The 122271-nt window shown below is 47.8% G+C and overlaps 3 protein-coding genes and 1 long non-coding RNA gene across 5 annotated transcripts in view; all 4 read left to right on the top strand.

Annotated features, from left to right (window-relative positions):
* The first annotated feature begins 1040 nt into the window (after nt 1–1040).
* Nucleotides 1041–50156, top strand: ECE2 (endothelin converting enzyme 2). Of its 2 annotated transcripts, XM_082224119.1 has the most exons (21): nt 1331–1500; nt 1606–1697; nt 11448–11534; nt 16154–16301; nt 18096–18311; nt 19404–19528; nt 21356–21502; nt 21871–21936; nt 25953–26141; nt 30969–31111; nt 33082–33196; nt 33983–34093; nt 34808–34906; nt 35400–35477; nt 38353–38456; nt 40454–40564; nt 41416–41483; nt 44646–44836; nt 45023–45118; nt 46786–49104; nt 49460–50156. In XM_082224119.1, exons 3-20 carry the CDS (start codon nt 11448–11450, stop codon nt 46960–46962), a joined length of 2271 nt encoding a protein of 756 aa, XP_082080245.1. In that variant the 5' UTR covers nt 1331–1500; nt 1606–1697; the 3' UTR covers nt 46963–49104; nt 49460–50156. The 2 variants fall into 2 exon arrangements, with proteins under 2 accessions (XP_082080244.1, XP_082080245.1); XM_082224118.1 differs by lacking the exons at nt 1331–1500; nt 1606–1697 and adding an exon at nt 1041–1305.
* Nucleotides 50157–53981: 3825 nt separating this feature from the next.
* Nucleotides 53982–64007, top strand: LOC309533701 (mitochondrial ubiquitin ligase activator of nfkb 1-A-like). The gene is made up of 5 exons (XM_082225226.1): nt 53982–54109; nt 55665–55800; nt 58519–58606; nt 60631–60751; nt 61924–64007. Exons 2-5 carry the CDS (start codon nt 55684–55686, stop codon nt 62648–62650), a joined length of 1053 nt encoding a protein of 350 aa, XP_082081352.1. The 5' UTR covers nt 53982–54109; nt 55665–55683; the 3' UTR covers nt 62651–64007.
* Nucleotides 64008–109887: 45880 nt separating this feature from the next.
* Nucleotides 109888–113083, top strand: CAMK2N2 (calcium/calmodulin dependent protein kinase II inhibitor 2). Its single transcript, XM_082223681.1, has 2 exons — nt 109888–110308; nt 111126–113083. Exons 1-2 carry the CDS (start codon nt 110146–110148, stop codon nt 111194–111196), a joined length of 234 nt encoding a protein of 77 aa, XP_082079807.1. The 5' UTR covers nt 109888–110145; the 3' UTR covers nt 111197–113083.
* Nucleotides 113084–120752: 7669 nt separating this feature from the next.
* Nucleotides 120753–122271, top strand: part of LOC309533335 — a 9162-nt gene continuing 7643 nt past the window's right edge. Inside the window, exon 1 of the long non-coding RNA XR_014220132.1 lies at nt 120753–122271. This exon is cut by the window's right edge and continues 4439 nt beyond it. This is a non-coding gene — a long non-coding RNA (uncharacterized lncRNA).

Raw genomic sequence — 122271 nt, 5'->3', positions numbered from 1 at the left:
TCTAAGGCAGGCACCAAGAGTTTCAGTCTTGATTTTGCAGGTAAAGATCCCCACTGTTAAGAATCAGTCATGAACATCATGTGGCACACACATTAAACACAAAAGACGATGCATAGCTGCCCTGCACAAAATCACCCCAGGGCTGCAGTAATAGAATTGCAGAACTGGAAGGAATCTAAAGGGCCATCTAGCTCAACCCCTGCAATGAAGGAATCACAGCTAAACAATCCAACAGAGAGCTCCTGTTTTTAATGTTTGAGTGGGAGCAGGAGCAGATTAGTGGGGTAGGAAAATAATGTCAATATATTTCACATCTGGCAACCAATGAGCCACTATAGCTGCTAGAGAGCCATGAAAATTGTGTCTCAGGCTTTTTAGACTCATCTACCCTTGTACTATCTGAAACCAAAGGGGCGCATAAGTTGCCAGGTGTGGAAAAAAATTCCAGCTCTCCTACTCTACTAGATGAAGAGCAAGTGCAGAAAGTCTTCTCCCTGTTAAAAAGAAACTCTTCCTAGGCTCAGGCTGTACATGAGGTAAATTGCCATACCAGGCTGCCTGCAAGGGGTTGTTCCTTCCAGCTGGGCATCCCTAGAACCGGAGCTCACCATTCCACCCCCGAACGCTCCCAAGTGTTCTGTCCTGGTTGGCTATTTTGGCTTGTTGGTTTGGGGTTGTTGGGTTTGTTTGTTTTTTGCTTCCATGAAGACTACCAACTTGGGGAAGGGTTTGTTCCGAAAGCTCTGCGGTGGAGTCGATCTCATTCCCAAAAAGAGCTCTGGAAGCCTGGCGGTCAACTCACCGCCTGGGTGTGCCCGTGCGTAAAGATGGAGAGATGAGGGAGCGCGCCGGAGCAACTCCGCTCGCCCACCCACTCGGTCCTCGCGGCAGAGCCCGCGCTCGCTGACCTTCTCTGCCGCCGGCGGCACTGCAAGGCCCGGCGTCTGCCTTGCGCTGGGAGGAGCTGAGCGCGCTGCTTGCGCTGCGGGCCCGACGGCTGCTGCTGCTGCGATGGTCGGCTCGCCATAGCAACTCTCCGCGTGCGCTCACTGCGCGTCTCCTCTCCTCGTGGCGCGCCGGGCAGGGAGGGACTGAAGGGCCCGGCCCGCCCAACGGTCGCTCGCATCCCCCCTGGTGGAGCAGCTCGGCATGGCCCACGAGGCGGAGGACCCCGCCGTTCCTATTCCAGCTCCTGGCCGGCTCGCCCGTGGCTGGGTCCGGCGCTAGGAGGCGGCGGCGCCCGCCGGGTCCCTCCGCGTCTCCATGGCCAGCATGAACGTAGCGCTCCAGGATCTTGGCAGCAACGTAAGTAGTGGCGACAGCTACCGCCTTGTCTTTGCTGCTTTCGGGGAAAGGAGAGCCGGGTCCTCGCCTCGCCGCTCCCGGGTGGGCGGACTTGTTTTCCTGGAGGGCCGGGCGGGGCAAGCAGGAAGCCCCGCGACGCCGGCGGCCCGCGCGTAATCGCCCCTCGCCACCTGCGCTCCCCAGGCGAAGATGCAAGTAAGCCCCGCGGGAGGGCGGTGGTGATGGTGGGTGGGGGCGAGGAAGGGAGGGCGAAGGGGTGAGAGATGGAGAAATGAACCACCCTCAACTTTCCCCCCTCAGCCCCGCACTCCGCCACCACCTTTTTAGCAAGGGAAACCTCCATCACCTTCTTCTGTAACGGCGCACACAGAGAGACACTTTTCATTCTGGAGGTGGGTGCCAGAGGTGGGCGCTGAGTGGTTGTTTCCCATGTCCCCACCCCGGTCCGATCCTGGCTCTGCCACTTAATATCTACCAATCCTGCCAGGTTTGGTCGAAGGAGAAACCCTAGGAAGGGATAATGCAGGGGGTCCGATTCGTTTTCTCATCTGAAGGCGAACCCGCCTTGTTTGCACATCGCCAATTCAAGAACGGAATCATCGCCGCCCTTAGAAATTCGCTCTTCTCCGAATTTTGCAATGCGGCCCTCCAGCCAAGCAGCGCGTGCAAGAATGCAAATATTGTTGAAGATAACGTGCGTTATATTGGGGGGGGGGGGGAGAGGAATTGTTTTGTGCATGTTAGGAGAAATTGGAATTAAGATGCTGGTGGGTTTTCCAGAAGGCTGAAAAAATAGCTTTCACAGAGTGATGTGGGAATGCGGGGAACTGAACTTAAGAGTGGGAAAACGAGAGAGCCCCCCAGAAACCTAAACTGACAAATTTACCCATGCCCTGCTCACAGGTAAAATGTGTGCAGAGGATTGGTGCCTGGGATGCTGTTTCTGTATGTAGCCTTCGATTCCCCCTCCCCAACGCTGGCAGCTCAGCACCACAGGTTCTGAATCCAAGTGGCATCTTGATCTCTTCGCCAACATTTCATGGCCCACATCTCTCCCCCATGCACACCCCCTTGCCCACGCCCAAATGTTAATCGCAGGCACGTCCACCTCCCAAGCACAAATTGCCCTGGTGTTTGTGGCCGGGAGCTTCACAAACAGTCTCCTTTGTTGTTGTGTGCTTTGCTGGGGATGTGTGGGAATGGGGAAGGTACAGTGGTAGAGAATTAGGTGCGAGGAGGGTAGGTGGTAGGGAACGAGCTTTGTGGCATCAGGAATGTAAAATGCAATGCGTGTTCGAGCTCACTTGACACCCATTAGAATAATAGAATTGCAGAGATGGAAGGGACCCCGTGGGTCATCAAGCCCAGCACCCTGAAATGCAGGAATCTCAACTGGATCATACATGACAGGTGGCCCCATCCGACCTCTGCTTAAAAGCCTCCAGGGAAGGAGAGTCCACCACCTCCCAAGGGAGTCTTTGACTACTCTTGTATATTGTAGGAAATCCTGAAGTATCGTGTGTGTGTGTGTGTGTGTGTGTGTGTGTGTGTGTGATGGAGAGAGGATAATGAATGGGTGTGAGTGGGGATGGATGAGTGTGTGTTTGTGTTCTATGTGAGAATGAATGTGCCGTTGTTACGTGTGAATGTCTCCATTTATATGAATTGGTGGGTATTCCTGTGTATGAATGGGGATGTGTGTAGAATCATAGAAATCATGGAAATTATAGAGTTGGAAGGGACCATGAAGGGAATCCAGTCCAACCCTCTGCAATGCAGGGGTCTTTTGCCCAATGTGGGGCTCGAACTCTCAGCCCTGAGATTAAGTCTCACATTCTACCGACTGAGCTATCCCTCTGTTTGTATGAGAGAGTGGATGGCCACACCCACTTTCCACTGGCCCCAACCACCACTGTCATGTGACCCCCAGAAGGCTAGCCACAAGGAAATGCCCCCCCCCCATCCTAGAGTGTACAGTTGGCTCATGCAGTGGCCTGGCCTGGCCCTATGAGTCTTGCACGACACCGTATGCCAAGCGCTGCCAGTGTTCTGGAGCCCTTTAGCACATGTGCAAAAAGGTGAGACTGTCATGGGCACACACCCTGCAACCAGCACATGCCACACCTTTCTTTACTGGCCACAACAGGATGCTTCCAAGCCCTGTTTCAGCTGTGGGGGGGGGATCCCTGTGGGCCTGGGCATTGGCAACCCCTGCCCTATGCTGTCTTGCAGCTCCTCACACCAAAGGAAGGGTGGCAGCCGCAGGAGACCTGCCATGTTTCTAGAGAAGCTTGTCTGCCGTGATTCGCCTTCTGGTGGGTGAGCTTTGAAGGAAGCACCAGCTCCCCTGGAAAGAACCCTGTTTGCTGAGGGTGGGGGGGACGACTGCTGGAAAACAACTGTTCTGTTGGGCAAACACAATGGGCAAAAAGGGAAGATTGAGATCAGGTGTGGGAATTTGGAAGGAAAGCGAGAAGCTTAATTTTCATTGCCCTTTTACTGGCAAGGGAAGGAAGGAGTCGAAGAAATGCAAACCACAGGAGAAGGGGCAAGAGGGAGAGATGCAGCCTTGTCGAATGAGGGGGAGAATGGATCCTTCATTTCCACTCCCCCAGGAGATGGGCATCCCTCAAGCTGGTTGAGTGGGTGGCAGGGTGGGGATGCCCATTTCCAACTGGCAACATATTGGCGAGGCATATGCCGAGATGCCAACAGTTCGCTGGAACCTTCCTTCGCCGACTCTTGTTTTCCTTTGCCTGCCAACTGTTTGTTCATCAGAAAACTGAGCGTGGCTCCTGATTCAGCAAGGTGTTTGTATCTTTGCAAAGCCTTGCACACGGTGCTACGTGAAGGTGACACTTCCCTGGGCCTTGGCTCCTTGCCATTTGGATGCTGAGGACTCAAGGGTTGAAAATGTAATCTCTCGTTTTTCAAAAAGAGAAAAACAAAAACAACAGCACTGGAATGGAAAGGTCATGGCTGTGAGGAGGAAAGCAAGTCATGTTTTCCATTTTCCGGCATCCCTGAGGCTGCAGCAGGCTTGGAAACCCAGAACTCTGCACATGGATGAGAGCTGTGTTCACATTTTGGTGCAGGGTCCGCCAAACTTGATGTATTTACTAAGCTGCCATCAACCCCCAACCCAAATTCTTAGGGATGTGAATGAAATAAAGCGAAGAAATACCAAAATACAGTTGGCATTTATCACTCGCTAGGAGTCATAACATGTAAAAACAAAACAAAAACAAGGAAAACTATTGCCTTGTGGGATCATCTCATTAAGCACAGAGATTCTTCGTTGGCAAGGAAGGTGCATCAGTGGCTTCATTCCACTGATACTGGTGGGCATCCGGTTTAGTTTGTCTACACTGATTGGTAGCAGTTCTCCATAGTTTCAGGAAGAGTTCTCTCTCATCCCTTCTTGGAGATGCTGTAAGTTGAACTTGGGACCTTCGGCATGCAAAGCAGATGCCTGCCACTGAGCTGTGACTCTTCCCCTTTATTTTGGAGGCTTGTAGTTCCTCCTCCTCCTTCTTCTTGCACTATTCCTCTCCAATGCCCTTTTTGAACCCCTGGGGCTTCATTTACCCTCTGCAAGGCCTGTCAACCCCAGGGAAGAAATCTAACAAGGCCTGACAGGTTTAACTGACAGGTGCTGCCCTGCAAGCCTGGCGTAGTATTTCAATACATGCCAGCGGCTCTTCCAGGGGCCAGGGCACAGAATTGCACACCACCAGCAACCTGAATAAAGCAACGCCCAACTAGATTTGGGGACCAAACAGAATCAAGAAGAACTTGGTGTTAAAAGAAGCAGCAGATGGACTCCTGACCTGAGCAGCTTGAACCACCTAGCTGTGTGTGTTGCAGAACTTTGGGTTTACTGTAAGAGGTTTAATGTAGAAGGTTGTCACCTCCGTGATGAGCAGCCATGAACCACCTTAGCATTCAGAGCTTCTTTTGATTCCATCCTTCTGCATGACTCAGGCACAGACAAACTCGGCCCTCCAGATGTTTTGGGACTACAACTCCCATCATCCCTGACCACCGGTCCTGTTAGCTAGGGATGATGGGAGTTGTAGTCCCAAAACATCTGGAGGGCTGACTTTGCCTATGCCTGGCATGACTGCGCTCTATAGCTGGTGGTATGCCGCTGTTCAGTTTTTATCCAAATTTGACTTTTACAGTGCGGAAGAGTAAGACTCTCCTTCCCTCAAAGGAGCCTACCCCACCCAACTGTTGCGTTTTTCAACCCTAGTCACTGGTTCTAGGTACTGGGTATGTTTCTGGATTTGGAGAAAGGCCAGTCCAGAGCAATGACTCTGAGGGTCATCAGATCCAACCCCTTGCAATGTAGGAATCTCAGCTAAGGCAACCATGGCAAGTGGCCATCCCTCCTCTGCTTAAGAACCTGCAATGAAAGAGAATCCAACACTCTGAACACAGCAGGCTTCCTCAGCCTCAGCCCTTCAGATGTTTTCGGCCTACAACTCCCATGATCCCTAGCTAGCAGGACCAGTGTTCAGGGATGATGGAAATTGTAGTCTCAAAACATCTGGAGGGCCGAGGTTGAGGAAGCCTGGAATACAGAATAGTATCATGACCCTTGAACCTGTTCTGGGAAACAGTGGGCTCTAATTGCTCTAAAAGAAATAAACTGCAGTGGCTGCAATGTCTTTTCTTAAAGACACAAGGGGGCAGTGCATCATTGCCCTCCATAGGGCACCTAGAATCATAGAAGAGTTGGAAGGGACTCCGAGGGTCATCTAGTCCAACCCCCCACAATGCTGGAATCTCAACTAAAAGCATCCCTGACAGATGGCCATCCAACCTCTGCTTAAAAACCTCCAAGGAAGGAGAGTACACCACCTCCCAAGTTAGTCGGTTCCACTGCCGAATAGCTCTTGCCAGCAGAAAGTTCCTCCTGATGGTTAGTCGGAATCTCCTTTCTTGTAAGTTGAATCCATGGGTTAGGGTCCTACCCTCCAGAGCAGGCGAAAAAGAGCTTGCTCCATTTTCTATTTGACAGCCCTTGAAATATTTGAAGATGGCTATCATATGTCCTCTCAGTCACCTGTTTCCCAGGCTAAACAATCCCAGCTGCCTCATCCGTTCCTCATAAGGCTTGGTTTCCAGACCCTTGATCTTTTTCTACTTTTTCAAATTTTTTTTTAGCCAAACCCCACTTGGAAAATGTGCCTCTCTCTTCCCTGGGGCAGACAGAATTCCAGCTTACAGCCTTGGGTGCTTTTGCCCTCCTTGCAAGAACCATTACATTCCTCCATGGGTCTCTGTTCTCATTGGCTGCTGTGTGCATAAACAGATGGTTCTCTGATGCTGGTGCTTTAGGGATGCCCGGGAATATTCGCTTCCCTACGAGCCCTCTAGTTTTCTTACTATCCAGTCATGCTAGTCTGTTGCAGCAAGATCAACAAAGAGTCTTAAAATGCTAACGAAATGTGTTATGGCGACAAGCTTCAAGTTTTTGTGTGGACAAGAGCCCACTTCAGCAGATGCAGGAAGCATAATCCTCAAATATAAATACGTATTATACATGCATATTGTGGTGGCGGTGAATTGTAAGCAGTGAGGTCAGAGGGAAGAGAAAAGGAAGAAGTATTGATACTGGCAATTCAATTATAACTGGATTCAGAAGCAGCTAATGTGCTGGTATGGTGCCACACCCCTGTCCAAAACTGCCCCTCGCTGGTGCAGCACAGCAGTGAAACCAGGGCTCTGCAACTGCTCTGGTGGTGGAAGCAATGTGGCATTCCTACTGGTGTGTGATGCATCCCATCCTCTTACACAGCAATGACACTACTGCAGCAGCCGCTCCTGGCTAGAATGCATACAAGACAAGCGCAGTGACCCTTTTACAACAGCAGCGGTAGGTGACAGAACTATCCCCTTGGCAGCAGTGCTGAGTTAATGAACATCTGTGCTGGGAAAGGAAACTGTTGTCTTGATTCAGACCCAAACGAATGAAGCTGAACGTCTTGATGAATTGTAATTCAGCAGTTTCACACGGCAGCTTCCCTCTGAAATCCATTTGTTCATATTATGGCCATCTTAAGATCAGCATCTGAATGCCCTGTTTAAAAAGAAATGTCCCCCTACTGGTTTATGAATAATGCTACTTCAGACATCAGGTTTGTGCCCACTGATTTAAGTAAACTTCTGTAGAGAAGCAGGAAACACAGCAACTTATGAATGCTTAAATTCACTTGCACCTGATATTTTTTTGAGAATAACTGTGATACTGGATGAGCTACTATTTTGTCCTTAGTTATAGGCCTATGCCTGTTTTTCATGAAAACATGTCATTTGATACCTTGAGATCCACTTGTTGTTTTTCTTGCTCTCTCCTGTCCTGTTTTCGTAGCCCTTATTATCTGCAAATCCATGGGGCAGTGTCAGATGGCAGCTTGGGAACACCCCCCCCCCCAAGCTCCTAAACCTCGCTTTGCTAGTCAATTTCTCCTATCTGCAAGATCTCAGCTCACATTTCACATTCTGAAAGGCTGAGGGCCCTATATAAAGCTTCCTTGGACCCTCCAAGTATCCCTATTTTCCAGGGACAGTCCCGGATTTACAGAAGCCGTCCCGGTTTCTGATTTGATCCCAGAATGTCCCACTTTTCCTTAGGACGTCCCTATTTTCATCAGCGAAATACTGGAGGGTATGGAGTTATCCGACCCCTGAGCAAAGGAGATAAGTAACTATACAACTTTTAGGAGACATCTGAAGGCAGCCCTGTATAGGGAAGTTTTTTAATGTGTTACTGTGTTTTCATATATGTTAGAAGCCCCCCAGAGTGGCTGGAGCAACCCGATCAGAGGGGCGGGGTATAAATTATTCTTGTTATAATTATGGGATAGGACATCGACATCCCTAGTTTCATCAGAGAAATGTTGGGGGATGTGCTATTTTGATACCCTTTTGCATCAAGCATAGACAAAGGGTGTCGAGAGGAGAACTTTGTGGTCTGTCTCCAACAAGATTTGATGGCTTAGTTCCTCTAAAAGCAGGTTCAAGCAAGCTGCTTGTACCCCTTCCCTCCCAAGCTTTGCTTTTCAGAGAATAATAGGAACTTTACAACCACCAAGTCAGCCAGGTTAACAGCTCAGCCTTTCCTATGAGGCACAGGTGTCAGCTAAAAAGGTCCTGTGGTTTGCAAGCAGAATCTGGGTCAGAGGAACAATCATGGCTACACTCATGACCCCTTCAACTCTGCCTAATGTTAGGGCCGGCCCTGGCCCCGCTTTCCCATAAATGTATTGGGGGGGGGCAAGGCCTGTGAGCACATTTACGTCTCATTCTTCCCTCCCTCACTTAGGTGGCTGGGAGGATAAAAAGGGACAACTCCACGTCTACCAGCAAAAGCTTCTTCAGAAGAAGGATGAGATAAGAGTAGTTAATTAGAACGACAGCCATCCCTCCCTCCCAATATTAGTACAAATTAACATAAATTGTTAATCGTATTCATTAATATTAGTAAACAGGGGAGATTTTAAATCTCTCCTTCCCATGACTCATCACTGCTTGCATGTGGTTAACTGCTTAGGTGTGCATGGACCGGGTGATTTTTCTGCATATTCCTCCTGAGAGGGAAATTAGCTGAGACCTGTGGAAAGCTAGTGCCAAGGAGTGACCTAAAATGTCCTCGACGCTGAGGGCAGATTTCCTGCGCTGCCCATCAGCTATGCCCTCTGAGGTCCCTTTCCCTTTCAAGCCACCTTTGCTTGTCTCCATCTCGGCTGGTACCTTAAGGTGGCACCTTTCTGCTTATATGGGAAGTTCCAGCATGGTAGATTGAGGAGAGGTGCTGAGAGAGGAGGAGGAGGCCCCGGCAGCCGCAATGGTGTTGCTAGGGGACAGAGCCTTGGGTTGCCAAGGAATGGAGGATAAGCCTCTCTCTCGGAAGCAAGTGTGACACTTGTCAGGGAGACAAAAGAGCCAGCAAGACCGTCATGACAACCTGAGGAAGATAAAAGGGCTCTCAGCTCCTGAGGCCCTTCTGGGCTTCCCTCTTCACCAAACTGGCACCTAGGCTGGGGCTGACCTGTGCATTTGGCAGGGACTGGGTGCAAACGACCCCTCTGGGCCAGCCACCATGCACAGCAGGGGGGAATGAAAACTCCCAGCACACCTGAGGCCTTTAATTTACTGGAAAGGACCATCATCTTCAGAGATAAGAAATTATGTCTGTTTCAGCTGGGGTGCAAGGAATTCTGGGAGGTTCTGCAAGCGATGGACACCATGGAGGGTTGCCAACTGACCTGGGTTGTGTGTGTGTGTGTGTGATGTTCTGCTCTTTTGAGAAGCAGCCTGAAATGCAGATACTAACGAAGGAAACTTTTAATGGCATAGAGATAGAAACAATAGAAGTTGGAAGGGACCTCAAAGGTCATCTGGTCCAACCAGATCTTTTTTCAGTCTGAATTCACTGGAACTCAGTTCCGGCACCTCTCAGGTGGGTGCCATTGCCATTACAAGAGAACAAGGGAGGCATTAATAATGAATTATTCTGGCACCTCTTTTTCTAGAAAAATAGCCCTGGGTCTAACCCCGTCGCCGCCACCCGCATTGCAGGAATCTCAACAAAAGCACCCATGACAGATATCTGGCCATCCAACCTCAGCTTAGAAACCTCTGACATGATCACCTGCTAATTCCTGCAGTTATTAAATGCAAAGTTTCAGGAGCAGATTCAGAAGTTGGCAATCGTAGGAGTGGAAGAGCAGCTGTGGAACTGCCTTCACGCGCGACTTACTCAAACAGAAGGACCAAATTTAGCAACAGCAAATTCTGAGAAAGCAGTGTGAGGAAGCATAGATTGATAAGTGTTGTTTCGGGTCATTTCTTTTGAATATAGAATTTGAATTTTCTTCCTACCTAATTGGAATAGTGACCCCCCCCCCCGCCCCCGAACAGCCCTGCTCTCTGCTACATGCCTGTCCTGAGCTGCCGTCAATGGTTGGCAAAGATTAGATACCTTTAAAAGCGCATGTGTTTTGTGTAAAGAAAATAACTTTGTCTATAACAGAGAGAGAAAATGAGTTGCCACTTTTGTAAAAATAGAAGTTATATCCCTTTGACTGCTACGTGTCAGGCAGAAATTCAGCCACTGCCTCTTTCTCCATCACTGCCTCTCCAAACCAGAAAACGCAGCATCTGTTGAATTTCTGCCTGTTACTTAAGAGTGTGAAACGTCTGTCAGGAGAAAATGTGGCAACCCTGCATTTCTAGAGTAGACAGACCTGTGCTGTTCTTACTGTTTCCCCACACATCTGCATTTTCAGTTTTGGATTGTTCCTTAAAATTGTGGGATTCCAGACCAGGGGTAGGCAAACTAAGGCCTGGGGGCCGGATCTGGCCCAATCACCTTCTCAATCCGGCCCACGGACAGTCCGGGAATCAGCGTGTTTTTACATGAGTAGAATGTGTCCTTTTATTTCAAATGCATCTCTGGGTTATTTGTGGGGCCTGCCTGGTGTCTTTACATGAGTAGAATGTGTGCTCTTATTTAAAATGCATCTCTGGGTTATTTGTGGGGCATAGGAATTCATTCACACACACACACCCCCCAAATATAGTCCAGCCACATGGTCTGAGGGACGGTGGATTGGCCCATGGCTGAAAAAGGTTGCTGACCCCTATTCTAGACCTATTAAAATTTGCATTCCTTCAACTGAACAAAGGGGTTTCAAAACAGAATAGCTGAGTGCGAAAGGAGATATCCCGTGGACAAAGGCACTCAAGAGCTCAGCTGCGCTTCAAGATGTGCCGTGCATTTCATCACGGGAAATTAAGTTGCAATCCAATATGCAAAAGCTTGTTTTAACGAACACCGGGGGGGGGGGGGATGAATCTCAAGCCCAGAATTTAATGCCAAGCAAATGTCATATAGGCTTGGTTATGTGCACTTCAGAGTTCCCTTGACAGAGAACCCCCTAATTAAACTACAACTCCCAGGGTTCCTTTGGTGAAGACTGGACTATGAATGGCATTGTGTTGGCAGCAGTGCCGACGGAACCTTAATGGAATTGGTGCTGCCTGAGAGTCGGGCCTGTTAATTTTTCCAGCAATTAGTGTTTCTCTCCCTCTTTCTTTCTCTCTCTCTCTCTCATGCTTTCCCTCTTCAGATGGCGGAGTATAAGCGAGCTATGTTTCAGGACGACGAAGCAGCAGACACGGCCGGAGATGGAAGCATCTCTCCTGACAGCGTAGAGGTAGGGTAGACCGGGCCTTTCCCAGGTGGTTGAGCAATCTGTGCAAGGCTCCTGGAGAGCATCCCTACGTTGTCCCAGAGGACTTGCCCCCTGCTGCCGTCTGGCAGCACAATTACTATATTAAATTAATAATAAAGGCATTGTCTCTGCTGCCTACGTAATTACCGTACCAAAGCCAGTCGCCGAGCCTGAACGGGGTGGGCGGGGGGGCGGGTAGGAGATAGATGAGCAAAAAGGCTATTTCTAAAGGGAAGGGAAGCTCTTTCGAAAGAGCTTGCGTAAAGGACACAGGCAGCTGCTTTGCCAAAACCTTTCATTGCCCTCCAAAGTCACTGATATTACCAGTGATTTATGATTATGGCTTTAATCCTCAAGAGAATCCAGGGAGATTTGTCTTATGGGGCAAATTTAATAGTCTCAGCTACAATGATCTTATTTTGGATGATATGGTTGCTTATGTATGAAATAATTAAAAACCAGATGGGCGTGATAAACTGCATTTAAGGTACAGGTAACTTTAGAGCAGGCATGGGAGGGAGGGAGGAAGGAAGGCAGATAGACTTTTTTTAAAAAGGCAACTATAAAAACTACTGGGGGGAAATAGCGTGAACATTTTTAAATGTCATTCCTAAACACATTTGCTAGCTCTGTTGAAATCAGTGGAGCTTACTTTTGAGTAAACATGCACAGGATTGTGTAGTAGATCTTCGCTGGGATCCAGAAAAGGTAGCACCACACATACTGAAATTGTCTCATGGTGCCCAGAAAAGCTATACACTTTGAAATTTGGAAGAAATTGGGGTGGAAATATAATTTATTATCTTTAAGCTAATATTATTTTTTTAAAAAAAAATAGATTATGTATGGAGGTAAAGTTTATGTGTTAGGGTTTTTATTAAAGCTTTTCATAATATGGTAAGGTATAGAAAACAAGAGACAAAGGCAAAAACGGGGGGGGGGGAATAGGAAAAGAAGCAAGAAAAAGAAATGAAAGAGAGAAGAAAAGGAAAAGAAGTGAAAGGGAAAGCGAAAAGAAGCAATAAAGAAAGATAAAAAGGACTGCCGTTTTTCCATCTACCGGTTACATAAATAAAAGTTATTTAAGAGGTTTATGACAGGCTTTTGCCATATTAAACTTCAGTGGTCAGGAGTTGTCTACCTCTGATTATGGGGTGCTAGGGGCAGTTCACAGAGGACTTTTGCCTCCCACATGACTCTGCCTGTGAAGTTCCCACGGTTCTGGCCTAGCTTTCCACAACCTGTTGCTCTCCATAGGTTTTTAGACTCCATCTCCCATCAGCCTCAGGGAGAATGGTCAATGCTCAGTGTTGACCATCATCCAGCAACATCTGAAGGGCACCAAATTGGTGGCAGCTGGTCTGGTCACTATTAGAGCCAGAGATTAATCTTTTGGGATGATCCAATAAAGGCAGTTCTTACATTCTTATTCCTCCCCTTTTTATTTACACGTTCCAAGACTAAACCCTGGAATTTGAAACAAGGACTGTGCCTGAGTCCTAAGGCAGCGGTTCCCAAACCTTTTCCCCATGGATCACTTGAAAATCGCGGAATGTCTTGACAAACCATTTAATAGGTTTTTTTGCTTGTTGTAGCAATTGCAGTGCACTATGCCTGATGTTGTTTGGTTTTCAATTGTATGTTTAGCGCTTCTTTATTTCTTTGTATTTTGTCGTATTGCAATTTCAATTCAAATGGTAGTCCCAAGACAATACAGCCTAGGCACTAAAAGAAGCAGTACAAATGCAATTAAAAATCTATGTGATTATTTAATGCGACAGAAATGTGCCATTTCCTGGTTTCAGCAACAAATTCACAGACACGCCACAGACCACTTGAAGGAATCTTATGGAGCATTGGTGGTCCACAGACCACAGTCTTTGAGAACCTCTGCCTTAAACCTTGTCTACAGGAGTTTTTCCACCTCTCTTTCAAAGGTTTTATGTGCATTCATTTAATGCACCTGATACTCAAATGGTACATTGTTGGGATTTTCAAGCCTTATCAGGAGAAACTGGCCATTCTCCAGGCACCCGGCTTGATAATCTCTGGTTGACCTCCCTGTCTGCATTTCCTGGCAGGATACAGGCTAGGTCGCGATCGGCGATCCTTCCCAGCGTGAGAAGAACACACCACTCTTCCCTGCCCCCCAGGCAGGGGAAAGAGATAGACAGAAACGTATTTACATGCCTTTATTTCTGTCTTTGCAGCGTTACAGAAAAACACGTCTGCTCTCTTCAAACTTCAGCAGCCGAGAGACAAACTCCTCCTGTACTTCCTGTTCAGCTCATTTTACACTCTGAGCTAATTCCGGTGCTTTGCACTGTGAATAGACTGTCCCTCTGTTTCCCACGAAACAGTCCCAACATTCCCATTTATGTTTTGCTTTCCAGCTAGCAGCTCGCTGCCGCATTGCTTCTATATCATAACACTGTTCACACCGGCATCGTATGTGAGGGTTGCTCACAGAGAAAGGAGATGGTTGGTCTGGTTCAGACATCACCAACATACCCCTCCAACGAAAGGGTATATGTGCACTGCTCTGAACCCCAGCAATGCAGCAGTGGCCTTCTCGGTGGCCGCTCCCAGACTTTGGCGCTCCCTCCCTGGAGACACCAGACAGGCTCCCTCCTTGTTGTCCTTTTGCCAGCAGGTGGAGACTTCCTTGTTCCAACAGGCTGTTGGGAACTGACTCTTTTTATTGAAAGGGCTGGTGCTGCACTGTTTTTATTGTACAGTCATACCTCAGGTTACAGACGCTTCAGGTTGCGTTTTTTCAGCTTATGGACCTGCCGAAACCTGGAAGTACCGGAACGGGTTACTTCAGGTTTTGGGGGTCATGCATGCGCTTTGCGCATGTGCAGAAGTGCCGAATTGCAACCCATTCGTGTGCCGCTGCGGGTTGTGAACGTGCATCTCACACGGATCACGTTCGCAACCCGAGCATCCACTGTAATCATTTGTAAGTTTTAAACGGGTTGTGGGGGATTTTTTGGGTATGCATATAGTTTGATTCTATCCATGTCCCATTGTTTTTTAATTATTGTTTTTAATGTTCTTGTTTTTATCTGTAAGCTGCCTTGAGTCCTATGAGGGGAAAAGGCTGGGTACAGAATGATGATGATAGGGCAGGGGGATGTATTATCCAATACATTTATTCAGAGCTCTCTGCCAGTATTTCTTCTTCCTCTTCTTCTCTCTCTCCCTCTCTCCCCCCTCTCTCATTTCAAAAGGCAGCATTGATCCTGCAACCCACCGTAGGTCCACAACCCACCAAATGAAGATTAGCTCTTTAGCTGTGGATGCCAAGGACTGAACCTGGGAACTTTTAACACGCCTGCCCTGCCACTGAGCTATGTCCCCTCCAGAAAAAGGGATGGCAGACAACTTGCCCCCTTCCTGGAGAGGCCTTAGCCCATGGGTGCTCCGTGTGAATGCCAGGGTGGTGCTGCTGGTGAGAAAGGCTGGTGTTGCCAGGTATGTCACTGCCCCCTGCCAGTGATGGGCCACCAACACGTAGGACATGGGAAACACAGGGAACTTCCTTATATTGAGCCAGACCATTGATCCATCTAGCTCAGCATTGTCTACACTGACTGGCAGTGGCTCTCCAGGGCTTTAGGCAGGAATCTTAGAATTGTAGAGTTGGAAGGGTCCTCCAGGGGCCATCTAGTCCAACCCCCTGCAATGCAGGGATCTCAACTTAAGCCTCCATGACTGATGGCCATTCAACCTCTGCTTAAAAACCTTCAAGGAAGGAGAGTCCACCACCTCCCAAGGGAGTCCGTTCCACTGTTGAACAGCTCTTACAGTTCTTCCTGATGTTTAGTCAGAATCTCTTTTCTTCTAACTTTTGGTTCGAGTCCTGCCCTCCAGAGCAGAAGAAAGCAAGCTTGTTCCCTCTTCCATGTGACAGCCCTTGAGAGATCTGAAGATGGCTATCATACCTCCCCTTTTCCAGGTTCTACATACCAGCTCCTTCAACCACTCCTCATAGGGCTCATAAACCTCATAAGGTTTCCAGACTCTTGATTATCTTGGTTGCCCTCCTCTGCACACCTTCCAGCTTTCAATATCCTTCTCAAATTGTGGTGCCCAGAATTGGAGACAGTATCCCAGGTGTGGTCTGACCAAGGCAGAATCGAGTGGGACTATGACTTCCCTTGATCTGGACACCATACTTCTGTCGATGCAGCCTAGAAGAGCATTAGCTTCTTTGCTGCTGCATCACACTGATCACTCTCCCAGTCCTCCCTGGAGACAACAGGGATTGAACCAGAGACCTTCTGCATGCAAAACAGAGGCTCTACCACTGAGCTGGGGTCTTTTCCCCTAGCAGAGCAGTCCAGGGATGCATGTCAGCAGTTCCAGCCCTTGAGATCAGAGGTCTTCAAGCAGAGGCAGGGCAGAGGGATGTTTTCCTGTGCTGAGCAGAGAGTTGGACTTCCAAGGCCCCTTCCAACCCTGATGCAATGCTCTGTATGAGGCTTTGCTGTCCGTGGAGACAGTTCACTTCTCCAGCTGATTTTAATAACCCATCCCACCTCTCCTTGCCCTTTTCTTCTTTTCATTTCCTGGTTCCATTTTTGCTTCCTTTCCAGGTGGGCTTCAGGAAAAGCGATGGCCCCCTGCTGAGTCGCCTGGGCTCCCGAACCCAACTCAAGCTGGTGCTCTGCGCCGTCTCTCTCTTTGTGGTGCTGCTGGTGCTGCTGAGTTTGGTCATTGCCATGGGCATCCAGTACAGTAAAGGTAGGCAAGGTGGTCTCAGGAACTGGGCAGAGGATGAAGGGTGGAGACCATCTCCCCAGCCTGACTCTTCCAGAGAAGAAGACAGTTCAGAATTACAACAGAGGTTTGAGGGAGATCACAGCTCAGAGGAGGACGAGGTAGAAAGTTGGGAGATAATGGGAGTGGAGGAAGAGGGAGAGCTGGAGCAGCTGGCTGACAGAACCCAGCAGGCCTTAAAAGTAGGAGAGCACCTGTAAAGAGATGATGAATGAGGAAGTGGGAGAGGAGGGGATGGGATATTTACTCGAGACAAGAGGCTACATTCCAAAGCCGCTCTCTGTAAATAGAGTCGTACCTCGGGTTACAGACGCTTCGGGTTGCACGATTTTGGGTTCTGCACCGTGCCGAACCCAGAAGTACCAGAATGGTTACTTCCAGGTTTTGGGGCTTGCGCATGTGCAGAAGCGCTGAATTGTGTTTTGCGCGTGCGCAGAAGCACCGAATCACAACCTGCACGTGCTCAGACACGCGGGTCGGGGATTGCAAACACTGCGGGTTGTGAACGTGCCTCCCACATGGATCACGTTTGCAACCCGAGCATCCACTGTATTGAATAAAAGCAGATGGTGAGGACTTTCCCTTGTCTTATTCGTTCCTGGCAACCTGCCGTGGGGGTTGGTTCCTCTGCCGCTGGTCAGTTGGTGTGGCCACAGTGGACTTGAGTATTCTCCACGTGTCGCATATCACCCTCCACCCCATTTGGACCTGCAACAATTAAACATGCTGGGTCTGCTGGGAAGCACAATGGCAAGGGGCAGGTATAGAAACTGAGTGCATGGGAGGGAGAGCTGCAAGATGATTCCTTTAAGCCAGGGGATTTTGAACCACCTACGTTCAGGGATTCTTTTGGACATTAACCTTTCTGAGGAATCTGCGCAGCTGCTTCCTGCTGCAGGAAAAACTTCGCCCGCTTTTTCAGGGTCACGGGTCAGACCTGTCCGTACTATTAATATTAAATTTTTTGCAGGTCTTTAAGCCCCTTTGAAACTAAGAGTTACTGGCTCTGTGTATAATAACAAAAATAAGATAGGAAAGATCACAACTCAGTAAACTAAAGGCAATAAAAGCATTTCTACTACTGAAAGTGTCTTTAGTTGCCATCTATGCACTTGTCTCATTTCAGCCGGTAACTGATTCCAGAGGGCTTGGAGCTGCAACGCTAAAAAGCCAATTTCTAGTGCATAATAGTTCTTGATACAGCATGATTAGTGTGCACGGCACTTCCAAGAGGACGGGTTCCTGCCCTGAGGAGCTTACAATCTAAAATTCAGCGCAGGGAAACAACAGCAAAAGGGGAGGGAATGGAGTCAGGAGCAATTTATGGCTGCTTCATTTGCACATGTTTAGGCTGAGTTGCTGTTGCCTGAGCTAACCAAGCGACCACCATGAAGTGGCTGTAAATTGTAGGGGGCAATTGGCAAAGGTGGTCTTTGAAGCAGGGCTGGCCATAACCTTTTCACCACTGAGCCACACCTTTTGGCATCTGTGGCATCGTTTGTGGTGGCATGTTTTTGCCTGGGCCAAAGTAGAGCTGAACCACCCGTGGTAAATTATTGCTGCCCCCTTGCCATTGTGCCCTGGGAATCCTCACACTGCGATGCACTGCCATAGAAGGACTTCCTTCCCCCTGATGGCACAGAGTGGGGTGAATGACACGTGGCGAGTGCTCTTCCAAGTTATGGCAAGGGCTGAAGAGGGAGGTCTTCTTTCTCGGTGAGGCATGCTGCTCGACGCGTGTTTGTGTGCTCCTTCCAGATCCCTCGCACACCACTTGCCTGACTGAAGCTTGCATCATTGTGGCCGGCAAAATCTTGGAGGCCCTGGACCGAGAGATCAACCCCTGTGATGATTTCTACCAGTACGCATGTGGGGGCTGGATCAAGCGGAATCCACTGCCCGACGGGCGTTCCAAGTGGAGCACCTTCAACAGTATCTGGGACCAAAACCAGGCCATCATGAAACACCTGCTAGGTGAGGTGCTCCTTTCCACACACACACACACACACACACACACACACAATCTCTCTTCTCTGAGCCACCTTTTAATTTCAGCATTGGAGAAGGAAGGTCCCCCTTTCAGCCAGCTGGTTTGCTGGTTTACTGAGCATCTGTCCTGACTTGTTTTTGCAAAGAATGCAGGGTTCTGCCTTATTTACTGAGCACTAACTTTGATCTGTTTGGGAGGTTAGCTGATATTGGGCCAAGCAAACATTATCCCATACTTTGCAGTGCATTTCCCCAGAGTCTGATGCGGGGTGGTGGTTGGAGTGGGGTAGGGGAGTGAGTTTGTTGCACAAGAGAGCCAAGCCTTTAATTAAGCAACCTGAATTGGAGTCACTGACCATTTTAGGCACATTCCAATTGATGCGCCATAGGGTGGGTCTCTTTGCACCTGGAAAAGGGCAGAAAGGGGGGCATAATGGGGTTTGGGGCACTTAAGCACTTTCCGCTGATGTGCGCGGGGACCAGGAACGCAACCTCCACACCAGATGGTTGTTGCATGTATTATATTTGTACCCCAGCCTTTTCCCCCTAGGAGTTCAAGGTGTGATAAGCAATTCTCCCCCTCTCCATTTTAGCTTCACAACAACCCTGTGAAGTAGTTTTGGCTGAGAAACAGTGACTGGCCCAGGGTCACCCAGCGGGCGTCATGGCTGAGTGAGGGATTAAACCCTTCTCTCCCAGGTCCTAGTCCAGCCCTGCAGCCATTACACCACACTGGTTTCTGGTAGGTTAGACCATGTTGCACCAAGCAGTTATTCTTCTGCACCTTCTAGTGCATTTTCCTGCCACTTCCCTTCTTGCAAAAAAAAGTTTGATTTTTGTGGAGAGGGTACCAATTCATTGTGCAAGTGCTCCAAATCAACTTTAATTGCAGGATCTGGATTTGCTGGTATGTGACTGAATCCTGCCCCCAAATAGTGGCAACTTGGAAGCACTAGTTCCCCACCCCAAGCATTGGAATATCTTGAGTTGCCTGGAACCAGGAAACTGTAGGAACCAGGAAACTTGGGGCCTTTCAGGTTGACCAGCGCTTGCCACTTTCTCATCTTTCCTTGGCAGAGAATGCAACTTTCAACTCCAGCAGCGAGGCAGAGAGGAAGACCCAGCGCTATTACTTGTCTTGCCTTAAAGAGCAGAAGATTGAGGAACTGGGCTCCCAGCCGTTGATGGAGCTCATTGAGAAGGTGAGCCTGGCAGGGAAATGGGTGCAAGCAGAATGTACAGAGAAGGAGGGAAGGTCTCGTTCCAGCATGTGAGAACTGGCCCTCTTTTTACTCCTGCCGCTGGGCTGGGCTGGGTATGAAGTCAATGAATGGCAGTTGCCATGTTAGCACCAAAAGAAGGATAGAAGAAGTGGGAACCAAACTCTGGAGCAATCCCTGCGTTGGTTGCTTTTGCAGCAAAAACTACAAAACTTTATGGCATAAGCTTTATAGACTAGACTTCATCAGATGCCTGGAGTGTACTCTTGAGTTGCAGTTGTGTGTGTTTGTGTGTGTGTGTGTGTGTGTGTGTGAGAGAGAGAGAGAGAGAGAGAGAGAGAGAGAACACATACAAACACAGTGGGATGAAAGTGAGGAAATGAAATGGGAAAAGTGCAGACAGTGACAATTCAGTTAGAGCTCAAATGGATCCAAACAGCAGCAGATGCAAAATTCACCCTCCTGGGAATCACTGCTTTCATTTCTAGTTGTCAGAGGTCCAGGAGAAAAACAATTGGGAAGGAGAGGCAGAATTTAGTGAAATCACAGAAGCCAGAAAAACGAGGCAGGGGAGGATTTGCAGGAGCTTTGGGTTGTTAGCAACTTGCATAGCTCTTTCCTTCTTGTTACTAGAGAATATGTAATGACTATTTAAGAAATTTATATACCATCATTTGTCCCACAAAGTCCAGGATGGTGAACAAGAAGTGTAAACAATTAATATCACAACGCTAAAATATCTGTGGGACGCGAGTGGCGCTGTGGGCTAAAGCCTCAACGCCTAGGGCTTGCCGATCGAAAGGTCGGCGGTTCGAATCCCCGCGGCGGGGTGCGCTCCCGCTGTTCGGTCCCAGCGCCTGCCCACCTAGCAGTTCGAAAGCACCCCCGGGTGCAAGTAGATAAATAGGTACCGCTTACCAGCGGGAAGGTAAACGGCGTTCCGTGTGCGGCTCTGGCTCGCCAGATGCAGCTTTGTCACGCTGGCCACATGACCCGGAAGTGTCCCCGGACAGCGCTGGCCCCCGGCCAATAAATGTGAGATGGGCGCACAAACCCCACAGTCTGTCAAGACTGGCCCGTTCGGGCAGGGGTACCTTTACCTTTACCTTTAAAATATCTGTAATAAAATCCATAATATTAACAATAAAATCAGGCAGCAAGCAAGAACATGCAGCAAGTTAAGGAAAGACACTCTTTAAAATGCCAGGGGATATTATTATTTTTAATCTTAGCATGTGGCAGAAAAAAATGGAAATTCCGGTGTCATTTGGGTTGGGCATTCCGTATGCAGGATGCCATCGCCTTGCATTGCACACTTCTGATGAAGGTAAAAGGTAAAGGGACCCCTGACCATTAGGTCCAGTTGTGACTGACTCTGGGGTTGTGGTGCTCATCTCGATTTATTGGCCAAGGGAGCTGGCATGCAGCTTCTGGGTCATGTGGCCAGCATGAATAAGCCGCTTCTGGTGAACCAGAGCAGTGCACAGAAACGCTGTTTACCTTCCCGCTGGAGCGGTACCTATTTATCTACTTGCACTTGACGTGCTTTTGAACTGCTAGGTTGGCAGGAGCTGGGACCAAGCAACAGGAGCTCACCCCGTCACAGGGATTCGAACTGCCAACCATCTGATCGGCAAGTCCTAGGCTCTGTGGTTTAACCCACAGCGCCACCTGCGTCCCATTCTGATGAAGGAGGCGCTTATAAAAGAACTTCAGCAGGTGATCTCAAAATGCAGGCAAGATGCTGGTGGCAATTTCTCTCTTGTTCACCTTACTCTCTGCATCCTCCTTCTCTTCCCCCACCCCCAGATTGGAGGCTGGAACATCACCGGCCCATGGAATCAGAGCAACTTCATGGAAGTCCTGAAACTGGTATCGGGAACGTACCGGGCTTCTCCATTCTTCACCGTTTTTGTGGGTGCTGATTCCAAGAGCTCCAACAGCAACATCATCCAGGTGAGCCCTGCTACCTGAGAGCATTTCTGTGCAAAAGGAGCTTGGAGGAGGGGAATCTCTATCGGCATCCTGATCTCATCAGGAAGCACTGTAACTCCATAGCAGAGCCTCTGCTTTGCATGCAGAAGGTCCCAGGTTCAGCCCCCCCCCCAGGTGGGGCTGAGAATGTCCTCTACCTGAAACCTGGGAGAGCTGCTGCCAGTCTGTGTAGACAGCACTAAGCTGGATGGGCATATGATCTTACCTGCGCAAGGCACCTTCCTTATCTTCCTCTCCTGTGCTATAGGGAGCTAGAAGGGGCTGCAGGGGAAGCTAAGGGCTGGGTGTTCTGCCGCATAGACTCACTGGTTCCCTTTTGTACACGGCAGCTGGACCAGTCAGGACTTTTCTTACCATCGCGGGATTACTACCTGAACAAGACAGCCAACGAAAAGGTAAGGTGGTCGCAGTCCGCACTAGGTACCAACCCCTGCCTCTCACTTTGGGTCATGCACACTTCTACTTGTCTTGCTGTTTTCCCCTGGAGAAACCTTCTCTTTACTGGTGAATGAACACTGATCAGTTTTTCTGTGGTTCAACACTCGTTCCAATTCAATGGTAAACAGTGAGTTTCCCCGGAGAAAGTGGTGGGGAGCACGAAAAACTGCTCGGGCCCTTGCCTAGGAAGCACATGACAAGTGCAAAACCTCTTGGATCCATGTTTTCTAGGCAGAAGGAAAGCTGAAGGGTGGATGAGCCTCGCTCTCTCACTCTCACGAAAGCTGAGTTCTAGCAACATCTGGAGGGCAGCCAGTTCTCTGCCAATGCTTTAGTAAATAAATACCCTGCTCCCACCGACTAGGAAATGGTCTGCTTTTCGTCATTGCTAGTCACATTTACCAATAAATCTTTGTTCTCTAGCCCACGAGCTGCTTGCGCAGTAGGACTCTGCTGGCTCTGTTCAGACCCTGAAAATTATTTTATATTTTTTTGGGGGGATGGTGCCTCCTTCTTCTAAGGCAAGTGTCAAAATGCTTTCTGAGGTGAGGATGGGTGGGACAGACCCCTTTGGTTGACATTCTGAATAGCTGCTCATTGGTAGGTATTCCTTTATCGAGTTGGCAAATAAAGCACAGATACTTGAGGATAAGCAGAGATGCCTATTCCTTTCTGTATACCAGGGCTTCTGTGCATGAATATTAGTTTTACTAATATTGATTAGGGCGGAATTTGGTGACGCACCATGACGAATGTTTCGTCTGAGCAAGGATTGCAGCTTGCTAGACAGAGTGACCTCTTCTTTCCTCCCCACAAGCTGTTCTCCCAACTACCCCCTAGCCAATTTCAGGGAGGGGGAAGGAAAAGCCCCATTGTGCAAGTGGAAGTCCTTAGACGGGTGTTAACTGATGGGGTTGGTTCAGTGAATGCTGCCCTTTAAATATTTATATAGCACCCCATGTAAGTACACTGCGCATTTATTCTTCTATCCCTCCTTTCTTCCAAGGAAGCTTAAGGGAGCACATAGTGTTCTCTCCCCCCCCCCCTTCACCCTCACAACAGCCCTGTGAGGTACGTTAGGCTGAGAGACATTGACCTTCCTCAAGTCTCCCAGTGAGCTTCATGGCTGAGTGGGGATTCGAACCCCCAGGACACCACCTGACGCTCTTAAGCACTAAGCCACATTGGCTCTGCAAAGGTCAATGCTTTACAAAGAACAGGTGTGTGACAAGTCCCTGCCCCAGGCAGATTACTATCCAAAAATAGACACAAGAAGCCAGCAGGAGGAGGAAAGAGAAAAGGAAGCAGCAGCAAATAGGGAAAGAACAATGGGATCATGAACAGAATAATAAAATCATAAACAGAATAATAAAATTGTACAATTGCAGGGTTTGGAGAGTCATCTATCCCACCCCTGTCTCAGCTAAAGCATCCATGACAGATGTGTGGGGCACATTGGCCTCGTGGCTGATGGGAGTTGGGGCCCAACAAAATCTAGAGAGCCGCAGCTTCCCCCTCCTCTCTTTCACAATTTGACAGGTGAGATATTGTCAGTGGCCTGCCTTGTTGAGCATCAAGCAAAGCCGTAAGTGTTGCAAACTTCAGCTGGTACAGCTAGATGATTAACTGGGACTGTGTTCATGGTATCCCTTTAGAGCACATTCAAAGAACATTTCTTTCCCCTCCACCCCTCAAAGAATTCTGGGCCCTGTTGTTCTCTAAGGGCTTCTGGGAACTGTAGCTCCCTGAGGGGTAAAATTACACTGCCTAGAATTATTTGGCGCTTTGAATGTGCTTTAAAAGTACAGTGTGTGCACAGATCTCTACACATGGAACGTAGTTAAATCTACGTTGGCGGTGTTAAAACAGCCCTGCTGGCTTCCAGTATGTTTTCACACACAATTTCAGAAATGCTGGTTTTAACCTTTATAGCCATTTCAAGCTTAGGAACTGGCAATCTGAAGGAAGCCCACAATCCTGCCTGGGTGCTGGGGGTTGGGAGACTGCTATTAATGATTATTTTATTATTGCGCTGTCTGTTCTTATGCTTGTTCTTATGTCTGTATTATTGATTCTCCGTAAAATGTGTTCTTAATGTTGCACGCTGCTCTGGAATCTTTTGATAAAGGGTGGTGCCGTATATAAATTGAATAAATCATCATCATCATCATCATCTGTGGAAGCTATTCTATCAGTGCCCTTAATGTCAGGGCAGAGGTGGGTGGCAGCAGCAGAGTGGTGGGGCTTTTCAGTTTATGAAACACGCCCCCCCCCCTAGAGAAATTTGCCTGCCGTCAGTTCCATTCCATTCTAGGCACCAGGTCAAAATAAGTATTTTTACCCTGGATTTTAATTGAGCACCGATGGCAACGGTTATGCTGCTGCTGAGCTCGTTTCCTGCAGTGTTTTATGGGCATTTCACCTGATTTTATGCTGCCTTGTGCTGATTTTTTTAAAAAAACATTATGCTTTATGGTTTTGTTGTTTTGGGAGCTTGGTGTGAGTTTTTTTTGTCACCTCAAAGCAGCCTTGTGAATTTTTGGCTAAATTGAAAGATGGTAGAACAGGTACTTTAAATAGAGAAATAAATGCTGTCTCGCATGTCTCAGCAGCTACCAGAAGCTAGAAGCTTGCTTTAAGCAAACATATAAACTGTTTAGATCCTCTGGTTGGGGCAGAGATTCTGTGCCCAAACTGAACTGTAGCATTATTATTATTATTATTATTATTATTATTATTATCATCATCATCATCATCATCATCATTAATTTTATTATTAATTTCCGTACATGTCAAGGTAAATGAAATTGAAAAGATAGGTGTGAAGAGAAAGGGAATTGATGCAGAGGCCAGGACAACTTGTGGGGAGCTCAGCACAGCACTTTGGTCTATCCCAGGGGTCTCCCTCACCCCTCATGGGCCAAGTGTGACAGGTGGGTAACTCTGCCCACCTGCCAATCACACCTCATGTCACAATGACATCAGGTGACTTTTCTTTTTGCCTGCAAGGGTCTTCAGAAACCCCTTTCAAAGCACCGACTTCAGACATGACAATCATCCAACTGGCGGAGCCTGCAAGGACCTCTGGAAAGGGTTGGGCAATAAAGCGTTTTGCAAACACTGACAGCCTGGAGGCCCCCCCCTGCCCACCCCCAGATGTTTTCACAGCAGAGGGAAGATGCTTTGAGAAGCAGCATCTTCTCACCACTGCTCACCACGGGAGGCAGCCACGTGCAGAAACAAAAATAATTTTATAGTATTATTATTATTGTTATTATTTTATTAACGTTTCACATGTGTTTAAAGTGCTTGACTTGTGTTATTCAGAAGTAATCTTTACAACAGCCCTGCAAGACAAGACAGTGTTGGTGGAGGGGGAGGGGGGGGCTGCTGATTCAGAGCAGTTTGCCTGAGCTCACATGGCAGGCAAGCACATGGCATGGGAAAGATTCAAACTGGTGACTTCCTCATTCATAGCTCCATCTCTTTAGCCACCTGCACTGCACCAGCATAGATCCTCATTCCACCCCCCACAGCTCCTGACACTTCAGTCCCAAACAACAAAAGATTTAAGTTTTACAAGATTTAAGTTTTGGAGGTGTGCCATCATTCCTCATCCTGGTGAAAGGAGGAGAACAAGTTTTTGAAGTGGAGATTTTTATCCCAGACATTAACCGATTGCATTGGGGATGTGTGTGTGTGTGTGTTTAATATGTGCAATTGTTTTCATTGTGTTGTTGGATTGCTTAGGGATGCTTCATGTGAAGAGATTCATAAATAGTAGCAATAAGGTTGGGGGAGACAGTGGCAGCCCAGCCTAAAGCGCCTTAACTCCCATAGTTTAAAAAAGGTGCTGGATAAGATAAGAGCTGAGCAGGGAGGAAAGGTGGCCTGTTGCTGCTGCCGCCTTTTGTTCTCCTTGGCTGGCGAAATTTCCTGGAATCACCCAGGTGCTTTGCACCCTCTCTGGCAGGTGCTGGCTGCTTACCTGGACTACATGGTGGAGCTGGGGATGCTGCTGGGGGGGCCCAGAGCTTCGACGGAAGAGCAGATGCAGCAGGTGCTAGACCTGGAGACTGAGCTGGCCAACCTCACCGTCCCCCAAGACGAGCGGCGGGACGACGAGAAAATCTACCACAAGCTGAACATCGCCGGGCTGCAGGTGGGACCTGCCTGGATAAGGCCCTGGAGAGGAGTGGAGCTGGCAGGGAGGGGTCTTGTTCAGTCTCTAGGTTTGGTCCTGACTCTAAATGGGGTTCTTTGGCAACCAGGGACATCTTGCGTAATTTGAGCAGAGAGAGGTGGGGCCATTCCTTGGGCCAGTGATGGCTAGCCTGCGGAAGGCCTTCCAGGCACTGTTGCTGGAGGCATGGCCAGCAACCAGGGCTGCTGGGAGTTGTAGTTCAACAGCCCCCTGCCCTGCCAGTCCCAAAGGGCTGTTGGAAAAATGCCCTGGGAAGGCTGCCAACTTCCCAAGTCTTTAGAGCGTCTCTCCAGTGGTCCTCTCTGGCTGTAAATCTCCCTCAGTCTTGAGAGACCGGTAATAAGCGACCCTTCTCTCCTGAAAAGAGCACGCCAGTCTTCTGGTATATCATAGCAGAAGAAAGACTCAGTTGTAGTTCTAAACCAGTGGCATAGCGTGGGGGGTGCAGGGGGGGCCGGCCGCACCAGGCGCAACATCTGGGGGTTAGGGTTAGGGGGCGCAAATCCACGGGTTAGGGGGCGCAAATCCACGGGTTAGGGGGCGCAAATTACTTGCCTTGCCCCGGGTGCTGACAACCCACGCTACGCCACTGTTCTAAACTACTTTATTTACAGTCTTATATACATCAGACTCCATCAGTACATCTGTGCTCTCTGAACCCCAGTACATACAGAAGTAAAACCAACTTCCAACAGTACTCAGAAGGAAGAGATAAGACAGACTCCCTTTCTCACGCTCTCTCAGACACTCATAAAACATAGTACCCTCCCCTGGAGCAGCTCTGATAGATAAAAACCCTAACAAGGGCATCATCCACCCTGTTAGTAAGCATTGCGCCAGCTGAGGCTTGTGGGCAGAGGCTGGATGACCGCCTCTCAGGGATGCTGCAGCAGTGGGTCTCCTGCCTCAGCAAGGAGGGTTGGATTTGAGAGCCTCTAAGGTCCCTTCTCTGTGATTTTTGGAGGCTGCAGTTGTGTTGTGCAGGTGCTTTGGGAGGTTCCCCAGACATATAGGGGCAGATAGAGGGGCATATAGCAGTGCCTTCAAAGGTCCCCAGCCAACCAGCTTTTCCTCTCTCCTTTCCTTGCAGTAGCACCCTCTTCTCCCACCTTCCTCCTTCTCCCTCATCCTGGTTTCCTGCAGCCTCCTTAACAGAGAACCAGCTTTTGTTGCATAAGCAAAGACCTCACTGCACAGGCGGCAGCCAACGCCGTCATCAGACCCTTCATTAGGATTCCATCTCCGTGCCGCTATTCAGCCGCTGTGAACGTCACGCCCAGGAGCCTGGCTAGCTGATCGGCATCCCAATGAGCCCAGAGTTGCAGCTGTGATGCTGAGGCTGCCCTCCGGGCACTCCTCAAATGCAGTTCTGCTCCTGGAGGCAAGAGGGTTGTGTTCGACGTAAGCGCACCAGCGCACAGTGTTCCTCCTTGCAGCCATGGGGCAATCTCCCCCTTTCCTCCCCTCGTACGCCCTCTGTTTCTGTCCCGGAGGCTCCCTCAGTCCTCTGGGGCAAATTTGGGGATGGCGCGTCATCGTCGTTTCATTTGCACGCTGTCTTTCCATGGTTAAAACCAGGCTCAAGGCGGCTTTCAACAAACATGAAACAATTTACATAATTGCTAAAGCAGTCGTCAGCAGTAAATGGAACACATCGTCAAGCAAGCGCATGCACACACACACACACACACACAAAATCAAACAATTTCCACATGATAAGCTCTTAAAACAAAGATACAAACAATTAATATCAGTAACAGCAACAACGAAAACCCTAAACAGTACTCCAGCCCAAGAGTCTGTTCAGCAGGCCCAGCTTTTGTAGTTGGAGTCAGTCCAGGCACACACAGAGGGAGGAGCAGGGAGCAAATAATAATAATAATAATAATAATAATAATAATAATAATAATAATAATAATAATAATAATAATAATTTATTATTTGTACCCCGGCCATTTGGCTGGGTTTCCCCAGCCACTCTGGGCGGCTTCCACAAAGACCAAAAATACACTAATATGTCATACATTAAAAACTTCCCTGAACAGGGCTGCCTTAAGATGTCTTCTGAATGCCAGGTAGTTGTTTATCTCTTTGGCAAAGTCCCATTGCACCTGTGCTGATCCTTGTGCTAGTGCAAATATTTCACTGAGTACTGTACACAGTTCATCCTCCCCACCCACCCCCTTGGGGATCACTGCTTCCCAAAAGGGCCATTTATCTGTTTCTATCCCACCTTTTTACCCAAGGAGCTCCACCACCTGGCGCACATGGTTCTCCCCGTCCTCATTTAATCCCCCCAACAGCCCTGTGAGATAGGTTAAGCTGAGGAGGAGTGACTGGCCCAAGATCACCCAGTGAGCTTCATGGCTGAGTGAGGATTTGAGTCCTGGTCTCTCCCAGGTCCACAACAACATTCATATCTCTCATCTTTCCTCCAAGGAACTCAAGCAGTCCTCCCCATTTCCAGTTCATCCTCGCAACAACTCTGTGAGGCAGGTTAGACTGAGAGGCAGCAACTGGCTCTCACTTCCTGCTTGTGGGGGTTTCAGAGGCACCTGAAATAATAGAAAGATCTGCTAGGTCTGACCTGATCCAGCATCCAGGATCTTCTTAGATTTTTATGCACTAGCTAGGGAACTGAAGCATGAATCAGGAACATCCCAGCTTGAATTTTGTCTCTGCCACTAGTTCACTAAGGCAAGGTCCTCTCAACCAAATGGTGGCGTTGTGGTTAGAGTGTCGGACTAGGATTTGGGAGGCCAGGGTTTGAACCCCACCGCTTGGCTACATGAAGTTCCTTGGGTGCTGCTAGGCCAGTTGCTGCCTCTCCACCTAATCTACTTCGCAGGGTGGTTGCGGGGATTCAACGAGGAGTGGTGAGGACCACGTAAGCCACCTTGAGCTCCATGGAGGAATATATGTGTGGTAAAGAAATAATGAATAAACAAATAATAGAGACTCGCCTCGGAAGGTTGCTGTAAGCATTGCAAGCTCTTTTAAGACAAGGGTTGGGCCATTCACAAGGCTGGCTTAGCTTGTGAAACTCCACATTCCCCCCCCCAAAAAAACCCCTTGTTTTTGCACCTCTGTCCACTGGCTTCTGGCATTCCCACCCCATTGGGCACAACTGTATTCCTGATGTTTAACTCCCCTACCCTGGCCTCTCTCTCTCCCCCCTCAGCTCTGTATTCTGTTCCTCTGCTCCTCTTTGTTCTTCTTGTCCCCCTCCCATCCCTTGGACCTCCCAGTGAAACGGGGAAGCCAACCTTCTTCATCATTCATTGGTTGCCAAGCAACTATTTGCCATGGCAACATGGAGAGAGAGAGAGACAAATAAAATCTGATTGTAGAAGTGTCACTTCAGGGAAGTCCAGGCTTTGGCCTGTAGTGACTAGAGCTGGATTTGGTCCCTGGGGGAAAGGAACCAGGAGCCAACAAACTGGTCCCTTGCTATGGGGGGCGGGGGGGGGGACAGGGCTGTAAACTGAGGCAGGAAGGAGAAATCACTTACTGCTCACTCACGCGCCCAGCATCTCGCTCAGGACGTGGCCCCAGAACTTGTCTCTGGTGCTGGAGCCAATTGCCAGGACATATACAGGACTAGTGTGAAGGAAATCAGGCACGTGCAGAGTTCATTTCTGTCACGTTTGCAATCGGGCATATGGCAGCAAACCAAAGTGTCACAGGTAGGGAGCAAGCTTTTGAGTCCTGCAGAACATTAGCCTGGGTTTTGGGCAAAACTGGAAGGGGATGTGTGCCAAGGAGGTGGCTCAGTGAAGTTGCAAAGTTTGTTGCATCCGCACTGTGCATTTAAAGCACATTTGTACCACTTTTAACATTCAAGGCCTTCTCCTAAAGAATCCTGGGAACTGTAGCTTACGCCCTCACAGGGCTACAGTTTCCAGCACCCGTAGCAAACTACAGTTCCCAGGATTCTTTAGGGAGAGCGATGTGTTTTGAATGTATGCTGCAGATGCATAGGTACCGAGATTCCAAAGGACCAGAAGAAACTGTTCATGTACGCGACAACAGCTGCATGAACATTGCTAGCCCAGAGATGGAAAGAAGGGACAACCCTGACCAGAGAAGAATGGCAAACCAAGTTGATAGACAACTTGGCAAAATTAACTGGGAATCAAGAAGACAAGATCTTTAAAAAAAGAATGGGGAAAGTTTATAATGTATATACAAGATTATTGTAAGCAGGTTAAAACACTGGCAGGATTTTAAATACGCTTGTAATGTAACGGTATGTATGAATAACTTAGGAAGATAAAAAAACTGGAGAAGTAGTGATATGCAGTTAAAAACAGGATTAATAAGGCCCATGGAAGGGATGGGGGGAAAGTCAGGAGATTCAGAGTAATCTCGATATTTGGATTCAGAATTGGTTTTGTTGTATGTTTATATTTTTGAAAATCATATAAAAATTTATTTCATAAAAAAGAAGAATGTATGCTGCAGATGTGACGTAACTTAAGACGGACAGGTCACGTTGCCAACATCATTGGATTAAGCTCTGCTATGCACTAAGGTCAGCTGGGTTACAGATGACTGAGCCCCCGCCAGATGTTTTTAAAATACAAAATTCAGCAGTTGCGCAGCTGCATCTCCAGCCTCCTCTGCTTTTTTGAGTATAACTCACAAGGCATGAGTTTCCAGCATCTGCAGCATGGGAGCGAAAAACTGGTCAGAGGGTGTGGCCAACCAGGCAGTCTCACCAGTTCCTTTTCGCTTACAGCTAAATTCATTTCTAAGCTTTAGGTTTCTTCTTGCTTTCTGCAGGTTCTTGCCCCTGCCATTGACTGGCTAGACTTCATCTCCTACTTCCTCTCACCACTAGAGCTAACCGAGGCTGAGCCTGTGGTGGTTTATGGCAAGGAATATTTGCAGCAGGTGTCCCAGCTTATCAATAACACCGACAAAAGGTACCAGGAGGTGGGGATGCAGCAGGAACACAATGCCTCTCTCTCTCTCTCTCTCTCTCTCTCTCTCTCTCTCTGTGTGTGTGTGTGTGTGTGCTCGTTTGTGTGTTTCCTCGTGCCCAGAAGGCCTGGACACAATCTGCTCCTGCAGTTTGGCTCAGTGGCCTTCTTCTCAGATATATTCTCTGCCTGTAATGCTGGGTGCAGAATATTGTGCTGCTGTGAGATTGATTTGGAATATGTTCGAGCAGCCCCGTGTCACAGGTTCCCAGGGCAGGTGTACAATTTAAAAGAATAAAGCACCACAATGGAATTCTACCAGAAAATCCGAAAACAGCAACCTCCATTTGACAAGTCAGGTTGAACCATAGAACAGCAATTACTGTAAGGGCTCCGCTGCACTTTTACTTTGACCCTTATTTTGATCTGATTGTATACCACAGAATGGCCAGTGGTCACAGATGATGGGAGTTGTAGTCTGACAACAAGTGGAGGCCACAGATTTCAGCATCCTTGGTATGCTTTGGTTTTGGCTGAATCAGCCTCTGGTGCCTCTGACACAGCGGATTCTTTTAGAATGTGGCAAAGCTCACAGCTCTGTGAGTGTTTACTAGCGAAGGCTCAGAAACCAGATTAGATCGTAGGCAAGGTTTGCAGCTAATGGGGCATTCGTCATGGCTGTTTACAATGCCTGCCCACAAATGCACGATGCAAGTGTGTTTTGGCGCTCTACACAGTGGTGTGCCCTTATCCCACGGCAACCCAGCTTTTACTAAACATCAACATACGCTCTGTTTCATTCTACCCAGAGTGCTATTATGTGTCACCTCTTTGTGAAGGAAAAAGCAGCTCAAAAAGGAATTTGCAATGAGTGTGGAGGGGAGCCATGCAAGTAGATTTAGCTCCTTGTACTTAACCATCTCCCCTACACAGGTCCCTTCTCAAACTTTATGCTGTTCGCAAAAAACAAGGACCACTTCTTCCCATATCAGCCAACCTGGACCCTGTGACCATCACCTGAGGCCCTTCTGTGTGTGCCTCCTACCAAAGAAGTATGGAGAGTAGCAACATGAGAACAGGGCTTTTTCTGCGGTGGCTCCCCACTTGTGGAATTCTTTCCCCAGGGAGCCTTTAGGCACCAGGCAAGATCATTCCGCTTCTCCCAGTCCTTTGGCTAATTAAACAACCTATGTCTTTCTAAACTTGGGGTGGGGGTGGATATTGTTTTTGTTTGTTACTAAGTTTTGCATTTTTGCGTTTTTATATTGTAAACTGCCCTGTGATCTTTGCATTGAGGGCAGTATAGAAAATATTTTTTTGCATTCCTGTCCTGTTCCTCCCCTTCCCCTTCAGTACCCCTCATGCAAGCAGGCAATGTGAGAAAGCACAATAAATGCTCCCAGATGGCTTCTTTACTGGGCACTCATCCTGATTTGTTTGCAGGGAGATTAGGCAACACTGGCTATTTAATGAGCATTCATTTTTTGATCATTTGCTTGAATGAAGGTTAGATGACGATGCATCAAAGCAAGTGTTAGCCCACATTTCCCAGTGCATTCTCCCATCACTTTCCTTATCGCAAAAAGTCCGATCTTTTGTGGAAGCAGGTTTTTTGCTCAAGTCTTTCCGATCATCATCCTCTGTCAGCCCAGTGTAGCCTTTCAGATTATATAAAAATCTGGAGCTTTTGAACCATAGGATTGTAGAGCTGGGTTGGTCATCCAAGTACAACTCTTCTGCTATGCAGGTATTTTTCTTCCAACTTTCCTCAGCCTGGTGCAGGTGGCACTTGAGTTTGAGGCATGCAGGTGCCCAGCCAAAGTAGGAACTAAGCCTACACCTGTGCCTTCCCATAAATAAGTGGCTGGGAGGAGAGTGTCTGAGCTTTGCAGAGGGTAGGGAGCACTCCAGCCCATTGGCCACCAATCCTGGGTCTCAGCTGGGTCCTCTTCTCTTTCTTTTCCTTCTTTGAGTGTCCTGAACAATTACATGATCTGGAACCTGGTTCAGAAGACAGCTTCCAGCCTGGATCAGCGGTTTGAGGCAGCCCAGGAGAAGCTTTTGGAGACCCTCTATGGTACCAAGAAGGTAAGCGAATCTTCCTTTGGGGCTGCATCTAATGATTGATTTGATTTGTAGGCCTCTGGAGCTGTCGGCACCCCAGGCCTCCTGGTTTGGTAGTCTGAGAACCAGCTGCAGCCCACCTGACCAGCTGTTTGTTTTGGGAAAGGCCTGTTGTTTGTTGGGGCAGGATCCTCAGCCAACCAGTGTCTTTACAGAGCAACACACGTGCCCAGCTCTGCTCCCCCTTAGTTATTTATTATTACTACATTAATATCCTGCCTCTAAGGATATTTAAGAGTATTGTGCATGTTTCTTCTCTCTCTCTCCCCATTCTGTGCTTCCAACAACTCTGTGAGGTAGATTAGGTGAAGAGGTAAAGGTAAAGGGACCCCTGACCATTAGGTCCAGTCATGACCGACTCTGGGGTTGTGGTGCTCATCTCGCTTTATTGGCCGAGGGAGCTGGCGTACAGCTTCCGGGTCATGTGGCCAGCATGACTACGCCGCTTCTGGTGAACCAGAGCAGCGCATGGAAATGCCGTTTACCTTCCCGCCGGAGTGGTACCTATTTATCTACTTGCACTTTGACGTGCTTTCGAACTGCTAGGTTGGCAGGAGTAGGGACCGAGCAACGGGAGCTCACCCCGTTGTGGGGATTCAAACCGCCGACCTTCTGATCGGCAAGTCCTAGACACTGTGGTTTAACCCACAGCGCCACCCGCACCCCTAAGGTGAAGAGGTACAAGACTCTTAACCACAACACCACATGAGCTGTCCCACTTATGTCTCGTTCTCTCTCGTTTCTCTGGAGTCCTGCACACCCCGCTGGCAAACTTGCATCTCCAACACTGATGACACTTTGGGCTTTGCCCTGGGGGCTCTGTTCGTAAAAGCCACCTTCGACCGGCACAGCAAGGAGATTGTGAGTATCCCCAGGCATGTCGACAAAGCTGCCCTCTGTATGTCCCGTCTTTAACAATACCCCGTGATGACAAATTCTCCTGTCCGTGTGGCCCCTTCATATTTTTCTTCCCTGGGAGAAAAGCAGCGTGGGACAGGATGCAGTTGCCGCAGCCGGAAAGGGGAGGGTTAAACAGCTCCTTCCCTCCCTGCAACCTGCCAGCCTGTCACTCAACCTGAAACCATTTATAGCTGGTCTGCTCATCCTCAGGAAGGATGGAACTTACATGCAGAAACAATCGCAGAACGACATTTAACCTACAAGAAATCAAACATTTATAGAATCAATAGAACTGTAGAGTTGGAAGGGACCCCGAGGGTCATCTACCCAACGTGAGGGTTGAACCCACAACCTTGAGATTAATAGTCTCATGCTCCACTGAGAGAACTAGCCCAGCACAAACTCTCTGGAACTCCCTGCCTATTGATATTATGCAGACACCTTCATGGCATTGTTTTCAGCAGCTGCTAACTGCTTTCATGTTTAGGCAAGGCTACCCATGGTACAGAACAGACTTCCCAATAGGCTGGTATTTGCAGGATGTCCTCTCCTGAAGAGCACAGTTGGGCGTATAGTGAATGAGACGGTATTCTGGTGATGACATGCTGGAGATGAGATGAGTAAAGGGGAGCACACTGATGCCCTTCCATAGACTTCTTATGTCTTTTCCTTCAGGCAGAGGACATGATTGCTGAGATACGCACTGCTTTCGAGGAATCGCTGGACCATCTTGACTGGATGGACGAGAAGACGAAACAAGCCGCTAAAGAGAAGGTGCCCCAGATATTTATTTGCTGCCAATTCCTGACAATCATGGCTTTAATTTTTAAAGGAAGTTTCTATTCCTTATGACTGTGCAATTTACATTATGATAACTTAGAAGGTCCAGGTGGGAGAATGCAGTCCTTCTGATACGTTGGGCCCATAGCTGTCAACTTTTCCCTTTTCTTTCGAGGAATCCTATTCAGAATAAGGGAATTTCCCTTTTAAAAAGGGAAACGTTGACAGCTATGGTTGGGCCTAAGCCTCAAGTAGAGCATGAAAGCAATGGCTATCCCTGGTTGTGTCTCCTCTTGCTGTTGGGAGATAGACTACCTCTGAGCATGAAGGTTCCATGTTTGCCAGCCAGTGAGAGGTGGCACCTTCAGATTTTACCAGCTGCATGTGGCGTGACCTGCACAGCCTGCTCCCCCCTCCTCGCCCCAACCCTTTATTGCAGTTGTGCAGCCTGCAAGCCTCGGCTGCCCATGCTTTCCTTTCTCTGCAGGCTGACTCCATTTACGACATGATCGGCTTCCCAGAGTTCATCCTTGATGACAAGGAGTTGGACGATGTCTATGATGGGGTAAGAGTAATATTCTACAGGCTTTAAGATGTGTTTGTGAAAAGTAGGGGTATTGCTTTGTTTTAACTAGTTGCTTGTGTTTTTACCTTGAATTTTATTCTGCGAACCTCCCTGAGATGATGATGATGATGATGATGATGATGATAATGATGATGATTTGTTCAATTTGTATACCACCCTATACCTGCAGGCCTTGGGGCCTGTGAAGAAGGGTGGTATAGTAATTAATTACATCCAAGTTAGTGGCCATCCTGCATGAGTGAGATCCATAGTTTAACCATGCCTTCCTTTTTTCTATCCTGAATCTTCCAACATTCATTGGATGTCACCAAGTTCTAATGTTAGAAGATGATACACACACAAAAAGGCGACCTAGATTTCTAAAGAGGACTATTCCAAGGTTTCCATTATTTATCATCTGTTTTTTGAAACAGAAATAATCTCCCTTACAGGAGAGATGCAGCAGTCCTGGAGATACAGCCACACCAGGTCAATGCATGAAGTCCTGTTCCATCTCCCATTTCCAAAAAACCCATTTAATGTGTAATCCTCAAATAGAGAACTTATCAGATATCAAACATTACACTTGATCTTAGCCAATAGGCTGAGAGGCAATACTGGATTGTCCACAGAATACTCAGGACTCCTTTTTCTGGTGGATTTTGAACTGTTTAAGACCAAAAGGTTGCTGCAGGTTGGTCACTGACACATCAGACTAATGACCATTTCCAATTCCAGAAAATATACGGTGACAACATTTCTAATAATAATAATAATAATAATTTATTACTTATACCCCGCCCGTCTGGCTGGGTTTCCCCAGCACTCTGGGCGGCTTCCAACAAAATATTAAAATACAATAATCTGTTAAACGTTAAAAGCTTCCCTAAACTGGGCTGCTTTCAGAAGTCTTCTAAAAGTCTGGTAGTTGTTCTTCTCTTTGACATCTGGTGGGAGGGAGTTCCACAGGGCGGGTGCCACTAGCGAGAAGGCCCTCTGCAGGTAAGCAGTTTAATCTCAAAAGAAGTGTGGGTTTTCTCAGCCTTGTCTATTTCTTGAACACCTGTCTGGCTGCTCTGATAGGCATTGGCCAGATGTCTGCATTATCCCACCCACTTAGTGCATCACACTCTGGGTAGCTGTTAACTTGCTGCATGCCAGCAGAGGTCCCCAAAGTTTCATTTCAACGGCCTTCTGTTCTTTGGAAAGAATAATGGGAAAATACAGTGTGGAAATGCTGAGGGTGGTAGGAGAGGATATATTGTTTATTAATATCCTTCCTAACTTGCGCTAGCAAGTGTCTTCATTAGGCAGAGTGTATTCCCCTTCTTACGCAGCAGAAAGCTGGTTGCAAACTCATGTGAGTTTCTTAAGACAACAAACAATTCAATCTGGCTTGCCCAGACTGAGATATGTTCTAATATTCCTGGTAAGGCCCCTTTGAATCCCTCCTAAAGGAATAAAGACACCACAGTCTTACTCATAAGTAACAAAAAGTAGTTTTACTCACGATCAGGCAGAGCACAGTGTGATCTCTGAAGGCAGGCTTTAGGCTTAAAGTTACAAACGTGTATAAACAGGTTTACCCCATATGGGAGATAATTTAGGGGACTGCTGGTTGGCAGGCAGGTGATGGAGAAAGCAGGCAGGACAAACAGGAAGGTTGAAAAGAGAGAAGGTAGCTGTGTGACTTGGCCTTTCACCAGGTCTGGAAAAGTCATGCCCATCTACTAGTCACATGCAAGGAAGGATTCTCCAGGCCAGAAGGAACAGGAAGTTTTGACTGGCTGGACCAAACATTCCCTTGCATGTCCACTCTAGCAAAACATGGAATGTTGTACTTGACTGCTCCCAGTGGATTACATCCCACATACAGTTGTGGAGGGGAGCCACGCAAGCAAATTTAGCTTCTTGTGCTCAACCATCTCCCCTACACAAGTCTCTTCTCAAACCTTACACCAGTTGCAAAAAATAAAATAAAAAAAATCCTAGGAAACATAATTATTACCTCAAGGACTGCTTCTCTCCATATGAACCTACCTGGGTGCAAGCATAACATTATCATTCATGATTATTAGGAGGTAGGTATTCATGGGCATTCCACTGTCTGCAGCTCATCAAGTGCAGCTGGCATGTGGCATCTGTACCCCTTGCGTTGTCCATTCTTTTTCATCTGTCCCCAGCCATTGGGTCTTTGGGTTCTAGTAATAAAAATTAAGTTGATCGTGTTATCCCAGGGGTGGGGAACCTTGGGCCTGGGGGCCAAATGTGCTCCTCCAGGCCTGTGTTTCCAGCCCTTAGGACTCCCTCTTACCCAGATCACACTACATGCTGATCCCACTATTCACCCTTCTCAAAGGCCCAGGGAGCAAAGCAACTCTTCTCGATAGGTCTTGCCCCTATGGGGCAGTTGTGGAGGCTGAAGATCCTCACCTTCCCATGGCTGCCTCAATCTCCTTCTCTCCCAGGTCTTTCCCAAGCAATCTGAGACTATGCCAGTGTCCCTGTCTCAGCTCCGCCCTCTTCATGCCTCTCCTGGTTCTGGGAGACCAGAGGCATGGGAGCTTGTTACAGCAGGAAGGGGAGACACCCTGGCTTCTTCACCAGTCAGACTCATCTCTGCCTCTTGGCCTTCCTCCTCTCCTGCTTCTGCTTCTCTCTGGCGCAAGCTCCCCCGGCTCACTAAGCCCTGTTACCTCTTCAGCTTCTGACACATCCTCTTCCCAGTCTGCTCCCTGAGACCGCTCATCATCGACCCACCACCACTCCCTGGGCTCTGAGCCTTCTTCCCTTGGGGGGTTCGCCAGCTGGTGCCTCCCACCATTCCTCTTTGTCCAGCAAGTCTATGACATCTCCTTTCTGCTCTTCTCTCTAGTACGAAGTCTCAGAAGACTCCTTCTTTCAGAACATGTTGAACTTCTACAACTTCTCGGCCAGGTTCATGGCAGACCAGCTGAGGAAGCCCCCCAACCGGGACCAGTAAGATTTCTCTCCATACATTTCTTGCCCTTCTCATTCATTGAGAGATGGCAGAAGGAGGGCGGTGTGTGTGTGTGTGTGTCAGAGCTCAGTGGAGCATAGGGAAGATTTGAGGAGGCCCCTGGCAAAGTGTGCTTCATTGGTCAGCCCCCTGGCAGCAGGCTTACCTGGCAGTGGCACCAGGCACCCACTTGCTGCCATTTTAATTTTCTCCAGCTCTCCCAAGATGGCGTCACTGGTGTCAAGCCTGACAAAGAGTGTCACAGAGAGGGGAAGGTCTACACTCACATCACCTTGGGGCTGATCCTGTTCCAGAATGATTGCTTCTGAAAATATCTTAGAACACCTTAGACTTACATAACTAGGGTGGTAACCCTAATCCCGTTTACCTGGGAGTAATTCTCAATAAATTCAATGGGGTTTACTTCTGAGCAGGCACGGTCAGGATTGCAGCCTAGGAACTGGACCTCAATACAGGCAAACAGGGTGGGGGTGGAGATGGGAATGACCTGGTTTTACATTGATTGAGTTTAGGGTCATGTTTTAATTCGAACAGGAGAACGGCGTGGAGGGTCGGTCAGGATGAAGCCGAAACTTCCAGAAAATTCAAATCCACACACAATCAAATACAGTGGTGCCCCGCAAGACGAATGCCTCGCAAGACGGAAAACTCGCTAGACGAAAGAGTTTTCTGTTTTGGAGGTGCTTCGCAAAACGAATCTCCTATGGGCTTGCTTCGCAAGACGAAAATGTCTTGCGAGTTCCTGCGGGTTTTTTTCCCTTCCCCCCCTTTTTCTAAGCCACTAAAACGCTTATCAGCTGATCCGATAAGCTGATAAGCCTCTAAAAGCCGCTAATAGCGCTAATCCGCTAATCCGTCAATGGGCTTGCTTCGCAAGACGAAAAAACCGCTAGACGAAGAGAATCACAGAACGGATTCTTTTCATCTTGCGAGGCACCACTGTAACCTTTTTTATTGCATCACATCCAACTGAAGGTGGCTGATTTCACGAAGAATTCTTTCCCACACGAAAGCAAGCAAACTCACCCACGCTGCATGTGGAAAGCGAGCATCTCAGGGAGAGGCTAGGCTAAACATCATCTTGTCATGCTAGCTTTTCGTATGAAGGGAGTTTTCCCCTCTCCACAGGACAGGGCATTCAAGCAAAAAGTTTCAAGCAGCATAGGCCAGAAAGTGCTCTGCTGTCGTGTCATTTCTGCAATTTCTTAGGCCCCATCTGAACTATAACGCTGTATCATACCACATACCACAACAGCCATGAGTCCCCCCTGAAGAATGCCGGGAACTGTAGTGTGTTATGGGTGCGGAGAGTCACAGAGCTACTGTTTCTGGAGTGGTGAAACTGTCAAAACCTCTTCCCAGATTCCCAGACTTTGCAAGGGGGAACACTGGTCTCCTAACAGCTCTCAATTCCTGGGAACTACATCATAGTGCTTTAAAGGCATGGTGCAGTTGAGGCCTAAATCTCATTCTCTAGGGCAACGTGGCCACGCTGGTTGTGGCTGGTGGGAACTGTAGTGTAAAACTGCGGGACAAGGACAACTGTGACTTTAAGGAAGAATGGGAGCTTTTCACAAATTATTTAAAATGGCAACAAAATGAGCTGGACTCCTTGGCAGGTTTTGAAGAAACATACACAAATTTATTGGTTGATAACATGACAGATAGATAAGGTAAGGATATGTACAATTTTATAACATGCAGAGAAATCAGAGAGAGGAGCTGAGGGAAGTCCTAGGGGGGAGGGGGGGAAAACTATGTTTGTGATTATACGGTTTGACAATTTGTTATGTTGAAATTGTTTAATAAAAACATTTTTTTTAAAAAAATGGAACTGTAGTGTAAAACAAGTGGAGGGCACCAAGTCGGGAAACACTTCTCTAGGGTCTTCCAGCCTCCAGCCTTATTTGCTTGCCGTGCTCCTGAACAAACAATGCCTCCTCCCAACCAATTATTGTTGTTGTTCCTTCTCCAGGTGGAGCATGACCCCTCAGACAGTCAATGCTTACTACCTGCCCACCAAGAACGGCATTGTCTTTCCTGCAGGAATTCTGCAGGCTCCTTTCTACGCTCACAACCACCCCAAGTATGTGTGGGTCTTTTGATTGTTTGGTAGGAAAAGAAAGCTTGCGGGGGGGGGCTGGGGAGGATGTGGTGGTGTGCTGGGCATGCTCAGACTTGACCTCTCTGCTCTGCAGCTGCCTAGCTTGCAGGGAGGGGAATCAGATCTGTACCAAGAAGGGCACATGATGGTGGGCTTCCTGTGTGTGGCTATTTCTGGCACACACACACACACACACACAGACTTGCAGCGGAGTTGCAGTGCCAGTCCATCTGACGCCTCCCACTAGAAATCTCTTGCTTGTGGTTCCTGCCCCAGTAATTGCTTCCTGATCAGAGGGGACCCAGCAATACTTAATTGCACCATAATTGGCCTATAGTTAGCCAGTGCTCGTTCCCGGAAGGGGAAAGGAAAGGCTTTAATTTCAGGCTTTCTTCCACTATTTTGCATCTATTTATAGTGTGAAATAACGCCATTGCGCAACTTGAAAAAGAAAGAGAGGCTCTATATTTGGTGATCCATATTTAATAAAAGGGAGTGGGGAGCCGAAGAAATGTTTGTTACATAAAGCATGGGGAAGTTGTGGCACTCCAGATATTATATTTAGTCACCAGCACCCATTAGGGCTACCCAGAACAGCCAGTTGCCCATTTTTGATGGGAATTGATAGTCCCAGTAGCATCAGTCAAGTCATATATTCCCCAGTCCTGTGCTACACAATGTGTGATGCAAGACGCCTAACCCCTTTGATGCTGTGTCCAAAGTTGCCTTAATGTTATTTCAGACATGAGCTCACATTACCTCTCATCAACTGGGTACCAAAGGTGGCTTTCTAGGGTCATAACCTCTTGCTTCCTCTTTGTTTCTTCCTTGAGGGCCCTTAACTTTGGGGGCATTGGCGTCGTGATGGGGCACGAGCTCACCCACGCTTTCGATGATCAAGGTAGGAGCAAGGCGCTTGGATCACTGGCTTCTTGTGTCTTGCATGTATGCGCTGTCTGCCCTCCTACGAGGGAGGCCTTTGGTTGGTGTTGCCTTGCATGGGCCTTTAGATCTGTAACAAATCGTGAGGAAGCTGGTGGAATGAACCTCTCTTTATGTTCCTTGGGCATCTCTTCCCCTGTTATTCTGGCTCCATCCCATTGGACTTCCTAGTATTTCGTGCCTTAGCTAGGTTTTCCAACAGCAAGGGCCGTTGAGGGCTTTTGCCACCCTAGGCAGACCAGGTCACCTTGATGTTGCAGAGGATTCTGGGAGGTGGTTGGGAAATCAGCCATGACCAGAGCAGAGCAAAGCTTGAACTGTTTCCACTGTGAGCCTCTCTAGACATCTTCCGAGATTGCATTAGGGAACCTGCAGACCTGTGGATCTTGTTGGACGCCTAAATCTTATCATCCCCAACCATTGGCCATGCCTGGGATGTGAATAGCTGCTAGGAGGGGATTTATATGTTAGATATAATATTTCCTTCTTCATGTTTGTGAGTTCAGTAGAGTGCATCCCTTGGCAGCTTAAAGGGGAAGCTTAGATAGGCTGGTTTTAGCCTTGTAAGTAATTCAGGACGCTTTAAGGTAGACTGGATTCTCTTTTCTGCCTCTTAAAACAACAATCACTCAGTTTTGTCAAAGGTAAAAATAACATTTACTCATTCTGGATACCTGTTGAAGAGCAACAAATATGGCAGCTTTGTTCAGGCAGGCTTAAAATGGTAATTCAATTACAAAGACATACTTAGGTCTAGCTTAAGATGTAGAGACTCTCACATTGCTGGCAGAGTGGAAAGAAACAGAGGAAGAGGGTGTTCCCAGGCAAGTAGGAAAATATATATAGGTATGCCCTCCCTCTGTCAGGGCACAGTGGGAGCATCTCTCACAGGCCTCGGTCCAGTATACCTGAGGGAGTGTCTCCACCCCATCGTACTGCCTGGAAACTGAGGTCCAGTGCCAAGGGCCTTCTAGTGGTTCCCTCGCTGCGAGAAGCCAAGTTACAGGGAACGAGGCAGAGGGCCTTCTTAGTAGTGGCACCCTCCCACCAGATGTCAAAGAGAAAAACAACTACCAGACTTTTAGAAGACACCTGAAGGCAGCCCTGTTTAGGGAAACTTTTAATGTTTAAAAGATTATTGTATTTTAATATTTTGTTGGAAGCCACCCAGAGTGGCTGGGGAAACCCAGCCAGATGGGCGGGGTATAAATAATAATAATAATAATAAACAACTCTTGCAAGTTCACAAGAAAACTCAGCTCCTATCATATGCCTATCTAGCAAAACATGAATTAGTGGTTTGGCTTCACTTTAAACATCCCACACTGCTGGCCAGGGCTGATGGGAGTGGGAGTCCAACAACGTCTGGAAGGCCACAGGTTCCCACTTCCTGGTTTATAGGGTTGAGCCTGACCCGTCTGAAAGACTCCTGTTGGTGGCCTTTCCATTCATTTCCCCTGCTCCTCACTTGCACCTATCTCCATGGTAGCTTCCATTCCGCCATTGCCATCAAGCCGCCCTTTCCTTTCTGCGGTCCACTTGCTTCCCTACCTGTTTGCAATCCTTTCTCCCCAGGTGACACCTCCAGTCATCTTTCCCGGCTTCTTTGTGCTGCTTTTGCTCCTGCTCCATCCGCTTGGTGAGCATTCATTATCTCTGCACGAGTGGGCCACAGCTGGCAGCTTAGGGAGTTCACTGCCACCACAACCCCACTGATCCATTCCTCTCCTTTTAACTCACAGCTGCTTTAGGCTACTTCAGGAGCAACCCCCAGGTCCCCTTTCCTTTAAAGCTGGGGAATCCTTTGCCTGGGGCAACTCAACACTTCCAGCATTGCAGTGCTCAACAGCTGTAGATGGTGCAGGACCCAAAGGGCAACTGTGCCTTGCTAGGAGGGAAGGAGAGTGTGAATCACAGGGAACCTCAGAATACAGGAAGCTGCCTTATACTGAGCCAAGCCACTGTGTTCCTTCTAGCTCAGTATTGTATACAGTGACTGGCTCTCCAAAGTTTCAGACAGGGTTCACTCCTAGCCCTACCTGGAGATCCCAGGGATTGAACCTGGGACCTTCTGCATGCAAAGGAGATGCTCTGTCATTGAGCCACAACTCTTCCTGGATCCGAGATAATCCCTCCTGTATCGTGGAATGGAACTGAGGATCTCTAAAGTATGGGGCAATGACTAAGAAGCAGCTGCTCAGAGGTCTAGCGGAGGCCAGCTGCCAAGGAGCCATAGAGCAAGACTGTGTGCTTTCCACATCGATGTTTCAGGGCAGATAGAGCGTGGAGCACAGCATTGGGCACAGAATTCTGCTCCTGGTCGCCTGAGCTTTCATTTTTGAATCAAAGCAAGTTTCTACCTCTTACGCCCGAAAGTGTGTGGGCAACGCCTGGCAGAAGACTCAGAAAGCAGGTAGCGACTGAGTTGGATTTGCATTGGTGAGAGGGGCAGGATTTGGTTCCTCTGCACTCTCCGTGCCTTGTAGGAGCTGAACAAATTGTGCAAAAAGAAAATGCGTACAGATTGGTTGCTTCTGGATTGTGTGTAAAGTATGGGTTTCCTTAATTCAGCAGGAATTCTGATTTTTTAAAAATGCAAAGTATGCACAGCATTAACTGAACCGAAAGACCCAAACAGCAGCTTGCTGGCCGTAACTTTGTTGTAGCTGAACCAAAGCCAGTAGCTGAGGTTTAAACCCTAGCATTGCCAATTAAAGAACCTCCAGCACCTGATCTGCACAATGAAGGATCAGTCCCTTGTACTGCAATAATAATAATAATAATAATAATAATAATAATAATAATAATAATAATAATAATAATTTTATTATTTGTACCCAGCCCATCTGACTGGGTTGCCCCAGGCACATTGGCAGTAAGAATCCACGTTATTGCAAAAGGTGGACCCAGAATAAGGCAGCTTCCTAGAGTTCCTTGCTCTTTTGTAAGTCCATCCCTGGAGCCAGTAAACACCTGATTAGGAACAAAGGAAAGGGGGGTTCTTTTCTCCATCAAGCCCCTCTTGTGAGCTTCTTTGGGGGCACCTGCTGGCTGTTGCGGAAGCTCAGGCGTTGTGCCAGGCGAACCTTCAGCCGAGTCCAGCAAGGCGATTTTATTCCAGGCCGCGAGTACGACAAAGAAGGGAACCTGCGTCCCTGGTGGCAGAACTCATCTCTGGAGGCTTTCAAGAACCGGACGGCATGCATGACGGAGCAGTACAACAAATACCTTGTCAACGGGGAGCATGTCAACGGCAAGCAGACCTTGGGCGAGAACATCGCTGACAACGGGGGGCTCAAGGCAGCCTACAACGTAAGTAGCCTGTCCAGGGAAAGGTTGTGCGCCCCCCCCACCACCGAAAAGGCAGGCCCGGGGGAAGAGGCCTGGCAGGTCTTGAGCTGGTTGTGTCTGCGAGGTGTCTTTGTTCCCAGCGGCCGTGAGGTGAGGGAGGCCCTCCTGAGCTTGGAAGCACAGGCTCTGCTCTCGCTTTCCTTGCAGGCTTACAAAGTCTGGCTGAAAAAGAACGGGGAGGAGAAGCGCCTGCCGTCCGTGGACCTCACTAGCCACCAGCTCTTCTTCTTAGGGTTTGCACAGGTAACTTGGAGGTGGTGGGAATGAGAAACAGAAACTTCCCGTTCCCAATATCCTCCTCCCCACATCCATGCGCATTCTGTCTGCCACTGCCAGTACCCCTGTGTTAACAGTCCTCCTGGCAGGTCTGAAGATAATGGGCATAAAAGACATCTCAGGAGCACAGGAGAGCCCCCCACCCCAATAGTTCAGTGCTGGAAAGCTAAGGTTCAATCCCTGGCATCTCCAGGTAAAGAAAGCCAGTGTGGTGCAGTGGTTAGAGTATCAAACTGAAGCCTGGGAGATCAGGTCCGAAATCACCACTCAGCCATGAAACTCAGAGGGTGACCTTGGGCCAGTCATGATCAGCTTGGATGGCTCAGCTGGTTAGAGCATAGTGCTGATAACGCCAAGGTTGCAGGGTCGATCCCTGTATGGGACAGCTGCATAATAATGCCTTGTAGGGTTGGTTGAGCTAGATGATCCTCAAGGTCCCTTGCAACTCTGCAGTTCTGTGAGTCTTCTTATCCTTTGGCCCTAACCTAACACAAAGGGTTGTTGTGAGGACAAAATGGGGGGGGGGGGGAGAGAACGATGCACACCACCCTGAGTTCCTTGGAGGAAAGGTGGAATTAAAATGTAATAAAATAATAATAGTAATAATAATACAGTAATAATAATAATGGTTTCAAGCAGCGAGGCAAGAAAGAGCCTGGAGAAACCTCCAGAGAGCTGGAGGGACTGTTGCCCTGCAGTGCCCTGTCATTGTACCATAGTGCTCACTGGGTCCTTAGAGCGATGTTCTGCTCCAGTTCCATCTCTTGAGTGGGAACTGCTGGAGCCCAGTTCAGCACCAGCCGTGGATTCAACAGAATGATCAGGTGGGTACGGAGCCAAAGGCCTGTACAGGGCAACATGAAGATGCTGCTTGAAACTCATAGAATATATAATGATATAAAAGAATATGGAAAAATTGGATTTCTAAATAGGTAAAAATTTTAATGTTATAATATATTAAGATCAAAGATCAGGATAATAAGGAGGGAAAGAAATTGCTGAATTAATTAATTGAATTGGAACACAAAAAAGGGAGGTATGAGGAGGTCAGGGAAACAAGGATATGAATGTAAGATATGGAAAGGTTGACTTTTTATTTTTATTTTTTTTCCTTTTTTCTGTAAGTGTACTTATTTTTTTATTCTGTATTTTTCTTGTATTTTTATTTTTGTTTTCTACTTTTGTATTTCTTGTTTTTATGTAATTCCTTTTTCTGAAACTTTAATAAATATTTTATATTTAAAAAAATGAAGCTCATAGAATTGTGGAGTTGGAAGGGACCCCGAGGGTCATCTAGTCCAACCCCCTGCAATGCAGGAATCTCAGCTCAAGCATCCATGGCAGATGATCATCCGACCTCTTCTAAAAGACCTCCAAGGAAGGAGAGTCCACTACCTCCCAAGGGAGGCCATTCCACTGCCGAACAGCTCCCCCACTTGGCCCTGAAGCTCCCAGGGTGAGCATGCGCCAGCCACTTCCCCTCAGCCTGATCTACCTCACAGGGTTGTTGTGGGGATTAAATAAGGAGGAAGAGAACCACGTATGCCAGGGGGAGCTCCTTGGGGGAGGAAAGTTGGGATATAAACCTAACAAAGAAATGAATGAAATAAACAAGCATCTCCTTCCTGGCGCAGGTCTGGTGTTCGGTGCGCACTCCGGAGAGCTCGCACGAGGGCCTGGTGACCGACCCGCACAGCCCGGACAAGTTCCGCGTCATCGGCACCCTCAGCAACTCGCGGGACTTTGTAGAGCACTTTAAATGCCCCGTCGGCTCCCTCATGAACCCTGGGAAGCACTGCGAAGTGTGGTAGAGAGAGAGAGGCTGCCCTTGGCAGGAGTCTGTACATACACACAACTTGCCTGTGCTCAAAAGCCGGCCCATGGGGGGGGGAGGGGGGCCGGCAGTCACATTTTTGGGGTGCTACTGGCGGTTTTGCCTCATCAGCTTTGGTCCCCTTTATGGCCCTAGGAGAAAGGTGAGCTTAACGTGAACTCCCCCCCCCACGCTTCATGGGGTGGTGTGCAAAAGCACAGCTTCACTTGTCTTAGCTCGCCCCACCACCTGATCCATCTTCCGCGGATTCTGCGAAGGATCTCCAGCTCTCCTCCTTCAGCTATAACTCTCCTGCCTCCAGCGTCTCCAGGAAGCGTCTCCCTGATCCTCCTCCACACCCCACCAGGCTGGCCCCAATGCCTTTGGCTTCTTGCTCTCTTTTGTTTTGCTCGACCGCTTGCAGCAGCTGCAGAGAGGATGGACGCCCTGGTCTTTGTAAACTGCTACTTTTAAGGGTGGGGGGTCTTGGGGTGGCCAGGCAAAGGAGGGTACCACCGTCTACTAATGCGCTTCAACTAGCAGTGGGGAAGTTGTGGGCCTCTTCGTGCTGCCGGGCTCTGACCCCCATCTGCCCAAGCCTGCATGGGCCAAACAGTCTGGGGTGATGGGGGGTGTTGCCGTTCAGCAACATCTGGATGGCTGCAGGTTCTTGACCTCCAAGTTAGATACCGTGGGGTTTTCTTTGGAGGCCGGCAATACTGATTCAGTCGAGGAATTCCCAACCATATAGCGGGACTAGTTATGAAAGCTTCAGGTATAGCAAAAGAGCCTTTGAAGCTTGAGCAGGTAGTGGTGCATCGGAAGATTTTGGCTGCATCAGAGCATAGAATCAGAGAATTGTAGAGTGGGAAGGGGCCCCCAGATGTCATCTAGTCCAACCCCCTGCAATGCATGAATCTCAGCTAAGGCATCCATGATTGATGGCCATCCAACCTCTGCAGGATTCATCCAGGATAGCGTTCTATTTCTAGCAGGCTAGGGAGCTTACAGGCAGATCATGAAGGCAGCAACCCATTCCTAGCATTGAGGTACACTGGCTCAACATGGAAATTATTATATTATATCTGTATATTGCCCTTCAGCCAAAGACCCCAGGGTGGCTCACAACAAAAAAATACAAAATGAGAACACAAATACATATTAAAACAAAAAGAAACCCAGTAGCCCAACAAATACATTTAAAAGGCTGAAGATTATTTAATCAGCTGCAAACCTGGTTATAGAGAAACACTTTCACCCGGCACCTAAAGATATACAGCGGTACCTCAGGTCTCAAACAATCTGTTCCGGAAGACCCTTCGGCTTCTGAAACATTTGAAAACCGAGTCACGGCTTCCCATTGGTTGCAAGAGCTTCTTGCACTCAGTGGAAGCTGCGTCACATGTTTGAGTTCAGAAAAATGTTTGGAAACGGAAGCATTTACTTCCGGGTTTTTGGCATTCAATAACCGAAACATTCAACAACGGAGGCATTTGGGAACTGAGGTACCACTGTATAATGAAGGTGCTAGGCGAGCCTCCCTGGGGAGACCATTCCACAAATGGGGAGCCACCACAGAAAAGGCCCGTTCTCATGTTGCCACTCTCCAGAGCCTCTTGCAGAGGAAGCACACAAAGAAGGGCCTCAGATGATGATCAGAGGCTCTGGGTCAGTTCATATGGGGAGAGGTCCCACTTAACTAAAGCAAATCTACCTTTCATTGTCGTTATCTCTCTTTTTAAACACACAAATAAATAGCCATTTCAGCCAGTGGCTTTCCCATGCAGCGCAAGGGTGTGCAATGTAGCTAGGATTTGTATGCCTATACCGTAGTATGGGGGACAAGGGTGGCGCTGTGGTGTAAACCACAGAGCCTAGGGCTTGCTGATCGGAAAGTCGGCGGTTTGAATCCCCATGACGGGGTGAGCTCCCGTTGTTCAGTCCCAGCTCCTGCCTACCTAGCAGTTCGAAAGCACGTCAAAGTGCAAGTAGATAAATAGGTACCACTCCAGTGGGAAGGTAAACGGCGTTTCAGTGTGCTGCTCTGGTTCGCCAGAAGTGGCTTAGCCATGCTGGCCACATGGCCTGGAAACTGTCTGCGGACAAACACTGGTTCCCTCAGCCAGTAAAGCGAGATACAGTGGTGCCTCGCAAGACGAAATTAATCCGTTCCGCGAGTCTCTTCGTCTAGCGGTTTTTTCGTCTTGCGAAGCAACCCTATTAGCTGATTAGCGCTATTAGCGGTTTAGTGGCTATTAAAGGCTTAGTGGCTATTAAAGGCTTAGTGGATTAGCGGCTAAAAGGCTATTAGCAGTTTAGCGGCTTAGAAAAGGGGGGGAGCGAAAAAAAATCAGAACACTCGCAAGACGTTTTCGTCTTGCAAAGCAAGCCCATAGGGAAAATCGTCTTGCGAAGCAGCTCAAAAACGGAAAACCCTTTCGTCTAGCGGGTTTTCCGTCTTGCGAGGCATTCGTCTTGTGGGGCACCACTGTAAGTGCGCAACCCCAGAGTCGTCCGTGACTAGTCCTAATGGTCAGGGGTACTTTTACCTTTACCATAGTATGGGTGCCTGGCCACAACAGTGAGTGCAGGGACGCGGCTCTTCCATTTTCCTACAAAGTCAAATATCCAAAGCAGCAGCAAGCCTCTGGCCAGGGGACACCTTCCTCTCTTGCTAGCCTGGGCTATGGCGCCATCTCACCGGTATTGTGCAGCAAAGGGAGGTGCCGCACCACCCACGTGTGCGCACAATCCCACCCAAATCACTGTGGAATGATGAGCCTCTTTCTGGCTAGTGTTGCACCTACCAAGCACCCCACTCCTTCGCAAAGAGAAATCCCCACCTCTTGCCACCAGATCCCTTGGGCAGATCCAGACCACCTTGTTGAAAGCACACGAATCCACACAGCAGCTGGGTGTTAAGGAGAGTGATCCCAGGAGAGATGGGAGAGGGAGGGACCCACCAGATCACTTCGGAGATGTTTCCTTTCACCCCTTTTCCAGGATCATTACTGATCCAAAACTAGCTTGGCTTAGAGATTTTCCAAACTTTTGCTTCCCATCTGTTGAGCTTGGTGGGGAATAGTGCCTTGGATTAGAATGTGTGTGTGTGTATGTATGTGTGTGTGTGTGTTGGGGAGGGGGGGATGCTGTTGGTGTATTTAATTATTAAAAGCACTTTCCGCTTGGTTATTTCAAAGTGGTCCTGGATAATGTCTGGTGAAAAATGAAATTTGGAGAGAGAAGGTTCATGAAACGGCAAGCACAGCCTCCTGCTTTTAGGCTAGAAATCGGGATTAGGAGCATGCCCTAGACAATCGGCCTCAATATTGCCCACACTGATTGGCAGTGACTCTCCAGAGCCTTTCCCAGCCCTGGAAACCTGGGACCTTCTGTATCACAAAGCAGATGCTTTTATCGCTGAGCTATGGCCATACTCAGTAGGCGTTGCTCTACGATAGGTAGAGCCTTAGGTCATTTCCAGCCTGTTCCTGTTTGTGAGTCAATCATATACAGTGGTGCCTCGCAAGACGAAATTAATTCGTTCCGCGAGTTTTTTCGTCTAGCGAATTTTTCGTCTTGCGAAGCACGAAATCCCATAGGAATGCATTGAAATTCAATTAATGTGTTCCTATGGTCAAAAAAAGTCCAAACAAAGCCAAATTTGGTACAACAAGAGTTTATTAAGTGCTCTTTAAAGTCACACATACTGTAAAGAGCATTTCAAAAATTGAAGGAACAATAAATTAAGTTTCTAAACATGACAGAAAAACATTTAAAAATCAACAAAGTGTACAGTACATTTTCTAAGACTCTGGGGGACAACTCGAAGAAGGTTCCTCTTCCACTCTTTGCTTCTTGCTGAAGAACCCCCTCCTCAACTGTTCCCCCAGCCACCCACCACACAGAAATTCAAATCCAGATTTTTTTTAAAAAAAAAACAGCAGAGTTGCCCAATGGTCACAGAAAATCATAAAAATGCAGAAAAAAACCCACAAGCTTCCAGATTCTTGCAAACCCCTCCTCAACTGTTCCCCCAGCCACCCACCACACAGAAATTCAAATCCAGATTTTTTTAAAAAAAACAGCAGAGTGGCCCAATGGTCACAGAAAATCATAAAAATGCAGAAAAAAAAACCACAAGCTTCCAGATTCTTGCAAACCCCTCCCCAACACCAAGTCCTTGAATTCTAAACACCCCAACCCAAAAGCCCCCCCCAAAAGTTTTAAAAGTTTAAAAGAAGTTTTGGAAAAGCTTCAAAAATCACCAAAAACCTCAAAAAAGGCTACCACACTGCGTTCTATGAGTTGCTCCTCGAAGTCAAGTCGCAACTGTATTAACGGTGTTAAGAAAAAGGAAACAAACTTGCAAGACGTTTTCGTTTTTTGTCTTGCCCATAGGGAAATTCGTCTTGCGAAGCAGCTCAAAAAACGGAAAACCCTTTTGTCTAGCGAGTTTTCCGTCTTGTGAGGCATTCGTCTTGCGGGGCACCACTGTACCGGTGATACACTTTAAATACACTGTACCGGTGATACACTTTAGATACACTGTACCGGTGATACACTTTAAAAAAGCCAATGCAATTCTGGGCTGCATCAATAGGAGTATAGCATCTAGATCAAGGGAAGTAATAGTGCCACTGTATTCTGCTCTGGTCAGACCACACCTGGAGTACTGTGTCCAGTTCTGGGCACCACAATTCAAGAAGGACACTGACAAACTGGAACGTGTCCAGAGGAGGGCAACCAAAATGGTCAAAGGCTTGGAAACGATGCCTTATGAGGAACGGCTAAGGGAGCTGGGCATGTTTAGCCTGGAGAAGAGGAGGTTAAGGGGTGATATGATAGCCATGTTCAAATATATAAAAGGATGTCACATAGAGGAGGGAGAAAGGTTGTTTTCTGCTGCTCCGGAGAAGCGGACACGGAGCAATGGATCCAAACTACAAGAAAGAAGATTCCACCTAAACATTAGGAAGAACTTCCTGACAGTAAGAGCTGTTCGACAGTGGAATTTGCTGCCAAGGAGTGTGGTGGAGTCTCCTACTTTGGAGGTCTTTAAGCAGAGGCTTGACAACCATATGTCAGGAGTTATCTGATGGTGTTTCCTGCTTGGCAGGGGGTTGGACTCGATGGCCCTTGTGGTCTCTTCCAACTCTATGATTCTATGATTCTATGAATAACAAGCATGCTCCCCCCAAAAAATTGAGGAGGAAGGAATTTTTGTGGTAAGAAAAAATGGCAGGAAAGGGTGGGATAATGGTGATAGTCAACGACATCATATACCCGATGCACGTTTGGTCAGAAAATGCCCACTCTCTTCAATGGTATTCTTGCACTGGTGAGTGTGTTGGGGGGATTGCAGCATCCCAGTGTTATCTATCTGGATCCTTCCTCACATAACATTACAAGTTTTGTGTGTGGGGTTTAATGGCACCAGTAGCCTGCATGCAGCATCAGACCCAGCTTGTGTTATTTTACTTATAATAATTATTAGGTATGTTTCTTTTCCAGAGTACATAGAATCATAGAATTGTAGAGTTTTAAGGGGTCCTGCAAGGCAGAAATCACAACTAAAGAATCTCTGACAGATGGCCATCTAACCTCTGTTTAAAAGCCTCCAATGAAGGACACTCCACCACAGCTCTTACAGCCCTTACAGAAAGGACTTTCTAATGTTTAGTCAGAATTTCCTTTCTTGTCATTCAAATCCAATGGTTTGGGTCCTACCCTTTGGAGCAGCATTAAGCAAGCTTGTTGTACAGTGGTGCCCCGCAAGACGAAATAAATTCGTTCCGCAATTTTTGCCGTCTAACGAATTTTTCTTCTTGCGAAGCACGGTTTAAACGGCTTAACAAAGTCGCAAGACGTTTTCGTCTTGCGAAGCAAGCGCATAGGGAAATTCGTCTTGCGAGGCAAATCGTGAATGAAAAAACCTTTCGTCTAGCGAGTTTTTTGTCTTGCGAGGCATTCGTCTTGCGGGGCACCACTGTATTTTCCATATGGCAGCCCTTCAGATATTTGAAGAAGGCTATCAAATCACCTCTCAGTCTCCTCTTTTCCGGGCTAAACATACCCAGCTCCTTCAAGTGTTCCTCATCAGGCTTGCTTTCCAGACCCTTGATCATCTTGGTCATCCTCCTCTGCACACCTTCCAGCTTTTCAACATCCTTCTTGAGCTGGGGTGCCCCGAACTGGCCACGGAACTCCAGGCTGGGTGTGGCCAAGGCAGAACAGAGCAACACTGGAATCACAGAACTGTAGAGTTGGAAGTGACCGCAAGGGTCATTTCATCCAACCACCTGTGAAGCATTAATTTCAACTAGATAGAATCATAGATGGAAGGGACCCCTTAATCTGGACACAACACTTCTGTTGATGCAGCCTAGAATAAGAGAGGGCATGACATTAAACCGGCACATGAATGGCTTTAACATTAATCGATTTATCATTTGTTTTTATTTATTTCATACACCGCTTGACAGTACATTTAAAAAAAGCACCTCAGAGCGGCTTACAAAAAAAATAAATAGGACAAGAAAATACAAGGGGGGATTGCAGGCGTACTTTAAAAACATACAAAAAATTGAAATGCTAAAGCAGATCAAAACCACCTCAATTTTCTAAGCAGGAATGTTTCTAGCAGGTGCAGAAAGGGGCTCAGTGAAGGATAATTAAATGCAACAAACTCCTCTGCCAGACCACGGTGCAAGTTCGGATGAACGGGGTAAACTCCGGGCAAAGTTAAAAAATAACCTTCCCGTCGCCCTCGTCCATTTCCACGCTGTCAAAGATATTTAAATGCCTGCTGGACAGACCAGCTGAGCTCGCCGCTACGCCTGGTGGGATTTGTAGTCCTAGGTAACCGGAGCGAATCAGAACGTACTCAGCGTATGCCGATGCCTTCCATTGGGCGATGCAGAGCATGCCGGGAGTCGTAGTCTTCGCCGCGGGAGACGGTCGCCGCTTCGCCACCAGGGCGCGCTGCCCGCTGGACTTCGTTTCCCGTGTGCCACCGCGGCGAGGGGCGGAGCAGCGTGGGTGTAACGCACTGGGCAGCTCGGCCGGGGGATCTGATGCGCGTTGCTTGGTTCCGCTGCGAAAGAGGTACGCGGGGATGGAAGTGACCGCTCTCGCGCCAGGAGGTAGGTGGGCCCGGGACCTGCATGTCGGCGTCGCCTTTGTACCCCACCTGTCTCGTTTCCCTTTCACCTCCCACCTCAACCCTGCGAGATGGGTTAGTTAGGCGGACAGGCTGTCAGGTTGCCCGGCGAGCTTCGTGGTTTGAGTTGGGGCGGGATTTGAACCCAGATCCTGGACGCGGAGTTGGGTGGAAGGGACGGGCGTGGGTGCCTCGGAGCACGTGTTTTTTCGGGTGGGGGCAGGGCTGGGCATGGAGGGGCTTCCCTTTCCCTGGGTGGGCAAGCCTTGTGGCGCCCTCCTCTGCTGCCAGGGCCTACCAGCCCTCTGCTCCCTCCTCTGGAGCAAGCAGTTTCCTGGTGCAGCAGTTATTTCACACGTCAAGGCCAGCCCTGCTGGGTAGACACTTTGATGTCTGCAGCCAGCTTATTTATTTTACAATTATATGCCGCCTCCCCCCCTGCCCCCAGTGGGGTCAAGGTGGCGTCCTTGGTTGTTCCCCTTCTGGTTCGTCCTCACAACAGCCCTGTGAGGTAGACTAGGTTGAGAGATAATGACTAGCCTAGGGAACTTGGTGGCTGAGTGGGGAATTTGAACTCGGGTCTCTCCCAGGGCAACTCCACATTCTAACCATTGTGTAGGTTCATTCATTTCTGCTCCGAGTTGAACTTTGTAGAATGCAATCCAAGGTGTCTTATGTGGCTCATGAACGAAATGCAGGTCACCGGTCTAAGGTGGTTTTACGGAGTAAAGGTGGAGGTGTTGAACCAGCAGTGCTGAACTTCTCATTCCTGTCCACCTCCCAGAAATCCTGTTTTCATCCTGGAGAGGCTGCCCTTTGGGTGCCCTTGATATCAGCAGAACAACTGAAGGGGACACTGACCGGAGCATAGGACACCAAGCAAAGCTCTGCAGAAAAATCACTCTGGCACTGTCTTCTTCCTTGTTCACACTTGATAAAGCGGTATCTCGGCCTGGGTGACCCTCCCTTGTCATGCATAGAGCGGAGAGCGGCATCGCAGCAGGAGTTTTGCAGGGCATTTATTTGTTTGTTTAAAAGTGCTTGTAAACCGCTTAAAAATATCTCCAAGCAGTGTGTACAACATAAAAGTGGTAGGCAATATCATGAGAACAACAACAAGAAGAAGGAGAAACCACTAAAAACAGCTGCAGTAAAGGAACCATCTAAAAATGAAAGAGGATGTTCGAGAGAGTAAAAATGGCAGCTGACCTTGTGGGTCCAATCTTCATGTATTACAGAGGGAAGGGCATTTCATAGTATAGTGATGCCGTGAGTGGAATTTCCCCAGATAATCTAAGATAATCTATAAAGGGCTAGGCAGACTTAGCATAGAGAGGGAAAGTCCCATGTTTGATCTTGGGTCTCTCCAAGTCAGTATAGACAGCACTGAGCTACATGGGCCAGCTTCCTTTGGTGTTATTCAGACAGTGCTTGTTCTCCGTGTTTCTGGACACTTCCATGTCCAAGAATCACTCTAGGTGAGAGAGGCGCTTCCTTGTTCCTGTGTAACTCAGTATCTGATTTCGCTTCTCTTCCAGCTGTTAGGAAGAAGCTCTGATGGATACTTTGCCTTTGACAGCAGGAGAGTTGGTGTGTTTAGGATCCAGCCTGGCCTTCTCTGGTCTCTTTTATTACCTACACAGGAAGAAGGCCAAAGTGGTGACCAAGATCCAGGTACGCTGTTGCACATCCTGCTTCTCCCTTGCTCTTGGGAGAACAGATCAGAGTGATATTTAGCATCTGTACAGCTTGTCTCAAGTATTCAAAGCATTTCCTATGTTGCTTCAATCATCTTTACGATAGTACTATATGATAGTCTGGTATTTATCCACATATTGTATCTGGAGTTCGAGGGAGTGGAGTACTAGAACCCAGGGTGGTTAGAAGGGTTTCCCAATGGTTGTCACTTCAGGGCAGACACAAGATAGCATCCCTTGGCACAGCATAGAAGTGTAGAGTTGGAACGGACCATGAGGATCATCTAGTGTTCATATATAGGAATCTTTTGCCCAACGCGAGGCTCAAACCCACAACTATGAGGTTAAGAGTCTCATGCTCCACCAACTGAGTGAAATTCACTACCCTGAGATTTTGGGATGGGCACAAGCTTTGATGGCTTTGGAAAGGGTTCGGTCAAATTCACAGGGGAGGGGTAGAATTCTGCCAAGCAACTTGCAGGGTGCTGCTGGAAACTGAATGCTCGGCTAGATGGGCTTTTGGCCTAAACAAGCAGCTTTGAAGTGTGAATTCAGCAGAGAAGTTTTGAAGTGTGAATTGGGCAGCTTTTAAGGTGGCACTCGCAGAAAAATCTGCATAGATCAGGGTTGGGGAGCCTGTGACACTCCAGATTTTGTTAGACTCCAACTCCCATAACCTCCAGCCCACGTGACCAGTTGTCAGGAACGATGGGAGTTGTAGTCCAGCAACTTCTGGAGGACCGCAGGCTCCCCATCCCTGCCGTTGATGACCTTGGGGCATGGGGAGGAATGTACGGGGAGAGATCGTCCATTAGTTCCCATGCCACACAGTACCAAATGAATGTGCTGCTTTTAACCATTAAAGCCCCACATAGCTTGGGACCCCTGTCCCTAATGGGACATCTGTTTGCTTATGTAGCTACCTCTGCTCTGAGACCATCTGTGGAGACCCTCTTCTGATTGCCACCTAATTCTGAAACACACAGGGTGGCAATGAGAGACATGGCCTTGTCGGTGCTGGCCTCCCATTTATGGAACTCTGTCTCTAAAGAGGCTCTCCTGATACCTACTTTAATGCCACTTTGGTCTTGGACAGAGACCTTTCAAGGCTGCAATCCTGATCGCTTGATGGAGTAATAATAATAATAATAATAATAATAATAATAAAAATTTTATTTGTACCCCACTCTTCCTGGCCGGAGCCGGGCTCAGAGCAGCTAACATCATATAAATAACACAATATGCATAAAAACAAGCAAGCAATCGATTAAAATGCATCCCAAAATTAATTAAAATAAATTAAAATTAAAATAGCACACCCAGCACCATACCTGCAGTCCTGCGGCTCACCCTGGCCAGAGCAGAAAAGTGGGGGTGGATAAATGCCCCTTTTTATATCATCATCTTATTATTTATATGCCAGCCATCTGACTGAGTTGCTCCAGCCACTCTGGGCGGCTTCCAGCAAAATATAGAAACATTAAAACATTAAAAACTTCTCTATATGGGGCTACCTTGAGATGTTTTCTAAAAGTCAGATACAGTGGTACCTCAGGTAACATATGCTTCAGGTTACATACACTTCAGGTTACAGACTCCGCTAACCCAGAAATATTACCTCGGGTTAAGAACTTTGCTTCAGGATGAGAACAGAAATCGTGCTCCTGCGACGCGGTGGCAACAGGAAGCCCCATTAGCTAAAGTGGTGCTTCAGGTTAAGAACAGTTTCAGGTTAAGAGTGGGCCTCCAGAATGAAATAAGTACTTAACCTGAGGTACCACTGTAGTTGTTTATTTCCTTGACATCTGATGGGAGGGCGTTCCACAGGATGGGCACCACTGCTGAAAAGGCCCTCTGCCTGGTTCCCTATAACTTGGCTTCTTGCAGTGAGGGAACTGCCAGAAGGCCCTCGGAGCTGGACCTGAGTGTCCAGGCTGAACAATGGAGGTGTTGTGCCAAATCTCAGACTGGTGTAGCAAAGAGGACTGGTGCAGGCACATTGCCACTAGGTGACAGCATCTGAGTTCACACAGGACACTAGGGACCCTGTACTGGCGTCGTCACATCCTATTCCAGGGGTTTCCGCTGGTTACAGGCAGCTTTTTGCACTTTCTGCTTGTCTGCCATTTAATTGGGTGCACTGGGGCGGCAGGGCCCTTGGTGACAAGGCTTCCTGCCATGGCAGAGCTCTTCCTGCCATGGCAGAGGTGGGTGGAGGGGCACCCCCATGACAATCCATCCCACTCCAACATGGAGGATGGTGGGGGCTTGGATTCTCTCTGGGCATTGTAACATCTTTTAACATTTATAATATCACCAGTTTCAGCCTCCGTATAATTTGCTGGCGTTTAGCTTTAGCTTGCATTTGGGTTTTTAGCTTTGATATTATTGCACTGGTGCAGATACTTTTTCCTCCCTTGCCGATTAGCTGTGTTATTTTGAAATGTTTGCAATCCGCTGGTGTCTTGCTATATTTTAACGTTTGCTCTATATTGGATCATCTCTCACCTAGAGGCTCGTTGCACAAGAAAACGGATGAACATAAGAAATACAGTTCTTATGACATAGAGAATTGACTAGAACTGTTGAATCAGAAGCTCAGGAAAGAACTTAGATTTGAACTCAGGACTTAACGTTTTTTTCTTATACTGCCTCTTCCATTTAAACCCTTACTCGTTTTTCTTCTTCCATGCAGGAAGCACCAAAGCTTCAAGTCAACGACAGTCTTCCCAGCATCCTCTCTGCCACAGGAAGCAGCTGCCTAGGCTATGTTGCCATTGAAGGTAAGGGGCCCCTGAGGTTATTTTGCCTGGCTTTGGAAGCCATCAGGGCCACATCAGAGCACCTCAGCCCTTTTCTATTGCATTCAGAGTTCTTTGCACAAATTCTGCCAGGAGAAACAGCAAATCTCTGCTGTGGGATTTACTGCAGGTTTGTAAATGGTCAGCTGTGGTGAGCAGGAATTGCCTCCAGGATACCAGGCAGAGAAATTTTTGTAAATGAGAAAGAGGGAGAACTGAATGGCGCGTCTCTGTTTGGAGTCCCAGGCTTACTATATGCATTGCCTGGAATCTTTTTTTAAAAAAATATATTTATTAAAGTTTCAACATATTACAAAAATAAGCAAAAAAAGAAAGAAGAAATTAAAAAAAAATGAAAATACAAGATAAAAACAATTAAAAAACAAATTTAGTCTTTCCATGTCTTATCTTTCATTTGCTTGTTTCCCCGACCACCTCACACCTCCCTTTTTTGTATTCCAGTTCAAATTAGTTAATTCAGCAAATCCTTTCCCTCTTTGATTTTATCTTAATCTTTTTTCTTAAAATATAATAACTTTAAATTATCACCGGTTAACAATCCATTTTTACATATTTCTTTTAAGATTGCTGCTAAAAACCACTTAACTTCAATCCAACATCATTCTAACATTCATTAATTTTGCAGTATTTCTGTAAATAGTCTTTAAATTTCTTCCAATCTTCTTCCACCTACTCTTCTCCCTGGTCTCGGATTCTGCCAGTCATTTCCACCAGTTCCATATAGTCCATCACCTTCATCTGCCATTCTTCCAGGGTGGGTAAATCTTGTGTCTTCCAATACTTTGCAATAAGTATTCTTGCTGCTGTTGTAGCATACATAAAGAAAGTTCTATCCTTCTTTAACACCAATTGGCCAACCATGCCCAGGAGAAAGGCCTCTGGTTTCTTCAGAAAAGTATATTTAAATAGCCTTTTCATTTCATTATATATCATCTCCCAGAAAGCCTTAATCCTTGGGCACGTCCACCAAAGGTGAAAGAATGTACCTTCAGTTTCTTTACATTTCCAACATTTATTATCGGGCAAATGATAGATTTTTGCAAGCTTGACTGGTGTCATGTACCACCTATAAATATTTTTCATAATATTCTCTCTTAAGGCATTACATGCCGTAAACTTCATACCTGTGGTCCATAACTGTTCCCAGTCAGCCATCATTATGTTATGTCCAACATCCTGTGCCCATTTAATCATAGCAGATTTCACCGTTTCATCCTGAGTATTCCATTTCAACAGCAAGTTATACATCTTTGACAAAATCTTGGTTTTGGGTTCTAACAGTTCTGTTTCCAATTTTGATTTTTCCACCTGGAAGCCAATTTTCTTGTCCAAATTATATGCCTCCATTATCTGATAATAATGAAGCCAATCTCGCACTTTATTTTTTAGTTTTTCAAAACTCTGCAATTTCAAGCATTGCCTGGAATATTGATCCAGTTGGTAGAACATGAGATGCTTAATTTCAGGGTCATGGATTCGAGCCCCGCTTTGGGCAAAAGATTCTTGCATTTCAAAGACCTTTGCGGTCCTTTCCAGTGCTACAGTTCTCTGATTCTTTCATCTTCTCTCAGTCCCAGTTTCATTTCCTGGGTTCCATCTAAGTGGGTCGGAATGGGGTGGTTCTTAAACACCTGTAAATCACACGGAGAGTGAGGCTGTACTTTAACGATGGAGGGATGCAATCTCCTTCTCTTGGGGTTAGTGAGCTGGATTACACATTCTCCCCCGCCCAATATGTTGTTGCTTTGAGTCACGTCCAAAAACGATGTTGCAATAAAAGTAGAGTGCCTGGTTTTCATGCAGAAGGTCTCCGGTTCAATCCCTGGCATCTCCAATTTGGAATGGGAATCGTCTCCTCTCCGAAACCCTGGAGAGGCGCTGCTGGGCAGTGCTGGTGATACCAAACTGATAGCCAGACTCAGACTCTGCAACGAACACCCTGCCCTTTCTTTCCCGGACCCCCGTCTCCTTCTCTCCTTCTTTAGGAGTAGTCCAGCCCGTCGAGACGGCTCTGACCAGCCCATACCATGAAGAACTGCAGGGGGTGATCGAGAGGCTTGTGCTAAAGGAGCACCGACTGATCTGGAATAGCTTGGCCCGCAGCTGGTAAGCAAGAGAAGAGCCTTGGAAGCAGCTTCTTTTGAGGCAGCCCCATTGGCTGGCATGTGCTGTAGATCAGGCTGCCCAAGGAGAGCATTGGGGGTACATAGGAAGCTGCCTTACACTGAGTCAGACCATTGATTCATCGGCTGCCTGCTCTAGCTGGCAGAGGCTCTCAGGGGTTTCAGGCAAAGAGGGCTTTTCCCAGCCCTGCCTAGATATGCTGCGCGTTGAACCCTTTGACCTGATGCTCTGCTGCAGAGCTGTGGTCCTTCCTCAGGTGGGACGTGCGCTGGCCTATCAAGGCAGAAGTAGATTCCTCAGTGCTTGGGAATGCAACACAAGGGATGTTGGCAGGAGGACGGGACAACCAACCTGTCAATCATGTGACATCATGATAATATGTGATGGACAGGTGGGCTGATCCACCCACCTGCCAAAGTTGGCCTTTAAAGCCCAAAAACATCCCCCAGCCCTTCTTTTAAACATTTTTCTAGAAATTCTGTAAGACCCTATTTGGCTTTTGGCAGGGCTAGAGGTATATCTTTATCAGTGGACGGGAGCATAAAACCCTTCCAAGTAGGATGCCAGGTACCACAGCTCAGTGTCCTAAGAATCTCTGCTTTTAAAAAGAAAAGGAAAATAAAGCCCTTTTGGCTGTGTAAATGTCCTTACAGTCAATTGAGCATCATTTGGTGGCCATATTTCTAGTGAGCAAGGCTTTATTTAGTGTCCTGAATAAAGTGTCCTTTATTTATGCCGCTTCCCCATAACTTGCAAAGAAAAAATGACTAAGGACGCAGGTGCAAACATACTTTGTTTACACCACCAAGGCACCTTACAGATTTAAATTATTCTTGGTGCAGAATTCGTTCCCTTTCGGCAATGTAGAAATCACAAGGTTTTGGTGGCTGCAGCTCAAGGGGAGTCTGGTTTTCATACGGATGCCCATTGCCTGTAGGTTGCAGCCCTGCCTAATCCTCGGGGTGGAGCAGGCTAGAATGTGCCAGACGAGAAACGGTTAGATCAGTGCAGCCTTGCATTCCAGCAGAAGTGTTGCAACATGAACGCCCCTGGTGGTCAGTGCTATTTGGGGGAGATTTCAGACAGCTCCAAAGGCTGCTTCCTCGGCCGCCCTGCCCCAGCCCCTCTCCTCAGAGCTCTCTACCTTGTTGCAGGACGGACAGTGAGCGGGTGGTACTGGAGCAAGTCCACACGGTGCCGTTCGTCCTGGCGTCCCCCAGCGGCAAGGCCTCGGGGCAGGTGTGCGTGGAGTCGCCCCTCCACGCCGTCGAGCTGCCCGTGGAGACGGTGTACGAGCGCTTCCAGCAGACCTCGCACGGCTTCAAGGACTTGCTCAGCCACTACCTGAGCGGGGAAAAGCCCAAGGGCTTCCTGGAGACAGAAGAGATGCTCCTGGTGGGGAGCAGCCTCACTGGCATCGGTGAGCTCACCCTGCACCGGGATGGCTCCCTCCACCTCCAGCCACCAGCGGACGGCACCGGCTACTTCCTGCGCCTGGGGGACTGGGAAACCATCCTGGCTGACCTGCGCTCAGTCAGCAGCTTCTGGAAGTGGGCTTCGCTGCTGTGCGGCTTGGCGGCTGCGGCTGTCCTCCTCCGCGCCCTTTGCCGAGCTTACCACCGTCACAAGGTGCACCAGGAGCAGGAGGCGCAGCGGCAGGAGTTTGAGAACCTCCGGCGCCACCAGAGTGCCGGTCTGGATCTGTCAGAAGAGCCGCCCGAGAACGCCTGCGTCATCTGCCTCACCAGCCTCCGTGAGTGCGTCCTGCTCCCCTGCGGGCACGTCTGCTGCTGCTTCCGCTGCTTCCAGGCCTTCCCCAACCGCAGCTGCCCCATCTGCAGGAGCCCCATAGACCGTGTGGTCCCCCTCTATCAAGCCTGAGGGCACAGCTTTGGGTGATGTTGAAAGTGTCCCACTAGGTGCCCCCAGGAGAGCCTGCGAAGGTCAAGAGAACAGGCGTGCGATTGCATGGAAAGCGAGGGTGTCCTTTAGTGATGTAGGGGTGCAAACTCCACCTCTTGAGCTGGATGCACATTCTCCTCCACCGCCCAAAAATTATTGTTCCTAAGAGATGATATTGCAATAGTTAGGTCATCATCTCGGCACTCCTAGGCTGGGAAGGAGCTGCAAGCTGTGTTGATCCATTGCACTTTCTGCCCAGAGGCATGGAAGGAGCCCCTCAGCTACTTGGACCTCTCCTGCCCATGTGCCAAGTTGCCGCAGGAGACGGGAGGAGGACCTTGCAGATTCAGCAGCGGGTGAGGATCTTCATCCCCAACTTCAGCTTCTTGGAATCTGGGCCACGCTCCACTCTGAGGCAACCTCTCTGAGCCCAGCTGACTACCATCTCTCCCTGCTTTGACCTCCCCGGCCCCCAAGGAAAAAGGGTCGCAGTGGGTTAAAGGCAACACATTTTAGAAAAACTTGCTGGAAGAACCACTTGTTCTCGTGCTGTACTGTAAGCCGGATTTAGATTTCATAGTGGAGTTTTGTTTTTATGGAGCACCTCCCTCTGTTAGCAAGCAGGACACAGGAGCATTTACCTGCTTGGTGTAATGTCACGGCCTCTGCAACGGGACTACTGCTGCAGCTGCAGGATCTGTGGGGATGACTGACCTGGCCTCACGTTTGGGCAGGAAGGTTTTCAGCATTGCACCAGCCTCATTTTAGCTGCCTTAACCTAGACAATCATCCCACAGGTAGCCAAGATGGGAACGGGGCAAGCAGGGGTCTGCTAGAAGCAGGCTGGCAGCTGTAGGTGAAATGTGCCAACCGTACTCTAGCTCTAATCCTAAACGGTTGCAGTCCTGCACCTGGGATCTCAGGGCAATTTTTTTCTCCATTGAGTCAACCCAATCCCTGAGCAGCAGGCTGTTGCTCAGTCACGATCTGCCAGTGGTCCCCTTGCTCATCCTGGAATGACTAGGAGCTGTTTCCTGTTTCATGCAGAAGCACTCGAGGCAGAGAGGCAGATAAGTTCTGGGTGAGCATCCCAATGTGTTGTTCAACTGGCTGATGTCTTGCCGGTGGGGACTTGCCTTCCTGGGCTGACGTCTCCCACCCCACGGATTATTCACATCAAGCTCCTGGTGGATTAGCAACAGTCCTTCGGCTTGTCTTAGTCCTTCTGGCTGTTTGGACTGATGGGTTTGCTCTCCTCTGGGCATGAGCCGAGCGCTGGCAGAGCTTCACTGAGCAAGTGTGGAATCAAGGCTTATTGATAAATTGATGAATCTTTCAGAGCCTTCCTTGTCTCTTTAATCTAAACACTGCTGGAATTGAAGCAAAGGGGGGAGGAAGGGCGGACAGGAGTATCTGAAGGAAGGGTCCTCATCTTTGGAAAGCAAGAACGAAGCAGCAGGACTTTGGGAGGCGGAGGGGCGTAGAGGAGGAAACAAGCTTGCTCCATCTTCCTTGAGATACTTGAACATATCAGATCTTCTGTCAGTCTCCTCTTTCCCACGCTAAACATATGCAGCTCATAAGGCTTAGTTTGGGGGTGCCAATTCAGCACTTTCTCAGATTCACTCGGGCCCCATTTAATTCTCACAACAACCCTGTGAGGTACGCTAGGCAGAGAGGCAGCAACTGGCACCCAAGGCTGCCCTGTGGGTTTCAAGGCTGAGTGGGGATTTGAACCCTGGTCTCCCAGTCAAGCAAACTAACCACTACACCACTCCTGCTCTCCTTGGTAGTCCAGCAATTGCTGGAATGACCAAAATGCAGGCACTCCTGGGCAGCTGCCGGCTGGTGTTGGCTCCTTGTCTCCAGGCTTCTTGAGGAGCAAAAGGCCTGGTCTTTCTCCTTAGCTTTTGTGGGCCAAAGCACCGGGGGTCCCAGAGGACAGGTGGGGAGGCTGACTAGGTCAGGAGCCTCAGCAATGTATAGGCAACGTAATGACCGTGTACATGCTCAATAAACAAACTTCAAACCATAACAAGTTCAAAATGAAGTCTTTAGTCTCAAAGTTTCTGAAAATCTTTAAATGAAGCGAGGTACAGTGGTGCCCCGCAAGACGAAAAACCCGCTAGACGAAAGGGTTTCCCGTTTTTCGATGCGCTTCGCAAGACGAATTTCCCCATGGGCTTGCTTCGCAAGACGAAAACGTCTTGCGAGTCTTGCAATTTTTTTCGCTTTCCCCCCCCTTTTTCTATGCCGCTAAGCCGCTAATAGCCTTTAAGCCGCTAAGCCTTTAATAGCTGCTAAACCGCTAATAGCTCTAATCCGCTAAGCCGCTAATAGGGTTGCTTCGCAAGACGAAAAAACCGCTAGACGAAGAGACTCGCGGAACGGATTATTTTCGTCTTGCGAGGCACCACTGTATCAGACTTTGTACGATGAAAGACAAGCTGTGAAGCTTTGTGTATTCAGCAAATATGATGTCCAACACTGAAACAGTGATTCCGGATATAGACTACTGTTTCGTGGAATTCTTCGTCAGCGTGGTGGGAGGATATAGAATAAATGTATGAAAATATGAAATGCTGTGGAACAGTGCTCATGTAATAATGTAGTCACTGCAGTGACTACATTATTACATGAGCACTGTTCCACAGCATTTGATACTTTCATTTACATACATTCATTCAAAATAAGGTGGGCTTATGAAGCAATTCTATATCCTCCCACCACGCTGCCTATACGTTGCTGATGTTCTCTTTGCAGCATAGGGCAGGAGCTTGGCAGGCCCTGCTGTATGAACTTTCCCTGTGCAATTGCTGAGTCCAGGACTTCGTTCTGGTTGATTTGTCCCTATCATTCTAGTTGATTTGTAGCTCACTTTTGGCAAGGGAGGGGGCCAAGAAAAGAGAGAGGGATTTGAGGGTGAACTGAGTTGAAGCAAAGATCCATTTCAAGCAATTGTATGATTCAGCTTTTCTGTGGGTGTGAGCTCACTATGCCCCCAGCTGGCTTTGGGGGGGGATCCATCCAGCGCAGAGTTGACTCAGCGTCCCCGAGCTGTGCCTCCACCCCGCGATTGCAAAGCAAACAAACACCCTCTGAAGAACAATTGGAGAAGAAGCAGCGGTGCAAGTTCAGGAAGGCGTCAATTTGCCTAATTATTCCCTTGTAGGAGCTGGGGGTTTTGTTTCTTAAAACACCAATTTCCAAGCCACATGATCAAATTGGTCTGTAGAGCAAAGCCAGCAGCCTCTTAAGTGGAAAGACGGTGGAGAAATTTGAGTGCAAAGAAAAGAGAACACACAAACACAACCGCGTAAACTGACAGGCTTAATGCGATGTCTAGGGGTGGCGTTGACAAAGAAGGCTCATGAGCTGCAGAGGTGGCTTGAGGTTTGCACTTTGAGTCCGAGGCATCCCAAACCAGCCTCTTATTCTCCTGCCACAAGCAGGGGGAGTCTGTTGCTCTTGTTTATAGATGTAGGTCCAGGCAGAGCCCAGTGGTAGAAGCTGTACTGGCACCAATCCACCTATAAATTGATGGAGGCTCAGCCTCCCGGTGGATGTTCAGGGTTTAGTACTTAAAGCACCAGGACCCATCTTTTGGAACAAGGATGTGGAGCCTGTTAAGACTACAACTCCTATCATCCTCGACCATTTGCTCCGCTGGCTGGGACTGATGGGAGCTAAAACCTAACATGGTTAGGAGGACCAAGAGTTCCCTGTCCCTGCCTTAGGGGTCCTTGGCTTGCCGTTGCTTTAAAACAGAAATATTTGCGTTGTAGAAAATGCAGGCAAAAATGGACCACAAGAGCCTGCTGGATGCGGCCAATGGACCATTTAGTCCAGCATCCTGTTCTCACAGTGGCCAACCAGATCAGTGGCGTAGCGTGGGTTGTCAGCACCCGGGGCAAGGCAAGTAATTTGCGCCCCCTAACCCGTGGATTTGCGCCCCCTAACCCTAACCCCCAGATGTTGCGCCCGGTGCAGCCGGTCCCCCCTGCACCCCCCACGCTACGCCACTGAACCAGATGCCTGTGGGAAACCAGCAAGCAGGATTCGAGTGCAAGGGCAATCCTCCCCCCTCCTGTGAACTTGCTTCAGCCATGTAGTTTACAGGGTGACCTTAGGGCAGCCCACCTCACAGGGCCGTTGTAGGGATTAAATGAGGGGGAGAGAACCATGTAGACCACCTTGAGCTCCTTGGTGAAATAGGGGGGATAGAAATAAATGATTAAAAAAAAAGAAGCTTAAAGGGTACCTAGTGCAGAAATTAACACCAGCGAGTTCCAGGGCAGAGTTCTTGGGACAGCGTGTTTGCGACATGCCAGGAGGTGATAGGATGCTTGAGGCGGGTGGAGCTTTCATTTCCCCTCCCCCTTAGCCTCGTCCTTGTAGGGTTAAATGCCCCCACCCCCGGCATAGGAACCCTAGTTGATCCCATTGGCCTTGTGGGTGCAACACACTCCCCCTTCACCTAGGGAGCTAAGAGTGAGCTGTTGCTTTCTGATGGTGACTTTCCAGTGCATGGTTTAAATATGTGGGGTATATAGAATCATAGAATCATAGAGTTGGAAGAGACCACAAGGGCCATCGAGTCCAACCCCCTGCCAAGCAGGAAACACCATCAGAGCACTCCTGACATATGGTTGTCAAAGCCTCTGCTTAAAGACCTCCAAAAAAGGAGACTCCACCACACTCCTTGGCAGCAAATTCCACTGTCGAACAGCTCTTACTGTCAGGAAGTTCTTCCTAATGTTTAGGTGGAATCTTCTTTCTTGTACTTTGGATCCATTGCTCCGTGTCCACTTCTCTGGAGCAGCAGAAAACAACCTTTCTCCCTCCTCTATGTGACATCCTTTTATATATTTAAACATGGCTATCATATCACCCCTTAACCTCCTCTTCTCCAGGCTAAACATGCCCAGCTCCCTTAGCCGTTCCTCATAAGGCATCGTTTCCAGGCCTTTGACCATTTTGGTTGCCCTCCTCTGGACACGTTCCAGTTTGTCAGTGTCCTTCTTGAACTGTGGTGCCCAGAACTGGACACAGTACTCCAGGTGAGGTCTGACCAGAGCAGAATACAGCGGCACTATTACTTCCCTTGATCTAGATGCTATACTCCTATTGATATTTTGCTAGTCCTTTTTAAACGCCAGTCCTAGAATCAGAGAATTGTAAAGGGACTCCAAAGGTCATCTGGTTCAACCCACAAGCCTCGGTAGGCTGGAAGCACACGACTTTGTGCAAGAGTCTCTGCACCCTCACCTCTGGAATAGATGGTTTGGGGCTGGGATTAGGGGGATTGGGGGAGCCGGTCAGTATGAGCTCAAAGGGGGAGCTTGAACCCCCAAAGTCTGAGAATGCAAGAACTGAGCAAGAGATGGTTGGCTTATTATTTCAGCTATGATTGGAAAACAGGCATCTGTTTTATACAGGTGATTGTCTGCAGTCTTTGGGAAACCCCAAAAGTAACCCACTTCCCACTCCAGAATGAAAGCACTGGGAAAATCAGACCAGTAAGCGCTGCACATTATTAGTGGTCCCGCAACACTGAATGGCTGGCTTGGGGGGGTGCAGTGGGGAGAGGAATGGAGAATGGTTGTGGGTCCCATTTGTATAAATTGACTTCCAGAAAGGTAGTCATGTGTTTATGGGTGGCAGCAAGAAGAAAAACAACACTAATCCCTCCTTAAAGGCGAACAGATTTATTGTGTTAAAAATACCTTTCAGGCTTGCTTTTAATGATTGGTTGAAAGGAAGACCTTTTTTTTCTTCTTCTCTCATTCAGAAGCTTCCCACATTAGCAAACTTGGAGGGCCAGGTGGAATGGGGCTGCTTAAATATTTGTGTGGCATTCAGGGAGATGGAAAAAGCTGGTCCCGCCAGTTGGCTTGTGAAGCAATACTGTCTGCCTCCAGCAGGGGGAGGAAGACAGCCTTTGTATTATAGTGGGTGGCTGTTGTTAACAGATCTGGATTTCTACAGACTCATCTTCATCAATAATTGGTAAAAGGAGGGACTCAAATGTGTAGCCCAAATGGTTAAGGTACTTCCGGACAATTCACAAAGCTAAACATTTAGACAAATCTGAAAGGCAAAGCTCTGCCGAATCTCTCCTCAGAAACAAAGGGCAAGCAGTGTATTCCGAGATGTTTGAGGTAATTCTAGGCCACCTAGAAAACTGATATCTGGTACTTTACAGATCTCCAGGAAACTTTAAACATGGGATTTTATATATATATCTCATCATGAAACAAGAGCATGGATTTTGTCTCATAGGACAGCCCAGCATTCTATCGCAGAACAGGCCAGGCCACACATGGGCTGGAAGGCTAGGCTGGTTTTTGTTCTTAAAAGGCTCCTGCCAGAGCATTTATTTGTTTATTTATCCAGGTGATTTATAAATATACCTTTGTACTTCAAAGAAGTCTCTAAGCAGATTGCATCGTTTTTAGAATGTCACAAATACACAATTAAACCACAATTAAAACCCCACATTTTGAAGTAACATTGAACGATTAGTAAAGATCGTCTTAGACATCATTATAAACGAAGGCAGCTAACATTTGGGGATCATAATAACTACTTTTGGGGAGGGGTGTCAGGGGCAGCGAGGGACGTTTGAAGAAGGCAAATCTCCCCGAGTAATATAAGGATACTGGCAACTGACTGATGGAGGATATTATATACTGTAGTTGTTAAGGTATTTTCATGTGACCTAGAAAGCTGAGATTCAGCACACACGTAGTCAAAGGCAGCCTGATAACTGGGACAATCTGCCAGAGCGACGTTTTGTACCTCTCTTCCTCAAAAATGGGGAACATGATGAATGTTTTCCCACGTTACTAAAAATCTATAATCTGGTACACAGCCCCAAACACACTCATTGGAAGAGCAGCTGGGTATTGGGAGGTTTTCTCACCCAGTACAGTGGTACCTCGGGTTACAGACGCTTCATGTTACAGACGCTTCAGGTTACAGACTCTGCTAACCCAGAAATAGTACCTCGGGTTAAGAACTTTGCTTCAGGATGAGAACAAAAATTGTGCTCCGGCGGTGCAGCAGCAGCAGGAGGCCCCATTAGCTAAAGTGGTACCTCAGGCTAAGAACAGTTTCAGGTTAAGAACAGACCTGCAGGACAAATTAAGTTCTTAACCCGAGGTACCACTGTACTAAGAATCTGAGTCACAAAGTCATCCAAAACTGATAACGGCGTACAAGAGGCAAAGTCATGCTTGGGGTGCTGTGACAGACAGGTTTCTGAAGTTCTAGGGCAACTTCGCACTCTTGAATCAGGCATGGGTTCGAGGTGAGGATGGAGAAGAAAGGAGTTTTAGCAGCTGCTGTGAATGCATTCCTAGTTCTGCAGAATCCAAGCTTCGTAGGCAGGCAGGCAGGCAGGCAGGCAGGCAGGCAGGCAGGCAGATTGACCTGTGTCTATGCGCATTATCCTATTCCAAATCTAAACCCCACATCTGATGGCAGCAGTCCATGGAAGTTCGTGCTGTACTTGGTACCGGCCTGATTTTGCAAGCAACTCAAGCCCTACAGATGCACACACTACTTTTGTGTACAGACTGGAGTGGGGGCACCAGGTTGGCAGTGGTGGGACAGAGGGCAGGGACTCCAACAGTAGGTGGAGCTGGCACCAATAACAGGCAGAACCCACTAGTTATATTTTTGTCCCCATCTTCCTCCTCCCTGTCGGGTGTCATGGACTGGTTGGACGCAGAGAAATGGTGGGAGGAACCAGCTGGGGAACTACCAAGGGAAGAAGGCTCAGATGAGGCCCCTCCAGATGTTGCTGGACTACAGCTCCCATCATCCCAGGCCGTTGGCTATGCTGGCTGAGGCTGATGGGAGTTGGAGTCCATCAGCATCTGGAGGTCCACAGGTTCCCCATTCCTTTGCTTGAGGACTCCAATATGAGGTGGTGGTGCCAGTGAAGAAACAGGCTGCACACAAGCCAAGGATTTCACTTTGGCATCCTCTGCAACATTGCAATGGGTCTTGAGGTGAACCTCTTGGGTTCTTCGGAAATTTGGTTCGGGAACTGTTTTCACCAGGGATGGGTGACATGTTGTTGTTGGACTACAAAGCCCATCATGGCCGATGGTCAAGAATGCTGGGACATGGAGTCCAAGGACATATTGGGAGCCACAGCTTCACAACCCCTGCTTCGCACAGTCGCTGATTCCAGTGTCAGGCACTGTATTTGTGCACAGCTGGTGGGAAGACCCCCAAAACTCCTTATTTGCAAATCGGGGAAGGAGGTTGGCATCTTTTGATGCTCCCGTGGCGCCTCTTCTGCTTCCTTACCCAAGAAACCAGAGAGGTTAGTTTGCAGAGACAAAGCAAAACCTCTTGCATTAAACAGCGCTGCTGCTGCTTCTCTTTCTTTCGTCTTGCCTTCGGGAGCCCATATGCTCCCCCTCTCCCCTCCCAGCTGCCAAAGAGTTAAAAGGATCTGCCTCTGGAGCAACAATGCGGGCAAGCGCCATGCTCCTTCTCCCGGTTTCCAAGGCAACGCCACACTCCTCATCATCTCCAGTGCTCTGCCGCTTGATCAAAGCGCTTTGGCGCCTCCGTTGCCCAGGCAACCCATCCCTGGGTGTTCTGTGTTTCCAAAGCCCTGTACCTTGTTTTGTTTTGGTTTCTGTGGTGGGGATGCTCGTGGGAAGACCTGGAGAGGGAGGAGGATGGTGGATGGGTTGGGGAGGTGGGAGAGGACACAAGAGCATCAGGGTGACCCAACATGCCTTAACCTCCTTGGAGAGACGAGTCTCTGAGATGCTCCTGCCATGCAGCTGATACAGAGAGAGGACAAGCAAGAACAGAGGGAGGTGGACCATTGGTCTGAATCACAGAGCCATAGACTCATAGAATCTTAGAGCTGTAAGGGGTCCTGAGGGTCATCTAGTCCAACCCCCGGCAATGCCGGAATCTCAGCTAGAGCATCCATGACAGATGGCACCTCACTTGGCACTTTTCCCCAGGATGACGAGGAACCATTAATGAGCACTCTTTGGGTTTGGTCAGTCAACCAGCTACTAATCCACCTAACAGTACCAGCTTTACCAGCTTCTCTTCAAAAATACCATGGGGGACTTTGTCAAAAGCTTTACTGAAGTCAAGATACACTAAGTTCCACGGCATTCCTCTGATCCACTGAGTGTGTAACTCAGCTTCCTAACCTGCAGCCCTACATCTTTTTGGACTTCTAACTCCCATCAGCCCCTGGCAGCATGGCCCAGTGGTCAGGGATGATGACTGCTGTAATCTTGAAACATTTGGGGTGTCACAGGGTCCCCGTCTTATCTCACCCTAGCTTTCCTCACAGGTTTGGGGTGGGGGGTGGAGTCATGTATGGCAGCCTTGGGAGGAAGAGTTGTATAACAGTGAAATAATCTACACCTGAGAATAAACACCATGTAATACAGTGGTCTTACTCCTGAGTAAACATACAAAGGATTGGGCTGTCACGTGCATTAAGTCTGTCTGGCCACAATGTACAAATCCCTTTACTCTCCTTTTTAAAAAGAGAGAAAGGATATAATCGCTGTTATGTATTCAATGGTCTGTGGTTGCCTGAGTTTGAGTCAGGACTAAGGATACCTAAAAGACACTACTTGCCTGCCATTTAATTTTGGGGTTTGCTTCCATCCATTGTTAAAAGTATCCATCAGAAAAAAGTGCCAGTCAAATCAGCTGCAAGAAAAGAAAGTGTTCTTAACGTGTCAAAAAAGAAGTGGTGTTTTGAAATCAGCTGGTGTCCTATTTGTCATGCAACCAAATCCCCAGCCCTTTTTGAATTGTTCTGCCCTTCTGATATCCCTTTAGCCCTCTGCCAGACCTGAAACGGAAAGAAGTCCAGCCAGAATAGAGGGTTGTTCAGCAGGACTTCTGGGGGAGAGGGCGGCGTGCAGAGGAAGGCGACACATCCCCTCCCTCCCTCCCTCCCGCTTCCCTTAGCACTTAAGACTTTTTAACATTCCAGCGCGAGATATTTCAGGAACGAAACAAACACCAGATGCGGGAGGCAGCGCTTGATTGTCAGGAACAGGCGGAGAATGTCTGATGTGTGAAAAAGTGAGTCGGCTCCGAGAGTGCAGACGTGAGAGAGGGGCGGGCAGCGATCGCCTCTGGTGATCACTCTTGTGCATGCATAGCCACGGATTCTTCTGCCGATTTGCACCCAATATAAGAGACTGAAAGCTCGAGGAGGAGCAAAGGAGCCAGTTCTCAGCGTGCAAGACCCAAGGTGCCTCCTTGCCTCGACATCCAACTTGGATGGCTATAAAAGACGATTAGGATAAATGCGTGGAGGAGAGGGTTAGATAGATAGATAGATAATTTATTACGGGCGGAGACCAGCTTATAAAACACACTTCGGGGGTACAATCCCAGAAGGAAAACAAACATTTAAAACAATGTGCAGCAATAAATTTAAAATTTATAAATGCGATAAGCGTATAGATACTTAAAACTTTAAGATGAGCTGCTGCAGAGAGATGACCCAGAGTCACCCATGGAACCGGGTTTGGGGATTTTCTTAACGAACTAGTTTGGGTCGGGGGATGGTCTACACCTACAGATCTGTACACAGAATCTGGCGACCATCCGGGTCGTCTTATGATCTTTGCCTAACAGGAAAAAGTCAAATTTTTGCTTTTCCGGGAGGTCAGTGAGCCTCACCAGCAGAGGATCAATGGTCTCACTATGTGCCTCTTCATAAAAGGGACATCTAAAGAACAAGTGCTCTGGGCTTCCTATCTCCCCCAATGAACAGGCGCGAAGTCTCTGAGCATATGGGACTTTTTAAAAGGATCTGTCCAGGACCTGCGAGGGCAGGGCCGAGCTTCTGGCGGAGGGAGAGGGTTATAAATAGCTATGTTCTGCCTCCACAGCTGGAGTCAGCAATGCTTCTGAATACCTGTTGCTGGAAACCACAGGAGGGGATGTTTGACTCCTGCTTATGGGTTTCCCATAGGCATCTGGTTTGCACCTATGAGATCAGGATGGTGGACTAGATGGGCCTGATCCAGCACTCTCTTCTTAGGTTCTTGTACTTGAGTGCCCACTCCCTAGCATAGGTTGCCAGCCAGCCAGCCCTTTACTGGTCCAAACCAAAAAACTCATGCCCTGTCATATTTGGGTCTGAGAGCCCAACTGCAAATTCTCCCAGGCTTCCCTCCTACCGGGCTTAAGGCTGTTGACTTTTCAACCAGCCCTCTGCAGCTGTGCATTTGACACAGTGGTGAGGATCCTTTTCTTCAGCTTGTGGGCCACATTACCCTCTATGCAACTTTCCAAGGACCAAATGCCAACTGTGTGGGATGTAATCCACTGGGAGCAGTCAAGTACAACATTCCTTGTCATGCTAGAGAAGACATACGAGGGAATGTTCGGTCCAACCAGTTGAAACTTCCTTGTTCCTCCTGGCTGGAGCATCCTTCCTTTTGCATGTGATAGAAGGTGGGCGTGACCTAACCTGTGTGACCTTGCAGTCACTGGGATTATTCCCCCATATGGGGTAGCTCCACATGTACATATTTGTAACTTTAAGCCTAAAGCCTGCCTTGAGAGATCACACTGTGCTCTGCCTGATCATGAGTAAACTTTATTTTTATTGACTTTGAATAAGATTGTGGCGTCTTTATTCTTTTAAGAGGGATTCAAGGGAACTTACCAGGAACGTACAATTCAATCTGAGACAGACTGAATTGTATATTAGTGAGAGGCTCACACGAGCCTGCAACCAGCTATCTGTTGTGCTTGTAAAAGGGGGAATGTAAACTCTGCTAAGTAAAGGAACTTGCTAGCGCAAGTTAGGAATGATATTAATAAACAACATATCCTCTCCTGCCACCCTGAACATTCCCACAAGCTCTGGGCAGAGTCAAAAATCTCAAAGTGGTTGGAACAAGGAATGTTAGTTTTACCTTTGTACAGTAGGGTTGTGTCTAACACTTGCTCACGGACACCTTTTTAGCCTCCACCCAGGCAAGCAATAAGCAGTTGCAGAGTTCAAGGACACATTCCAGCCAGGCCAATACTTTCAAAGAGTGAGATGCATGGATAGTGAGGGGCATGGCCTGGGGAAAGGGGCGTGGCTGGAGAAGAGGGTGTGGTCTGGGGAGAGTCCTGCAAGCTAGATACAGAGGCCTTGGGGCTGTACCCTACTCCTGGTCCTGAAGTTCTCCATCCCTGATTTAGTAACAGAGGAGATAGGCAGCCAGTGGTCAGTGATACTGTCCACCTCCATGCTGTGAAGAACTTCACCTGCTGATTCCTGCACACCAAGCTGCTGTTAAAAGGCAAACGAACAGGTGGTGGTTGTTTTTGTTACACCTGTTTCCCACCATCTCTCCAAGGAGCTCAAAGCAGTGTACATGTGTGAACCACTTCACCCATTTTATCCTCCCATTTTATCCTCTTTTAGCCTAGCCTGGCAGGTAAGCTAGGCTAGGCTGGGACCAAGGTCACTCAGTGAATTTTGTGGCCAAGTGGAGATTTGAACCCTGGTCTCCCACGCACTAGTCCAACACTAACCACTACGCCACACTGGTTCCCTCCCCTGTCAGAATCTCCCAGGCCCCACCCCTCATTCCACAGGGGAAGGCAGAAACAGCAGAACCCATTCTTGCATGCAGAAGGTCTCGGGTTCAGCCTCTGGCATCTCCACCCATCAGAACATCAGGTAGTTGGCCTGCGAATGTCCTTGGATATGTCCATGTTAGGCAAACCCATGTCCCTTTTGCCATTGTGCTTAGGAATGCATAATGGACCACTATGAGGGCCCAGCCATTCCTGGCTTCATGTGGATTGTGAACCCCTTGCGCTTCCTTTCATTGTCCCTCACCCATGTGAGGTTCTCCTCCCAACTAATGCTGCCTCCCACTTTCTCCTCCCTAAATCTGGAGGTTCCCTGTGCAAGTGACATAGCCAGGGCTTTTTTTCAGCTGGAATTCACTGGAACTCAGTTTTGGCACCTCTCATGTGGACGCCATAGCCATTCTAAGAGAACAAGGGAGGCGTTCAGGTTGAGTTCCGGCACCTCTTTTTCTAGAAAAAGAGCACTGGACATAGCTCTCCTCTTTGGATTCTCAGGGCATAGGGGATCTCTGGATTTAGGGATAACAAAGTGTGGGGCAGCATTAGTAGGGAGATGAACATCACATAGGCAAGGGAAATTATAGGGGTTCCAAATCACATGGTGTGTACGGAAATGGACTGGTGCAGAATGCATGTGTGAATTGGCTGCACCTTAGGGTTTGTTTGGCCCAGCCTACAAGCAGAAAGGTTGCCCCATCTCTGAGCAGGCAAAACCTTTTGGGATTTGAAGAACATGTGCTAAAGCATCAGGTTGTGTTTGTAAACAAGGAATGGGTTGTGCCTACCCCACCCCTACCTTGTCCTCCCCACGTTTATGTGCCAGCCTGTGCCCTCTCTCCTCCCAGCCTCCAGCAACCCCCCCCCCTTGTTGCGTCTGGCTGCTCCCTCCCCTCGCTAACCCTCATGCTGTCTGTTGCCACGGCAACGATAGTTATGGCGACAGACAGGGTGAGATCGCAGCTGATGAATATGAAGCAGCAGCAGGTGAAAGATTGCTGAGCTGAAGCATCTCTTGCTCCGTGTGATAGTCCAGGAGGAGGAGGCCGGGTTGACACTTCAAAGATGAAGAGGCAGCTTTACAAGCTCTGGCCCCCGACTTGCAGGTGTCGGGTGAATTGCAGGTCGCTCCTGACATGCCTGATGGACCCCCGCGCTGGATTACTCATCAGTTAAGGACTCAAACTTGGTGACTCACCACCAAATGTGCTGCTTCACACCATCCTAACCTCCAAGATTTCAGGGTTCCGTTTCCTCCCAATGAGGGAGAGAGGCAACGGTGGTGTTTTTATAGGGCTTTTTTCCACAGCTGGAACTCGCTGGAACTCAGTTCCAGAACCTCTCAGGTGGCACCACCTATTTTTCTCTTTCTAGAAAAATAACACAGGGTTTATTTATACATTTCTACAGCCTGGGTCTGTGATGGAAGGCTTCACAGCATTAAAACCCCAAGAGGGTCTTGCTTCTGCCTTAGCCACAGCCTTGGAGTCCAGTAGAAATCAAGTATGTCTCTTCCTCATGGGCTTCATCCTTCTAGCTCACACACAGATCTCAACACTGGCCCTTGTCTTTTTAACTACCAGCCAGGTAAGGAAGGGCCCCCACCCATTTGCTTTCTGGCACAGAGCCACTTCCTTTGTTACCTTAAGTACCCATACTTAAAGGAATGTGGGTGGCGCTGTGGTCTAAACCACAGAGCCTAGGGCTTGCCGATCGGAAGGTCAGCAGTTTGAATCCCCGCGACGGGGTGAGCTCCCGTTGTTCAGTCTCAGCTCCTGCCCACCTAGCAGTTCAAAAGCACATCATGTGCAAGTAGATAAATAGGTACCGCTCCAGTGGGAAGGTAAATGACGTTTTCGTGTTCTGCTCTGGTTGCCAGAAGCGGCTTAGTCATGCTGGCCACATGACCCGGAAGCTGTTTGCGGACAAACACCTGCTCCCTCGGCCTATAGAGCGAGATGAGTGCGCAACCCCAGAGTCATCCGTGACTGGACCTAACAGTTAGGGGTACCTTTACCTTTTTTAACCATACTTAGGGGCCATTAGCCCTTGCCTGGCTAATTCAAAAATTGAATTTTTGCTGGATTCAGGAATTAGAAGGGACTCAGAGACACTGCCTAAACACCACCACCATCCTTACAAACTCGCAACAGTACAAACTGGCGCTTCTGGAATCCTTGTGTTTAAAACAACCTACCCCAGCCCCACGCCATTCAGATGTTTTGGACAACAATGCCCACCAGTCCCAACCAGTAGAGAGATGGTGGCAGTCATGGTCTAAAACATCTGGGGAGTAACAGGTTGGTGAAGGCTGGTTTAAAATTACAAATATAAAAATAAAAATCCACTTGCAATGTCTAATCTGGCTGATGACAAGGAATCGTAGAATTGGAGGGCACCTCAAAGGCCATCAATCCAACCCCATGCGATGCAGGAATCACAGCTAAATAATCCCTGGCAGATAACCAGCCAAACTGTTTGCAAAGCTCCAACGAAGGAGAGTCCACCACCTCCTGAGGGAGTTTGCTCCACTGTCAAACAACGCCTAATGTCAGGTGGTTCTTCCTAATGTTTAGTCAGAATCTCCTTTCTTGTAATTAGTAGTAAGAGGTGGTGGGGACTCTCTCAACCAGAGACCCTGGAGATGGCCAGTCTGATCAAACCACCCTGGGATGGAGAAATAGTCTGACCAATAGTAGAGTCTGCTGCTCCAGAGAAGCGGACACGGAGCAATGGATCCAAAGTACAAGAAAGAAGATTCCACCTAAACATTAGGAAGAACTTCCTGACAGTAAGAGCTGTTCGACAGTGGAATTTGCTGCCAAGGAGTGTGGTGGAGTCTCCTTCTTTGGAGGTCTTTAAGCAGAGGCTTGACAACCAAATGTCAGGAGTGCTCTGATGGTGTTTCCTGCTTGGCAGGGGGTTGGACTCGATGGCCCTTGTGGTCTCTTCCAACTCTATAATTCTATGATTCTATGATTCTATTCTATGATTCTATGATTCTAGAGGGCAGCTTTCTCTGTCCTAGGCAGGGCAAGATGGTCCATCCATGCCCCATTTCAGAATATTCATTTCCCACCGAAGCAAAATGCCAAACTCCCGAAACAGGCATTCCAAAACCTATGTACAGTTTATTCCAAAGATTATGTGTGCTTTGTAGTTCCATCCAGAGCTCTTTGAGCAGCATCAGATGATTCCTAAAAACAAAGGGGGGAGCAAATGATTTTTGTCCTTAATTGTCTCCTACTCAGATACATTTTTGAAAAACACACACACATATCCAGTGGATGAGAAGTTTGTGTTGCTGGCTGGCAAAAGCAGACTTGGAATCTTGCTAGGGCAGGAGCTGCAGTTGGGTGCTGAAAAGCCTTTCTGGAGCCAGGAGCAGTTTTAGCAACACTCTGCTAGCGTGATGGGGGGGTGAGTGGGTCTGAGCTGTGTGGGATGTGTTGATTCTGCCTTATGGAGAACACGGCTCTGTTGATTGCTGCTTCCCATCCAGCCCTCCTCAGCCAGCAGATCAAAAAGCAGGATGGCTGCAAGAATCCCACCATCACGGAATCTGGCTCAAAATGGAAGTCTCATTGCAGAGTTGGAGGGGCCTCCAGGGGTCATCTGCAAGGCAGGAATCTTGACTCAAGTATCCAGGACAGATGGCCATCCAACCTCTGCCACTAAAGCGCCATCGAAGGAGAGACCACCACCTCCTGAGTCTGCTCCACTGTTGAACATAGTTGTCAGGTTTAGCAGCCATTGATTGCCTTACTCTTTCATGACTTTGTCTAGCCCTCTTTTAAAGCCATCCAAGTTGGTGGCAGCCACTGGCTCTTGTTGGGGTGAATGCCACAGTTTAACCATGTGCTGTGTGGAGCACTTTCGACTGCCCTGAATCTTCCAGTATTCAGCATCAGTGTTGGAGGATAGAGGGGATTACATGTGCATTGAAACTATTGCACTGTGTAGGGCTGCCCATATGTCCAGGTTTTTCCAGACACATCCAGGAATCGGGCTGCCAAAATGGCGTCTGGGCAGATTTTTGCTGAATTGACAAAATGTCCTGGAAAACTCGGACGTATGGTAAGTTGGGAGATTTTTAAAAAATGCTTTAAAAAAGCCCCATAATATATTTTTTTTTGGGGGGGGGGAGTTTTCGCAAAACAACTTAACAACAACAACGTCTGAATTTTCACTTTGGGGAATATGAGAATCCTACCACTGTGCAAATGTAAAAAGCTGCAGCTGTCACTTCACCCAATTTTGCTGCAATCCCCCTTCCACTCCAGCCAGCAGAGGCTGATGGGAGTTGTAGTACAAAACACCTGGAGGCTACCACGATGCACACCTGCAGCCTTTCTGTTTGTGCCTGTGCCAGATGGTCATCAGTCAACCACTGCCGTGAGCAGAACAAAAGGCCCTCTGCCTTTCACTCCGGAATCTACTCTCTTCCTTGCCCTGGTTTCCAGCTGGTGAGGCTGAGGTGCCTCCGCTCACAAGTGATGGCCAGCTGTCCAGAGCGCAGTTTCCACCCACTGAGAAATCTCACCCAAGGGGACTCCAGATGGACAGCTCTGAGTCTGCCTGTCACCTAGAGAACAAGAGGCAGCCTAATGTGCAGGAAACACAGCTCAGTGACTGTGGATAACCGCCTTGCTTGTTCTTCATGTCCAACGTACCATACAGGATTCCACATTTTGGGGAGGGTGAGGGCAGGAGGAGAGAGGCAGGGAACATGCCTGATCATGGGGGGGGGGGCAGGGGACAGACACCAGGAGTGGAATCAATCATCTTTACCAGAGTGCCACCAAATTAGAGTTGGATAATGGCAAGCAATGGGTTATTTGAAGTTAGAACCTGCCACTTTAAATGGGCACATATGCCTGTCACATATTAGCCTAATTCTCTGATGAATGCTCTATTGTCCTATCTAGGTGGCCCCCACAGCCCAGGCAGGTACTCCAGCTCTCTCTCTCTCTCTCTCTCTCTCTCTCTCTCTCACACACACACACACACAGAGAGAGAGAGAGAGAGAGAGAGCACACTCACACAAGAAGGAAGTGCAGGGGATCGTTTCCAGTGTGGTGTAGTGGTTAAGAGCGGTAGTCTCGTAATCTGGTGAACCGGGTTCGCTTCCCCGCTCCTCCACATGCAGCTGCTGGGTGACCTTGGGCCAGTCACACTTCTCTGAAGTCTCTCAGCCCCACTCACCTCACAGAGTGTTTGTTGTGGGGGAGGAAGGGAAAGGAGAATATTGGCCGCTTTGAGACTCCTTAGGGTAGTGATAAAGCGGGATATCAAATCCAAACTCTTCTTCTTCTTCTTCTTCTTCTTCTTCTTCTTCTTCTTCTTCTTCTTCTTCTTCTTCTTCTTCTTCTTCTTCCTTTGTTAGAAATACCCACCTGTTATGAGAAAAAACTGCTCCTTTTCTCTTATGGGGTACCCAAGAGCCCATATAAAGTCCCTTTGTAGGTTCTCTGTCAGGAGGAGAAATTAACAGAGACCAACCAGAGAATATTGAGAAGCAAAGCAGCTAGTAAGCCTGATCTTTATTAAAGCTGTTGCAACAGGGTGCTCCCCTCACACATAGGAGGGGGGAGGGACCCAGAACAAAGGTGTGCCCGCCCTTATATAGACTTTTAAAATTGCCCACCCTCAAACTCCATACCACCGCCAGAAACATCATACATACATCACAGGAGGGGCGGACTACAACAGAAATCTGAGTGTTTTTTCTCTTGTTACAGGTAGGTAGCTGTGTTGGTCTGCCATAGTTGAAACAAAATAAAAAAAATCCTTACAGTAGCACACGAAAGCTCATACTAATAACAAACTTAGTTGGTCTCTAAGGTGCTACTGGAAATAATTTTTTTATTTTGTTTTTTTCTCTTGTCTGCTAGGTTGCTTGATTGGATTACCTGGGCATCCTGGCCACTCTTTTGTTACTGAGTTCCTGAATCCAGGCCACAGGTCACAGGCTCACACCCTATTCAAATCCTAAATGTGCCCTTAAGGCAGGATTTGTGAAAGAGACAATGGGGAGATTTCCCATTTCCTTTGACCTTGCAGAGAAATATTTGAGGTCATTTTGAGAGAGAGAAAATGTTTTCAGGACTTTTCTGTGGGTTTCAGACATGTGGTTTACATATTTGTATGTGTTTGCTTGATACATTTATGAACATCTATTTTATATATATAAGACCTTAACAATTTTTATAACACCACCAAAGCATTAAAGTCCTTTCTATATTGATTCAGGAAGTCTATTAGTGCCTGTCTGGCAACCATGCCTTTGTGATTTTGACTAGGAAATCCCACCATATGACCCCAGTTTGCTTAGGAGACCAGCTTTGCTGCAAGCAACACAAGAGCCCAGACACGCCTACCTGAATTTATTTATTACATTTCTGACCCATTCATCCCTGAAAGGAGATCAAGGAGCAGATGTGAACATACCCTCTTGTATCCTCCATTAAAACAAACAAACAAACAAACAAATAAATGCTGGAGCACAACATACAAAGCACATCTACACATACATCTAGAACAAAAACTGTGATAAAGATAGAATATGTAATTTTTTAAAAAATGAGATACATAAAATGCAATGCATGTTACAGTTTTCTCCCTTTCGGTTCTTTCTACAGAAGAATGTTTAGGACTACAGCTCCCATAATCCATAGCCATTGGCCATGCTGACTAGGGCAGATGGGAGTAGTAGTTCAGAACATCTACACAAGAACATAAGGAGAGCCCGGCTGTGTGGGATGTAATCCACTGAGAGCAGCCAAATACAACATTCCTTGTTTTGCTAGAGTGGACATGCAAGGGAATGTTTGTTCCAGCCAGTCAAAATTTCCTCTTTCCCCCTGGCCTGGAGACTCTGTCCTTGCACGTTACTAGTAGGTGGGCGTGACCTTTCCAGACCAGGTAAAAGGCCAAGTCACACAGCTACTCCTTCTCTTTGGTTTTCTTTTTCATCATGCAAACATCCTGTTTCACCTGGGCTATACTGCTGGCTGCCAACCAGCAGTCCCCCAAGTTATCTCCCATATTGGGTAAACCTGTTTGTACATGTTTTTAACTTTATGCCCAAAGCCTGCCTTCAGGGATCATGCTGTGGTCTGATCGTGAGTAAAACAACTTTTTGTTACTTATGAATAAGACTGTTGTGTCTTTATTCTTTTAGGAGGGATTCAAAGGGGTCTTACCAGGAATATTAGAACATATCTCAGTCTGGGCAAGCCAGATTGAATTGTTTGTTGTCTTAAGAAACTCACATGAGTTTGCAACCAGCTTTCTACTGCCTTAGAAGGGGAATACACTCTGCTAAGTGAAGAAACTTGCTAGCACAAGTTAGGAAGGATATTAATAATCAATATATCCTCTCCTGTCACCCTCAACTGCTGCCACCCACATGCTGCTGGATCAGACCAGTGGCCCATTTAGTCCAGCATCCTGTTCTCAGTGTGTTCAACCAGATGTCTATGGGTAGCCTGCAAGCAGGAAATGAATTCAACAAAGCACGTCCTCCTCCCTCTGATTGGTTATCCCTATTCTACAGGACCTATTTGCCACAGATCACTGAACTAGGGGCATTGCTTTTAATTGCATTGGGAGGTAAGCATCCAAATTGAGTATCAATTTCACATATCAGCATAATAGGCCAGGAGTAGATTGACTCCCTTCCCTTGCATCCTCTTTCAGGTAGATTAGGCTAAAAGACTAACTGGTTTACGGCTATCCAGGGAACTTCATGGTCTAGGGATGTATGTAGATGTTAGGAGAGGATATATGAATTAGATATTGTCCTTTATTCCTCACATTTATGAGTTCAGCAGAGTGCATCCCTTATATAGGCTAGTTTTAGCTTTTTGGTTTAAGCAATCCAGGATGCTTTAAGGCAGACTAGATTCTCCTGGAATTTCCTCCCTTTCTCCCCCTCAAAACAACAATCACATAAACCGTCTTGTAAAAGCTAAACATTATGTACCAAGCTTGGATCCTAGAACAATAGGCAGGTAGGATCCTAGAAGGCAACAACTGATTGGCCTGCAGGAGCAGCCCAATCAGGCTCCAGGAGGGAAGCAGAATCGGCCAATCAGATGGGACCCATTGTGTAAATAATGCATGTAAAGCCAGAGGTTTTGGGGAAATTTCATTCACTGTTTTTACGAGCTGCAATAAAGAGCATGAAATCACTATACAACTCCGAGTATATTTCACTAAAAATAACATTTACTCACACAGAGTACTTGTTGAAGAGTAGCAGATAAAGCAGCTTTGTTCAGGCAGGCTTAAAATGGCAGTTCAGTTACAAAGACATACTTTAGTCTAGCTTAAGATGGTGTCTGAGCACTGGAGCTCAGATATGTTCTCACGTTGCTGGAATGAAGTGAAAAAGCAAAGAGCAAAGAGGAAGATTATGTGTGGCTAGATCCTCTCCCTGCCAGGGCACACTGAGTGCGGCACTCAGAGCTCTCTCTAGAAAACCTACAGGAAAACTCTTCCCATCATGTGCCATTGTTGGTTTGACCGCATTGTGAATATCCCACACATTGCTGAGCAGGGATTTGAACCAGGTTGAAGTCTGGCACACACATCCCACCCACTACACCACACTGCCTCTGCAGGGACGCGGACTTATAAAAAATATTGGGGGGGGGGCCGGGAAAGCTCATGAATAATAAATAAGCTCATGAATATGCAAATAAAGTGGCGCCGCCTCCTCGTGAGCGAATAGGGGAGAGCGTGCTGCGCCTATTAATCAGCTCCGGAGCGGAAATTGGGTGGAGCTTTTGCTCGGGAGGGAGGGCAGGAGGCATGCAGCCCGACCCTGTGCATTTTGGGCTGGGGGAGGGGCGGCGATGGCGCTCTGCTGGAGGGGTGCCGGAGATTATTGGGGGGCGGAGCCCCCCCAAACGAATTTTTGAGGGGGCTCGGGCCCCCTCAGGCCCCATGGAGTCGGCGCCTATGTGCCTCTGTTACTGTATGGCACAGCTGGGAAAGCTCAGCACACTTTTTGGCTCAGCAAGGATGCGTAACAGTGCCACCTGCACTCAAACCGTGACACTGCACATCACACCATACGAGTTCTCATGGAGGGCAGGCCATAGAATTCGGCTCTAGAGTCTATGCGGAAGTGCTTCCTGGACTGCATCCATGCTATTCCGGGGGGGGGGGACCAAAACGCTTCCCAGCTTTGGGTGAAGCGAGCTCTTTACATTTCCATGCCTTCCTTCCTCCCTACAGCTGCAGTGGTGTCAGCGGCAGGCCTCCCTCCAGAATGCCAAGTGGAGGAGGAGGAGGCGGGGCTCTGAGTTGCAGTCTCATTCAAGAGATTTTATGAATAAAAATGGGCTACGTGCCTGGCTACCTCTTCAATGGATACACTCAGGGTTTTAGTGAAAGGCGCTTGCAGGCATTCCAGTGCCAGTTGCCGCAGATGCAGCCCTTGGCACAGGCACACAAAAAAGGCACCCGCACAAAGGATCACAAAACAAAGGGACACACTGCTGTGCACAGTTGCAAAATCTCCTCCCCCACATTTTTAATTTTTTTTTGCTTGTTCAGGCCCCTTGCCCACCCTCCACCTGGCCCCTTAAACTCCCAGCAAGTGCTTCTTTCCTCAACCAGCTGCTAGGCACCAGGGAGGCATTTAGTCTACTAGCTAAATCGAACCTCTCTGTTCAGAGGCAGTGTACCATGCAATATCAGGCGCTGGGTGGTTGTCACCTTCGCGCTCTGCTTGAGAACTTCCTGGATGCACCTGGGTAGAAAGAGAACGCTGAGTCCTTTGGCCTTTGGACACGATCCTGCAGGGCTCTTCTTGTGTTGCTTGAGCTTCGTAAAGCAATTCAGGCATGCAAAAAGTCACGAGCTCTTGCGAACCCACAGCATCTTGGTCCCAGGCAGAATCTCTTTCTTCCCCATATGATTTGCCTTCCCCAAACTTCAGGGCCGGCCCAAGACATTTTGGCACCTGAGGCGAACCACAAAATGGTGCCTCCCCTCCCCGACAGGGAAGAAGTGGATGACAGGGAAGAAGATCGACATCAGGAACAAAGGGGGAACAAATATTTGTATCAGGATCTGCTGCCCTTGTAGATCTTGCTGCCTGAGGTGGTCTCCTCACCTAGCCTTATGGGTGGGCCGGCCCTGCCAGGCTTGCCCCAGAGGTTTCTAAGGCACATTGAAAGACTATCAGATTTTATTGCGGTGTAATTTTTGATCCAGTAAATTTAGCAAAGTAACACAGCTACTGCTCCAGAATTTGCCTATTCTCCCCTCCTGTGGTCTCCAGCAACAGGTACACTGCTTTCCTTCCATTGCACATCTACTCTTCATAAGATCTCCCACACACTTGTGGTATCCTAGGAAGCTGCATTATACTGAGTCAAGCCATTGGTCCATTGCCTGCACTGGCTGGCAGCAGCTCTCCAGGCTTTCAGACCGGGTCCTCCCCCAGCCCTGCCTGGGACTGCCATGGCTTGGTCCTGAGACCCCCTGACTGTACAACAGATGCACTACCCCTTTGCCATGTTAGATACATCCCCTGCTGCTGCTGCAAATATCCCTTACATAGCTACTCTACAGGAGTTTTATCTTCTCTGCACCCCAGAAATTCGCAGTTTGCTTCTCCACTGGACCAAGCAAGCGGGAGGGTTCCTAGCCCCACAGCCCTGCAGCTGAGACTTGTCTTTGCTCCCCTTTGACCAGCTGGAGGAGGAGAAATCGTCTTGCCGGCGGCGTTTCTGCTCTTGCTCTGTCCCTCTGTGACAGAGATCATAGGGAGATAACGAGCTCCTTGCTGCAGTCCTGCCAGAGCCTTAGTGGAATTTCTCAATGCAGCCTGGCAGACGGGGCGGCGGGGCGTTAAGGAGCTGGCTGTGGTGCTGAATATTAATACAGCCCGTTTGCGCCAAAGGTAGCATCCTCGGCAAAAGAAAATCTGGAGCTTCTCCGTCCTGGTTAGGAGATAGGCTGGAAGTGGGCAGGGTTGGGGGAGAGGGAAGAGGAGCAGCCTCCTCCTCCTCTGTGGCTCTCATTGATAAAATGCTCTAGTACCATCCCTGCCTGCCGCCTCTGCGACATCAACATCCCTTTGCAGGGAGAGGAGTCACAGAACTGAGAAAAAGACCTAAGCAGGTTATGCAATCCAACCCGGAGCCCTTGTCCTAGAGAGCTCCACATCATCTGCCTAAAGCTGCCCTTTTCTACGAAAGCTTTGAAAGGAATGGGTTTCCCATTACCACAACTTCTTGAGAAAGGGCAGACCTTTTTCTTTAGCTCTTAGCTTTATGTAAGGCGATGCGCCTTTGTTCTTTGTTTCCTTGTTTATGTTGCTGCACCATCAATGTCCACGGTGTTTGAGAGTGCAAAAGGAAAGGTCCCTGCCCCCAAGGAGCTTGCTCTGTGAACTTCAACACCAAGGAGGGGAAGCAGGAGGAGACTGGGAAGTCTATGGGATTGCTTCAGTTGCGCCTACTTGGAGTTGGTTCCAGTAGAGCATATGATGCAAGGGGTCATACCAAAGGTTTCAAGGACAAGGTGGGATTGGAGGAGGAATCCGAAACAAGAGATGGATGACATCAGACAGGTGATCTGGGTGGCAGTTTGAGGCATGCCTGGCAAAGTTTTTATGTAAGACTATACCATTATGTAAGTGTTTATGTAACACTTTCTCATTATTTCTCCACTCACATTTGGGGGAAAGGGTTCTTAGAATTTGGGATTTGGTTTTCAGATCTATTGGATAGCCATGTGGGCACTGCTTTGCTTATTATTTGCTGTGATTTAGGGAATCTCTATATCTATCTATCTATCTATCATCTATCTATCTATCTATCTATCTATCTATCATCTATCTATCTATCTATCATCTATCTATCTATGCTTTGAGACTGCCCTGTCCTTATTGCACTAAAGTCTTCAGCATTACCCAACCTGATGTGGGCTTAAGGGAGTTGAAGGTAAAACGTCTGGGGGGGCACCAGGTTGGGGGAGGCTAGCCTGCCTGACCATCTAGGATATCCATTGCTATTCCCATTTTACAGAAAGCAAACATGAAGCCGAGGATGACTCACCCAAGGCCAGCAAATAAATTGATGGCCAAGCAGTGGCTGAACCTCAAATCAACATTCTACAACTTGTAACAATGGCTGCACAATATATTTGGTGCCAATGGGTCCTGTAAGAAACAATGCCATGACAGGGGCCCTGATTACAGGGCTTAGCAACCTGCTTTGGATGGGCATATCTGGCGTGGAGGAGGAAGTTGGAGTTTGATTAATGGACCAAAGGTGAGCCTGGTAAGGGCAAGGTGGAGGTATGTTGGTCTAGCAAAGTCTTTGGTGAAGGTCTTGAGAAGAACCGCAATAAACGTGGCTTGGAGAACTAATGGGCAAAGGTTGCTCAATTTCATAGAATCATAGAATCATAGAATCATAGAGTTGGAAGAGACCACAAGGGCCATTGAGTCCAACCCCTTGCCAAGCAGGAAACACCATCAGAGCACTCCTGACATATGGTTGTCAAGCCTCTGCTTAAAGACCTCCAAAGAAGGAGACTCCACCACACTCCTTGGCAGCAAATTCCACTGTCGAACAGCTCTTACTGTCAGGAAGTTCTTCCTAATGTTTAGGTGGAATCTTCTTTCTTGTAGTTTGTACAGTGAGTGCCTTGGTAGAAGTCAAAGAGGCAGAAGTGGGAGATTAGGCAGGACAAGAGGCACTAATAGCAGAAAAGCCTAGGAGAAGCAGAGTGGTCAAGGACAAAAAAAGCAAGGATGAGGTATCAGGACCATCCCCAGGTGCACTGGATGTAAATAAGCTGCCACAAACCACACTTTCCTTCAGACAACAGATTTCACTGGATAAACAGGGAAGAGTCACTGTTCTGCACAGTCAGACACTTGGCTCACCAGGTGTTGAGCAATCAAATGAAGACAAAGCAAATGATGTGGGCATTGGGTGGTGGTGGAGGAGGAATTGCATGTGCTCATCTTGCTGCCCCTTTTCCCTGTTGCCCTCTCCCACTGCTTCCCTTTCTCTGTTCTTTGCTATCCCCACCTATTCCTTGTGTTGTCCCTGCTACTGGCAGAATCTAGACTGGAAGCTTCTTGGGAGCGGGGAGGCATCCTTGTTAGTTCCTGCATGTCGTTGTGCGAATGAATGAACCAGCCTGCAGTTAGAGCAGAGCACGAAACAACCTAAAAATGAAGAGCAGAGGTTTGTTGTGGATGCCGAGAGCATGAATACAGCTGGACCCCACTCATGCTGACTTCTGTTGTCTTTTGTTAGAGGGGTAGCTTGCAGAGCCCCTAAGTGGCATGTTAAATCCACAGGCGTGGCAGGAGAACCATGCTGGGGATCAGAGGCATTGCTGGCTGACATTTCTTTCTGTTTGTGTGGTTATAATGGGCTCAACATTTTGATCACTGTCAGCAGTGCGGGAAAGGGATCCACTAGCATCACCATTACACACAGCTCACTCTGCGTCAAGGTGATGCAGATGTTAATTACTTTTTCCTTAAAAATCCAGCAGAGGCAGTGGTGGCAATGCAGGAAAAGATGAATGAAGCTTCCCCCCCCCCAAAAAAAAGGTGTCCATTCAAAAACAAAACAAAACCCTGGGTGGGAGGTGGAGGGTGTGTTATGGTTTCCTCCCCATTTAATAAAAATGACCCAAAGTTTTGCAGAATAAGGATACCACCCCCTATTAACTGGAGGATGGACACGCAAACACCATGTCCCTGCACACATATTGAGAAGCTGGTGGCTCTTCCAAACTTTCATGCATGCTCATCAGGAAATATTACATACATAAAGAAAGAAGGTTCACAGACAGCTGCCAATCACTGTGGGATAGAGGGAAGGAACAAAGAAAAAGAAAATTTGCAGACTAGTGGGGAGGGAAGGATTTTAGAAGTGATTGCTGCTACTTCTCTGTCTGCACTCCTCCTGCAGTGGGTGTTAACAGTGAGCCTTCAGTGTGACCTTCACTAGGACTAAGCGAGGGCAGTCCTGCCTTCTTGCCTCTTCTCGATGATTCTGCAGTCTGAACCGGAAGAAGGGAATGAATGGCATGCAGCAGTTAATTCAGCCTCTGCCAATGTAGCGCTTTGAGACTTAAGGTATTAATGGGATGTTCATCGTCACAGCAGCTCTGCCAGCTAAGGGGAGAGCTGCACCCCCTCTTCTCATCACCACCACCTCATTTAGCAGCCGGGAAAGCAATGCAGCAGTCAAAGCACTGTCCAGGGAATCTGAGCCAGAACCAAGCATTCCCAAATCAGTACCTTAAGCCACAAGGCTGTTCCAAGCGTGGAAAGTGACTCCAGAGAGACTTGCGAGGGAAGGAGGTCTGCACAGCTGTCGCCGCACTGCGAGTCGCTGGATCTGTCTTGCAACGTGGATTTTGTGGCACCGTGGCCATTTGAGTGTGTGCACTGATAAACTCCCTTGTATCCAGGAGGCATTTCCAGGCGCACCTGGAAACTCCTCCTCTCCAAGTGTGCGGACGGGGAATGGAATCTGTGCAGCCCAACAGGGTGGATTTGCTTCCTCCATCCTGGGCTGCTTCACTCTTTTATAGGGTGCTTTACATCTTGATTGTTGGCTGCACAAAGCTCACTTTTCAGGCTTCCATTCACAACCTGAGCCTCTTCAACTGCATATGTGCTGCATTTCAGGTTTCTAAATTTTGTGGAAATGACTACTAGCCATCATGGCTGTATTACCTCTGAATACTAGTTGCTGGGAGTGCTATTGTGCTCATGACCTCCTTGTGGGCATCCCAGAGGCCGGGGTGATTGGCCTGTAGCCCTCCATAGGTTGTTGGAATACAGCTCCCATGATCCTTGACCATAGGCCTTGCTAGCTGGATCTGGTGGGAGTTGGTGGGCTACAGATTAGCCACCCCTGCCATGAGCATCTGGCTGGCCATAGCAGAAGCAGGACATTGAACTAGGGAGGTGTTTGGTCTGATCTGGCACGGCTTTTCTTATGTTCTGATGCCCTAAGGACATTGGCCCCTGACTGACACCTCAAGTTAGTGATGGAGGTCAACCAAACATATTTATATTGCTCATGAATGTGTTTCGGGGAGGAGAAGGACCAAAGTGGTCCAGGAAGTCACGCAGATGCAGAACCTGAATTAAGGAAAAGTGAAATTATTGGTGGTGTATTTTCATACCCAGTGGGCAGCAAGAGGACTTTGACAGGAAACCTGCAGGCCCCACACTGCTTTATCATGGGGGCAGGGGGGGGGAGAAAGCAAAAATTTCAGGCCCCCTCCCTCAGCCCTCACGCTACCTCCCCAAAGCTGGCTAAGCAAGGAGCTGGGCTTTGGGAAGGAGGCATGAGGTTCTGGCAGGGTCCTAGAGTCCTTCTACCTCCTTCCCAAAGCTGGATAAGTGATGAATAGACTCTGGGAAGGAGAAAGGAGGGCTCTGGGACCCTGTCAGAGCCTCACGCCTTCTTCTCAAAGCCCGGTGCTTTGCTTACCTGGCTTTGAGAAGGCAGTGTGAGGGCTGCATGTGGCCCTTGGGCTGTGCGTTGTACCACCCTGTCTTGCTGCACATCTGTCTGCACATCTGTCTGTCTTAAAGGTAAAGGGACCTGCCTCATCTCGCTTTATTGGCTGAGGGAGCCGGTCTACAGCTTCCAGGTCTTGTGGCCAGCATGGCTAAGCCGCTTCTGGTGAACCAGAGTAGTGCACTGAAACACCATTTACTTTCCCGCCAGAGCGGTACCTATTTATCTACTTGCACTTCATGCTTTCGAACTGCTAGGTTGGCAGGAGCAGGGACTGAATAATGGGAGCTCACCCCATCGCGGAGATTCGAACCGCTGACCTTCTGATCGCCAAGCCCTAGGCTCTGTGGTTTAACCCACAGCGCCACCCACGTCCCATCTGTCTCTCTTAAAGGGCTTCAAATATCTCAACTCACCAATTGCTCAACATTAGACATTCATCGCCAACTGTTTAGTACTTAGCAAAGAAAAGAAAGGGAAGTATTTGTCACCACAGCACAGCACATTATTTTCTCTAATGTTAGAAAGCATTAAAACATACCTGAAGCAACACATCCTTCCCATCAAAGCTGATGTCACTTAGAGGATGTGCTGTATGTTCATTTGTCATTTTTCTGAGCAAATGCAAAGCGGAAGGGAAGGTTGCTATTTACCAAGACCCCACTTCAAATAGAGACATGGATTCTGAAGAATGGGGCAATTATTTTCTCATCCAGGTAATTAACACCATGGTTCCGTTTGCTCCTGCCCAAAAATGGTATTTCCCCCTTTCTGTATTTCTCATAATCTGGTCATATGATTCTGCTGAGAGTTTGGATTTGATATCCCGCTTTATCACTACCCTAAGGAGTCTCAAAGCGGCTAACATTCTCCTTTCCCTTCCTCCCCCACAACAAACACTCTGTGAGGTGAGTGGGACTGAGAGACTTCAGAGAAGTGTGACTAGCCCAAGGTCACCCAGCAGCTGCATGTGGAGGAGCAGAGACGCGAACCTGGTTCCCCAGATTACGAGTCCACCGCTCTTAACCACTACACCACACTGGCTCCTTAGCCTAGAAACCAATCTTTCAGTAAGGACAGTCAAAATGCTGAACCCTAGTTAACCCCTCATCTGTGCAACAACATTGGGACCTTGGCATGACGTGCAGATGGTAAAATAAAATAAGAATTATGATGGTAGGGATGTAAGTTGGATTTGCCACTTTCACAAGAGTCAAGCCTGTCAGAAGCTAAGAGAGCAATTGTGTGTGATAGATAGATGATTGCTAAACAAACAAACAACCCAAAATGGCTTCTAAGTGGTTTACAGCCATAACGTCGGTTATGAAAACCCATTTATGTTTAACACACACATGAAAAGAGTTCTATCAAAGATATTTTGACGGAAGTATACAATGCAAAAATTGACTGGACGACTATGAAGTCCTTTAAAAATGTTGGGACCTTAGGCTGAAGGACGAGTGATAACATACAATAAGAATTATGGTGGTAGTGATTCAAGTTGAATCTGCCTGTTTGACAGGAGTCAAACCTGTTTATAGGCACAAAGGCAGGTGAGCCTTGAGGAACCAAGGCTGAGGTGGTCGGGGCAGTGCCCCATTTGCCCAGTGGATTCACTGCCACTGGTTCCAAGCGGGACTGAGTAATAAATGCTGGGTTGTAGGTGGTTCTATTGTAGACTTGTCTCCAGGAATGCAAGAGCAAAAGGAAGGCAGGTGCTACTGTACTTGCCTAGGGATGCTTTGCTGTCAATGTTTTATTGATGGAGCAAACTTTGTGCATACTGTCCACCCACCCGTCCCCCTATAATTGTCTTGGGGTAATGGGCTATAAGAAGCCTTCCAAAGCCCTTTCCCCACCGGTGCTGACTCTTCCTGGCTCGACAAATGAAGATCCTCTCAATGAGCTGTGATGACATTTCCTGCCCTGAACGTTCGGTATCTGTGAGTTCCCCCTGTGGCTTGAATGCTGTAGACAGTCTGTGCAGCTTCCGTAAATGTGGGCTGTGCCTTCTGTACATCTCCTCCTGGATTTTTTGATTTGCCTCGTGAGAATGGAACCGGGGGGCAGGGGTGGAATAGGCTCATTGTGGGGCTCAATATTTGATATTGTTGCTGACGAGCTGGAAAAGATTCAGTTCTGAATATTTTATTAACTGCCAGCAGATGATGATGATGATGATGATGATTATTATTATTATTATTATTATTTAAAAAGAGGAAACTTGGCAGTGCCCATTGCTGTGACCTTTCTGCCTACCTACACAGCCAGTTTGTGCTTATATTACCAGGGAGTGGAGCATCCCCAACAGAACTGTGGGACCAGTCTCAGTTTCCACACCCAACCTTTCCATGTTGAGGGGGGAACTGAGTTGCCTTTCCTAAGGGTACCCCAAATCTTGGAGCTAGTGTCTCTTCTTGACTCTGAGCCATGGGGAAAGAGCCATAACACAGTAGGACATCTGTTTTGCATGCAGAAGGTCACAAGTTCAATCCTTGGCATATCCAGGTAGGCTTGGAATGTCTCCCATCTCAAATGTGGGAGACCCACTGCCAAGGAGTGTAGACAACACTGAACTCAGTGGTCTGATTCAGTATAAGCCAACATTCTAGGTTCTTCTGCTGTTGGTACATGTTTCCCCTCTTCCAGCATTGAAAGGTCCCAATGCACGGCTTTCAAAAGTCTGACTTCCTTTGGAAGGAGATTCAGAGTGTAATTGCAATATTTTGTTCTATATGCATCACTTTTCAGGGATTCTTTGGTTGGTTAGAGTGTGGTGTTGACAATGACAAGGTTGCAGGTTCAATCCCCGTATGAGACAGTTGCATATTTCCGCATTGCAGGGGGTTGGACTGGATGATCCTCAGGGTCCCTTCCAACTTTACAATTCGTCGATTCTACGATTCATATAGAGCAAGCAGCATATATCTCAAGTAAGTGGAAGATCCCCTACCCCAGATCAGATCCCCAGAAGGAATTGCCTAAATCCTCAAATGTCTTCTAGCCTACAACTCAAAATTGATCTCAAACTGGAAATTCCACAGAGCAGCCTTAGATCTGCCCTTCCTCCGTGGCTGAGATGTGGTAGAAGGTATACTAGCTTCCTGTACCCTTCCCCAGTAAGAAGCCATCAACCATCCATCCTGAGCAATTGATTGATGGATTGAGTCACCGCCTTCCACACAAGGTTTAAGATGATTTACAGACATAGCAGAAAAACAACCAAAATAGTTTTAAGAACAGTGCAAAATAATGACATAGGATAGGTTTGAAAACAATACAGAATAACTCCTAAGGCAGAGGGATCTTTTCACCCAGCTTGTCAAAACAAGAATGTCTTCAATTGTTTCCAGAAAGGACAGATAATGGGTGCCTGTTGTAGCTCAGTAGTGATGATGTTCTACAGAACAGGCGTGGCCACAATGAATTGCTGTGCTCTGAATTAGCGGCCTCCTGATATTTTAGGGACTTCAAGGAGATACTGTCCTGCAGAATGCAGAGATGAACAGGGCACACAAGGTGGTCTCTCAAGTATCCTGATCCTGAACTGTAGAGGGCCTTATAGTCCTGAACTTGGCCTAGGAACAGATGATCAGCCAGTGCAGATCCTACAGACAAGGTATTACATGCTGGCAGCAGCTTCCTCTTACAAGCAGCCTAGATAGTGGCTGTGCAGTAGCTGCAGCCTCTGGACCAACCTCAAGGGCAGCCCCACATGAAGCACACTGCAGTAATCCAAACTTGTGGTTACCAGTGCATTGACAACTGGTGGTCAAGCTATCTGGATCCAGAACAGCCTGTGGCTGTCTTAACAGCCAAACTGGAAAATGGCACTTGTACCCACCAAGGTCCATAGCGCCTCCAGTGACAGCAGCCGCACCCCAGGAATGGCTTCGACTGCCTGGCTAAACCAGGTGAGGGTAGCTGATGGGACTCAAACCCTCGGTGAGTTAGGGACTTCCCCTGCATGAGAAAACAGGCTCTGGTGGATTGAGCGGACAAAACCAATAGCAGGTCCAATGGTCAAGAGGGTGGTTTCTGCACATGCTGTAGTGTAGAGGGAAGTGAGGGGCAGATGGGGCTCATCAACCTGGGACAGGAGTCCGTGTAGGAAAATCTGGTCATAAACCTCTGCTGCTTTGCAGGACATCTTCTGTATGGAAAAGGCTAAGGGGTACGGCAGCAAGAATATTACTGGCACAGAAATGGAAACAAGAAGAATTACCGATGAAAGAAGAGTGGCAAATGAAATTAATGGACTATGCAGAATTAGACAAATTAACAGGAAGGATTCGAAACCTGAAGGACCAGAGATTCTTGGAAGACTGGAGTAAATATTTGAACTATCTAAAAAGCAATTGTAATAAACAGATTATGCTAGTAGGACTGCAAGAAGTTCTGTAAGGAGGATTATGTGAAATATTGCAAGGAAGACTATGAAGAGAACTATTAGTTAATGATAATTAAAAGTAAAAGAGAAATTAAGAAATGCAGGACAAGTGATAAAGAACAGAAAATCTTCAGAGGTAGCTGATGGAAGTCTAAAATATTGTATAAGATAGAATTTATGTTAAATGCTTGTTGGAAATGATATGTTAAAAAATCAATAAAAATGTGTGTATGTGCTCTGGAGGTCTTTCAAGCAAAACCCTTGGCGCAATTACTCTACGGGGCCCAAATCTGGACGGGAAATCATTGCCGCACACTTGAAATGGTCCAGTCTAAATTCTTAAGACAGATTCTAGCCGTTCCACCATGCGCACCAAATGCGGCCCTACGGCTGGAGACTGGCCTCCTCTCCGTCGAAACCCGAACCTGGTTAAGAACTTTTAACTATTGGCTTCGCTTAAATTTAAACCCATCCGGACTACTACCTCTAGTAGCACGAGATGCTCACAGAAGTCAGTGGTCCAAAGTAGTGCATCAAAAACTACTTATATGTGGCCTCCAAGCACAGCATCTCCTGAAAATGGGTCTCCCCAAGGCAAAAACTATTATTGATCAGCGCATGAAGGATATTGAGCAGCAAAATAATCTGGCCTATATTAAGAAATTTAGTGCTTGGTACGCTTATCTGCCCCCCTCCCACTTTGATTTTTGGGCACCTTATTTGTCTACCTTAACCATTCCAAAACTCAGGCGGGCCTTTACACTGGCCAGACTAAATATGTTACCCTCGGCTGTTCTTGAGGGTAGATATCAAGGAACTTCATTCGAGAACCGGCTCTGCCCCTGTGGAGCTGGCTGCGTGGAGACTGTGTCACACGTCCTCTTGTCTTGCTCCCTATATAAAGATCTCAGGGACGAGACCATGGCGCCGCTCCTGTCTGGCATCCCGGGCCACTCTTGTGAAGCCAAACTGTTCTCACTCCTGGCCGACCAGAACGGCTCGACAACAGAGAAGGTTGCCAGATTTGTCGAGAGAGCAATGAGGCTGAGAGCTGCTACCTGAGTGACATTAGCGTCGTCGCCCAGATTCCTCTCCTAGGATCTTACTATTATTATCGTTATGTTTTGTTACTATTATTTTGTCATCCCCTAAAATGTTTTTTATATAATTGACTTTTTAGTTTTATTCTTTGTGTGTCGTATTGTTGTTTTATTGCTATGGCCGATGGCTGACGCAAATAAAGATTAATTCATTCATGTGTGTGTGTGTGTATAGAAAAGGTTAAGGGGTAAACTCTACACAAATCCAGAGTGATGTCCCTAAGGCAGTTGGATGACTCCTTGTGTGCTCCTTCCAGCAACTCCTCTAGGCAAGCTGGTGCCAAACGCATTGCTCTGCTTTCCATTGGACCACATCAGTGAGGCTGAGAGGAGGGTCTTGTTGTCAGAGCAGCCCAGGACCTCCATGCCCACTGCCCAGTCTTGCACCCCAGGGAGGTCATTTTGGTGCTGCTACCACAGCACTTCAACTTCACCCCTAGAGGCGCACCCCATTGCTTCTTGAGACAGGCGGATGCTGACAGCAACAACAATAGGTCCGTACACTGTAGCTTGGCTTTCCCCAACCTGGTGCCGTCCACATGCTTTGGACTACAATTCCCAGCAGCTGTGCTGGCTGGGGCTGATGGGAGCTGTAGTCCAAAACACCCAGAGCACACCAGGGTGGAGAAGCTTGAACTAGATGCTAACTATGGATGGCAGAGAGGAGAAGGAGATGGAATGAATGGGCGATGCTCCAAGACAGGGGTGAATATGAGTAAAAGCAACTACATGCTCAGTCCTCACTGGATCTCAAGTGATTTCTCTCTCTCCTCTTGGTATCGTCTTCCTCTATATTCACAACATTGGGAAAGATGGAGGGCACAAGGAGAAGGGGACAACAGAGGATGAGATGGTTGGACAGTGTTCTCAAAGCTACAAACATGAGTCTGACCAAACTGCGGGAGGCAGTGGAGGACAGGAGTGCCTGGCGTGCTCTGGTCCATGGGGTCACGAAGAGTCGGACACGACTAAACGACTAAACAACAACAACAAATTTTTATGACACCCCAGCAGTGAAGGTCTCTGGGCATTTTACATCAAAATCATTAAATGGTCACTAATAAATAGTTAAAATACAATATGAACAAAAAGCAAACAAGCCATCTCCACAGTATAATACACACTGCAGCAGAAGGTAAACAATACCATTCAATATAAACCATGCAACTATTTATAACTATACAATTCAATACAAACTAAAAAAACAACAACAAACTTTTAAAATCCCCCAAACTGCCATCCTGTACTTGAAGATAATCAATGTGCCTCTCAATAGATAGATAGACAGGCTTGATGCAACCCCTGATTTCCTCTGATTCTTTGCGGCTTTCATCCACCACTTCGGCATGTTGCCAGCCCCCTCTCAGAAATTCTGCACTGGGCAAACAGGGTCTGAGTGCCAAAAGGATGCCTTTCCAATGCTCCTGTGTAGGCAGGTACTATGATGCCTTGAATCTTGGCTGTAGCTTTTCTGTTAAAAGAAGCCAAAATGGCAACTGACCTTTTGGGTCCCAACATCACATCCCTTGAATCATGTTTAGAGCTCGGTTGGACTGGCAGTGCTGGAATTTTCCCATTCCAATTAGCCACTCCAAATGCCACTTACACAGCCTATCAGAGCCACAGCAGGGAAGAAATCTCACACCTGTGTCTGTTTTCTTATGCAAAGGGATGCAGTGAATCAACAGACCTTTGCCCAGTTGTTGTTGTTGTTGTTGTTTTTCATTGCAGTGGGTGGGTGTCATAATCAAATAACAATAAATTCTGGAAGCTGAAAGGTGTTTGAGGTTAGAAGCAAAATCTGTTTCATCATTAAGAACTTCAGGAGAGTTTGGCTGCTAGATCAGGCAAAAGGCCCAACCTGCCCATATCCTGTTCTCAGGGTGACCAACCTGATGCTCATGGGAAGCCTACAAGCACAACCTGAGCACAACAGCACCTTACCCCTCCTGTGGTTTTGAACAGCTGGTATTCAGAAGCATACTGCCTCCAGCAGTGGATGGTAGAACATGGCTAGCAGCCATTGGTAGTCTTATATTCCATTAATTTGCCAGCAGATGCCTTGGAGGTTGATAAGAGACAAGAAAATGAGTGTCTCTCATGGCTGGTGCTCATTTGGGCTGGTAGGGCAGAAGGCAGAGAGGCCAACAGTAGGTGGAATCAGAGTCCATGATAAGTGGAGGCAGAAGCAATAATAGTTAGAGCCAATTGATTCTAGCTTTGTCCCTTCCTCTGCTGAGTGCTACAAAGTCAACAATGAGGCTAAGGAGGAGCAGTAAGGAGGACAGCTGCAGTATTCTAACCTAGAGGTTACCAGAGCAAAGAGGATAGAAGTTAGATTATCCCTGTCCAGATATGGGCCACCAGCCAAAGCTGATGGAAGGCACTCCATGCCACCGAGATCACCCGAGCCTCAAGCAACAACAGTGGATCTAGAAGTATCCAAGCTGTGTACCTGCCCCTTCATAGGGAATATAACCCCATCAAAAGCAGGCAACCTCCCATCCATCTGGTCTAGGAAACTGCCCACTAACAGTGCCTCAGTCATATCTGGATGGAGCTTCAGTTTGTTGGCTCTCATCCAGTCCATTACCAAGCCAAGACAATGGTCTGACACATCCACTGCCTCACCTGCAAATATAAAGGAGAAGTAGAGTTGTATGACATCAGCATATTGCTGACAACGTACTCCAGAACTCTGGATGACCCCACTCAGCAGTTTCATGCAGATGTTAAACAGCATGGGAGATAAAATAGAACCCTTAGGAGCCCCAAACTGAAAGCTCCATGGAGCCCTCCCCAAGCAACACTCTCTGGAAACAATCATCCAAGTAGGACTTGAACCACCACAAAGCAGTGCCACCCACGCCTAACCTAGACAATCACTCAAGAAGGATACCATGGTTGATGGTATCAAAAGCCACTGCAAGGTTGAGAAGAAGAATCCCCTGTCTATCTCCTGGCAGAGGTCATCAGACAGGGTGACCAAAGCAGTCAGTTTATGTGCCAAAACATGGCCTGAGCCTCAGCCCAAATGGATCTAGATGTTAAAGAGCATTGGGGACAAAGTGGTGCCTTGCAGCACCCTGCAACTAAACTGTAAAGATGTAGTTCTGTTCTCCGATGCTGTTCTCTGTTACCGGCCATGCAGGTAGGAGCAGAACGCTGTAAAACAGTTCCTGCATATCCCAACCCACGGAGTTGGCCCAGGAGATTACTATGGTCAATGGTGTCAAAAGCTATTGTGAGAACCCACAGCAGTAGCAGAAGTGCATGCCCCCTGTCTCTCGCTCAAAGGAGGTCATCTGTTAGGGCAATCAGAGCTGAGTGTGTGCCAAATCCGGCCTGGAATGGGTCCAGATAATCTGCTTCCTCCTAACAGTTGCGACAGTGGCATGCTTTCACTCTTAGGCAAAGTCTAAGAGGGAAAAGGGCTATTTCTGGCAGCAACTCAGCCAAAGGCACAGTGCTTGAGAAGGAAACTAAGGGTCTGACACTTCTTTTGTTTTAGGAAATGCAATTACCTCGTCGATTTTCTAATGCTAAATTAAGTTACGTATCATGGGACTCGTCTCAGTGTCTGAGCGGAAGCCAAGCAACCTGATGCTGTCTCAGAGGCTTCATAACATACGCCTTTTAGCTCGGGGGGGGGGGGGGAGTATCCATATAATTTTCACCATTTGCCTTTCGTACTCTGGGGAGGGGGGCATTTGGCTTGTGGGCAACCTACCCTGTGGGGAAAGGGCAGGATATAAATGTAATAGGTCTCAAGTACAAAATGCTCTTCACTCCCTTGTCAGAACCTCATCAGACATTGCCTGCATGCATTGAGAGTGTACATAGAAATATCTAAGACCAGCATCTGATAGGCACTCCGGAGAAAAGGAGAGCAGGTTACAAATATATATGTTTTGAATTTATATGCTTGCCGATCAGAAGGTTGGCGGTTCAAATCCCCTTGACGGGGTGAGCTTCCGTTGCTCGGTCCCTGCTCCTGCCCACCTAGCAGTTTGAAAGCACGTCAAAGTGCAAGTAGATAAATAGGTACCACTCCGGTGGGAAGGTAAACAGCGTTTCTGTGTGCTGCTCTGGTTCGCCAGAAGCAGCTTAGTCATGCTGCCCACATGACCCAGAAGCTGTCTGCGGACAAACGCCGAAACTCCCTTGGCCAATAAAGTGAGATGAGTGCACAACCCCAGAGTCGTCCACGACCGGACCTAACAGTCAGGAGTACCTTTACCTTTAAGAGCATTGCATCAAATGTAAAACACACAATAGTTATGTAAAACCAGTTAGCAAAACAAAATTATCAGCCTAAAAAACACAGCAGCAGACAATTAAAAGGGCACTCCTAACCATGTCAATTCAGAAGTAAATTCTATTGAACTTAGTGGTAAGTGAGATTAGGATTGCAGTCTAAGGCAGGCAGCTCAAGAGAATAGTGGGAGGGGACTTTCACACCCTACAAATCCCAGAGATTAAGAGATTAGTTTGACTAGGAAGAAAAGGCTAAGGAATAAACCCTCCACAAATCTGCAGTAGCGCCCCTAAGTGTGGGTGGCCCCTTGCACACCCAGTGGCGTGGCTGAGTTCTAAACATGACTCAAGGGATGTGATTTCGGGGCCCAAAAGGTCAGTGGGTCATTGCAGCAGCCCTGCAGGGGTCCCCCCATAACTAATTGGCCCATGGTGCTATTGCGAAGTGTGAGTGGAGTGCCCAGCAAAGCTTGAAGGGAAGAAAGACAGAGAGAGCAGGTGAGAGTTGCAGGGGGAGGAAAAAGGAAGAGAGGAAGGAGGCAGAAGGGAAAGCAGGGAGCAGAGGGATGGAGGAAGGCAGGAAGGCAGGCAGACCCAGCAGAGAAGAGTCAACCCCAAGGACTGTGGAGGAAGTCACTGGCAGACTGCAAAAGGCAGCGAAAAGCAAACTTTTTGAGTTTCTGGTCCATGGTCTCTTCTGGATTTGAAGACACTGATACCACGCCTTGCCATGGGCACAGGGGAGCCTAGGTACGCCTCAACTTTCCTGCACCCCCAACCCTTACCTGCAATCCCCAACAGCTGGTACTGAGAGGCATGCTGTCTCCAGTGGACATAGAGCATAAGCCCAAATTTGTCTAATCTCAGCTCAGTTCAGTTCAAGATAGTGGCCATCACTACTCTTTGTGGGAATGAGCTCCATAGTTTAACTATGGGCTGCATGAAAAAGTTGCTCTTTTCTGGTCACCCAGCTTCATCGGATGCCCCTGAGTTCTGGTATATCATGGAAGAGGGATAAAATACTTTCTCTACCTGCTTTCTCCCCATCAGGCACAATCTGATGCAGAACCTCATAGTGCACCTTTGTGCACTAGGGTACATTCCAGCCATTGCAAAGCCAGAGTTTTCTGCACAAAAACAAACACTCCTCTCTCCATTCTCTGTCTAAGTGAACAAGAGTCATTCCTGCTTCAAGGGCACATTCAAGACCGGTAAAAGCACTCAAGGATGGCATGGAGCAAGTCTTGTGGACTGAGTGTTGCCTGGGAATGGTTTTGAGGGTCAAATGGAGGTTCTCCCACTTTTTCTGCAGTACTTTTCTGCCCCCACCTTCGGCTGCTTTCTCAGGCTTCTGAAGGGTCCTTTTTTATCTATGATCAATGTTTTAAAGAAGGAAAAGCATCTGACTTCCAGACCTCCATCCAATTCTCTGTCTATTTGTGCTGTGCATTTAACAACCCGGCTAGCAAAGGTAATATAGGGGAGAGCTGCAATCAAAGGACTCCTAGATTCTCAGGAACCTGCAACAGACTTGTCATTCTTTTGATAGCTTTGTTTGCTGGATTGAATAAGAAATGAAATAAAAAAACTTCTTCTCAATGGCTGTATTGGAGGAGATGCCACATGACAGAAGAAGGTGGGAAGGTTAAGAGACAAAACTCAACAGAGTGCTTAGTTTGCAGTTACGTAATTTCTTTTTTTAAAGTAGTGTGTGTTTTAAAGTATTAATAGAGCTTTGCAATGGACAGAATCTCAAGCACCTGTACTGAGACAGGATGCCTTTGTTTATTAATGATGACGGTGTTAATTATTTGTTTCATTTATTAACTGCTTCCCATGAGTCATCCCAAAGTATTTTACAAAATAATAAAAAAACACAAAAAACAGCAATATGAAAACAATATGAAAAACCCAAGCACGAGAACACACACACACAGAGACGCACACACACACACAGAGAGAGAGACAGAGAGAGAGATTAAAACAACAGCATTCACATAAAATTGGATCAGGTATGTATACATATTGTCTATTTTAGATTGTCTGTCCTTGTTTATATCCTTGTTTTCAATGTTCATTTTTCTAAGTTGCTTTGAGTCTCACTTTTTAAGACAAAAAGTGACTAAGATACAGTGCTTTTTTCTAGAAAAATAGGTGCCGGTACTCACCATGAAGTTGTTACAGTAAGTGCCACAGTTTTTAATAACAAGAGAGAGAGGGGGGGGTACGAGTATTGCTTATCCTTGAGTACCCCCTGAAAAAAGCACTGCTAAGATATATGATAATATAAGAAGAAAAAACTGCTCCTTTTCCCTTATGGGGTACCCAAGAGCCCATATAGAGTCCTTTTGTAGGTTCTCTATCAGTAGGAGAAAATAACAGAGGCCAACCAGAGAATATTGAGAAGCAAAGCAGCTAGTAAGCCTGATCTTCAAATGGCTTCAAGCCAACATGCAGGAGAGAGGAGGAGGACCCCGAGCCCTGCATGCAAGCTCTTATATAAAAGGTAAAGGTACCCCTGACCATTAGATCCAGTCACTGAAGACTCTGGGGTTGCTGCACTCATCTCTATAGGCCATGGGAGCCGGCGTTTGTCCACAGGCATGTGACGAACCAGAGCAGTGCACGGAAACGCCGTTTACCTTCCCACTGGAGCGGTACCTATTTATCTACTTGCACTTTGATGTGCTTTTGAACTCCTAGGTTGGCAGGAGCTGGGAGCTCACCCCGTCGCAGGGATTTGAACTGCCCACCTTCTGATCAACAATGGGATAAATATCTCCATTTAGAAGGCTTGTTGAAAGAGGAATGCCTTTAACAGGTGCTGAAAAGACAAAGGGAAGGTGCCTATCTGATATATAATGGTGTGATGTTATAATTATAGATTATGGTAATAAAGTTGCATATTTACCTAGCTGCACATTACATAATGGCATCCCTGAACGTGACAATTCATAGCAAGGATAGACAATGTGGTGTCCTTGTTGGACTACAATGCCCAACGGTGTCCAGATCAAGGGAAGTCATAGTCCCACTCCATTCTGCCTTGGCCACACCCAGCCTGGAGTTCCGTGGCCAGTTCGGGGCACCCCAGCTCAAGAAGGAAGTTGAAAAGCTGGAAGGTGTGCAGAGGAGTATGACCAAGAAGATCAAGGGTCTGGAAACCAAGCTTGATGAGGAACGGTTGAAAGAGCTGGGTATGTTTAGCCCGGAAAAGAGGAGACTGAGAGGTGACATGATAGCCTTCTTCAAATATCCCAAGTGTTGTCACATGGAAGATGGAGCAAGCTTGTTGTCTCTTGGTCTGGAGGGTAGGATTCAAATGGCTTCAAGCTACAAGAAAGGAGATTCCATCTAAACATCACAAAGAACTTTCTTCTAAACATCACAAAGAACTTTCTGACAGTAAGAGCTGTTTGACATTGGAACAGACTCCCGCAAGAGGTTGTGGACTCTCCTTGGATGCCCAACTTTCATGTATGATTCCTGCATTGCAGGAGTTTGAACTAGATGACACTCGGTGTTGGGGTCCCATCCAACTCTACAAGTCTATGATTCTGGTTCAATGAATCAGTAAATGATATGAGTCAGATGTCCAGTCTTTGCCTGAGTTGTCATAATTAAATTGGATCACTGCTGTAAATGGAGCAGCTGCAATAGAGCCTATTGTCTTTCCTCTGCCAGTGGTAGCTTGTGCCCATAGGGAGCGGGAGGGAGGGAGGGAAGCCAGCAGTGGCAGAGCTAGATGCCCAGATCATGTGAACACAGGCCAATGTGTATCTGCAACTTCTGCACATGTAGACTGCTGCACCTATAATTTCAAAGATCGGAACAGCTCGGAAAAGGGTGAAAAGGATTGCACTTGCGTGCATCAGTTCCTTCCACTGAAATAAATTGGACAGCTTTGGTTCTGCTGAGCTCAAACCACATCGCAGGACAGTGGTGTCTCTGGAGAACAAAGCACAGAGTGGTGGTTAGAGATGAGTGTTCTCAACAGAGTTCTCCATTTAGGTATGAAAGCACATTATAAATACATCGAGATTATTTTTGCACTGGATCAGCATGAATTCTTCTGGAAGCCCAGCATTTGTCTGCCTCCCCCCTCCATCCCTGTTAACAAATATGTGCAGGGAGAGATTCATTTGCGGCTGCAAGCAGCACAAAGAGCTCCCCACCTGACAGCGGGTCCGAGGACATTATGATAACAGTAGGAGCTTAAGTTCAAGAGTTTTCCTGACATCACCAAGTCCTTCCCCTCCCAACCCCCCTGCTGTGCAAAGCCTGATTCATCGTTCTGCCGCCTTTGTGTTTCAAGCTGGTCCTTCACAAAAAGATTTCACAAAGAACAGCTGGCTTCTCCATCTCTGACATAAAAGTGGTCTTGAGTTCCAGAATCTCAGGGCTGTTGAATTTCATTCTTGGACATGTGTCTCTGTCAAAAATAATAATACCAAAAAAAGCAGGTGCTAAGGGCACATCACAGACAATGACAGGGAAATGCTTTTAAGACCCCTCTTTTCTCCCCTACCCTTTCGTTCTTATGTATAAAAATAATACAGAGGGAAATTGGTAATTTGTAGAGATGCTTCTTTCGGTTGCAGTGGAAAAGCTGGGGGAATGGGAAGCCACAAAAGGGGCATCAGAACTTTAATGTAAAAGGTTGATGCCCCCAAAGCATTTCAAGTTGTCATGGGTCTATTTTTGGAGGATAAGTTTTAAAATACAATGAACAGTAAGAGTGTTATATGCACATGCAGGCAGACACCTGAGCTGAACCTCTGTCAAGCAAGCTTTTGTTTCCCAAATTGTCTTGCTACTTATGCCCAGTGCTTAAAAAAACACCACACACACAAAAAGGTTCCAGTACTCACCATGAAGTTGTTACAGTGTCACAGTTTTAACATTTGAGTACCCTCAAATGTCCCTCACCTGGGGACGCAGGTGGCGCTGTGGGTAAAAGCCTCAGCGCCTAGGGCTTGCCGATCGAAAGGTCGGTGGTTCGAATCCCTGCGGCGGGGTGCGCTCCCGTCGTTCGGTCCCAGCGCCTGCCAACCTAGCAGTTCGAAAGCACCTCCGGGTGCAAGTAGATAAATAGGGACCGCTTACCAGCGGGAAGGTAAACGGCGTTTCCGTGTGCGGCTCTGGTTCGCCAGAGCAGCGATGTCATGCTGGCCACGTGACCCGGAAGTGTCTCCGAACAGCGCTGGCCCCCGGCCTCTTGAGTGAGATGGGCGCACAACCCTAGAGTCTGGCAAGACTGGCCCGTACGGGCAGGGGTACCTTTACCTTTACCCTCAGAAAGGGACATGGGTGGCGCTGTGGTTTAAATCACTGTGCCACTTGGACTTGCCAATTGGAAGGTCAGCGGTTTGAGGCCCCACAACGGGGTGAGCTCCCGTTGTTCGGTCCCAGCTCCTACCAACCTAGCAGTTTGAAAGCACACCAGTGCAAATAGATAAATAGGTACTGCTCCAGCAGGAAGGTAAATAGTGTTTCCATGCAGTGCTCTGGCTTCGCCAGAAGTGGCTTAGTCATACTGGCCATATGACCCGGAAAAACTGTCTGCGGAAGCGAACAAACTCTGACTCCCTCGGCCTGTAAAGCGAGATGAGTGCCACAACCTCAGAGTCATTTGCTTCTGGACTTAACTGTCAGGGGTCCCTTTACCTTTACCTTTACCCCCAGAAAAATGTGGGAGCTGTCAAGTACTACTAGACATCTTCCAGTTGCCCAGAATGGACACACAAGGGAATGTGGCTCCAGACAGGGAGGGCTTCCTGTCATACCTTCTCTGGAGCTTCCTCACCCTGTGTGTGACCAGGTAAAAAGGTAAAATGTAAAGGACCCCTTGACAGTTAAGTCTAGTCAAAGGCAACTATGGGGTTGCAGTGCTCATCTCACTTTTTAGGCTGAAGTAGCTGACATTTGTCCACAGACAGCTTTTTCCGGGTCATGTGGCTAGCATGACTAAACTGCTTCTGGCACAAGGGGACACCGTGATGAGTGTCAGAGCATGTGGAAATGCTGTTCACTTTTCCATCGCAGTGGTACCTATATATCTACTCTCACTGGTATGCTTTTGAACTTCTAGGTTGGCAAAAGCTGGGGCAAAGCAACAGGAGCTCACCCCATTGTACGGATTCAAACCAAAAGGGCTTGTCACGCAACCATCTCTCTTGGAGTCTTACTCTCTTACTCTTAGACTCTCACTCTCCTGGCTCTTAGCCAGAGCATGGCTCAACCTTCACATAGGATGGAGCCCACAAGCAGAAAGTCTGAGATGTAGCTGAGGCTTCTTTTCACTGTAACCACGAGATCAAGCCTGCCTTCAGATCACTGCTGTGAACTGAATGTGAGTAAAACTTTATTCTGACTTTTAAAAAAGATTGTGTTGTGTTATTATTATTTTAAGAGGGAAATAAAGGGGAATCTTGCCTGGGACTGGATTGCTTAATCAAAGGATTCTAGCGAATCATCAACTTGCTTCCAATAAGTTGCAAAGGGAATGCGCTCTGCTGTTTACTCACTAGCGTGAGGACGGATAATATGAAAACAATATATCCTCTCCTACCTTCCTTAACATTCCCACAGAAAAAAGCACTACTTACGCTCCTTATTTTTGTTGTTTGATGCATTGACCCAGCTAAAGAGATCTGTGCATGTGAACAGCCTTGTTTGTATGTATGAATTGGGGTACAGGCATGAATTGGCACATGCTATCACATGCACTTGCCAAGCCCAAGTGTCTTATGCATATTTTATTGCACGTGAGTAAGACTGCAAAACTGTCTCCAGTGCACTGCATTCAAGTGTGCATCTCCTGGCACATTCCCATCCAACAGTTGTTGCTGGCATCTGTCTGTCTCGAAAGCGGCAATGGAGTGCACCTCTGGGGGTGAAGTCAAACCTCTGTGTGAGCAGCACGGGTGACCTCCCTGAGGCACAAACTTGGTTAGTGTGTCTGGCTGCCCAGACAGCAAGACTCCCCTCTCAGTCACACTGATGTGGTCCAAAGGAAAGCAAAGTGAGACATTTGACGCTAGCTTGGCTGCAGGAGCTGCCGCAAGAAGGCATACAAGGCACCATCCAACTGTCTTAGGGACTCCTCTCTGGATTTGTGTAGGGATTACCCCTGAGCCTTTTCTTCTCCCAAAAATGTTCCACAGTTTTCCATCTTCTAGGCGGGTTGCCTCCCCAGGTGGATGAGCCCCATCTGCCCCTCATTTCCCTCTACAGCATAGTGACAGCTTGTTTTGCATGCCACTAGAGCTGAACTGGTGGCAAAACGTCTACAACCCCATCCCAAAGATTTGGGCTGGATCCCATTGGGGTATCCAGGAATTATCATACTGCTTTGTATACAGAAGGTTGAATCCCTTACATTTCCAGGTAGTTTTTGGAAAGCTTCCCTGTCTGAAACCCTGCAGAGATGCTGCCAGACACTTTATATGCATTTTATTTCATACCTTTCCATTCTACCCTTCTTTAAGATTAACACTAAGTTTGGCTAGTGGTATTAAATATCACCAAAATAAATCAAATGAAAAGTACAGGTAATACCAGAAGTGGATAACAAACTAAGAATTGTGTCCTAGGAGAGGCCAAGCGTATCGGCATGTATTTTAGAACTTGTTTCTGTAAATGGCTGATTTTATATTTTCTCTTTTCTGAAGAAATCAGTCAGGTTACCTGAAAGACTGCCTTGCTCTTTACAGACCTGTGCAGTCACTACATTCATTTGATGAGGCCCTGCTGATGGCACCACATTCTCCTGAAATCCATTTTTCAATACTTGGAGTGGGGCCTTTAGTGTGAAGGCATCTGCCATGTGGAACAGGTTTCCTTTTGAAATAAGGAATGTGCTGACCGCTGTGTGCTTCCTGTGTGTGCTGAACACCTTTCTGTTTATCCAAGCCTTCATTTGTCATATGTCAGGAGTGCTCTGATGGTGTTTCCTGCTTGGCAGGGGGTTGGACTCGATGGCCCTTGTGGTCTCTTCCAACTCTATGATTCTATGATTCTATGCTGCTGATACTAATGGGTTTATACCACTGGATGCTGTGGGAATTGCATCTTACTGTATTGTTTTGTGCTCTTCGTTTATGGGTGCGAGCCCTCCAATTGGAGAACAGCTTTTACCAAAGGTGTCATGGACTTTGAAGAAGTATGAACTCAGGACGAAAGGGAGAAATGTGCTAAGAGGAAGGCACGCTTGGCAAACCCTCACCCTGATCACCTGCCACCCAGAAACCTATGTCCCCACTGTGGAAGGACGTGTGGATCCAGAATTGGCCTCCACAGTCACTTACTGATTCACTGTTAAGAAATCGTGTTCATGCAAGACAATCTTACTCGGCTACATGTGATCACCAGAGAGATGATGACGATGACGAATTATCTGGTTATTGTTCTGCAGGTAGCAGCTGGGATGGGGTGGGGAGTCCCACCTATTTGTTCTGTGGCACAGAGCAACGTCTTTGGTTATGATGCATCATGGTAGTTCACAAGCCAGACAAAGATGTTACCTTAAAAAGGGAGCTGCATGGGCTGGTTTCCTCCTATGGATTCCACCCCCCCCCCGGACCACAGGTTAGGAAGGTGCACAGGGTATCATCTAGACTGACCCCCCTAACTCATAACACTATATTAAGTGCTGGGTTCAGATCTGCTTGGACTCCCTTCCCCCACCTCCACTCCAGACCACCTGACCCTGGACATTCATCCCTCACTCCTGGACGACTTTCCAGACTGTGTCTGAGTGGGAAACCCGTAGCAATTCATCGGTGAGAGGAAAGCCTTCTGCCCATGCTCAGAAGCAGCGGGTGACTGCAACCGTTGCAGGATGAGACCGCGCCGTCCCCGCGCCTACGGCTCCAAGGAATCTGCTTTGCTGCTGACAAGCGAGTCCCAAGCGGAAGAGAAAGCGAAGCTCCCTATTGCCTGTTGTTGCATAAAGTGGGAAACACACAGTGACGCCTGGAACCAAGGGGGGGGGGTGAGGAAGGAGGAGGAAGAGGAGGAGGGGGGAAGGGGCTCAGCGGCTCCCAGCAGGGCTTTCCCCAGGGGATCTGCGGAGGGCGGACAGAGGGCGCGCTCCGCAGGGGGTCTGGGCTCCCAGGGCGCTGGAAAGGGGCGGGCTCCCCCTCTCTGACCCTTTTTCGCCCCCTCCTCTTTCCCCTCCCCCGCTCGTTTGCTGCATCCTCATTGTCATTCCTTCCTCGCCTCCTGATGTCACCGCCTCCCTTCGCTGCCACGCTCGGCGGGGAGGGGAGAAAGGGGGGGGGAGAGGGAGGACCTTGCCGCCGCCGAGCCGCGCGCTCAGCCCCGGATGCATGACTTCATCCTTCCGCCTGGGTTTCCTTTATGGTGTAGGGTTGTCCCAAGCGCTCTGCTCAGACGCTCGTCGAGGCTGCTGGACGCCGCACGCGCTCGCTCGCTCGCTGGCTCTCCTTTGCTCGTCTGCCCCAATTGCTCAGCGCCTCTTGATCCTCTCGGAGCCTCGCCCCCGCCTCTGTCTCGCTCTCTCTGCGAGGAGCAGAAAGTGACCCAGGTGCCGCCGCCGCCGCCGCCGCCGCCAGCACCATGTCTGAGATCCTGCCCTACAACGACGACAAAGTGGCCCGCTATGGCACCGACTCGGAAGTCGGAGACATCTCCTTCAGCTGCCGCCTGCAGGACACCAACTCCTGGGGCAACCAGTCCAAGCGGCCCCCCAAGCTGGGCCAGATTGGCAGAGCCAAGCGAGGTAAGGAGCGTCGTCCGCGCGCGGCTGCTTGCTTGCTTGGGTACACACCTCGGGGCACCGTCCCCGTGCGCCCCAACAACAACAACACCCCTCCCTCCCCAGTCCCACCTCTTGCCCATCTGCTGCCAGCGCAGGAGAAGGAAAAGGGAAGTGTTTCACTCCCCACCCCTGAGAGCCGGACTTCAGTCAACCTCGACAAGGCTAACCACCCCCCAGTCCGTGATTTTTCCTGTCGCTGTGGTTACATATCCTAGCTGGGGTGCCGCAGACGGAATCTGTTGGAAAGGGAGAAAGAAGGGTGGTTTTTTTGGTGGTGGGGAGTCTTTTCCCTCGTTCAGCGCCCCTCCACCGCACTCTTTAAGCTGAGCTCCGATCTGAGCCATTTGCCACAAGAATTCCAGTCATCACTACTTCTCTCCTCACTCAGCCCAGACCCCTCCACATCCCCCCAGGGCTAAGCGCCCATAGAGCTGCCCCGGAGCCGGCGCGCCTCGGTCCCCATCTCCTCCCGCACGTTCCGCTGGCTGCGCTCCCTCTCTAATCACCTCCGCTGGCTCTGCGCTCCGCAGCCAGCCACCATCTGGGAAGGATGGGGAGCCATTTTCCTGGAGCGGGTTTCATTACCAGATGTCAAAGGAGGGAGGGCGGGAGATCCAGCCCCATGGCTGCCCCAAAGGAGCGGCGAGGCTGGGGAGGGAGGGGTGATTTAAGTGTGGCCAACGCCAGGTCTTAAGTACGCAGGATGAGGCCCCCACCCCGCGTGCCCTTTCCATTCTGACGGCGTGTTTTTTCTGCGTTTGCTCTCCTGTCCCTACAGTGGTGATCGAAGACGATAGAATAGACGAGGTCTTGAAGGGGATGACAGACAAGTCGCCTTCTGGGGTATAAATCAGCACGGAAGGCGCCTGCACCCAGCTGCAGACTGATCCCTGAATTTTTAAAGCACTTTTGGCTGCGCATGTTTGTTGGGATTGTGGACAACAAGGAAAGCAAAAGGAAGGAGATGAGGCTGCTGGCAACACCCTCCACCCCCAACGCAGACCCCCAGCCCGAAGAGGTCACTTGACGGGGGCCACCATCTCACCCTCCTCCGCATCCAACGGAGAGCATAAGGGACAAAGAGACCTTGCCACCCAACTCTGTCCTGGTTACCAGTGCACGATGCCCATCCCCGGAGTTGCATCTTCAACAACAGCCCTTCTAGAAGGGGCTTCCTCTCTCTCTCTCCCCACCTGCCCCTTCCTTCCTCCGTTGCGGAATGGAGCTCTTGCGCCTTGGGGAGCTGTCCATTTCAGCACCATCGCTTGACGCGCGGAGCCGTCCGCTCCAGCACCATCTTTCCGACGCGCCTGCAGCTCGGGGAGCTGTCCATTGCAGCACCATCCTCTTGGAGGCTCTTGCTGTGGAGCCGTCCATTGCAGCAGCGCCTTTCCCTGCGCCCGCGCTGGGGTGCTGCCTGTTTTCCCATGTGCCCGAACCTTCCATCATCCCGCCCTCCCCCCTCCCAATTCCTTCTGTCCAGCCCTCAGCAGCAGCAGTGTAGAGTCCCCTCTTTGGCTTGGGCGACCCCCTCCATACCACGATTTGAAGGTGCTGTTCCTCTGAGAGCTCTGAGCCACTGGATTGCCCAGCTCTCTCCATTTTTAAGGGTGGGGGGGAGGTCTCCTGTAGCGATGCACTTTACGCCTTTCACATTTTCGGGGTGGCTGTGTAGCTGACATCTGCATAGACGTAGAAACGAATATAATACACACACTTATACAGACACACTTGCGCGCACACTTCTCTAAATATAACAGGTTCATCGTGTTTGCAGTCATGGCGTCTATATTCCAAACCGGCAACCATCCCGTAATACACAGTAGCTCCCCCCCTGAAATATAACACCAACCTGTAAAACCCCAGCCCGTTTGCAAAATACCAGCAAACCCAAAGCCCAAAGCCAGCAGTGCTGAGTGGAAGACAGAGGTTCTGACATGGATGGACTATAACATAAAAGACAGTGATTGTTTTGCTGTCGAGAGACATTTTTGCTCCATCTTTTTTGCATGAGCTTCCTGGTCTTGGTGCCACGTCTTGGTGCCACTAGTCATCCCACTATGGCACGCTTCTTTTTAACAGAAACTCCTCATATTTGTATTTTTATATCTGAATATTTGTTAACAACAATCTGCTAATGTCTAATGTCAAAAACGTTGCATCAAAAGATTGTTTGTATTGTTTTCTTCCCCATAAAGGCAAGACAGAAAAGGTTTTATAAGATGGATTTTCCCCTTGGAAGGCAGATATAGTGAAATAGTTGGCGCTCTTAATTATATATCAGTATTGGACAGGACTTCTTGAATGTGTTTGAGGTTTTGCACACATCATCGTTAACAAGAAATGTATTTAAAGAGTCTTATACTGTGATCAATGGCTTTGTTGATGGACTTTGTAGGAACATGAAGAATTTAGAAAAAAAATACTATTGCACTGTTTATGAATGTGTTCAGATAACTTGCTGGTTATTTGATGCCTCTTTATTAGAAGGGGATGTTCAGAGTTGTTTTTAATTTTGTACTTTAATTTATTTATTTTTTAAAATAAGCTTATTCTTGTCCGTTGTGCATGAGAAACCTTCATCTTTTCAATAATATACGACATTTTATGAAGACAAGCAAAAAAACAAAATTTATTGTCATGACATTCTAAGAATGACCCATTGTAAATTTTAATGCCATTTTTCACTGTACTGGTGAACAAAACTTAATGAATAAATACATACATGTACTGAAATGGAAGCAGCCAGTTCTGGGTATCGTCCTTGGCAAAGATTGTGCATGATCGACAAGCCAGCTTATATCAGACCAAAACCTGCCACTGCAACTTCACCACTGGCCAAGGGCTCAGATCCCTGTTAGAGAGGTTGTTTAAAAAGCAATTACTGTGTTCTCTTGAGGAATCCTATAGAAACCCTGCTGAGAACTTTGCTGGGCTGCAGACCTTGGAAAAAGGTACCACCTCTCTGTTTTTTTCTCTTGAGCAAGAGGCTTAGTGTGTTTGAACTGTGTGGATAGACCCAGGCATTCAACTGTGCAGATATTTCAGCTATTGAAGCCTAAATCTCTGCAGTTGCCTGATTGGGATGTCGAGAACTAAATGACCTAGTTTTGCTTGATAGACAGAAATAGAAATTCAAGCAGCTGAGCAGCTTGTGGATGTTAAATATTTCAGCAGAGCCTCTCAAAGGAGCTGCCCTTTTTGCCTTTGGGAGAGGAAAAGGACTCTGTGGAGACAGAAGGTGGTGCAGAACTCTGCTAGGAGGCCAGTCCCAGAGGCATCTGCATTGTGCAGGGAGTCGATGCCCAACAAGACAATACTGCTGCATTTTTGTCTGTAGTCTCTATCAGGAAGGTGGGCTGACAGCAGCATAACAGAACCTGGTGGCCCAGGGAGCAGGGAGAAATTATCATGATGGTTAGCAGGTCCTTGGGTAGTTTTGCTTGGGGACAGGTGGGATTTCATACCTTTGGAGCCATTCGTGAGATTATGGATCCATTCCAAGCGGGAGGCCTTGAGAATGTCCTTATGAAATGTTTGCAGTGAGAAGGGACTCTAGGGAGAGACAGGTCTGTTTATTTCTCCTTCTGCTCACCCTGGGATTGATCTGGTCTCCATAAAAAACAAAACACATGCACACACAAAACTGAAACCAGTTTGATTTATTTAGTGGAACCTAGCTACTGTTTGGTTGGTTTGTTTTTGTCCGAAAATGCTCATGCTGCACACCTCCAGCCAGAAAGTCGCTGCCAATGCATCTGATAATGCAACACAGTGAGCCACTAAGCTCCATACATGCATTTGGGGAGGGAAAATACCACTGTTGACCACACATATGCCCATTCAGGGCCAGACCCAAGCACACACACATGCACACAAGGCAACGCAAACCATTCAGCTCACAAATCAGTTGGTACATATACCGACACACACACACATCCCCATATCTGGACAGCTGTGACATCGATGCAGGTACTGAGAACAACACAAAAGGTTACTGATTCATAGTCAGAGTAAGTGTGCACATACGCTCCTGCGAACAAATGTGCAGCATTGCACACACAGCCATAGGCATCAACAGAGTCATGTGTGCGCATGCACATACAACCCCCCCACAAGAAATCACAAACATAACACTCCTGTTTCTAATCAAGCTATATTTGCAGTCTCTGAACACCCCTACCATCGCAATTCCAAAAATACTAGTGTATGTGTTTCAGACTCTGTGAAACATATGGTAGATAGGCTAGGGGAAATGGTTTGTGACTACAGAATTTTTTTGTTTTTGGGGGGGGATGTCATTGTGTGCTCCACGAGAGTGTGCCCCTGTCTTTCAGCCTCTGTGGCAATCTCCCTGACATGCTGCAGTCTCTGCTGATGCTTTTCCTAATGCCTCGGGCTCTCTCATCCCCAGCTGGTATAGCACAGGGATGTGCTTTACAATCAGACATTTTTATTCACAGGCCAGTTTTCCCCTCCTGAATAGCAATATTTAATTAATCACATTGCCTGGCACCCGAGATCCCCAGGCAGTCACCACTGAACACCTCTTCCTAGGAGTTATAATGACTAAAGCAAGCAGCTATCAGCAGCAGCAAAAAGATGCAATACTTCTAACACTCAGGATCCCACTTACTTCTCCTCACAATGCATAATTAGCAGGTAGAATTCACTAGCATGAGACCCAGCGAAGGCATCATGAAACAGTAGCATTAAGAGGACTGATCTAATGACAAAATTCAATCAGATTGTAATGATGGTTAAGAATTGTGCTGCTTGTTTTCAGCAAAACAGCAGCTACAAAAAAACCCACTTCCTCCTTTCAGGGACTATAGATCTGTGTTAACCATCTGTCTTCCTTGTGTCTTCATAACAGCTGTTTAGATACTTGGAAGTGTGCTTGTGGACAATCACAGTCACCCTTCATCTTGGTGGGTCGTCAGCTGATAAATCCTAGTAGAATTCTTATACCGAGAGCAGGACTTCGAAAGCTACATATTTACTGAGTTTCCCTTGGGGAAATTAACATTGCTGCCTACTTCAGTATGGGAAATCACATAATTTGTGAGGCCATCCACCTCTGCCCAGTGTGGACCTCATCAGAGTGAGAAAGGGATGTGTTCCTGAGGCTTTGTTTGGGTTGCCTCTGTGGTGAAAGGAGGCTTGTAGATGCAGAACTTGGATTTTGGGGGTTCCCAGCTGCTGCTGCTTCATGATGAAAAGAAAAGAGGGGGAGCCTGAAGCCTCCAGATGTTGCTGGACTCTAACTCCCATCAGCATGATGAATGGTCAGGGATGATGGGAACTGTAGTCCAACAATGACAGGAAGGTCATACGTTCCATGCCCCTGATCTAAAACCTGAAAAGTATAGAATAAGCACCTTCTAGTAACTAATGAGGGTGAACGCTTGTCCTGACAGCCAAAGAAGCAAGAGGGTAATGTGTGTATGTTTTCTCTTCTCTTCTCACTTCACCAAGGCCAGCCCTGCTGTCAGGCAAAGTGAGGCAGCTGCCTCAGACAGCAGATGATGGCAGTGGTGGTGAGAGCAAGATGTTGCAGAAATGCTGGTGAGCAGAATTTCGTGTGCCAGGAAAACTGCCCTTCACCTGCTAAGCCAACCCACTCCCCTCAGTGACAAGGGAGGGTGCTTCCCCATCACCAATAGGGAAGTTTGGTTCAACTGGTAGCCCAGACAGTTTTGATGTGTGTCAAGGGAAGGGCACCATCATGTTGTTCACCTCAAGCAGTTCATCTTGGGCAGGCGGGCTTCTTTTTCTTCTTCTTTTTACTTTGAAAACTTTTCCTTTTATTATGAAGTGTAAATCTGTACATTGTGCAATTTTTAAAAGGGCTTTCTTCTCCACCTCCTCCTCCTCCTCCAAAATACCAGTTACTTGTACATGTTTTCTTTTAAATGGATTCTGCTTGGCCTCACATCCCTAAGCCTTCTAATACTGCAAGACACACCATGGATTTGCAGCTTTGTATCCCCCCCCCGCTTTAATAAGGAGCTGATAGCATCTCTACCAAAGTATAAGGAGGTTAGATAACCTCTGTGGTTGCTGTTTTACTTTTGAAGTTCTGTTAGTCACCCATCACAGGCCGCTGCTGAGTCTGAAGGGAAAAGAGACCTTTCCAAGATCAGCAGCCCATCTTTTGACAGATCGATGATAGCGGAGATGGCTCTCTAATAGGGATTAGATAAACCAATGGGAGGATAGACCCTATCAACAGCTATTAGCCAGCTGAACTAAATGGAACCTTCAGGTCCAGCGATAATATCCCCTTGAATGCAGATCCTGGAGACAAGAGATAAGAATCAACCTCCGCACCTTGCTTAGGAGTGCCAAGATGTCTCCCTGGCCATTGCTGGGAACAGAGTGGACCTTGGGCTGAGCCGTTATAATGCTATTCTTACCTTCCAAAGGCACCAGTTGGTTAGACATATAAATAAGTACTTAGCCTTCCTCTATAGGACATTTGAAGCGACGGATGTTCTTCACATGCATGATCTCCGTAATTCTTACAGCAGCCTTGTAGAGGAGGCCAATATAATAGCCCCCATGTGATCCTATTGCCTTGGATGGTTTCAGACCACTGGTCCATTGAGCACACATGGGGAGCCCTGTAGGGCCTTTGGGGTGCCTCAGCGCAGGAGTGCTCAAGCTGCCCTCTGCCACCAGAGGTTGCTGAGTGTGTGCTCCACCAACCCTCACAACTGTGATATGCAAGATGGTTTGAGGGAGGGTCATTGCGTCCTCCCCAAGCCCACCAAACAACTGTTGGGCAGGCTAGAGAGAATGCACCATAAGGGTCCTCCAGATAACCTACTTATTCAGATTTCCTTGCACAAAGCTTATATCTGGTCTTTACTGAACATTCATTCCGGTTTGTTTGTGGGGCAGTTCTATGGCTATGAAGCATTCACCCTGATTGTCCAGGGTGTGTATGTTTGCAGGTCTTTCATTTCTCCCACACCTTTAGGTGCATTTCTTCATCACTTTCCAAAGCATAAAAAGTGGTTTTAATTTCTTGCAGTGGGATGGCAGAAAGCTTCAATCCACTTTAAGTGTGCAAACCTGAAGTTCTGATATGTGCTTGAACCCCTCCTGCAAAGAGGCAACCTCGTATGCTGGAGGACGGTGTGTGAGGAGGGTTAACCCCCTCCTCCCCATGAACATCTGCCTCATGAGCTTGTATCTAAAAAAAAAAAAAGTGTGTGTGTGTGCATGTGAATGGCCTCACCCCAACCACCAGTCTAGGTCATATGGGTTCCAGTCACCCACTGGCATACGGCCTCCAATTGCCATCAGAAGTAATAAGGTTCCCTTTTTCTGAACTAGCAGAAGATAGAATCATAGAACTGTAGGAAGGGACCCTGAGAGACATCTAGTCCAACCCCCTGCAATGCAGGAATTCTGCCCAAAGCCATCCCTGGGTGGGCTCGAACCATCGCCACCATCTGGAAATGCCAGGGATTAAACTAGAAATCTTTTGACATGCAAAACAGGTGCTGTGCCACTGAGCTACGGATCTTCCATAAAACTTTAGGCATTGCCACATTATATATACAGGAGTAGTGAGTGTGGGCTTGAGAGAAAATAGAGTGTTGGTATAAGGTCACCCCATGCTGCTTCTGGTGAGAATTGAAATGGGGATGCCCTGAGCTGGCATTCCAAGACACTAGGGCACACCATTGTGCATATCACATCTTTAAGCTTGAAATCCAAAGGCCAGCCAGATTCCCTGCATGGAGTTTGCTGCCTGAAACCCAAGTAGCCACTTCCAGGAATAGAAGATGGGAACTGAGACATTGAATGAGCAGAGAATAGATCAGTAGACACTCTGGTTCAGAAGGTGAGACATCCCCACCCCCATCTATAAATTGTTAACAGGTCGTAGGCCCTAGGTTTAAGAGCAGAGAGGTGCAATGGCTCCCAATATATACGTGTGGGTATCAATACCAGGGCTGGATTAACCATTAAGCAAAATAAGCACACTCTTAGGGCATCAAAGGAAGGGGGACACCACAGAAATTTTTCCATTGCCTGATTTTTAATATTAATGGTCACAAATTGCTCAGCTGAGCGTTCATTTTCTCAGTGGAAGTATATTAAAAATCCCAACAGAACAACTATGCAACAATGCAGGCTGGATTCCTTATCTCTACTAAGTATAGAAGCAGAGGTGTTATTTAAGATTAGTTTTGAGGATCTGATCAAAGACTTTGCCATTAGAAAAAGTAGGATCTGAGTGCCCCCCCAATATAAATAAAGTGGAAGTATACAAAAAATAGTCTTATTTTCCATCTTATTTTAGGTCTTGTTTCATTTCAAAAAATTAAAACTTATTTTATGGTTTATTATTATTTTGAATTAGATATATATGGGGGCACCAAAATCTTTTAAGTACTTAGGGCCTCTAAAGGTCCCAATGAATGAAGGCCTGATGAAGATGATGCTCGAGTCCTCACGATTCCATTGGAAAATATAAACATGAAATATCTGAGGCATCTATAAGTGAAGTATTGTATCTGAAAGGGGTTCCCAATGATGGTGGGTGGAACTTGACCAAGCAGGACAACTCCCAGCCCACTAGAGGAAGGATGCAGGACCTTGTAGACCTTCAGGTGTTAGTGGACTCCGGCTCCTATCAGACGCCGCCATCCTGGCCATTGATCAGGGATTTTGGGAATAGTAGCCACAGGTCCACCCCCCCCACCCCCGGTCTAGAGTTGTGTCCTTCTCCAAAACTAGAGAAGCACAGAAGCTGCAATTATTGATTATGCAGTCAGTCCTTGATGCACCTTGTACCATGGAAGCGCTCTACCAAACGATCTCAACTTCATAATGTGTTGGACAGTTTCAGTGAGAAAAGTACAGCTGAGAGAGAGAGGTCCTCCTCAACCTGGGCTTAAAAGTCCCCGTTTAGCCTAGACACACTGTGTAGTCAAACACAGGTCACTTGCTCTCAGCCCCAGGGCCCTGTCATTAAGCTTGCACCCAGCAAAAATGCTATCGACCTACTAGGTGAAAACATTCGTCTTCAGCCAGGCCTTTGGCTGTTAAACAATCTATGGCCTTTTAAATGTGTCTTTTTGTGTGTGCGGTGTGTGTGTATTTTTAAATCATTTTTGTTATGCGATGTATTTGTGCTTTTATGTTGCGAACCACCCTTTGGATGGAAGGCAGTATATAAATTTAATTGATTGATTAGTTTAGAAATGCAGATTGTACACACATCGATGCAACACCCGCCCGCCCCCCGCAACCTACTGGTGGTATTCAGCTAAACAGTTTCTCTTGCGCAAAAACTTCTTGTTGTGCAATGAAACTTCCTCTTCCTCTCCTTTCCTCTCCCTGTGCACTCCACCCCTTAAAACACGTTAGGTGGTTGTTGTTTTTACCCCAGCCCTCCAGAGCAGGTTTAGGGGACACATAGGGGGCATATAGGGAGAGGAGGAGAATTTGTGTTGTGTAGCCAAAGGTTTCTAGCAAAACTGCTTAGCTGGATACTGCCCTGGTTATTTATTTTTTCAAAATTAAAAATCACAGAACCTAGGTTTTTATGGGCAAACCTTTATACCGCAGCTGTTGGCACATCTCAATATACCTGCTGCTGCATTTTACTTCTAATGAACAGCAATCCAAATTCTAAACAGTGGTTAGTGAAGGTAAATTAATCTATGCCTCCCTCCCCCACATGTTTTAGCACGAGGCAAAACGGTACCCCTTTTGGCTGGGCCAAAACTCGACAGAAAAGTTATCAACAGGGACTGACTGTGGGTATCCTATCACAACAGGGTTTTCCTGTCACCAACACAAGTCCATTTCTTGGCTCAATTCAAAATGTGGATTTTTATTTTAATCTATGAAGCTTTAGATATCTTAAGGCAGCACTTAGATGAACTGTGGACCTCACAATAATGGATCTGAATAGCAGTTTCTGGAAGCCACAGGAGGGGAGAGTTGCTCTTGTGCTAGAATCCTGCTCGAGGGTTTCCCACAGGCATCTAGTTGGCCACTGTGAGAACAGGATGCTGACCTAGATGGGCTGATCCAGTAGGAATGTTCTTGTGTTTCCCACAGCACCACCTCCTCTCGCAAAGAGCAGCTCAAACCCAAGGTCATCTCAAAGGCCCTTCTCTGGATGCAATTGCCAAATGAGGAAGCCATTAGAAAGAGGGCATTATTTTCAAGTGTGGTGCCCCAAGCTATGGAATGGGTGTGATGCATTTATTAAATTTGTTTTCATCATCATCCTCTGATTAATGTACCACTTAATGCCAAAATGGTCTTTTACATTATACGAAATAGCACACACAGGTCAATATATTTTTATTGACACAGGGGAAGGAAGTATTTCTTTACATTCCTGAATAGCTTCCTCTGAAAAATATTAAAGTCGTTTAACAATAAAAATTAAAACAATTAAAAAACATAAACCTGCAAAAACATAGATTTAATGTCGTATATTTAAAGACCAATTAAAACAATGCTACCTCTCTCTATCATTCTATCATAAAAATCATTCCAGATCCAATACAGATAACAGATTGGGATAAAAATCTCCACCTAAAAGGCTCATTGGGTTAGCTTTTCTTTGGTTTTTAAAAAATATGGTTTGCTGGTGGTGGTTTCTCTCTCTCTCGCCTCTTCCTTTTTTTCAGTTCTGATCATTGCTTTGCCACTCACTTTTCTAAAATTGCTGTGGCTTCGAAGTCGCATTGTTCAGTGCCCAGAGAGCCTTAGTTATTGGGCAGGACACAAATCCTGGTAGGAAATATGCACATTATAGGCAGAAGGAAAGGTCTTGTGCACTTAACAATTTCCCCCATGTACATGCCCTGGGATAAATTGGGGTAATAGTGAGGGTTACAGCTACTCCCGTTTATCCCAGGGCATGTACTGGGGGATGGGGGGAAGAGGGATAAAGCGCACATGACCTTTCCATCTCCTCCTCTCCCTCTCCCCACCCTGGGACCATGGAAGCTTTCTTCACAACTCAGTGCACTTCTAGAACAGCCTCTTTCCATCGGGGAGGCAGCGAGTCAAAGCAGGACAAAGAAGCAAAAGCCAGGAGAATAAGCTACTCCATCCCTCTGGGAAGATGCTGCAGAAGGCTGAGAATGAAGCTCAAGACCCAGGCAAGTCATAAGCACAGTCTCAAAAGCAAACACAACACACAAACACAAACACAGGAACCCACACCTGTCTCCCCAATCTAAGCCTGTTAATAGATCACCCGTCAGGACTTCCATCGCACAAGCAAGCACCAATAGATGGTATTGACTTGGCTGTGGCTTCCGGCAGTTTCCATGGAATATCCTGAATGTTTGCCTGGGTTCCCCGTTGCGCTTGGAGTGGAAGTAATGTGGCCTAGGCCACGTTTCACATAAAGCCAGCAGAGAGGGAGACTCTTTCCTGCAGCACACCCTCAAAAGACTGTTGCAAGCAAGCAGAGGAAGGATGGAAACGGTGGGGTTAACAGCAGGGAAAGTTTCTCTCCAGCAGCGAGAAATATTCCCAGCAGCGATGTAGCAGCATTTGCCCTTCATGGCTTTCCGACTCTCACTAGACCAGCTGCTCTGTTCCGCCTCAGCTGCTAAACAAGTCCTGGGCAGGCGAGGCCCAAGGCTTGCATTTAGCCAGGATTCGGCCCCAGAATTTGCTTTTTGCTGGTAGACCATAGCCTTGGAAGACATGATGAGGCAAGAGTAGAGGCAAGCAGAACTCTGAGCATATGCAAAGTGCAACCGCCCTCGCCACTGAATATGATCATTGCCTGTCAGCACACATCTGGAATCAAGGGTACAGAGGACCCAGGTCCAATTCCTGTCACTGCCAGGTGAGGCTTGGAAAGTCCCCTGCCTGAATCACTGGGAAGCCACTTCTGGTCATTGTAGACAATACTGAGCTAATCA

This window comes from Podarcis vaucheri (genome assembly GCF_965113315.1).
Source record: "Podarcis vaucheri genome assembly, chromosome: 5".
Lineage (NCBI taxonomy): Eukaryota > Metazoa > Chordata > Lepidosauria > Squamata > Lacertidae > Podarcis > Podarcis vaucheri.
Note: the sequence above shows the minus strand (reverse complement) of the source record. Positions and strands in the feature narration are given on the sequence as shown.

Excerpts from the sequence above, each read along its gene's own strand:
- ECE2 (XM_082224118.1), top strand. The coding sequence starts at position 1,264 with ATGGCCAGCATGAACGTAGCGCTCCAGGATCTTGGCAGCAAC. Across the intron at positions 16,302-18,095 it reads GGGCATCCAGTACAGTAAAG|ATCCCTCGCACACCACTTGC; the intron begins GTAGGCAAGGTG and ends TGCTCCTTCCAG. Across the intron at positions 21,937-25,952 it reads ACAAGACAGCCAACGAAAAG|GTGCTGGCTGCTTACCTGGA; the intron begins GTAAGGTGGTCG and ends CCTCTCTGGCAG.
- LOC309533701 (XM_082225226.1), top strand. The coding sequence starts at position 55,684 with ATGGATACTTTGCCTTTGACAGCAGGAGAGTTGGTGTGTTTAGGATCC. Across the intron at positions 58,607-60,630 it reads AGGCTATGTTGCCATTGAAG|GAGTAGTCCAGCCCGTCGAG; the intron begins GTAAGGGGCCCC and ends CTCCTTCTTTAG. Across the intron at positions 60,752-61,923 it reads AATAGCTTGGCCCGCAGCTG|GACGGACAGTGAGCGGGTGG; the intron begins GTAAGCAAGAGA and ends ACCTTGTTGCAG.
- CAMK2N2 (XM_082223681.1), top strand. The coding sequence starts at position 110,146 with ATGTCTGAGATCCTGCCCTACAACGACGACAAAGTGGCCCGCTATGGC. Across the intron at positions 110,309-111,125 it reads GATTGGCAGAGCCAAGCGAG|TGGTGATCGAAGACGATAGA; the intron begins GTAAGGAGCGTC and ends CTGTCCCTACAG.